The following is a 121,896-nucleotide window of genomic DNA, read 5'->3' on the forward strand; positions in this document are numbered from 1 at the left end:
CAGAAAAACAAAAAAAAACTCCAGATGACCGGAGAAAAAATAAAATCTGCAGGGATTCCAGGCCATGAGACCGCCCAGTCCCCTCTGTATATCGGGCCATCCCATTCCACACTTTCTTGACTTCAAATGATTCAAATGTAGCTGCTAGACTTTTAACTGTAACAGAGAAAAGACAGCATAGCAGTCCCGTTCTAGCTCATTTGCATTGGTTACCTATGATAAACAGAGATGATTTTGAAATTTTGCTATTTGTTTTTAAAGCACTTGATGGATTAGGGCCTCGATACATTTTAGACTAGCTATTTCCATAATGAGCCTCCTGGTCACTGAGGTCATCCTCCCACCAGCTCTTCTCAGTTCCACATTCACATCTCAAAATCAAAGGCGGCTGGGCTTTCTCTAGAGCTGCCCTGAGACTTTGGAATAGTCTCCCTTCCAACATTAAGTCTTGATGAGTATAAATCTAAAATGAAGTCCCACCTTTTTTTCTCTGCTTTCATTTCACTTTTTGGTTCTTCTAGGGTTTTTGTCAAGTCCACAAATATGTTACTTTAAATCTCATTTTAATAACTCTTACTCTCTCCTTCTTAATCTGGTGTTTATTGTATTACATTTACTTTAATTTTAATTTAATTTATATTTTTTTCTTACTTCTTGTATGCACGTTTCAGGTTATTTTATTGAAATATTTTATATTCTATTCTGTTATGCTATTTTATTTATGTTTTTTACTATGTATATAGTATTTGTTATTCAATTCATTTTAACTGGAAAGCACTTTGGGTCAACTCCTGTTGGTTTTAAATGTGCTGTATAAATAAATGACTTGGACTTGAAAGTGCCTGGCAAAATTATTCAAGAACAAAAGAAAAGTTTGTTGATCATGAATCTTTTCTTTGTGCAAAATAAGACAATCCAATGGGTTATAAGCAGATGTCATTTAAAAATAAAGTCAGAGTGTAAACCAGATGTTCACAATTAAAAAGGAGTAAAACCATAATCTGGGCGCAGTGATAAGCCAAGTCCACAGCCTTGCATTCTAGGAAGCTATATTAAGGCTTCCTAAACGGGGCTTCTGGCTATACCAAGAAACAGCTGCCAACTGTGAATGTCTGCTGGATAGCAGGAAACAAAAACAGTGCCTTAATGCAGGGGTTCCCAAACTTTTCAGCTCACGACCCCCAAAATAACCGTGCCAGTGACTCGTGACCCCCACTATCCTCGGAAGTGATTAAAATATACAAATATTGCGCGCAACGGTGCACATGCGCCAATAGGCCTATCCAAACATGAGCAGGACAACACGAAAGAACACAATGGTCTAACAACCATATCATTTTTTTTAATAGTAATTTACTCATTTGTTTAATTTCAACAAAATATCCTATCTTGTCCTATCGGTGTCTTTCCGTACCTGAGGACGATGGGCTTTCTGACGGTGGTGCTTCTCCGCTTTCCTCCACTAGCCTATCTGCGTTGTCATTGGTTGATATTAACCAACGTTTCATTTCAACAAAAATAATATCCTAAGCATAAAGCAATGAAAATTACCTACACGTTACGTGCACATGTCGGAATATTTAACATGGTGCTGTAAATTGATCTGCTGCATCTGACGCCATTGATGTGTCGTTAAACTGTCGTAATCACCTCAGGGGTCGCGATCGAACGGAAAGAAATTTTAAAAGGCTGATGGCCTTTTTAAATGTAACTATTAACTACTAGTTTTTATCTTTTGTTAGTTATGGATAAAATGTTATTTCTAAAAAATTAAATTAATTAATTTCTAAAATGTTTAAAAAAAGTTTTTGATTTCTTGGAAATCATCTCGCGACCCCTACTTTGGGAACCACTGCCTTAATGGATTGATGAGCAGCAAAATGACCTTAGTCTAAGTGTTTGTTTAAACAGACAAGAGATAGCTATAGCCTTTTTTTGAAAGGCACTTAGGAGAGAATCAAGACAGCAATCTTCCATTTTTTCTTGTATTTAGCACCCTTTACCTCTGTTGCTCAAAAATAAACTTAGCAATCTTATAGGCATTCTATATATAAATACTTTAATAAAAGGATGTGTCTGTCTATGTGTCCATCCAGTTGCTATGTCTCCAAAAGATGGTGCATCATAAACATTTTTAGTAATAAAATGTGTTGCATTTGTCATTCCAATAAATGACGCATCACAAGCATTAAAATAGCTTTTACGAATCCTATGCCCAATCACTAACTGGTTTACTAAGTGTTTAATCTCTTTATACGTGTTCTATTCCAATATGTTATAACTCCTTTCACTTAAAAAGCACCTAATATAAGTTATCTTTCTTTTCATTGGGTGAAAAAAGTTAGAGATGATTCAACATCTTCTTTGCTGCTGTCATCATAAACCAGACAAGCTTTAGAAGCAATAATTTAGTGCTTGGCAGTATTCACTTGTTGGCAGCTGGTGTTTATTCAATCTTTATATTTTAAAAATTAGCAAAAGCAAATAAATTAAGACTTAGGGTCTCACATTATAAAATCCATTCAGTAGCAATATTGTTAGGGGTTTTAGCACAACTCCCCCACACCTCTCAGGAAACTCTTCAGGGGAAGTGTGCATTGGGTTGTCAGACTACACCATGGACATCTGAAGCTGTTTTACAGTCTGGCCAGGTCATGGGTCAGCTACTTTTTATGTGTAAAAAGGATTTTTATGGATACTCCAAACCATTGCTCTCACTAGGGATGTCAAAGAACCGATACTTAGGTACCCAGTTGATACTCAAGTTCTGAAAACATACTGCACTCATGTGTGGCTGCAAGTAGACAAATTACTCCATGGGGCACAATAATACATGATACAAATAATAAATAAGAAAATAACTCACAGAGGTGATGATACCACACTGCATTAAAAAAAGTCAAAAAGAAGAAAATGGCAGAGGCCATGTCTGGAAATGCTTTGTTTTTGAGGCAGAAGAATTTCAGCATGTGACTGTACTTGCCCTTAAAAAACAGAAAAGAAAAAACAAAGCAAAAACACATGTGGGGCGGCACGGTGGCGCAGTGGTACCGCTGCTGCCTCGCAGTTAGGTGACCCGGGTTCGCTTCCCGGGTCCTCCCTGCGTGGAGTTTGCATGTTCTCCCCGTGTCTGCGTGGGTTTCCTCCGGGGACTCCGGTTTCCTTCCGCAGTCCAAAGACATGCAGGTTAGGTGGATTGGCGATTCTAAATTGGCCCTAATGTGTGCTTGGTGTGTGGGTGTGTTTGTGTGTGTCCTGCGGTGGGTTGGCACCCTGTCCGAGATTGGTTCATGCCTTGTGCCCTGTGTTGGCTGGGATTGGCTCCAGCAGACCCCTGTGTTCGGATTCAGCAGGTTGGAAAATGGATGGATGAAAAACACATGCACGTATGCTCTGATTATTGCCACTTTTATCCCATTATTATTATTAGAATTAGATCAGAAATAGATTTATGCAAGCTTTGGTAAATAAAGTTACTGATCAGATGAGGTCTAATCACCTTGTACTGCCACACATTTTTAAGAGGAGATGAAAAGATAACGAGATTAATCGCTTTTTTAAAAGTTGTGCTACACAGTCGCAATAAAGCAATGGTGGCTTTGCATTTATTTTCTGATTATAATGACTTCTTCTGAAGATGTCCTCAGTTCAAATATTTGTCCATTCTTTATCCGGCATAAAAAGTTATGGCCATGGTTTTTAAGTTAAGGTGGGCATCACATGCACCCACAATAATGCATATAGGAGTGTGGGATGTGGGAGTACTGGTTGTGCTAACAACAGCTGTAGCAATAATAATGATAATAATAATAATAATACATTTTATTTATATAGTGCCTTTCCCATGCTCAAGGCGCAAGAAAACATTAAGGCAAGATTCAGTTAGCAAACTTTATTGCTAAATATGAATCTACAAGCACTGAATTTGTATAATTTGTTTGTTATTTGAAACCAAACTACCATTCATTAGTATAAGCCATAAGTAAAAGCACAAGTTATATATTTGATTGGTGCATTGAAGAATGTAATCCTTACTTACAGCTATAAACTTATTGAGTACAGGTATCGACAGCCCATGTAATTTTCTCATTCTGGACGCGTGCATAGCCATAAATAATAACAAAATCTGATCACTCATGTAAGAAACTTTGAAAACAGCAAAGCAAAGCCTGTTTTACAGGTGTCCTAAAATAAATGATTAAACTAGTCTTGCGGGGCCAGATGTGATTTTCAAATGAGAATACACATCTGGGGACAACCTGTTAAAAAATGAGTAGTGTACAGCGACAAAAAAACCCTATCCTGAAAAGGCTCCATCCACAGGACTTCTTTCTAAAACACCCAACTCCAATTTCTCCAGTCCATGTGTTTTAAACTGTTGTTGTGGTTTCAAAAAGAGAGCAAAAGATACTGAACAAAAGAACTGACGCTGAGAGAAAATAAAAATCTAAATTTTGCTGTTATCCATTCAAGAGCTCAGTAGTACAAGGTAACCAAAGGTTAATGATTAATTTGCAAGTTGTAATAAGTGCTATGACAGTGGAGACAGACATAGACACGCACACTTAGACCACCACAGTTACTGGGCTCCACAAGTTTGAGAAATGCCTCTGTCTGCTATGATATCTTTCTGTTATTTTGATTATTCCATCACTAAATGACATAACAACAGCAAATAGAGCTTAGATTAGCATTGTGGTCTTTGGATATACATGTCAAAGTGCTGCGTCTATTTTGTAATGGCATGTTTGCATTTTCAATTAGATAGTAATGTTAAATTTCTTTAGTTTAGTCATGCAGTCAGAAGGTGTATATTGTGCAGCCTCATCTGTGCATCTACTGGTGATGTTAGGCATATTTGTTGATACAGGAGTTTTGAATGCTGAGATCCTCATCTCCTGTGGCTCGTCATTATCAACTCTCTTAATGGTAGCCCCTTTTCACAGAGTGTGACACACCTTTTACTTCAAAATCATATTTTACAGTTTACATTTTCATGAATATAGCTGCCAATTCTTTCAAGCTTATCGTAATACTGAACAACAGAGAGCACAGACAGCACCCACAAGAACATATCGTTCACATTTACCATTCATCCAATAATGCTGTCAAATGTCAATATATAATCTGATGCTACACAAATGTTTTTTCAATTGCATCAGGATGATTATTTTTAAAACATGCAATGTACTCTCTGCACATGCAACACACAACAACAACAACATTTATTTATATAGCACATTTTCAAACAAATAATGTAGCTCAAAGTGCTTTACATGATGAAGAAAAGAGAAATAAAAGACAAAGTAAGACAACACTGATTAACATAGAATAAGAGTAAGGTCTGATGGCCAGGGAGGACAGAAAAAACAAAAAAAAAACTCCAGAGGGCTGGAGAGAAAAAATAAAATCTGCAGGGGTTCCAGGCCACAAGACCGCCCAGTCTCCTCTGGGCATTCTACCTAACATAAATGAAACAGTCCTCTTAGTATTTAGGGTTCTCTTGGAAGGACTTGATGACGGTGGTCATGTAGACTTCTGGCTTTTATTCCATCAATGTAGGACATCACGGTGCTTTGATTAGGTGGTGATGGTGCAGGTCGCCACCACAGAAAACCGAGAAAGAAACAGAAGAGAGAGTAGGGGTCAGTATGGATTTTAAAGCCACCATGAATAGTTATTATAATGAATTGAACATACAGAGTATCATGATTAATGAAGGTGAAGTTATCAGAAAGCCATGTTAAAGTAATGTGTTTTCAGCAGTATTTTAAAGTGCTCCCCTGTGTTAGCCTGGCGAATTCCTATTGGCAGGCTATTACAGATTTTAGGTGCATTGCAGCAGAAGGCCGCCTCACCACTTCTTTTAAGTTTTGCTCTTGGAATTCTAAGCAGACACTCATTTGAGGATCTAAGGTTACGATTTGGTATATGAGTGCCACCTTCATAAGGCGTTGAATTGGTTTAGAAATGTGTCACTCAGCGAAAAATTCACTCATGGTTGTCTCGAGGCATGTATTAATGTGAAACTGGCTAGTTTGGTTTCACACAAGAAGCTTTAAACTTGGTACAAAATGTAAAAAAGGGACACATCTGGAAGATTAAACAACTAGGAGTTTGTGACGTTTGACATTAGAGTTAAATGAAGCCCATCTGTTAAATATTACTCTTTAGTCATATGTATAAACAAGCTAATTGTGTAAATTTAAATCTTAGGATAACAAATTTTACAAACCTAACAGAATGACTCTCTGCCCAACCAGAATAAAAACGGCTTTATTAGTTTGTTTAAAATGAAATATCATGAATTAACTTGGAATTCATTAATTCATCAGTACAGATTTAATGTTTGATTTTTTTAGCATGGGTTTTAAGCAGTATTTTTCAGTGATAGGAGATAAAAATGTCAGAGAATAAATGGAAAATGTGCACATGCTATGATAAATCAGGTAGATCATAAATAAATCATTCTTTGTAAACCGTATGCTGAAATTCCACCAAGATTCTAACCCCCCATCCCCAATTTGTTGTTATATTGTGAGGGTCTCCATCTCTGCCACGCATTAAAATTCAAGTCTTGCCTTGTATTTTGATATTTATGAATGCCAATACTAGTCTTCTTACGTGATAGTAATTATACCACTATTTTATAGATGTTGTTACTGTCACTATGTATATCTATATATATAATTCACTAAGGCAAGACGACCATGGAAAGCACGCCGGAAGGAGCCACGCCGGAGGCGAATCGCCATATGCAGCGTGTAAAACGGTTTGCGAGGGGTATCCCATGGGATCCTTAAAACAATCCTTTACAACGGAGGTTAAAACACAATGAAGTAAGCAGTATTTAAAAACCGAGTTTTCGGTTACGACCCACGACCGCATGCACCATGACAAACTGTTTTACACGCTACATACAGCAATTCGCATCCGCGACAAACATGCGTCTTCTTAGATACGGAAAGTCTACGTGAGTCACAGGTGCATCTGGACTGTGTAAAGATGACAATGACTCAAGTGACGAGTTGGAGGTAGGTACATGAGCGATGGCGGTCCGCCAGTTTTCAGTCATGGACGATTGTGTGTTGGTTCGTTCCGTGCATTGTTACAACGTTGCTTTTCTTGCTGATTTATTACATTACCGATTTTTCAAATGTTAAGTTTCTCCCTGTGCTTAAAAATCATTAAAAAACCGGCCTGATTATGCGGCATATGGTACACCGCGGGTTGGATAGTATTTTATATTCTGTTACACACAAAGATACAATATTGTTCACTTAAATAATGAAGGTTTAATAAAAAGCCATTGAATGGGGGTTCTGTTTTTGCCATGATATTGAAAGGTATCAAGTACTGTAAAGTTTCATGGAATTGGTATCGAATACAAAAATTCTGCCATTGCGACATCCCTAGTGCTCATAATGGACCTGCGCTGGTATCTGGAAGGTTGCTGGTTCAAATCCTGTTGCTGCCAGGCCCTTAACCTGAAAATAGTTCTAAGGGCACTATACAATGGCTGACCCTGCACTCTGATCCTCAAAGGTCATGCGAAAAGACAATGATAGAGCACCCAGTTCGTTCCCCATGTACAGTTTAAATGACTTTTATTTTCTTAAAATCATGTTTTAGTATGGGGCGGCACGGTGGCGCAGTGGTAGCGCTGCTGCCTCGCAGTTAGGTGACCCGGGTTCGCTTCTCGGGTCCTCCCTGCGTGGAGTTTGCATGTTCTCCCCGTGTCTGCGTGGGTTTCCTATGGGTGCTCCGGTTTCCTCCCACAGCCCAAGGACATTCAGGTTAGGCTGGCAATTGGCGATCCTCAATTGTCCTTGGTGTGTGTGCTGGCGCCCTGCCCGGGGTTTGTTCCTGCCTTTCACCCTGTGTTGGCTGTGATAGGCTCCAGCAGACCCCCATGACCCTGTAGTTAGGATACAGCGGGTTGGACAATGACTGACTGACTGACTGATAGAGAAATCTTAGGCAAGCAATTGGCTTAGTTCAGGTGATTTAAGTTATTCCAAGGGATTGTGGGCACCTGGGACTTTATGTCCAATTTGAATGTGCCCAATGGAGGTTTTGTTTCCTTTGGTCATAACTTATGTTATCTTAGTTTATATATCTCAGCATTCCGCAGAAACATTAAAGTGGCATGATGGTACAATTGACTTTTTGATGCTAATTTGTACAGATTTGTTGATACTATATTTTTTGCACGACATTGCATTATTCTTTCACTGTTTTGTATCTGTTTAAACCTGTGAAAGTATTCTGCAACTTTCGTTTGGGAAGAGCACTAAACAAGTGCATCAGAAAACTACTTCAGAGTGGTAATTTATTTTCCTCTTTGCAAATGTACATGCACCTACAATAGACATAGGCCACAAAAAACACATCCAGTTGAAAAATGTGTTACTTTGTTAGTACAGTTCTTACAATAAACTTTTTAATGAGTACTTTAAAACTCTAGTGTGTCTGGTAGTAGTTAAAAGTTAACAGGTGAAGGCATGCTTAGTGTTGTGTGTGTGTTTTTTTTAAATGTTTGCATTTTTCTGAAGTTGTTCTTGCAGACCATAAGATCCATGCCTTAAGCAATTTTGAAAGCGTTAATGAAAACATCACTCAATTTGTCCACAGCTTGTTGGCATGTACATTTAACCTCAGAGACTCCAAAAGGCAATAAGCCAATGCTTACCTACGCAAATACATGAAAAATACCTCAATAACTGACATTTGGAGGTGTGAATTTCAACAGATGCTAATGTCAGTTTTCATCTAGAATCAAATAAAGTTATAACAGAAAGATGGTTCATGTTCACAGTTGAGTCGGTCCTTAAGGATCTGTTAAGGATCACCTCCGGTTATTGGTGATAGATATTTTGTATTTTCACTAGTTCCTACTATTCTCGTCAGTTTAGTCCCTGAATGATTCAGTGACAAACTAAACAGATATATAATTTAAAAAGATAACTGACCCACTCACTTATACATGCTAAATAATGGCTTCCAGGATCCTGGGCAATGCATGAAAGGTCTGGGAGTTGTGCTCTAAGTGCTCCCTTAGGGGATCCTGCACCTTTGTACCATAGACAGGGCCGGGACAGGCATAAAAGATAAGAAATTATGGACTTGCCACTCTAAGATAAAAAATGTAATTTGCCTGGAATCCAGAATAATTAGTTCAACAAACTAGGTTGTCAGGGGCGGATCTGTGCCTGCTAGCAGTTGATTCCTTATTTTTCTTTGGCATTTAGTTGATGTGTGGGGAAAAATTCAAATTATCTTAGTTATCGACTGACTGACCATCTGCTATCAAAAGATTTTCTATTCTTTATAACATTTAATGACATAAAAAAAGTAAACAACAATGTTAATAAATACAAACAGAAAAAACTTTTTATTAACTAGAAGACAGGATATGAATAGGAAGTCTGAGTTACAACTGAAGTGAGTGCAAGACTCGGTTTAATAAAATACTGTTTGCTAAAATTTAATGCAGCACAGATGTTTAGGAGAAGGCCAATTTATGTACCGTCAGATGTAGATTTAAAGCCAGGAACCATATCCAGTTTGAGCTGAAGTTTGGAACATTATGTTATCTATGGTTTGAATTTTCCATTTCTATCATGCAATAAAAAATAATTAAAAAATAAAAGTTTAGCCTATGTAGTTTTTGATTCTGGGTTTGTGTCACACTCTCAGGTATTTAAAATGTTATTTTTGAATTGTAAGAAAAGTAATGATGGCTATAGCATTAACATGTGGAAATGTTTCTTTCTTTTGCTTTTATTATATACAACTTGCAGTGTGAAACATCCAGACACAACATGGTAAAAAAATTTAGATATAATATTCAGAAAATCATCCAAAATAATGAATACTTTTACATGTTAATAAACTTTTAAAAATGCAGATTACAAGCATTCTGAAACTGAGGGAGGTAGGCCAGTCTAGTAAGAGAAAACACTGTAGTTATTTTTAAATTATATTTAATTTATAGAACATTGCTTTGCCTCCAAGAAATGGATATGTACTACAGTAATATAAATCAGCAGGACATTTTTGCACACTTTACAGCATGAAAGGATAAAATACATTTCCAATATAGCTTTTAAAGTTATGATTGTGACCTCAGTCTGTGACTTGGCTCAATTCTTAAAAATATGACTGGAGAATGAACATTTCCCCATTTTATTTTACTTTTCTTGATGTATTGGAACACCTTGATCATGATTCTGAAAAAAAAAATCATGTCTGTCTCTCTTTTTGGATGCCTTTATCTATAATAACTCTTGCAAAGGAAATCTGCTGTGGTCGGGCTGATTCTTACACTTTTGCATAGATCCAAATAGAATTTGAACAGTTCTGTTTACTTTTGTTTAGCAAGTGCTGCTGTGGAGATGTTGGAAAATTGATTCCAAACTTGTGATCTAACTGAAGCCTTAGTTGCAGCTCTTTAATGAATCTACAATCGCCACAGGTCATCCAGATAGAACAATCGTGGAAGCAAAGGTGTCTATTCTAAATTTGTTGAAAGTACAATTTCAAGCTACTCATAGATCCAGAAATTCGACTGTATTCAAGATGTTGGGGACATAGACATGCAGGATTGTAATTTTAATTTATAATAATAATGAAAATAATAATAATAACAGTGCACTAACATATGACAATAACATAGAGAGCAACCTGCAATGAACATTAATATAACTGATTATAGTGAATCAAATACTACTTAATATTTAAATATAACAGTCTGGACTTGACTCATCACTAAACAGGCGTGAAAGTATTAGCATAAGTACTACAATCACTTGTTTCAAAAAGTAATAACACTCAAATACAACAACTAATGAAATTGTGAAGAACTGCTTAACAATTAACATATATATTGTTACAATAAGACACAGGAAACATCAAAGGTTTGGGGCAGCCACCCATATAATGTCCCTGGTTGCATAATGGGTATTTTTTCCAAGAGTTGTGCATGGTACAATGTCCAAAACAGAACTGATTTGACTTTGGTGAAATGGCAGCTTGTAAAGGCTGTGACTGGAAGTAACATCATCTGGACCGGAACCGGAATTGATGTTGTCGAGACCGGAAGTGACGACAGCCGGAGCACCCATATCGGAAGTGACATCGTCCAGGGCACCAGTACCGGAAGTGGCATCATCAATGGTGCCAGCACTTAGTGGGATTTCCCAAAGGATAGTTTGCAGAGGACGGAGAGAGAGAGAGTCAATGCAGCTTGCCACTCCCTGGTCTGGCATGGTACTACTGTTATTTAAGCCCTCTAGCTGCCTCCCATGCACATGTGTGTGACAATACATATATATATATACTCAGAAAAAAAAGAAACGTCCTCTGACTTTCAACTGTTTTTACTTTCAGTAAACTTGATGTGTAAATATTTGTATGAACACTAAAAGAGTCAACACCATAAGACATAAACTAAAAATGTTTCACAATGTGTCCCTGAATGAAGGGAGGCTCAAAATCAAAAGTACCAGTCAGTATCTGGTGTGGCCACCAGCTGCTTGAAGTACTGCAGTGCATCTCCTCCTCATGGACTGGACCAGATTTGTCAGTGCTTGCTGTGAGATGTTACCCCACTCTTCCACCAAGGCACCTGCAAGTTTCTGGACATTTCTGGGGGGAATGGCCCTAGCCCTCACCCTGTGATCCAACAGGTCCCAGACGTGCTCAATTTCTTCGACGATAAACACGAATCCGTCCATCACCCCTGGTGAGACAAAACCGTGACTCATCAGTGAAGAGCACTTTTTGCCACTCCTGTCTGGTCCAGCGAAGGTGGGTTTGTGCCCATAGGTGGCGTTGTTGCTGGTGATGTCTGGTAAGGACCTGCCTTACTACAGGCCTACAAGCCCTCAGTCCAGCTTCTCTCAGCCTATTGCGGACAGTCTGAGCACTGATGGAGGGATTGTGTGTTCCTGGTGTGACTCGGGCAGTTGTTGTGGCCATCCTGTACCTGTCACGCAGGTGTGATATTCGGATGTACCGATCCTGTGCAGGTGTTGTTACACGTGGTCTTCCACTGCGAGGATGATCAGCTGTCCTTCCTGTCTCCCTGTAGTGCTGTCTTAGGCGTCTCACAGTGCGGACATGGCAATTTATTGCCCTACCAACATCAGCAGTTCTCATGCCTCCCTGCCTAATGCACGTTCACGCAGATGAGCAGGGACCCTGGGCATCTTTCTTTGGGTGTTTTCACAGTCGGTAGACAAGTCTCTTTAGTGCCCTGCGTTTTTAGAACTGTGACCTTAAATGCCTACTTTCTGTAAGCTGTTAAGGTCTTAACGACCATTCCACAGGTGCATGTTAATTAATTGATTATGGTTAATTGAACATGCATGGAAAACATTGTTTAAACCCTTTACAATGAAGAGCTGTAAAGTTATTTGGATTTTTAAAACATTATTGTTGAAACACACAGTCCTGAAAAAGGGACGTTTCTTTTTTTGCTGAGTATATATGCAGTATATGCAGAAATTACATTTAAGGACAACAAAATTGTATTATATGAATGTAATACCCTCTTCTTATGGACACACAATGACTGAGTTTCAGAAATGTTCTTGTACAGTATATGTAGAAACCAACAAGAAGCATATTTGAGAAGAAAAATTATTCCTCAGAAACATTTAATGATATATAATGGAATTATTTTTTCCTGAGAGTCACAGGGATGAGTCCACTGCTTTTTTCGGAGTTGGCTGTTGCAAAGTTCTGGGGCAAATCTCAGCTCCCGAGGTGGGGAAAAGCTGCTTGGCCTAATCTCTTCAGGATTATGTAAAACTGACTGTTTATACTAATGAATGATTGGGTGCTCAGTGAATAGCAACCTGAAAGGGACAATGAGAGTTAAAAACAGGAAATGGCTGAGAATCGCAGATCTTTTGTACAAGTGCCACATAAAATTACCTGAGACTAGAAACAATTTTTTTTGTTTTTAATTTGTTAAGTGAAACACCTAAAACAGAAACATAATTACTACACATATCAGCCTGTTGTATAAGAAATGGATAAGGCATCATCAGCATGCTAAAAATATTGTAGCATCCCAGCCAGGGAAGCCTGGGGGCAGAGGGGCTGCTGAGTCTAGTGGAGAGGGCAGAGTGCAGGGTGGAAATAATTGATGCTAGAAGGAAGAAAAGAGGTGGAACTGTGAACGAAGGAGTGGAAATGAAGGTAGGAGTTTCTGGATGGTTTTGGGGATGATGGGAAGGTGTGGTATATAAGGGTGAGGTACGAACATGTGGTTAGGTAGGATTCTGTGTAAGGAACTGAAGTTTCTTTTAGGGCATCTCTCAGGGCCACAACAATGAGAGATTTATAGGTAATTGTAAATAGTTCCAACACTGTTACAAGTAACTGTTACTGTTCTACAATCACTTCGTTGTCCTGCTGTATCTTCCTTTCGAACCTGTTATGGGGAGGTCTCTACAATATAATTAATCAATTTACTTTTGTCCACCATTGAAAAAATGGCCAATGGTATTTAAAAGGAGCTAAAGTTGTGGTTAAAATACTACATGGATCTTATATGCAATGCTAGATAGTGTTATAAACTGTGTTCTTAGATTTTCAAGTAAGGAAGACAGAAGCTTCAGTGTAGGGTTGTTCTACTCACTTATTGCAGTTCCTCAAAGTGCAAATACGGTAGATTAGCCCATGTAATTTCACTGTCCTCTGTACATATGACAATAATAAGCCTCTAATCCCTTAGTGGGAAATGTCATCGACAGTCTGTTGTTCATTTTACAGCAATATAATCTGTTTCCCTAAGTATCCAAATAATCACATCAAACTTAAAAATGTTTTACCACATGCAGTATTCATTTTCTCACCCTTTTCCCCTACATTAATCCTGAAAGAACATATTGTTCACAAAAAACTTTGTTTTTCCTCATTTTCAGTTAGCATGATATATGAAGTAAATATTGTTCTTACTTGGCTATTCATACAATTTCTTTCTGACAAAGTACTTGCTCAGAATTTTTTGATGTTGTTATAGTCAATTCTCAACTTACTACAGGTTTTTAAAATATTTTCCAAGGATTTTTGTGTCACTATTATGAATACATTCACTGGTAAAAACACATTTTAAGAATCCCCTGCATCACTCTTTGAGTACAATTGCTTCTCATTAATGGTATGGTTGCAAGTTCCTCTAATCTTTTCATAGTTTATGGTTTATAGTCTATAGTTTATAGAACGTTTCAGTTAAGAAACCTTGCAGGCCAGTCAAAAGGCACCTCTGACATTATCCACTTAAATAAAAGGATAAGTGTCTGTGCATCTGTGTGCCTATCCGGTGCTATGTCTTTGTCATTCCAACAGATGGTGTACCACAAACATTTGAAGAACTACAAACATTAATACTTCTTTTCCGAATCTCATACCAAATGGCATATACATAAACATTACATTTGTCTTTGTAACAGAAGGCACATCACAAATAATGTAGTAATGTATTTTATTAGTACAAATGTTTGTGATGTGCCATCTTGACAAATGCAATACATTTTATTACTACAGGCATTATATAATACATTCCAATAGATGGTGCACTGCAAATGTTTATGCTAAGGTCCATGTTGATTGCTTAGATTTCAAATCCGTCTTAGAAAGACAGAACAGCTAGTATTCACATAATCAGTTATAGATGGAACAAAGTTGCTTTAGAAATTAGAATGAAAAGGGTAACTATAAAAGTATTAAAAATTCTTCTGTTTCAATTAAAGAGATGGATGCTGGCTCAGTGCATAGTTGGGGGCACAAAAGGGAACGTAGCATCCACAGCTATACTTGGCCGCACCCACACTTTTGGATAAAAGGATGTCTGAGCGCTTTTACTTACTTTACTTGCACCCTAAAAAATAGTTATACTTCCTTAGTTTTAAGGTAACCACTCAGTGGTTGAACTTCTAACCACTTCTCAATGTTCAGGCATCAGTAATGAATTCATTTTTCATGTCATTATGTTGCATTTTAAATCTGTTTTATATCTTTAATGAGTCACTTGAAGGTGAAGGTTCCATGTATAGCCAGCATATAATTGTTCTTATAAATATGTCTATTAAGGAAGGTGATTATTGGAGAACACTGAAGATTTTTTACTAATCCTCATCTATTCTTCTTCTCTTCTCGGGTACTCAAATGTGGCACTTGGTGCCACTGCCCACCTGCCAAGATGTTTTGACTGCCTAAGATAAAGTCATCTCTCCGATGGAGGATTGCAGGAATCATCAGGAAGAGGGGTCCTTTCATCAGATTGGCTGGCCAAGCACCGTCTCAGCTGTGGAATGGCCAATTGGGTGAGGTAGCTTGATGGATGAGATCTCCAGGACTCTAAACAAATCCAAACCATATTATGTGATATCATCTACTGTTAAATTCTGCTCTGTACTTGTAATATTTTTATTTTTATACTGTATTGAGGATTACTTCTGTTCTGTTCTGTTTATTATATTGTATTTACCCCCTTTTTTGACACCCACTGCACACCCAGCCTACCTCTCTTTTTGAACTGCCTTTCCAAGGGTTTCTTCCATTTTTTTCCCCTACACGGGGTTTTTTTTTTTTTGGGAGTTTTTCCTTGACTTCTAAGAGAGTCAAGGCTGGGGGGCTGTCAAAAGGCAGGGCCTGTTAAAGGCCATTGTGGCACTTCTTGTATGATTTTAGGCTATACAAAAATAAATTGCATTGTATTGTATAAGATACAACGTATTGCGCCTGGGCTCTATTGAGGTATGTGATAACCCACCGGGGTGAGTGGGGGGACTATCACTATCATTCTTTTCTCATTCTCTACCTGCAGCACTGAGAAACCACCCTGTGAGAGCACTCGCCCGTCCACTTTGTATGTTATAAGCAGCCCAGCTGCCTTATAGGAGGCGTCATTTGCACCAGTGAAAAACTCTTATTCAATGGTGAAGAGCCAGAATATTTGTTGTGCCTGAGAGGCTATTTATTTTGTCTCCAAAGAGATGTGATTTTTGTTTGGACCTCAGTTATTAAATGGGTTGACCTGGACAGTGTCCCAGCTTTTCACCCGGGTGTGCAAACCATATTAAGTTTTGATTGAGAAGAGGTTATTAATAGGATTGCGAGATATCAATTAATTAAAAAATATGACTGATTCTATAGCACCAAATTTCAAGAGTGCGTATTTATTGTTTTAAAATTGTTGGATTAAAATTGAAAGTAAAGTTTCATTGTAGCACTGGCTTTGTTCAACCAAAATATCACCACCTATTAGAATTTCAGACACTTACCAATTTTCTCCTTTCATTGCCTCTGGATGGTCCATGCAGTGGTGCAGTGCTTACCACACAGTTGCAGAGATCTGGATGTGACTTTCAGCTCACTAAGTGTGAGGAGTGTACACGATTCATATGTAATCATAATGTCTTACAGCATCTCAAACCTGCATACTGCACATTAGGTATATTGATAAGTGTAAACTGAGTGAGTGAGAGAAGGTGTGGGAGTAAACATAATCTGTGATTTACTAGCAGGCATCTTACTGTTGCTTCCTGTCAAGATGCTTTTTTTGTGTGTTATATCAGTTATTTTCATTCATTTTATTTTGTACTACTTTTTGGAACATTATAACAATCTAGACGAGAACAGGCCATTCAGCCCAACAAAGCACGCCAGTTCTTTCCATTTAATTCTTTCTCTGAAAAACATCAAGTCTACTTTCAAAAGTCCCTAAAGTCCTATTGTCTACCACACTACTTGGTAGCTTATTCCAAGTGTCTAAGGTTCTCTGTGTAAATGTTTGTGCAAAATTTACCCTTAACAGGTTTCCAGCTGCATTCCTGTGTTCTTGATGAACTCATGTTAAAATAACAGTCTCGATCCACTGGACTAATTTCCTTCATAATTTTAAACACTTCAATCATGTCTCATCTTAATCTTCTTTTGCTTAAACTGTAAAGGCTCAGCTCTTTTAATCTTTCTTCATAATTCAACCCCTGTGGCCCTGGAATCAGCCTAGCCACTCTTCTCTGGACATTTTCCAGCACTGTTATATCCTTTTTTGTAGCCTGAAGACTAAACAGTACTCCAAATGAGGCTTCACCAGTGCTTTATAATCTATCTATCTATCTATCTATCTATCTATCTATCTATCTATCTATCTATCTATCTATCTATCTATCTATCTATCTATCTATCTATCTATCTATCTATCTATCTATCTATCTGTACTTTAATTTTATTTAATAAAGTAATGTGAATCTACACTTAATTTGACTGCATTCACAACTTGTGCCTATTATTTACTTAAAAAGAAATTAGTGTCGTGTTTTGGGTAATAATTCAGTAAAACTTTATTAAACAACATTGTTTAATGGGTTTGTTTTAAAATCTTGTATTATAGTGATCGATGCCCAATACTTATGGCTCCCCAACTTTTCAGTATAGCATTTAATGTTCTTGTTACACAAATTTGTCAATTTGTTCTAATATAAAATAAGCAACTCTCACATTTTGGAAGTGAAAATTATTTATTCCTGTGGATTATCCTTGAAGTGCTAAATATTTGTTAAGTGTTGCTCTATATTAATAAAACCATTTACTTTTTAGCATTTTCTCTAGTATGAAATAAGCTCACATGTGTGTAAACTAAGACAATGGTGTACCCCGCATTGCATAAACAGGCCTTATCTAGTTAATTAAATGTTACCCCAAATTAAAATTTAAATTAGTTTTTACTTTATTCCCTTTTTAACAAACATAAACTTGCAGCATCCTCAAGAGTCTTGCAAGTGAGTTACAAGCAGTTCCCTTTGTACTTGCTTTGCTGCTGCCTTTGGCAGGGAGTGAGTCAGCAAGCACGTGTTTTTAGAGAATGGAAAAATTGGAAGACATTGTAACGGATTGCAGGCAGTGCAACATGGCTGGGACGCTCAGAGAATGAAAGGATGAGGAAAGGCACCTACTTCTGGACACTGTCTCCCCCAAGAAGCTAGATGGCAGCCTCCATACAATATAGCTGTGCCCCAGATTCCTGCAGGGCACCGTGGGATTTGGCGTTCAGCATCACAACCCTGCTATTGTGTGCACTGCCAGGGGATGCTGCGAGAGTACCTTGGGACTCATACTTTTTACATGGCCTGGAAGTACTATTGAGTCACAGGAACGGAAGCCCAGAAGTACTTCCAGGCTAACGGAAAACTTCTGTATATGACCCGGACGTACTGGCTAGTCACATGGATGGAATAACAGAAGCACTTCCAGGTCAGACAATATATAAAAGACTGTGGAACACCCAGCAGGTGAGTTGGACTTGGGAGCAAGTAGACAATGCTTGCTGGGAGGTGTGGAGGAGAAGAGAAAGAGAGAATTGTAATTATTATTGGGCTTATTGTAATACTTGCTTGTGTTATTGTAGCTGTGGTGCTTGGAGGGCACTGTTATAAGAAGAAAAGTATTAAAGAATACTTTTTAGTGCTTCTACCTGATGTTGTGCATGTCAGTCTGTTGGGTTTAAGAGGCATCAGTGACCCCTACCATCCACAACATCCTAATAGTAAAGAAGAATGCATGCTGCACATTTGAAACACCACCTCTTGACATTTAGCCATCAAACCAGCTTCATAAGAAAAATGCAAGAAATAACTAGCAGAGCCTTCCTATAGTCAATTGTAACACACATAAATATGCAGAAATGTAAACATGCAAATTCTTAGCTGCTGTAATTTGACCTTTAGGTCAGAACTATGTGTAAAGGTTTAGACAATTCCTATTTCTTATGTTAAATATTTACCAAATTTCTTGGGGTTTTACATTCCTAAGTCCCAAACACCATTATCTCACGACAAGACAGATTCTGGCTCATTTAGGTGACCGTGTATTAGAAGAAGCAGGTTTGAAACTTGCTGTTGTTGTTATGCTTTGTCAAGTTTTCTTGGTGTGCGTAGATATGTAAGTTTTCAACTATTGCACATACAGAAGAGTGGGATGATATTTAATATGCATGCAAGCTTCTTTGTTCATCAATGGATTCTATTTTAAAATGTTAATATATGATAAACAATTAAGTTCTTAATACATTTTCTCTTGGCAGAAAATCAGTCTATCTGTGTTTTCTTAATGTCTGCCCCAATACTTTAATGATTTTGAGTCATTAAAGTAAAGATTGTTTGCAGTGCCTCTTCAGAAAGGCCATACACAGCAAAACTGTAACAAAAGTGTAATACTTAGCCTTCAATTTAGGATGAAAGATTTGTAATTACAGTAGTGCTACCAACTGAATGAAATCCAAGGTACATATGACAAAAGTGAGGTTCCTCTGCAGAATAAAACTGTTCAAATCTGAGATTATATAACTCCTTGTGTGACAAGGTTCCATAGCCTTTCATATTTAAAAAAATAATCATATGTCACAGAGCGTGCAGGATCCAGGCAGGTGCAGGTGCATGTCAGAAGGTGCATGTGGGCTCCGAGGCTGACAGAAGTGCTTGGCTGATTGTGAATCCATATGCAAATGTGGGTGAATTGGTCAAGTGCTTTATTCACACTTTGGAGAAGGTGGACAACTGCACCAGCAGTGAAACTGGGAGGGGATAATTGGATGAGAAGAAAAAAAGACAGTCCGGAGGATAGCTGGAGAGGTGAATGATTGGGATTAAACCAGACAGCAGCTAGAACAACAGCAACAGCAGCAGCAACACATGAGAGAGGAGACATAGTGACCGGCACTACATGGGGAGTCCCTGTTGAATAGTGTAGGAGTGAGGACATCCAGGGAGTACCACACTGGCGTATGGGATGATGAAGGTCTGGTTGTGCTCATCCAGAAGGATGCCAGTTGAGGGAGGTGGGACAGGAGTCAGGAGAGGTGATCGTAACTATTGGCAACTCTGCCAATTAGAAATCCTACTGGAGTGAGCTGGGTGATGTACACTGGGCTGGAGGAACTTACTACTGGTATAGTTTTACCTGGAATTGAGTGACTGTTTTATCTGGATTTTAGAATTGTTGTTTTGATCCATTAATTATACTGGACTTTTATGTATTACTGTATTTTATTTATTTATTGATGCAAAGCACTATTTGGACACTGTTTTTTGTGAATAAAAGCACCAAAGCACTCCTATCTATCTCTTGCTGACTATGTGTGTTGTCATTTGCCTGGCCCATCCTTGTTTACAACTGTTAACAGTTCCTGTTCAAATTACCTAGAACCTACTAGGACTGTCACACCTAGTAACTCCCCAATGAACAGTTAAAGACTATTTCTGGAGTAAGGGATATCCAATCTGTACTGTTCAGTTTTTTCTTTGTTTGTTTTGCAATTATCACAAAGAAAATTGATTACGAAAAGTAAATTAAACAATAGCAAAATTATTCTATGGCTGCGGAACAGTAAGCAGAGTAAGCTACACAAAGGCACATTTTTATGAGGCTTCATGTAGCCTATGCAGAATCTGCAAGTTTCTTCCCACACTACCAATAACATGTATTTTAGTTAAGCTGATTGATGACTCTAAATTGTACACTGTGATGTTCCATTCAGGACCGTTTCCTTCCCTTCTCCTGCACTGCCGAGATAGCCTTCGGCTCACCACAAACCAGTAATGGAATAAATGAGTTCAGCAGACAGATGGATTAATGCAATCTGGTGAAATTTGCCATTTGTTGTTTTTCATTTGCAATCTGGTGTACATATTTTTAGATATTTATTTATATTTTTTAATCAAGTAAAATAGTGCTTAATACACCATTTTAATTCCAAAGCAGAGTCAGATCATCAGAATGGAGCACCTGGCTTTAATTTCTTTGGCTGTCTGGAGTTTGCATGTTCCTTACACGTGTGCATCAGTTTACTCCTGTTACCTCACTTCCATATCCTAAAGATAACTGATAAATCTAAACTTGTGTAACTCATATTATATTTTTTATTTTAATTATTTTATTTGGGAATTAATACTACATCCACTTGTAATTGATCTTTACTAATACTTTTAATGCCACAGAAAATTTTAAAAAGTATCACTTTTGTCACACTCATTTCCTATGAACCGAGGTATGGCTTTTGATTCCAAGATCAGGATATGTCTCTTTAATTTGATTACAGGAATATTCTTATTATTTTATATATGGCAAACACCTTTCATGAAACTGCAAGTGCTTACATTACAAATGTAACAAGATAACTTACTTTTTCACAGTGTGTCACAAGTGAGTCAGCAGTCTTGTACATTAAAATCCAATTCTCCTCCCTTTATATCAGACATTCTAAAAATATATTCAATTTATGTGATAGTACTTTGGGTAACTCGGCGTATTAACATCTATGGAGAATTGAAGAACTCCATTGAAGAATTCAAACCTCCAGCCAGTTAGAGTCTCCATACAGTTAGATTATAAATTGCTCAACTGAAACTGCTCTGGTGTGAAAGGTCTGGGTGTTTAAATTAGTGTGCCCTGTCTGAAGTGCAGTCCTTTGTGCCTAATTGTACTATGTTTGGATCAAGCTTCCATTATCTTGTAAACGAATAAGCAGGCTTGATAAATTATTGGATATATAATTTATTTTTGGCATATTATTTACAGTAGGCTCTGTATGGTTTCTTCACATATATTTGAAAATGTGGGATATTTATGGTCACAGAGGTAAAGTTTCAAGCTAGATCAATCAGTTTTTGTTCTTGTTTTCTAGTATTAAACATGAGAACTCCACTTTCTGTTTGAACCAAAGCAAGCAGTAATACACGTTTAATGGAGTAAAGGTGTATCAGTCTGAAATCCTTGTTTGTTCATCAGAATCACAGTACAAACTTGCTCAGTGTTATAATCAGTAGTGTTTATGGACAGGCTTCCCAATCCTTCTTCATGCTTAACATTAATTTGACCATTTATGAACTTTGCAATCCATTTGTGAACATTCTGCTGTGTCAAAACACTATCTCCATACTGTACAAAATGCCTGCTATAGATCTCTGCCTCAGGTAAACTTATAGCTTCTAAAAAGCGAATCACTGCTCACTGCTCTTCTTTGGTGCAAATGGTGAGTGGAACAGCCATGTTTACTCCTGGAAAACAACGAGAAAGGACTGATTGATCAGAGTTACAAGGTGACCATTGTGGTGACAGATATGCCGTGTTTCCACATGTGCACAGAGAAAGCAGTACAACCAACCCAATTGCAATTATCGCAGGAATGCAGATAATTATTGACTTATTCTAGTAACTGATGTGTATAATTAAAATGCTGTCCAATTAATTGCTTTTTTTGGGCAGTGAACCTTTTCTTAATCCCAAGAAAGAATGTTCAATCATTGACACACCTAAGCCTTGGTAAATCTTGAGTCTTTGTCATTGAAGTGTCATCACTTGGTGCCATTGATGATACATACACTGTACATCACTTCTGTCATTGCAATTGCTCTTAATTTTAAATAGTGAATAATATAGATAGATAGATAGATAGATAGATAGATAGATAGATAGATAGATAGATAGATAGATAGATAGATAGATAGATAGATAGATAGATAGATAGATAGATAGATAGATAGATAGATTCATTTGCTGAAAGTCCTAGTTAGTGTTTCAGACAGAGGGTATCTAGCATTGTTCATAATGGTACTCAGTTTTGTTTTAATCCCCTCCTTTGGTATGACCTTTGGGGGTTCCAGAGTAGGTACCATAGCTGAGCTTGCCATTTTCATTAGCAAGTGGGCCTCTCTTGAAGTCATGTTACCAGCCCAGCACAACACAGCAAAGAAAATTGCACTGGCTATCACAGAGCAATAGAAGATGTAAAGGATCTCACTTTCACATTAAAGGAATGCAGTATTCTAATTTGCCATTTGTTATATAGTTTCTCTGTGTTCCAAAACCAGTCCAATCTGTCATTAATGCGGACCTCCAAGTACTTGTAGAAGTGGACCTCCTCTAGAGCCACGTAATTTGACAAACATACTTCATTGGTTCTTATATCTAAACCACACCTGTGATTAAAAGAAAGATTCAGTTTTAATGTACAATATATCAGCCCTGCTCAGGTCCTCCATCTCCACACATTACATATTATTTGCAGTTTCACTGGCCTATAATTATCCATATCTGTTTTTCTATCTACATAATGTTTCCCTTTTTCCAATAACTTGTTATCTCATCTGTTTTCATTCACCTCCATGACAGTGGAGCAAAAATACACTTCTGTTTCCTTCTAGACTTAAATAAGCAAATCAATTTCCTGCCAATGTATGCCTTTTTACTAACACTAGCTTTTCTTTCCCGAAGTTAACATGTGACAGATAGTGCTCTTCCTTTGAAGGTAATGGAAAATTTGTCATATGGCAGTGCCTCATTAGGGCTTAAAAAATACAGGCCTGTTCAAATCATGTCTAATTAATTATTTCATATTTTCACAATACCTAAAACTATTAATCAGAATCATAAAAAAACTTCTCTGTTGTCATTTAGTCATTTAGTAAGACACCTTCTGAAGCATTAAAATCATAACATAATTTGTTCTTCTTTCTTTTTTGATATTAAGGATAACACATTAATGCAGGTTTACTTTTATTCCATAAATCTGAGTAAAACAAGATCCTTATACAAACTTCATTTTCAATTACTTGTTTAAGTTACAATATACATGATTTTTTTTAACATCTTGGTTGTAGAATAGCATTTATATAATAGAAAAGTGTGCTGCCAAAATGAAGAACTGAAAAACGTATTGCATGTTGAACCACTTCATCTACTGATAAATATTAAAAGTGTGGCTATTTTATTGTATTTAAAATCCTTTTGTGTCCTGTTTTGTCTTTTTGCTCATACATATGAAGAGGTCGGACCACTATATTTTTTGCTTCCCCTTTATTGCAGCATTCCTTATTTGGTTTGATTTCTACATCTTAGTTATGGTTGTCTGTCACATACAATTGTTTTACTAGTGTCGTTCATGCAGATTTTGAAGGACAACGGAAACGCCTGCTACATTTGATAAGTACAACTATTCAATGTTTTTAATACATGCCTTTTGATTTGTATTAAGTAAACAAAAATGTACCATAGCTGTTCATAATTATGAGAACAGGATTTTGCTGAGAACTATAAGCAAAGCAACATGTTATTAGCGTTCTGCTCTCATTTAAGGATTAAATATTTATGTAGACACCTTGTCAACTAGAAATAAACAGGCTTGCTCTTGCTGCATTTGCTGAGCATTTCAAACAGGAAACCTTATATTCGGCATATTGCCAATGATCCTGAGGGGACATTGAGCTTTCAGAATGCAATGACTGACATACAACACAATCCCAAATTTATAGCTTATTCTGGGGTTTTTCAAAATGGGTTTCTGCCAATGCTTGCAGAAAGCAAGGTCCATCAGAAGGTAAATAAGAGTTTGATTTCTGTCAATGCTAGGTTTCATAAGTTCCCTTTATTATTAGTGAATGTTTGGGAGACACCTTTTCCCAAGGCATCTTAGAAGTTACCTATAAATTAGTTTTATTTGGCATATTTTGTATAGAAAATGGAATTCCTATTCGTGCTTGTGCTTAATAAAAGTGCACGGCTTTAAATATAACATTATTAGTTTAGATAAACTTGATTAGTCCCATGGTGAAATTCATACAGCAGCAGAAACATAAAAAAACAAGGATACAGACTCACAGGACTGATAATACATCCTAACACTCAATCGATAAATAAATAAAAATATCCTTAACGAGTACAGCAGGTGGAACCATTGAATGGCCTGATAGCAGTGGGCAAAAAAGAGGTGCTGCTTAGCACACTGTGGTGGAATGAGCCTGTGGCTAAAAGTACTCCAAGAAAGCACCTCCTGGAGGGAATAGGAGGGATTTCATACGATGGCATCCAATTTTGCAATCATCCTCTTTTCCCAAAAAGCTTCCAGTGTGTCCAGGGTTCACCCTATGATGGAGCGGGCTTTCCTGAAAATTTTTTCCAGGCATTGTGCTTCTTTTGTACTCAAGTTGCTTCCCCAGATTACTGCAGTGTAGAGCACCACACTGGCAATTATGGACTAGGAGAACATTTCCAGCAGCTTGCTGAACACATCAAAAGACCTCAGTCTCCTTAGCAAGTCCAGTCTACTCTAGGCTTTCTTGTACAGCACCACTGTGTTGTCAGACCAGTCCATTTTATTGTTCATGTGAACCCCCCAGGTACTTGTAGCTCAGCACCACTTCCATGTCCTCCTCCTGAATGGTGACTGGTCTCAGGGGCTCCTTGGCACACCAGGCCTCCACCGCCAGCTCATTTTTTTTGCTGATGTTGACTTGCAGGTTGTTGTCCCTTCACCACAAGACAAAGTCCTCTACAACCACCCTGTACTCTGACTCGTTTCCATTATTATTGGCACGTATGATGGACGAGTCTTATGAATATTTCTGTAGATAGTAAGCTGGTATTGTGCTGGAAGTCAGTGTGTACCAAAATTACATGTAATTCCTTATGCACCATATATAAGAGAACAAAGACAGAATAGAAACAATGGTATATGTACAATAATGGTCAAAATCTAGGTTTTTCTGCAGACCATTACTATTAACAAGGATGTTTTCTGATGGAGTCCAGGAGCGTTGTTCTGTCTCACATGTGACATTTGCAGATGCAGGTTATCAAAGATCACATACCCATGAAGTTCAAGCAGGTTGTCTTTGCCTTTGCAGATCATCATATGAGTCACCAGAATCCAAGAGAAATGATGCACCAGTCCTTAAACCACAAGCTATAGCTATGATGAACAATACTACGTGTCCACATTTGCTGAGGTATAACTAATGTACTCTCTTCTCCAGGATGGGAAGCAGTAGAAGCTTCTAAGCAGACAGGTGTTTAAACTGATGTTGTGGCACAAACATCAGAAATCCCCCAAAAAGAAAAAGATACACCCCTCTCTCTCTCTCTCCCCCAACCACACACAACATTTGCGATTAACGTCCTGCTTATGTTAAGGGACAGCAGAGTGAAGAAGTGTGAAATGTAAACAGTGTCACTGTGAGACTTAATCACCTGGAAGCTAGTTTTCCAAAACCATATCCAAGACAAGGTGTTCATTGTCAGTATACCAGGGAAGGGTGACTAATGCATATATGTAATTAGCACTTACATAAAAACAGGTACTCTGGGTTGTAATAAAGTCTGGAAAAGCCAGGCAGTGGTAAAACGTTTTTAGAGCAAACAAAATACAGTATAACCAGGAGACAAACAAACTCAGTATTATTAAAACAAACTGTTCAAATCATATCCCAAAACACGTCCAGGAAATCATTGTTAAAATATGTATAAAGGTAGCAGCACTAGATCGATTTCTTTGGTCTTTATCTCATAATAAGCTTATTTGTAAGTCTTCAGTCGAATACTGTGTTGCTGATCGCTGCCACCTTACACAAGCACCGCTTGATGACACAGACCCTCATGTGACCTCTAAGTCAGGTGTCTGGTATAGTAGCTATAAACATATGCAATGATAGACACAAATTGGAGTTGAGCATACAGAAAAGCAAGACACAAAATGACATTGCCAGGATAACACTATAATATATAAATACGCAAAAATATAAAAAAAATAAAATAAATGGAAAAAATGGTGCAAATAGGTTTAGTAATGCTCAACACATGTATTGCCCTCTTCTTAAAGCATGGGCTCTGAGCATGCCCATCAGGCTTAAACTGAGTGCAAATGATGAACCTGGTGCAGTAGTGCGGGTGCATAGATGTCCAGAGTAGAGACCCCAGAGTGGTCATCTGGTCTATGACCCTTCTAGTGCACCAAACGCTAACATTTCAAGTCCAAAATTCTTTACATTCCATACTCCTGATCCCAATCTACCTGTATGGAAGGCAAAGGTGAAACAACCTAAAACAAAGAACTGGACTATATTCTTTATAAAGGTAACACATGAAATATGGGGCAAATCATAAAATAACCTTAAAAGGCTAAACTATATAATACACAATCAACATACTTTATAATTGTATGTGGGCCATTGTATTGTTAGACTATTTAGATGAACAGCATTCTCAGTCAGTTCTGTGATTCAACAATCCAAAGCCATTTTTGTTTTTGATTGGGAAATTTAAGCACCCCCTTAAACTCGGTATACTGAAAGACCCCAAATTAATTTGAGGTTGATAGGTGCTTCCATTAAAAAGGGCAACAAGTCTATAGCAGATGTTCACAAAATATTTCTTGAAAACTCTGCCAAAGGCAAAATTTCTTTTCAGTCATTTAGAAAGGAAGTTCCCACTCTTCATAAATATTGTTCCACATTTCAATTAACCGCTTAGTTTGAATATTAGCTTCTGGCTGACAACTGAATATAAGATTAACTTTAGTGTAATCCTTTGCACAAATGTATCACGAGAACTTAGCAACAAAAATGGAGCCTTTGATTAGAAATCACAGCCTTTCGAAAACTATACAATAGAAGTAACCCCTGAAAAAATCTGAAGTAAAAATTATCTGAAGTAAGCCACTTAAAAAGAACAAAATGAGTTCCCCTAAGAAAAATGACCTAAAATTAAACAAACTACTCTACAATCATTGGAGAGAAGTACGTTAGTAATAAAATTCAAAGAAATCAGCTTCTTTTGTCTTTTGGGGGGGTGGAATGTGTTGGTACAATATGGTTGAATTTCCAGAACTATTCTTTTTCTATAACCTGATTCGTATTTAGTTACCAATACCATCTTCCCATTAACCTAATAGTTTAATTGATTACCAGATGATCTGCAATGACTGCATTGTGACCCCATAACAGTACCTTTTCTCTGGCACTTTCAATGACAAACTCAGAATTATTTGAAGCATTATTTGGACAGACTTGCACCTTACAAATCTGTCAAACAAAGTCTAAATTGCCAACATGTCAACCCTCCTACACAGATATCTCAAATGGTAGTCTAGTCTGTCAAAACCCATTCGCCTGACATTTGAAAAATATCAAACAGTTGCAGCTATGAAGGTGTAAATAGACTTTATTAGCATCTAGTAAGTAGCAGGACCAATTTTAGGCTTCAGAATTGTCCTAATTTTTCAAGGCATGGATTCATTATGTCACCAGAGATTGGCAATATGCTGCATATTGATAAGCAGGTTCTCTGTACTCTGTACTTGTGATGATAATGACAGATTAAACTAGATACCAGAATTTTGGAATATGTCTCAATAGCAGTCAAATTCCAACTATTGGTTAGCCACAAACTATGCTACGAACCTCCCATTTTCCCTCATACCAAAGATGCCCAGTTAGATTGAGATATCATTTGCAGGTTTGTGGAATCAGTTTAAAATCACATGTCTAATCTAATCTAATCTAATCTAATCTAATCTAATCTAATCTAATCCAATCCAGTGTAAACTTTGGCCATAAAGGTATGTACATGGATACAAACAATACATGGTAATGCAGTGACATTCAATGAAGCTCAAATGATATTACAATGATAATGTGTAGCAAGAATATAGTTCCACACAATTACACTGCTACCAACAGCCTTTACCTTTGTCGTAATTCTGGATGATCTGTAGATTCATGCTGTCTATGTCAAAATTTGACCACAATGTCTGTTTGTCACAGAATCAAATTTAGGTCAGATTTTCCAGTCTTCAGTTGTCTGGTTTTGGAGATCACATGTCCAACATAGCATCATCTATCTGTTCTTAGCTGTGGAACTTAGTGCAGCTCATCTTTGGCACATTCAAAGATGATGTTTTGCACATGATTATTGTAAAGAGATGTTGTGTCCCCGGGAACAAATAAAGTTCTATCTATCTATCTATCTATCTATCTATCTATCTATCTATCTATCTATCTATCTATCTATCTATCTATCTATCTATCTATCTACAACAACATTTATTTATATAGCACATTTCATACAAATAATGTAGCTCAAAGTGCTTTACTTGATGAAGAAAGAGAAAGGAGAACAAAAAAGAATTAAAATAAGGGAACACAAATTAACATAGAATAAAAATAAGGTCCAATGGCTGGGGAGGTCAGAAAAAAAAAAAACAAAACCTCAAGACGGCTGGAGAAAAAAAATAAAATCTGACCACCCAGCCCCCTCTAGGCATTCCATCTAACATAAATGACCTCAATCAGTCCTGATTGTATTCAGGGTTCTCATGGAAGAATTTCACGATGATGGTCATGTGGACTTCTGGCCTTTAATTCATCAATGCAGGGACATCACCGTGCTTTGATCAGGTGGTGGTGGCGCAGATGGCCACCAGAGAAAACCAAAAAAAGAACAGAAGACAAAGTAGGTGTTAGTATGGATTTTGGAGCCACCATGAATAAAAATGATATTTAATTGAATATACAGAGCATCAGGATTAAACTAAGATGAAGCTATGAGAAAGTCATGCTAAAGTAATGAGTTTTTAGCAGTTTTTTTTTAATTGTTCCACTGTATTAGCCTGGCAAATTCCTATTGGCAGGCTATTCCAGATTTTAGGTGCATAGCAATAGAAATCCGCTTCATCACTTCTTTTAAGTTTAGCTCTTGGAATTCTAAGCAGACACTCATTTGAAGATCTAAGGGTAAGATTTGGAGTGTAAGGTGTAAGATATTCTGAAATATAAGATGGGGCGAGTTTATTTAAGGCTTTGTAAACCATAAGCAGTATTTTAAAGTCAATTCTGAATGACACAAGTAACCAATGTGGTGACATCAAAACTGGAGAAATGTGCTTGGGTTTTCTGTTCCTAGTTAAGATTCTAGCAGCTGCATTCTGCACTCGTTGCAATCGGTTGATGTCTTTTTTGGGTAGTCCTGAGAGGAGAGTGTGTTACAGTAATCTAGTCGACTGAAAACAAAAACATGAACTAATTTCTCAGCATCTTGCAATGTTATAAGAGGTCTAACTTTTGCTATGTTTCTTAAGTGAAAAAATGCTGTCCTAGTGATCTGATTAATATGTGATTTAAAATTCAGGTCAGAGTCAATAGTCACCCTTAAATTCTTTACCTCCGTCTTGACTTTTAATCCTAATGCAGCAAGTTTATTTCTAATAACCTCATTATATCCATTATTGCCAATCACTAAAATTTCTGTTTTCTCTTTATTTAGTTTGAGAAAGTATATCTATCTATCTATGTGAGTATCTGTGACTCTTCTTTTAGCTTGTGAAGTCTCTCACCTCTCTGACTTTTAATTTTTACTTACAGAACTGACACTCATTTTTTTACATCACTTCTTTATACACTCTATGTGTGACATACTGTACTTGCAAACCAGTGTCTCGCTCCCATTGGCCAATGGCTTACCTCGCACTATAGCTACTTCTATGCCTTCACACACTTCATAGAATACCAAGCTAAGGAGCAGTGTGGACCCCCTAATAGCATAGGTTGCTTATTAAATTCAGAGCAAGGAGTGCACTGTTCTGTTACATTTTCATGGGCCAGTGCCATTCACGTGTAGGACATAGGACACGCATAGGACCAGTGTCTCACTGACACAATGCTGCCTCAATGCCTTCACACATTTCACGGGACACAAAGCTAAGGCACAGTATGGGTCCCCTAATGCAACAGTATAACTGCCAGGGGCTGTTAATATACAAGTTCAGTTAATGTATAACTTTTTTGATCCTCAAATAGCATCACACCACAATATATAATGTTTGCAATTAATCTGGTGTCACACACTTAGGAGGCAGTCAACAAGCCTAAGTGAGCGAAACATCACGAGACAAAGGGTTGATGCGCAGTACTAACATCTCTCTCTCTGTTTCTTTTCATCAGACAAAGAGAAGAAAAAATAATTACTTACTTTGGGGTTCCAAGATGGCGTTACTTCTGGCCCTTCCAAATGACACTACTACCGATTCGCTCTGATGATACCACTTCCGGTCCACCTTTGATGACATCGTATCCATCCCAATGTTTCAACTTCACCTCCTGCCAACTCACTTCCTGTCTCCATTATGTCCTCTGTATGTAAACGCACCTTTTCTCATGTATCTGTATCAAATACCATACATGTTTTTTGATCCCTGTAAAAGTCTTTTTTTCTTGTCCAACGGACATTATACGGGGTCGGTCCCCAAACCTTTTTCCTTGTGGCAATCCATTTATTTCAAGGAGAGAACTTATTACACCAGATAATCATAGAAAATCAAGAGTGTTACAACAGCCTACTGTACTGTTTTGTTTCCAGACCAATGTTCCCTTGATTTTTTTTTTTACTTGTACCCATAAACAGGAATTGGGTTCAACTTTTGCAGAGTATTGTGGGTGCGGAACAGAACAAGCGGTGGTAAGAAACTTCAGGACAGCTGTCTTACCTAAGAGTATTGAGCAAACCCTGCTGACAGCCTTAAAGCAGAATGAAGTAGAAAACATGTTTCCCTGTTTGAGTGAACTCCACAAGATGTATGCCACATTACCAGTCACAACAGCCTCAGATGAGCGCTCATTGTCAAAGCTGAAACTGGTGAAATCAAAATTGTGCAATAGCTGTGGTGAGCAGTGGCTTTATGACCTCCTCCTCCAAAAAGATATTGACATAAACCGATCTAAAGTTCTAGGCATTTTCAAAGAGATGTCTACAAGGAAAATGTTACATGGTATAAATCCAGAAACAGCTTTAAAAATGAACAGAAAAGTAAAAGAAACATTATTTCCTTTACATACTTTTGCATTGGGTACATAACAATTTGCTTAACATTTTTTTAACAGTTTATGTGTTTTTTTCAGTTAGATGCAAGCTTTTAGGTTTACAAAATAGCTACCTTCTTATGCCTTGAATAGTAAGAAAAAATGCTCATTCATTTTTATTCCAAAGACTGGCTACTACAATGACCAGAATGACCAGAAATAAGTATAATTACATTATGGTCCAAGAAATTGTTTTAATGATTTCTGGAATATGCCCAAGAGTTGTGCCCCTGTCCATCTATAAGGGTGTACGCACACTGGGCACGTTTGTTCCATGCTGTGCACAAGTGCGATTGATCCCCCCGTACTCCCCCGCTGGCTTGCACTCACACTGTGCTTAACATTCTGGGCCATGACACTTTCGTCATGACCATGTGACTTCGTGTAAAGCCAAAGCGAGATCCAAACACGGAGTGACAGCATGCTTGTCAAAATGATTTTACTTATTTTGTGGTTGTTTTGGAGCTGTGTAGAGCAGAATAACGCTTTCCCCTCTTATGGATCTATTGAGATGTGCAGTGCTGCGTTTAATCATGCTGCACATACGAGAAGATTTTTACAGTGACAAATGATGTTAAGGGAGGAATTTGCAGCTTTTCATGTCTGCTTTTAACTCAAAAGATTTTGAATGAAATAAAAATTGAACTATTTGACTTGTTGCATCATTGGCATCATGTCTGTTTTCTGTGCTCGGGCATGTTTAGCAATCACATGGTTTCCGAATGCTTTTCCAAATGGGCCAGGGCACGGTATGGTTGGCCCAGCACGGAGCAATCACACTAGTCAAATGAATAGGACTTCACAGAGTTACTTGTGGACAAACGTGCTAGGGCAAGGAACAAATTGCCAGTGTAAATACACTCTAAGTCTCTACATGCCACTGCACTACAGGATCCTGTTTCACGATCAAGAAGGATACAGCGATCAACAGGAAAATGAGGAAAGAGACAAAGAGGAGCTTAAGATCAGTCAATCACAAAGAATGATCTAGTTATGAAAATACAGCAAATATGCACAGCCTCGACATATAAGCAGCTTTAACAATAATACCATTTTAATATAATAAGTCATCGATCCTGAGGAACTATTGATATGAGACAAGTGATAAAATTTTAAGTTAGACCCACTGGCCTGATTCCAGAACATTTTCAGTTTTGTAAATGACTATAAAAGAATGGCATCTTTTAGCATTATACAGTATGTTACTAGTATCACTATTTTACCAGCTTTCGTGCAAATACATTTTTCATCATGGAAGACACTGACCCATAAATATTTGTGTATACACCAAACTTTAGACATTTTTGTATTTCCTACAATGTTAGAAATTATTGGTAGTCATTAAAATCACTTATTACCCAAGCTATAAATATACAGGTCAGGCTACTCCTTTAGCAAACATAATATTGCGCATTACCAGGAAACATGTAAAATCAAGGCAGCTGATGTATTGTTCCTAATTCTCACCTTAATTATAATCTCAAGGGAATCTACATATTTCTACCAGGTGTCTCTAGAGGTAAGAAAGAGTAGATTGTAAACTTTGTAATATTAGCAGCCAGTGCTAATGCAACCCTAAATTAGATTTACAAGATAATCTAATCTAATTGTGAACTTGGCCCGGGCACAGACAGACGGACATCTTGTTTAAAACCACCACACGTTTATTAAACACAATATTTACAAGTATTGGTCACTCAGACCCAGTCCAATGGTCACACAGACCTTAGTCACGTGCACAAAACAAACCCCAAACAGTCACAATCCTGGCCACAATGCCTTGTCTTCGGGCCGCCTCCACGCTCCTCTTGCCTCGTCCTCCTTCCACCCGACTCTAGCCTCGAATGAATGGAGACGGCCCCTTTTATTCAGTACCCGGATGAGCACCAGGTGTTCCCGGCATTCCTCCTCTGGCCACGCCCCAGCGTGGCGGAAGTGCCAGCTGTCCTCCCGGCTGCTCTCCGGGCGCCGTCATAAATCTTCCCCCCAGCATTTTGGAAGTGCTGGGGTAACAGGTCCCCAAGGCATTGGGGCGCCTTCTGGCGGTGACCACCGGCCCCTACAGGGTAGGGCTTCCATGCCCTGTACCTGTGGCCCCCAAAGCAACCCGGAAGGCAACCCCCACGTGATCCAGGATGGGTGCAGACCCACATCCGGTCCTTCCCGTCGTCCCGGCCGGGTCATGGCCCCTGGCATCCCTGACATAATCTAATGTGTTTGTGACATTGCACACTGTCCTGCAAGAAATATCCATTTGGAAAAGTGTAAACTGTGGTAACAAAGGTGTGTACATAGACAAGAACAATGCTTAGGTATCTAGTGACATTCAAATGAACCTCAATTGAGCTCAGTTTGGAGAGATATTATGTTTTATTATGTTGTTATGTTATGTTATTGCATGCAATTGTGACCAGGTGGCATGGCTGCGAGTCCTGTATTTCACTGCCTTTGTAAGAGAACAGGGCACTGTTGCTAACATTCTCTTCTCCTTTCTCTCCTAGCAACATTGAGAAACTGCTGAGTGAGGACACTTAGCCATACCCCTTCTGGTTTGTACAATGCAATAATCCCGGCCACTCGGAAGGAGGCATCTCTTGCAATGGGAGCGACTCGCCAGATGGAGCTCCAGAAATCGACCCCTAATTTTGTGTCAAAGAGCCAAATACTTTTTTTGGTTTTACAGAGACACTAAGTGATGTTATTTTTGTTTGGACTGTTTTCATTAAATTGGACGACCCATTTAGTGTCCCAACTTTTCATTTGTTTGGCGACCTGTCATTCCTTCACACAATGCCAATCAAAGGTTACAGTATGTTTTTCCTTGTTATGTGTAATTAAGCAAGGATGGCTGACTATTTAAATGCACATTAAGCATGCAAGGATGTTTAATAGTATTACAACTAGATGGACAGTCAAAGACAAATGTAAATAAAAATCACATCTGACACAAAAGAAAGCTCAGCCTGCTATTTTGACACACTCCATGATCACTTGGCGACATGGCTCTTTTTAGCTTGTATTTATCATTGGTGTTTGTCACTGTCACTAAAGAATACTCTTTCTCTTCCAGAAGATAGCCATCTGGACAACTTATCACTGGACACATGCATGCACAGTCACTGTCTGCCTTTCCCTCCTTCTTTTGTTTTTCTGTTGACTTTTGAGATAAGCTATTTGATTTCAAAGCAACACTTTAATGCATGAAGGAAGGTGCCTATGCCCACACCAAACCAAAATGTTAAAAACAAATGGCAAACAAATGTTAAACCAAAGTGGTAAAACAAATGTTCAACAAAAACAAATCATCACACTTAAATTTGGAAGGGCTGCCTCATTGGCAAACAACAGAGTTAAGTTTTAAACTAAGCTTCCTGAATGAAACTGAGTGTAATGACTTAGAGGTTCTTTTAACATTTTTGTACCTTACAGAATTGATTTTCAGGATGTTATTATCTATTATCTTTATTGTTTTTTACTGTTTCGCAACCATTTTGTTGTCTTTTCAGGTCAGGTGGCTTTGTTTTTGTTAGTGGCATGTTCCCATTGCCACTATGTGATGCCCAGAAGTGCCATGGGATGGCATGTCATGATCAAACTGGAAAATATTTAAGATTATGGCACACTTTTCCTGGTGTCGAAGAGTTTGGATTATACCCAAAAAACATTCTTGTGGTGTTAGTATTAAAAGAACTAGAGGGAACCAAATTTGGTGTTTATTCTTCAACTTTGATTTTTTTGGGCTTTGGTTTTCTGATTTTTGACCATTGCCCATTTGAAACTTTAATTTTGATCACTTTCAATCAATCTGCCAGGTTAACATGGCAATAGCAAGAGAGGGAAAGAGAGAGACAGACAGACATTGGCAGAAGAAGGACAGAACATTGTCAAACTTGAAGTTCAGGGTGTGGATCTAGGTCTAGAAAAACGAAAGCCCTGCACGTGTGCTGTGTTTCTCAGAATGACATTGGACAAAAGAAGCAGAATGGGTAGAAAATAAAGGAAGGATGCAGTGCTCTTCCAGAGTGCTAGGAGGCAGGCAACCCAAGAGGTGCTAGGCATGACTGATCCACTTTAAAAAGACACAGTAAAGCTAGAGGTGGCAGCATATCCTGCCTACTAGAGAGCCTGCAGTACCAGAAAGAAAAACTTGGGGCACTAACACCTTCCTAGTAAGAATCAGGTCTTTTAAGAGCAACTAAAGTGTCATCGGTACTGTAACACCAGAAGCAACTAAAATGAGCTTTAGCCAGGTGTCCTTTTAGCAAAAGTGTTTCCAGGCTTTTGCCAGAGGAGACCCAGAGATTGGATTTGAAGTCTGATTCTGGTGACTTTGTAACAAAACCGCAACTTACAGTATGAAGAGACTGGAGGTGAGAAGGGTTAGCTTTTGTGTGGTCCTCTGATGTGCAGGTGGACGAGCCTCACCATAGTACATACAGGAAATTAGGACTTTATACAGTAGTTAACTCCAAGAGGGGGCAGGTTTGTCATTTGCTTGTTTAGTTGTGCTATGTTTGCTTCTTGAGTTAATAATAATAATAATTCTTTATACATTGGTGCCTCGTACTTCAAACGGTTCTAACTTTGAACGTTCCAGAGTTTGAACACTAAATTCAAAACAAACATGATCTGAGTTCAAACCATGCTTCAACGTTCAAACTCTGTGTGCAATGAAAAAATGCAGCAACAGAAAACATCATCAGCGTCATCAGTTGTGTACAGTTTTAGCGTAAGTACACCAGCTGTTGTAGACATACAGGCCTAACCCCCCTCCATCCCCCAACCCCCAACCCCCCTGGCCTTCTCTTACCAGAGTCCTATCCTGCCAATGTACTGTGCGGCCTGCTAACTTGATAGTTGTATCTGAAATAAGTAAATGAAGCCAGATCTCAGTAATTAGCAGAATGCAACTGTCCTTAACGATCTTATTCGCTGCAACCTGTAACTTTAATTTGTCCATCTTATTTTTAAGGGATCTTACTAGGAAGAGGAAGCTAGTGGGGTCACCTCCATAGCCACGCCAGCTTTACAGTCCCGCTTCTGCTTGGCTATGTCTGCCCGGATGACATGGAAGCAGAGGAACTCACTGTAACTGTCCACTCTCTGCATAGTCCTATTTTTTGGAGATCATACTAGCAGTAGACGTTATTCGCCCAGCAGAATGTCATTATGACAAAGAGCAATACATATGCATACCGCCATACATTTCATTTTTTTATACAGAATTCACATATTTTATTTATTGTTGTCATGTTTCAATTTATTATTTAGGGTATTTAATTGTGTTATTTTTACCTTAAAATATGTGTATTTGCTGTTTACATTTATTAAAATAGGTTTTGTTTAGGGTGTGGAAATAGATTAATTCACTTTCCATTTTTGGAAAAACTGATTTGGACTTTGAACAGTTCAAAATTCAAACGGCCTCCTGAAACGAAGTACAAGGCACCACTGTATTTATATAGTCATTTTCTCAGTACTCAAAGCACTTCAGTCATCATCATATCTTATCACGCCACTGCCGTATCTAGGTAAGAGCAGTGTCATGAGCATCCTTAAGATCCTAACCAGCACATGCAGGGCCTCGAAACATTCATGGAGAATGTGGTCCGTTGTTTGGGTGGGCTCACCACAGGGACATTCAGCGCTTGTTGTGAGGCCCCATCTAAATACTGTAGGTTGTCCCTTGTTTTGCCCACCTTTGACCTAGCTCGGTTAAGTGCGACCCAGTCTTTCCTAGAGAGGGATGTTCCATTGGGTAGATGCTCTTGAGGTGTAGGAAGAGCTTCTTTGGGATGGCTACAGTCAGTCTCTCACCACCTCTCGAGCCTATGTTTTGTGGACTGCTTTTGATTTAGGGGTTCCACTGGGGTGAATCTCTGACAAGAATGTAGTCGGCGATTTACCTCCTGGTGATGGTGAAGTGGGTGTCTGGAGTCCATCAGTTACTTGAACATTTCTACTCTTTAATTACTTTCTCGTCGTATATGGGGAGGTGCGATCCCGGCCAGCCTGTATAAAATAGGAAGGCACAGTTGAGAGACACTTCAGCCACCACAATTATGTAGCATCCACCTGGATGATGAGACGGCAGCCATTTTTGCACCAGTACGCTCGCCACACACTAGCTGTCAGGTGGTGAAGTGGTGAGACAGATAGCCAAATAGAGAAAGAGAATGATTAGGGGCCAGAATGACTAGGCCGCAGTGTGCAATATATTCTGAACATGGGGATACACCCTACTCTTTACAAAGGCTGCCCAGGGATCTTTTATGATCACAGACAGTCAGGACCTTGGTTTTATGCTTTGTCTGAAGAATGCGCCATTTTTACAGCACAATGTCCTCATCACTGCAGTGCGACATTAGGATCCACATTCAGACCACAGGGTAAGAATGGCCTTGCCAACACCTCTTCCACCAACCCAGGCTTTTCCTAGCTGGTCTCCCATCCAAGTGTTTTGTGGACCTGAACACACTTAGCTTCAAGTGGATGATCTGCTTGCCTTCCAAAGTGTTATTACTGTTTATTTTTTTCTTGTTAGTGTTTTTTTTTTTAATGCAGGGGTCTACCATGATGTTCTCTCATATCACAATATAAATAAAAAAAAAAAAAAATAGAAAGATGACATAAAAAAAAAAGTCATTGACTTGTCACTCTGCAAAAAATTATTCTCCGAACCTGGACCTGGAGTTTAAATATGTACCAGAAGACTCCATTCACATTGTCATTCATGAGCATCAGAGCATCACCCTCCAGGCTCATCTGAGGTACATAATATCACTCCAGTGTGAGAGTTGGCCTTGCTGCCAATCATGTCCTTTTCCATTTCTTCCACAGTGCCAAGAAGATGCCCCTCTGCCTGTATGCCCCAAGGCTGCCGGTAGGAGGTATCAGTCTGTGATCAGAGCACCTCACAGGACAAGGCCCGATCTGCTTGACCTTTGCACAAGTATCAAACCTTTTGAGCCCTAACAGGCTACCTGTTTCTGCTTGTTTTTATTTACTTTTGCACTTTAGAGCTCCTGTTTAGCTTTCATTTATCCAAGCCAAAGAATTAAACAGGGATGGCTAGATTGGCGCCCCAACATTTATTTTTTCCACCCTGTTGTTCCTCACTAGACCATAACATCAACTTCTCTATATTCTACAGCAAAAAAAAAGAAAAACATTGGAACCATATTAAACCAAAATGTTTAATATATAGCACATGGAACATGTTTCAAACACAACAAATAAAAGAATCCCACTCTGTGTAATCAAGCATCCATCTTGTCAGCATTGACAAATTTACTGGAGCAACACAATGCTAACAAATATGAGCACATTATATGCATGGATTAAATTTGTTGGAAAGAAAAGCCAAAGAAGAAAGAAAATGGAGAAATATATAGTTTTGTATATATGATATGCTGACATATTGCCTTAAATGACAAAGAAGGAAAAGGCAAGCTTAAAACTGAATCATGATGGGAATTAAGAAAACAAACTCTCAAGCCTCAGGCCATATCAATTGTATCTTTTGTGTAAATCTCAACAGGCTTTTTTTAATGTCTTTGGTTATGTATGAACATTTGCTCAGAGCTCATTCGAGTCGTGATTATTGGACAGATCCATGTCTCTGGTCCCACCTCGTTTTTGTCTGAGACAACTGGCATCATCTATGGCTCATCCTCCATATAATGTGTTAGCTAACGTATTACTCAGCAGGATAATACTAAATTAACCAGCATTATTGTAAAAAAATCTAATTACTAATAATTACTTCTAATTACTTGATATGACAAAGTCATACTAGACTGCAAATAATAATATTAATGCAATTGCATACAAGGATTAGTATTTAAAATTATTTTTGTCATCAACATTATTTTCACATTTGTGTTCAAAATGGCATCTTAAGGAAAATGTGTTTATTTTTTTACTGATGAACTATTCGATTAGTTCCATGACATAGTGCATGCATCTTTTTTTTAACACAAGCATTCAGAAAGACACACAATAATCCGGTTGTTTGCTACAGATGCCATATAATTACCAGCTAATGTGATAATTAAATGTGCACCTGTGCAGACCGTAAAGTAATTGCTGAACACAGGAAGTGTCCACACACATTGAGTAAAACCACTGAAATGCAATGTGACTTACCATGGGAACCTACAGCCAAGAACAATTCTGTGCACCCATGATCACCTGTGTGTCGATACTGTTGTATTGCTTTTAGTTCACATATGTGTGCTCAGTCACATTTGCGACAATCTAACAAGTGTGCCGATTTGCATAAATGCAGTTTGCTTTGACACTACCTCTCGTACAGTGCTGAATAAAGATATAAATCTGCATTATTAGCACACACATTGTATAGGTGTTTAAAGTTTGGTGCAAAACTTTGAGAAATGTTTGGTTGTGATATACACAATCACTATTGCAAAGCTGCATTTTATACATACACTTTCATTTTATCTGACAGTGCTTCACTTTTCCATGTAGATGGAACGATCACATAATGTATAAGATTTGTTATGAATATTATTACTCCTCTGTCACATTGATATATATTTTTACATGTTCGTTGTTGTCCAATGTTTCCAACACATTCATTCTTACCCAAGACGTGTATGCCGATCTCTGCCTGAATGTCATCTTCTCACTACGAGAAATGAAATCATGAAATTAAATATAGTTTTCCTTAATGTACAAATTATTGACTAATCCAAAAATTTGTATTTGTGATTATTTAGCTTACTTTAAGAAATCTTGTCGAGTACATTTTGCTTACCCCTTTGGCAATTTCTATTTTTCTAAATACAAGCAAAACGAATCCCATTTAAAGTATTTTTGTCTAGTTTTTTCATATGCATTTTTTGCAGTGCTGGCAGATCCTAGCCTGTTAGGACATCTCACGAGCTCTCATAATCCTGGTGACGTTAGGCATAGTTTCTTACTAACTTATGAAAATTAAAAATGCTTTAACTCCAACTTCTAAAAGTAGGACCAAAATAGCGTAACTCTAAGAATTTTGAGCCGAAGGACCATTTTCCTACTCTGAGATCCTTGATAAATACGGGCCCTGGCCTGCTTTTTGTGTTAAGAGGCCTTTTTTTTGAAACAGAGGCCTTTTTGAGTTTTGTGTGTCTTTATGAAAACAGAATCTCAGTCTTACAAAAATAAACATCACAATATTAAGAGTTTCAACTGAAATACAGTATATGTTTCAGAAAAGTGTTTCTTGGAAGAAATGAAGAAAATACCTATTCTTAAGGAAAATACAAATGTGAAATACCATTTCAAGAAATAGAATTACATTACCATTAATTGAAGGGCATTGGAAGTAAACTTCTGGTTGCATCATCTTTTATTGGCAAAATAAGACAATTATAAATTTTATGAAATCATCCACTCACTCCAGAAATCTTCTTTCTCATCCATCGCACAACCAGCTTGTGGGGCATATGCACTAACAACATTCATTATTATACCTCCATTACTCTGTCTGACACTGTTTTCACGTCCAAAACACTCTTGACATACTGGTCCTTCAAAATAACCCCTACCCCATTTCCCCTCCCATCTACACCATGATATAAACAATTTGAATACCCCCTTTGATCCACCTGGTCTTACTCCCCTTCCATTTAGTTTCTTGCACATACAATATATCAACCTTCCTTCTCTCCATCATATCGGCTAACAGTATCCCAATTTCTGCCAGCATCCTGTTGGCTCACAGTACTGGTGGCGGTCATTGTTAACCTGGGCCTTGAACAATCTGGTATGGAAGTTTGTATTGTTGTCCGCATACTGATCTGGCAAAATTTTACTCCAAATGCCATTCCTGACATAACCCTCCCTGTCTATCCAGACTTGGGACCGGCACAAAGAAACAGTGGCTTGTGCATCCCCTGTGGCTGGATTAACCACAAACTCGTATGTGTACTATCCATTTCCACTAACCCATCAACTACACTGTTTGTTGCTGCTTCAATTGCGCAACTACCTCTAATTTTTCTTACCACTTGCCTGTTCTGGTGTTATTTGGTATCTCCACTTTTGAGCCACTATTGTCTATTTTCACCACTTGGCCTGAGTCTAATGACTTCACTGATCAGCCATCCAGCTTTGCCGTCACTAACCACATGACTGGGGCATTCCAGAGTCTGTTCCTGAGTCCACACCACTTGATGTGCTTTTATGAATGGAAATAATTTAAATTTTTTCTTCTTTTTAATTCATCATGTTTTCTTGTTTTCTCTTTCCTTATGGAGATTTTGGAATACGTGGAGTTCACATTATTTAGTTTATTCATATGAGGCCTTTTCAAGTACCTTTTAACTTTCTTAAAAATATAAAAGGCAATTAATTGGTCAGATAGCAGAATGGATTTCAGGCCAGCAATCACAATTTTAGACTATTCAGGACCTACAGTATATACAGTACATAAATTGGGCTTCCATCATCAAGAATTTAGTGTTTGACATACAGCGTAAATACTTCTCAGGTTTTACAGCAAAGTGGTAAAGCATTTGACCTAAATAGCTGCAAAGTTTTTCAGAGAAATTATCCACATCAAGTAAAATCAGGTAGACAGTACAGTGCATGGCATGCAAAACACCAACCACTCATCATGTCAATAGTTTTTTCCTACAGCAATCACTCTTGTCAGTTGTAAATTTTATTCAAATATGTCTCCTTAGATCTCAAACCCTGCCCACATTCTACCAAAGTAAATTATTATATAAAGATGGACACAATATGGGGAATATGGGAAATTATATAATTTACACTATTGATTTATGTGTTATCAAATCTAATATGTAACGTGTGTTATATAGGCTTTTCCATCAACTGCTGCATATGTTTTGTGATGTGAGGTACACTTCAGTGATATCTGATAACAAGATAAATTCCAAGCAACTATTTTGTGTGACATAAATTTTCATTCATTCATTCAAATGATGCTCTGTGCCTGCAGCCCATGGGCACCATTAGTTTAGCAGAGAATCAGTAGTTTGTGACTGAGGATGAACGAGGACAAATGAGAACACATCAAGTGCAAAACTGCATGCTTTTTTAACAACAAAAGTGTCATGGTGCACTTCAAATAAAATGCCATCAACCAATATTCATCCATAAAACAACTCAAAACACATATAAAATTCGGCAATAAAAACAAATCATTCCTCCTTCATTAAAGATCCTTTCGAGTGAACCTCCTTGTCTCCTCTGCTCCCGCAATGCACAGCAGAGTTGACGCCACTGCCAGTGGTCTCCCTAATTTCCTCTCGGCTACCTCTGTGGGTCATCCAACAAGAGTCTCCAGAGTCCCTTATACTGCCACTGTCAGTACCTGCAGAGTTAACCTGAGCCATCGATCTCCCCTTTCCAATGTTCATCAGGGTCGATCCTGTCTCTGGAATGATGCTCCTTGATCCTCTGAGACACACTTGGGACTGTTACAGCCATCCAATCACCCATTTGGCTTCTCTGATCTTTCCTTCTCTTCACATTTTCAGAATCAATTCCTTCATAGCTAATTTTCTCTCCCTTCTCTTGTGTCTTTCAGTGTAGGTGCTGTGCTCACTGGCACACAGAACAGCTAATGACGGATCACTGAGCTGCATGTGCATAATTAATTAATCCATTCCCCCATTAGCACTCAATAGCCATTCATCTTTCCTCCACTTTTTCTTAAAAAAAATCTGTCACCTACCTGATCTCTCATTGATGCCTGGAACAGTGTGTCACACCTTTTATTTTTTTTTTACAGAATCATTGATTGTAATTCTTTGAGAAATTGATGAATCTGGCCAATCACAGAAACAAAAGGACTGAGTGACTGAGATTTTTTAAATCTCTGATTTATTGTAACACAACATGCACACACTCTCAGACCTACTGAAGCCAATCAGGGATGAAGTTATTTGGAGCCTATCATGTCAGTAGTAGACTTAAGACAGGAAATGTCTTGGTGCAGAGCATCACTTTATGAGGGTCCTCTCATGCATCATTCTATTTGAAGTGGGAGGTCAGAATTTGCAACTGGAATGTCCCCTTAAGTCAGAATTCCAACTTGGAAACTCGCAACTACTCTGTGAAATCCAAGCTTGTACAACTTCAGATCATCACATCAATCCAAAATGGTGAATGCACTGCAAACTTTAGTGAGAGCTGTAGTTTTATACCGTTAACACTTCTGTCAATTTGTATCTCAGTAAATCAGTTGTACACACAGTTCTGTCCAAATTATATTCATGGACAGGTTGCTACAATGTTTGGATACACAAAATGCATACTACTTATTCCGATGGAGGCAAGCACAAGTTTTCCTGGATGTGCCCATATTGGTTTTCCCAAAGTTTTACTGGAATACAATCAAATCAGATGTGATGTCATTCCCAGGTTTGACATCGAACTTCTGTGGTAAATGAACTTATGCTGTGCCAATTACCCTAATATGTATGTCCTCGGGATGTGGGAGGAAAACTAGCATTGACAGAAGGAAAATGTGAGTGAGTAATTCAAAATGTGGGATACTGAGCCCCTAAGGCAGCAGCACTAACCACTGGGCCACTGTGCAAATTGATTATACATAACTATGTGTAAAATAATATATAAATCTTTTATACCGTTCTCTTTGCTATATTTCTACTGAATCAACATCTTTGCATTAATGTATATTATAAACATTCATTTTAGTTCATTTGCTGTTCAGGGATAGATTTTTTTGCAAAAAAAAAGCTACAACAAGATGTATGTGTCTGTGTGATTGTGATTTACAGATCTGTATTTTGGAGATTAATAAAAAAAAAAGGTCTGCAGCGCACAAACCTCAAAATAATAAAATAATCCCAACATTCATTTTGTTCTTTTTTATTCTTTATGAATAAGTCTAAAGCCAGAACACTAAGAAAAAGTCATTCACTCATCTGTTCATTTTTCTTTTAAATTGTCGAGTTTTTTTTTCTGAATGTTTTTCTTGAGACTTCACTCTGCTTCTAGTCAGCTCTAGCCTTGAAGCCCCCTTAATGCTTACCATGAAGGCTACATTCCCTCCCAGAGGGGACGTCTGCAAGAATTACTACCAGCTGTTGGTTTCCAACTGGTAGTAGTTCCAAAAAGTTCAATTCCTGTTGCCACATCTAATTTTGTTTAATTTAGCATCGTGAAATTCAAAGTAAAGACAAAAAGACCCTGCAACTCAATAAAATCCTTTATTGAACATTCATTTCCACAAACATGGAAAAAGGCACCAAAAGCTTTTCAAACATTGTTTAAAAATGTACAATCAATATAAAAGATGTTTTGTAGGTACAAAAAGAATTATAAATCTTTAATTTTGCTTCCAAAAACAGGCTAAAACAAATTATAAGAAGCTGGAAATGGCAAATTGAGGAATACAAAAGTAGAGTTATATCAGAAATCTGGCCCATTGTCATTTTATGTGATTTACAGACATTCTTCAGTTAGTACCTGAAACCTGCCAAGCATTACTGATTTCTATAACAAAATGCAGACCCCACAGACTATATTTTGCAATGGTTTACCACGGTGAAGAAACAATTTTAATACACCAGCAATAATATTTTCAAATTTAATTCCCAATTATTGCCAGCATTGTTTTTTTCATTTAAAACTATGGGATATACATTAGTTTTGTTTCCCATTTCTGTGACTCCCACACCGAGCTCCTAAATATTTTCATTAGGTTGTAAAGCTTGTAGTTAGACAGGTCTTTTTAAATGCACTAATAAAAAAGAATTATTTAGGCTTGGAATTTGAAAACCCATTTCTTTCTATTAGCTGAGGTTTCATTTAGGTTTCCAGAACCAAAATTTAACCCTAATGAATAACTAGGTCTTGTAGCACCTTGTTCTGGTTTGGTCAATTCATATTTCTAGATTGTTCGTCATAATCTTTTATTCTCTTAAGTTTTGTGCTAAGCAGCATTTGTCCCATCATTCAGTTTTTCTCTTGACGGACTTTTCTTGTTCGTCTCTTAGGTACTGAAAAGAAAAAAAAATGATATATATCAGATTATATACTGGAGGTATGTAAAATAGAATTAAACCTAAAAAATCCATGTTGAGGTCTACATGTAACTCACACCAGGTTTTAAATCATTTGTTGAATATCTTAAACGTTTCGATCAAGAAATATTGTGTTGCAGTGCATGCTCTATGTATTAAAATTAGTGGAACAACCTCACTGAATATGCAATTAACAGATCACCATTGGCTACAACTATTTATTATTTTAGTGGCAAATAGAGGAAATGATGGGCAGATTTGAGATTATTAAAAGGGGAGAAATCATAACCATCTAGAAAACAAAAAAAATAAAACATGGATGAATATAAATTCATGTAAAGGTTATTTTGATCGATAACATCACCTCTCATAAATGTACATAGCTTTTCCCTTTAAATTTAAGTTTAAACAACAAGTGTACAGAGATTGTGCCGGTTTACAGATGACATATACACATGCCTAGTAAGGCTCACTAGCACACAACAAAATGAATACAAAATATACAAATAAAATATGCAAAAAAAATGGCAAAAAAATAACATCCTAAAAGAAGCTGATATCTAAAGCCAAACAATACACTTCTTTTGCTTTTTTTGCTTTTTTTACTTAAACTGAGTTTCTGATTTCATTGTTTTTGTTTTATTTATGTAATGAACATTGTACATTTCTTTATCTGTTTTACACATTTGCCTTTGTATGTAGTAAGGACGAAGTACACGGAGTGAATTTATTTTACCCAAAAAACATAATCTTGTTAGAGTGGGATTACTTCTAAATGCTGCTTGAAGTGGCTCAGTGGCTCTTAAACATTACATGAATTTATCAGGGCGTTTATAACTCCTTTGGGGTTCTTGATGTGATATTTGTATATCAATGTGTTCCGACCTCAGTTAGAAAAATGGTGTACAATTTACTTTGTGTTCTGAAGAGGACCTAGGCGCTGAAAATAATTATTTGTTTCCACTTCAGGCAAGGCTTCTAAGAGAAATAATTTGACACACCAATACTGAAGAACAAGTGTAATAAATTCTTCTTCTTCTTCTTCTTCTTTCGGCTGCTCCCATTAGGGTTGCCACAGCTGATCATCTTCTTCCATATCTTTCTGACCTCTGCATCTTGCTCTGTTACACCCACCACCTGCATGTCCTCTCACACCACATCCATAAACCTTTACTTAGGCCTTCCTCTTTTTCTCTTGTCTGGCAGTTCTATCCTTAGCATCCTTCTCCCAATATACCCAGCATCTCTCCTCTGCACATGTCCAAACCAATGCAATCTCGCCTCTCTGACTTTGTCTCCCAACCCTCCAACTTGAGCTGACCCTCTAATGTTCTCATTTCTAATTCCTATCCATTCTCATCACACCCAATGCATATCTTAACATCTTTAACTCTGCCACCTCCAGCTCTGTCTCCTGCTTTCTGGTCAGTGCCACCGTCTCCAGCCCATATAACATAGCTGGTCTCACTACCGTCCTGTAGACCTTCCCTTTCACTCTTGCTGATGTCCGTCTGTCCCAAATCACTCCTGACACTCTTCTCCATCCATTCCACCCTACCTGCACTCTCTTTTTTTCTCTAATGAATCTTAATTCAACCTGATTTGGTGAAATACCCTTTAACTCTTTGAATTTGACCCACACTTATCATTACATCACTTGATGTGAAAATTGCTCCGGGGTGTTGTACAATGGTTCGCCCTGTGCACTGACCCCTGAAGGTCATGCAAAAATACAATTTCCCCTCAGGAATTAATGAAGCATATCAAATCAAAATAAAAAAATCTTGTGTAGCCTTAAAACATAACTGTGGTCTATTTATCATCATTTGTTCTTTTTAGCAGGTTTCTCATATGGGAAACTAAAGGAGATAGGATAAATAGGTGTCCTCATGCTGTCTCTGGGGTCCTAATTTCAGGGTGTTACGGAGTTTCTGTGTTGTCATCCATTTTGAAAAGAGGTTGCTGGATGGAGAGGTTTGGTTCTAAAACTTGTTTATTTTTTTAAATACCTTAGGGTTTACTTCATATGCATGTGGTTAATACTGAGGTCAAGGAGGTCAGTTCACGGAGTGAATTTATTTTACCTAAAAAACATAATCTTGTTAGAGTGGGGTTACTTCTAAATGCTGCTTGAAGTGGCTCATTGGCTCTTAACCTTTATATAAATTTATAATACCAAGGCGGGACCCCTTTGGGGTTCTTGATGTGATATATGTATATCCATGTGTTCAGACCTCAGTTAGAAAAATGGCGTACAATTTACTTTGTGTTCTGAAGAGGACCTAGACGCTGAAAATAATTATTTGTTTCCATTTCAGGCAAGGCTTCTAAGAGAAATAATGAGGCCAGGCCAACTGGTACTGGACAAAGGGACATCATTTTGGGTAACTTCCAACACTCAGATGACAAGACATTTTGCTATCAATACAGTGTACCAAGTATTTAGATTAGCCTTCACTCAACCAGGTAATAGAACAGTCAAAAAGAAATAAAAATTCCTAATTGATCAGACTGTTACTATTATCTTGTTTTGCAGGCACGCACTTGTTTTAAACAAATACTCCACTACTCTGTTCATTAGCTAGGACTGACAGTTGATTTCAGTTCATTTTAAATTTCACGTGTTGAAAATATTTGTAGGCTATACATTTGCTGTGATGTGGTGGGGATAGATTACCGCTAGTTACATATATTTGCTATTTAGCTCTTATTTTTTATATAAAATATATACAACTTAGAGGCACCTCTAGATTTTATAGTCTTTGACCCTCATTTCAACTCAGAGTGGTCCTTGATTATTATTGCCCTGCTTAGTCTTCTATTTAATACATCTGTTTCTTTTTATATGCTACATTTCCACGTTTGTTTATTCACTTTTTTCTACCTGATTGGTGTTAAGGAAGTGAGATCAATTTGGGACAAGGGTCAGATATCTCTTTTTTTAAAAGAATTCATTAATCTTTTCCAAATCCTCCTAATGTTTTCCCAACTCATTAATCTTTTCCCAATCCCTCTAAGTGCTCAGGAGGTTTGTTTGTTTTTTCATTTTGTGACCCACCTTGAAGTGTGTCCATTGCGGTTACAAATAGTCTAGAGAAAAGTTGAGCTGAGAGTTAGGGAAAGAGTACAGGAAATCTTAATAGAAAAAGTTACGGTTTGGCTGCGATTATCACATTGTGTGCAATGTGTCATTTATATTGATTTTCATGACTGATGACGTTTACTTAAATTCAATAAAAATTTGATCACAAAAAAAATGGCATGATATGTTTTTATTTTTAAAGCTACGTTGATTGAAATGTATGAGGTTAGAGAGTCAGCTCATCTATTCAGTTCATGAACCTATTTATGTTTTTTTTAGCAAAAAGATTCTCTACATGTAGTTGCCGTCATAAGGCAGGAGGTAACCCTCGATAGCTCACCAGTCCATTGCAGGATATGCTTAGACGTACTTCAACACTCACCCTGGGACAAGTGTGAGTAGTAAGAATACCGAGCAGTTGGATAAAGCCAACTTGGACACAGGAAAAATTTACAAACTTAATATGGATCACACGATAAAATAAAGTCTGGTCCCTAAGGCTTTAAAGAAGCAGCTTAATGCACCCCATCCCTTATGTTCCTACCTATGAATGCATTCTTATAAAATATTGAATTAAACATTACAGCAGGAGCAACTGGGGGATTTTTTTACTGTTATTAAAGCATCCAGTCTAGAATTATTATTATTTCTTAGTGCTACTTTAAGAGTGCTTCAATCATGTAAAATATCGTCTAATCCCTGTGGAAAATGTTTACCTTTTCTTTAGATCACGGGTGTCGAACTCCAGGCCTAGAGGGCCGCAGTGGCTGCAGGTTTTCATTCTAACAATTGATCAGTTTTCACTGCTAATTAACTTAATTTCACTTCATTTTAAATGGATTCAGTCCTCTCAATTGATTCTTTTCTTCATTAAATGGCAGCCAAATAAAAATGACATGTGAAACGAGCCAACAGATGACCAGCTAAACTGGGGCGTCAAACTCCAACCAGTTCCTTAATGAAAAGCCAGTTCTTGCTGTTAATTAAACTTGTTATTTAATTCTGCAGCTTGTTGCTGCTTTCATTCTGCAACAGCAGACATTTCCAAAACTGTTGATTTTCTGTTTTTTCTAAGAATTACGTCAAAATGTTTTGGTGAACTGGGAGATCAACCTTACTGAGATCTTCACCTTTCTTTATGTTTAGATATTGTGGTTAGCTGGTCACATGGCAGCTCATTTTGTGTCTCATTATTGATTGGCTACTAATTGAAGAAAAAGAAACAACTAAGAGGTCTGAGTCGAGTTAATTAAAATAAAGGCAAAAGAAGTTAATTGACAGCAAATAGGGTCACTAATTAAGAAGGTGGTTAGAATGAAAACCTGCAGCCATTGCGGCCCTGCAGGACCGGAATTCGAAACCACTGCTTTAGATGTTGGTATGAATCGAAAACATGACTAAGAAGATAATTTTGTCAATGAAATGTCTCTGAATATTTTAAAGATGCACTCATCACCTCTTTAGGCAGCATAATTGCTCTATGTCTAACATAGTTGTTTAATTCTATAGAAATTAAGGAAAATAAACAAGAAGATGTACCTGGAGGTCTTCTAGGTGGAGGTCTTTTAATGTTATCTGCAGAAGAAAATTGGGAATTTAATCAAAAGTCTTAATTGTAGACCTAAAAATTGCAATTATTTCCCAAAATCTTAAATCATTTTTGTAAAGAATATCAAAGAAATGGATTTACATAGAAAAAAAATCACCTAATACAAAGGCACAGCAAACATTAAATGTCATTATATACATTCTTCCATTAACAATACAAATCGAATTACGATTTTTTCCCCATCTGAGTACAACATTGGTTTTATTTTATATCGTCACATATACTGTACATTAGCACATGGAAATCCATTTACTCTTTATTTCCCTTATCTGTACTGCACTGAAATTGTTTTCCACCATAAAGGGGACTAAGTGGCTACAGTGAGGATTATGGGACTGACATAGCTGGGCTATAATGTTATCTTCATGGATCAATTTGTTATGTGTAGATGCATATTAAATAGACAACTGTGAAAATGTTTTTAAATAGGCTTAAAGTGATTTCTGTCACCATTTGCAAAACTGTTAGCTTGTGTCTGATGAAATATACAATAACCAATCCATTTTCACACATGGACTTTGACTTCAATATTTATGCAGATTTTGAAATAAACAGGCCATCGAACTACATTCAGCTATTTTCTATTTAAATATCATTTGCATTTGTTTCCTTCTATATTAAAGCAAAAATACATAATAAAGATATGCTAATTTGTTGTCATTCCATAATGTATGGACACTCCATGCCACTAAACATTTCATACACACTGATGTAATACATTCATTATGTTTACCGATTAAACTAAAAGAGATTTTAAATGACTTAGGTATCCTTGGTGTACCTTACCCTACCTAAAATTGTCATTTCTTGTAGTGATGAATAAAATAAATTTTAATAATAATATGTTGAATTGCTGTCTGATTTCTGAAAACAAAATTAACAGAAGGTCAACAAATATATAAAATAAAATTCACTTATAATCACACTATTTAATTAAAATAGGGAGATAAGCAATAGTCCATCTGTCTAAACAAGGGTTTAGGCTGTAGATGCACCACACATTCAAAAAGACTGGCAATGGTCTGATTAATTCTGACTTTGCCAAGAGAAATATTTACAGCTGTGTAAAAAAAATACCACCACGAAGATAAAAATCAGTCTGCATCATTTGATGTTTGTGCTGATAACTGCGTGTTTGGTATACAGTGATCCCTCACTATATCGACTTTCACGGCTTCACTCCATCGCAGATTTTAAATGTAAGCATATCTAAATTTATATCACAGATTTTTCACTGGTTCATGGATTTCTGCGGACAATGGATCTTTTAATTTATGGTACATGCTTCCTCAGTTTGTTTGCCCAGTTGATTTCAGTTGATTTGGTGGATGGCTTAAAAGCTACCCAATCAGAGCATGTATTACGTATTAAATAAAACTCCTCAATGATATACAATATGTTTCCCGCGCGGTGCTTGATTGTTTGCTTTTCTCTGTCTCTCTCACTCTCTCTGCCTGACAGAGGGGTGTGAGCAGAGGGGCTGTTTGCACAGAGGCTGTTTGCCTAGAGGATACGGACGCTCCTCTAAAAAATGCCGCTTTATCGTGCTGCTTTGGCATACTTAAAAGCCCAAAAGCATGTATTTATTTTTTGATTGTTTGCTTTTCTCTCTCTCTCTCTGTCTGACATTCTCTGCTCCTGACATGCATTCTTTGAAGAGGAAGATATGTTTGCATTTTTTTAATTGTAAGAAAGAACTGTCACCTCTGTCTTGTCATGGAGCACAGTTTAAACTTTTGACTAAAGGGTGTTATGTCATGTCTAGAGGGCTCTAATAATGTTAACAGTGTGGGAGAGTTTATAAGGGCTTAAAATATATAAAAATAACCATACAAACATATGGTTTCTACTTCGCGGATTTTCGTCTATCGCGGGGGGTTCTGGAATGCAACCCCCGCGATCGAGGAGGGATTACTGTATTGCATATTTTATTTTATAGGTGACTGTTTTTGCTATCATTTAAATAATAACAGCTTGCATTTTTCAGACTAACATTGAATTATTCTAGTCAGTCATTTTCTAACCTGCTTAGTCCTGAACAAGGTCACAGGGGGAACTGGAGCCTATCTCAGCTAGCATAGGGCGCAAAGCAGGAACAAGCAGCCCATCACATGCCAAACACATCCTAGTCACACATTAGGTTCAACTTAGTATCACCAATCCACCTAACCTGCATAGTTTTTGGACCGTGGTAGGAAGGCAGAGCACCTGGAGGAAACCCAAAATTAGCGGAAATCTAATTCTAATTTGACAAGAGCCTGGGAAGCGACCCTTGGGCTCCTTACTGCAAGGCAGCAGTGTTATCACTGTGCCACTGTGCTGCCTTACATTGATTTATGTATCAGTGAAATGTAGGCAAACCTGTTTAAACCCTGGGTGTTACACGGTTACTCTAATGTACAAGCATTACATACGCCAACTGTTAACTACACATTACAGTCTAAATACCATTTTATATGTGATGACTGAGATACACTCTTCACAACCAGGCTGCTGTATATATAAAACAATTAAATTATAAGGCCACTATTTATGCATACTTCTCTGCACATATTGTATTGTGTTCTTTTTTTCATATTTATCACGTTTGTTATATAAGGATATAAAAGTCTCTAAATAGGACAGAGTCTAACTCAGCGTTTCAGTCAGGCAATGTACATTAACATTGGTGTGGTACGACAGGCTAATCATGGGAATCTGGATGGTGTTTCATTGTAAAAAGGCGCACTTGTGGTTTGGCATTTCTTGCTGCTGCTTTTGGCTTTGACGACTGAAGCAAATTGAAACAGAAAGACTGCTGAGCAAATCTTAAAAAAGTTTCTTAGTTGAATCCTTCCCTTAACCTCAGCTGCAGTTTATCACTTACTTGCAAACTGAAAGAAATGCTTTAGTATAGTGAAAATCATTGTTACAGTTCTAAACTGTCTTCACTGCAGGGCCAAAGGTTGGTGTGCTTGTCATCTCATCTTTAGACTATGGGGAAAAAAATATGACAAGCAGCACATTTGGTAAAAGTGAGCACCAGGAGGGATTTAAATTTGAATCCAAACACTGCAATGCTTCCAAGCTTGCTAATATGCTGCCTGTTTAATCCTTATTTCCATTTTATTTTTAACTGCTGTGTTAAACACTGTTGTTTTAGGCTTTTGATTCTACTGGACAATAACAAACTAAAAATATGTATTATCTTTGTTAAGGTATACATTTTAAATGTAAAAAATGAGTTATTTGCAATTAAATTTGGGTTAATGATTATGGCAGGAAATTCCACACCCAATGAAAATCAATAGCATGTTAGAATATGAAACACTCAGCCAAGGTATACAATAAATATCATTTTTTAATTTAAATAAATAGGATCATTATGACATAATATAACTTTGTCAAATCAGGTTAATACAAGTTATGGTTGTGGGGGCAGAGATGTATCCCAGGTGCTCTAAGCACAAGGTAGAACATGAACTTGGACTCAGTGATTAGTCCACTGCAGGCTCCCCCCGACAAATGTTAATTTGGAATTGACATTTAATACTTGGGAATATGGAAGGAAATCCAGAGAATATGGAGAAAACCTCCCACAGATATGGGGAAAATGATACGATAATCATAAATGAATACCACAGACTGTTATCATATTTGGCATTTTGTCTTAGTGGTCAATAGTAAAAAATGATATTTATAGTATACTGGCTTTAAGTAAGTAATATCTTGAAGGTCATAATTATTTATTTATCTAGAATTTAGTTTCCAAACAGTTTGTTTGATTAAAATTCATATTTAAATACCAGACAGCAAACAAAGGCAAGACCTTCAAAATATTACATAAAACAGGATGTTTTTATGATGTTAAAAATGTATCCAGTTTTTCCCTCGTATTGACTGATGCTTCCGTTTTCCAGGTCCAAGGAGATTAGTCATCACACACTAACCTCCCTGAAGTAGCCTTTTGATCTCTTCATCTTCCAGTAAGTGACCATCACTTTCAAGAAGCTTCTTTACCTTGGTAACCTCTAATAGGATACATGTTAAAAACACCTTGTTCACAAATCCAAAAGTTTACCAGCAATTCTTATTTCAATCCATTGAGGCAGGAACTAAAATTGAAAGGGTCTTCTTAGTTACTTACCTTGTTCAAGCAATCTCTTAATATCTTCTTCATTTTCAATTTCACCTGCTAGTAGTTATAAAAGTATGCAAAATTAATTAAAAAAATAACTGTGCATTAATATAGAAGTTTGTGTTCTCTTTGTAAACCATAAGTCCAGTAAGTCTGCTCTACTCTTAAAATTGTCTTATGGTATTAAGAGAGCTTATTTTATTACAATTGTCTTATTCATATTAAGAGAACATATTTTTAAGAAAGAAAATATTAATGACCTGTTCCTAACTTGTAACCTTTGATCGGAAAATAAGGAAAATGAAGACAAAAACTGTTATTTCTGAATTATTAAACTAATGGCTCCAATACAAATGTGAATCAAGTAAAAAAAAAAGTGAACACATTGTGTGTTCTTATTTAATTTATATGTATATATCATATTATGACAAAGCTGTTGTTTCTTACCATGAATAACTTTGGTTATTGTCTCTCCTTGTCCAAAGTTGATATCAGATTCTCCTTGAATGACTCTTGTGACCTTTGTGATGGCCGGCTCACCTTCAATGACTCTTGTGAGTTTCGTGAATGAGGGTTCACCCTCAATGACTCTTGTGATCTTAGTGAGAGAGGGTTCGCCTTCAATGACTCTTGTGATCTTAGTGAGAGAGGGCTCGCCTTCAATTACTCTTGTGAGTTTGGTCATTGAGGGTTCTTCGATAACTCTCCTGATGGTGGTTGTCACAGAAGGATCTGGGAAGAAAAATCATCAAATTAAAAGACCACTTCCGGCAATGTTGAGAAAGAGATCGCTCCATCAGTGTTTCAGACAAGGAATGGATAATGATAATTCACAATGTTCACTCTTCAATTTGTTCAAAACATGCTGTTGTTTAGCTGAGTGTTGTACATGGGACTCAACTCTCCGAATGTAAAATATAGCAGGGATTAGACCCTAGTTGTGAATTATGCCAGGTAGCTTTGGCCTCAGTTGGGCATATTTTTTGGGACTGTCCAAAAGCAAAACTATTTTGGGAAAAAATGTTTTATCATCTATCAGAAAGTATAAAATGCATGATCATTGCATATTCTCTTACAGAGTCTTTTGAGTGAGCATAGACTATCTGGTAATGAACTGACCTCCACTTCTTTCACTACATTGTTAGCATGTTGACTAATTCTGTTCAATTGGAAGAATCTGAAAGCTGCCTCTATATTTTACTTTATCTGAAACTAGAAAAAATCTAATTTTCCTTGTGTGGAACTATACTGAGCTTCTTGGGCAACATTTCATTAATGTTATTCTAAAATATGTTTGCCAAGTTCCTATCTGTATGTGTGCTGTCTTGTATGATTTTAATTAACAAGAGTATATATAACACAGTGGGCATCTTTTTTAGTAATAATTAGCTCTCTGTTGTGGAAGAAGGTGGGGTTGGGTGTTTTAGTGTGGTTTCTGTGATTTAGGGGATCAACTGTATGACTACTTTAAATCGTGTAGTGTTGTATTGTTGAAATTTATGTTTGACTGCTACATTATATAACTTCTGAATCGATTTGGAACAACTCTAATACATCCATCCATTTTTCTAAACTTCTTGTCCGGGACAGAGTCATGGGTCAGCTGAAGTGCAAGGGTGCCAGGTAGGAGCAACACCTGGACATAGTGCCAACTCCATTGCCAGACTAATGCACACCTTGATATACACATGCTAGAGCCAATTTAGCATTACCAACTCACTCCCGTTGGGGACAAATAAGTACTGTCTATCAATCTTGCATATCTTTGGACTGTGGGACGAAACCAGAGTGCCAGGAGGAAACTGACAGAGACATGGAGAGATTTTGCAAACTCAACGCCGAGAATACCCAAAAGGAAACTACAGTCTCCTTACTGTGAGGCAGCAGTGCTAATACTGTCCCACCATGCTACCACAAATAAAATGTAAAATTAAAAAAAGTAAGATTTATGAAGTGAACAATCTCCCTGAAAATACAATGATGACTGCCAGAAAGACATTGCAAGTGATGTAATTATATAGCAGGTAAGTGAAAATAAATGCATTTTCTTTCTCAAAGCAAAAATGCAAACTTTTTACAGCAAACAGGTATTAGTACATTGACTAATGGGTTTTTGTATAATAAAATGCTCCATTCATCTGCCAATTTTAAACCAGTTCTTGCCTTACATTGGCTGAGCCTAAATGTTAAAAAACAAGCTAAAATGTGTATTTCTGGGATGGAGGGAAACTACACTATTTGGAGATAACACACATGGACATAAGGAGTCTGTGAAAAAGTCACACAGACTGTGAATTGAACTCAGTTTGCCATAACTCTGGGATTGTAGCACAAACCACTGCTGTATGATGCTGTCATAGTAAAATCAGGTATTAAAATATTTTTAAGATTAATTGAATGACAGTGTTTTGAAACCTTGTTTGCACAAGCTGAAGTTCCTACTTTTTTCTTGCAGCTGAGTCTATAATCACTGAATAAATAAATCAATTTAAATAAAGGTTACTTCACATATGAAACAAGAAGCAATATTAATTTCTGTGGAAAAATATTGTGATATTTGTGTACAAAGTGACATAATAGCAGTAACAGGTTGCTTGATGCTTCTGTGTAATGAAAGCTTTCCTAACTCTGCATCATAACCGTATAGGTAAGTCTTACAACACCACCCAATCAACAAGCAGAAATCTAAAGTAAACATTACATAATTAGAGTTTTGACCAGGTCAGTCTATTCAAGTCTGTATTCCTATTTATCAAATAGTTTAATCTAATCAAAAAATCTAATTCAAATTTGAGGAACTCCAAGGCACCTCTTTCAACCAACTTCTTAGTATCTTGTTCCAAAGAATTATTTTTTTACTTTCTCCAATACATAGTATAGAGAAAGTATAGGAATTGTGAAAAAAATTGGACCTTGAGATTTTGATGAATCTTGACATTTTAGACCTTCCTGAGTCAGAAAATACCATTTTAGAAATGATGTCTGTCTGTGTGTAAACACAATAACTCGAAAACACTTTGACCTAGATCAATGAGATTTTATACACGTTTTATATCAAAGACAAGGATTTCACTCTGGCGACAGGAAGTGGTACTTTACCTGAGCACATTTCAAATTTTTTAAACTATGGCTATAAATGTGTGGATATTAGAAATGACAAAAAATAAGTAGATATAAAATTTGAGAAAAATCGTGCAACTGGAAGTGAAAGTTAAACTGAATACTTTTGCAATTTTTCAAGTAAATTATGGTTATAATTACAGATAGATGATTCAAATTTTGTATACATATTTATAATGATAAATAGCAAACAGATATGAAATTTGAGAAAAATTATTCAACCGAAAGTAGTATTTTACTTAAACAACCATTCAATTTTTTTGTATTATGGAAATATAAATGTGTACATGATATTAAAAACTGTATTCAATAGAATGTGTATTCTTTCAATAACTATTATACATTTTATTTTAATTTGTAAATCATCGGTTTAAGAATGACATGTAAACATTGAACATGCCATGTAAATTTAAAGATGTAATGGGAACAATAAGCTGCTATGTCCCCGTTGTATTCCTGGTAATACATTTAATTTTATGATTTTTGTTTTTTATTTTCACCATCATCATCACCATAATTAAATGTAACTAAACACAGTTTTACCTAGAGCTTGCAACAAATATTATATAATACTAACACTTTTTCTATGTTTTTAGGTGACTATAACCGTTTTTACTTTGCATGTAATCTAGGTAATACAAATGTAATCGTGAAAAAACTCCTCCACCGTTTTCGACCTTCCTAAGTGCTAAAATATCACATTAATATAAAGTTTGATTATAAATAGAAATAAATGATTATGTATCAATATTATCAGTTATTATGAGAAACCGAAAGATATGATATGTGAGAAATATTGCTCCATTTGAAGTACTTCTGGTGACCTTTCCTTCTATCTAAGTATACGAGAAAGTCGAGGGAAGCACACTCACAATTTTTTTTCATATTGTAAGACCCCCAGCACTGAAATGTGGATGACTATATCGATAAAATCGTTATTGGTTAAAGGCCTTGATTCGGTGGGATGGGGAGTTACTATAACAAGAGACTACTGTAGCCATCTTTTGCCCTAACAGTTAGTGAGAAAAAGCATGCCTCAATATGCCTGACCTGGTATTAAGGATTTAGGTAGGGCTGTCAATCATTATTTGGGATAATCCAGACCAATACAATGATGTCTCTGAGTTTCCAGAAATTATCATAGAGTTGTTGACCACTTTTTATAACTCTACGATACCAAAAATTAATTGGATCAAATGTACAGTATCAGCACCACCTTTGGGAAACTGCACCATAAACCAAGACCCAAGGAACTGCAAGTAAGAATCATGACCTCAAGAAGGAATCCACATTAACAGTATATAAGGACTAATATTGTATATGGTAGAAAGCTTTGACATACCCATCACAGTCACCTGAAAACTCACCAGAAATCCCTATTAGCAATCACTCCAGAACATTGTCCAATTTACCATAGGTAGGTTTTTTGCACCACTTTCAGTATCCTTACCAAGGTAAAGATGACCAGTACTGAAGTCAAAATTCTGCTGAACCAATTGCTTTTGTCTCCCCATGTAATTCCTTGACTTTGACACCATGTCCACACGGGCGTTCAAGTATTGGTTATTTGAAAGTTCTCTGAGCGACTTAGGCGTTTAAGTTGCATTTTGTAGTGGTGCTTAACTGGCTTCAATATGATGTTACATTTGCATTTGTTTGCCTCTGTTAAATGCCATCCTGCAGCCCAGATTGCAGTTTGGTGTGCTTACTGGGAGGCCAGTTATCAGGCAGTCCAGAGCGTCTTTAACCTGTGGGATGTGAGGTTCATCCTTCATTGGATTAATGAAATATGGATCTTTTGGTTTAATTAGACCTGGATCTTCACCTGTGTTAAAAATTCTCCTGATATGGGAAAGTAGGCAGAGAAAACATCACTGCAGCTACCAGGTTCACCCGCTGACTGCACAGCATATAAAGAAAGAAAGTTTTTGTGTAATCTATGAAAAAATGTGACAATTTCTGCGTAAATTCTTCAAATACTGCTGGATGTCAGTTTCAAGTTTTGATTGCCTGCTGCAGCTAGTATAACACCATATTACACACTGGTCAACCAATATGCAAGTCAGAGGCTACTTGTCACCTTGAGGTAAGCAATTTAGATAGATAGATAGATAGATAGATAGATAGATAGATAGATAGATAGATAGATAGATAGATAGATAGATAGATAGATAGATAGATAGATAGATAGATAGATAGATACTTTATTAATCCCAAGGGGAAATTCACATAATCCAGCAGCAGTATACTGATACAAAGAAACAATATTAAATTAAATAGTAATAAAAATGAAAAGAATTAAAATAAAATTAATGTTTGCATTTACTCCCCCGGGTGGAATTGAAGAGTCGCATAGTGTGGGGGAGGAACGATCTCCTCAGTCTGTCAGTGGAGCAGGACAGTGACAGCAGTCTGTCGCTGAAGCTACTCCTCTGTCTGGAGATGACACTGTTCAGTGGATGCAGTGGACTCTTCATGATTGACAGGAGTTTGCTTTGTACTAGCATTTGCACTCACTCACCGGCATTAATAATCCATAGTAGCTAAAGTTACGTCATTAGCACAAACCTACAAACTGCTTTGAATTCTCCATTACTACCATTATTATTTTGTTGATAATGTATGTAAATAAGTGTGTGTGTGGATGCATATATATATATTTTACTGATGATAAAAATGGAAAATTACATAAGTAATTTATTGCATGTCATTTTATAGTCTTTAGGTATACACAAATGTACCTGTAAATTGTTTTACATACATTTCCAAAAGTCATGCTCATGCATTGTTTAATTATAATACTATAAGCATGCAATAAGCAGTGTGTCCATATTTTTAAAAGTGTGTTCATTTTTCATAGCACTCTTATTTTAGTTATCCAAACCAGTATATGGCTTTCAGCATTTCACTCACCAACTGATAGTAGTGGGAGTTGCAGAACTTGCTTTTTAAAGGTATCTTTTGATTAAATGTTTTGTGCAGCATAGGCAACAATCTTCAATGAGAGAGCATTGAAGAGTCCTTTCATGGATACAAAAGGAGAGGCACCATGAAGGCTTTTCTTGACTATCCCACAACTGCAAAGTCAGGAGACTCTCATTCTTGAATTCTGTGAGATCTGATGGCGTGCAGTTTACAACATTAATACATTTTTTTATTTCTCACTACCTTCAAAGACATGGTAACTTTTTTTCCCAGTTGCTGCACGGTACCTGTATTCTTGATCTCTGACCAGGTGATCTGAATATAAAAAGTGAATTTACAGTGCAATAACATCATTAAAATTGCTATAATAAGTACACAGACTTAAATAACTGGGAAGAAGCTGTCACCAATTTATTACCTGTACATCTGAAATAAAGAGCACTCTAGACCAGTGTTTCCCATCCTTTTTCCTACGTTGGCACACTTTTTGTAACCAAAAACATCTCAAGGCACACCACTTTTTTACTAACCTCAGATACATTACATCTCAAACACTTGCTCAACTGTCTGAAGGGTCAGATCTACCAGAGAAAAAAAAGGAAGCTCCGAGATCAGTTTGCAGACGTTGCACTTAGTGAGCACTTTGTTGGCATCTCACAGCTGCTTTGTCCCTTTGCCTCTCTGCCAACTCATATGCCCACTGTCTACTGGCCCTGTGAGATTCGCAGGCAACCACACACACAGGCAGATGGTCTCTAGCAGCCAGGAGACTAGTCCAAAGTGCTCTAAGTGCTGTGTCTGAAACATAGCAGTCACAGAGCTGCTTTTATGCCAGCTTCTCCAGGTAATTCTGACCTCCTCAGACAGGTCTCAACCACTTGTGAAGCTTGTCTCTCTTAGGTTCAGGCCCAGGTGTGCTACACTATTATTCCCACTGCACACCTGGGTAGCACTCATGGCACACCACTCTGCCATGACACACTGGTTGAAAATCACTGCTCTAGACAATCTGGAAGTAGTTACCAGTATACAGTAATTACCTGCTATTTACATGAAACAGACCAAACTGTGATTCTCATATTAGACAACTTATTTAAAGTAGTCATAAAAGTGTTATTTGCAGTGTTAAAATAAAATAAACCCATCAATAATATAATATTTAAAATACAAAACTGCTTTATGTTTTATACTAACAAATTGATGCTGAAAACTTTGAACAGACGGTAATGATATGAATGAATGTATGGTGAGCTAAGTTATCATTTGGAGACATGAGTAACCTAAAACATGAAAGTCACACTGAAAGAATAATATTCCTCTTGTACATTGAAAAAAGAATCAACAAAGTTACATTCTAGAATATATAGCCTTACATATATATGAGGGACGTTCAAAAAGTTTCTGCACTTTTATATCTCCGTTGGAAACAGTGAGGGTGGGAGGGGTAGTAATTGGGCATTTAAAAGTTGGTACAAAGATGGAAAAAGGTGACTATGTAGAAAGTGATGCAATTTGTTTTTGAAACTCTTAAAAATGCAGTTTAAAAAAGGGCGGAAACTTTTTGAACATCTCTTGTAGATGAATTAAGTCACTTTAAGATCTAGGGTTAGTTTTTAAACCTGTAATAAATCTATCTATTGACATGAAGTAAAATATGTTACATTTTATTACATTTTGAAAAAACTATTAAAACGATCATGTAAATATTGCTAAAACAATAGCATAATCGAATCACTGTTTAAGACATATCTGTTTTATCATTTAAAGTAAGTAAAACAATAATAAGGCGGCTATATAATGTTTCATCCATATGTAATCAAAACGTCATCCTTAACTTAGTGTTCTTAAACCAGTTCAGGGTCAAGGAGGCCGAAGCCTATGCTGGATACACAAGGTGCAAAGAAGGAATTATACTAGGAAGAGACACCAGTCCATCACACAGCCACACAACAGACAAAATGGAATTGGAATTGGAACCTAGGACACTAGGTTGTATGCACTAAATTTACTTTAGCCATTTTGGGTTCAGCCTTGACATTGAGTAATACAGAGTAATGGGGATTGTGGAAGAGAGATGAAAAAGAGAGAGCAGGCAGGGTGGAATGGGTGGAGAAGAGTGTCAGGAGTGATTTGGGACAGACGGATATCAGCAAGAGTGAAAGGGAAGGTCTACAGGACGGTAGTGAGACCAGCTATGTTATATGGACTGGAGACAGTGGCACTGACGAGAAAGCAGGAGACAGAGCTGGAGGTGGCAGACTTAAAGATACTAAGATTTGCATTGGGTGTGACGAGGATAGACAGATTAGAAATGAGTACATTAGAGGGTCAGCTCAAGTTGGATGGTTGGGAGACAAAGTCAGAGAGAGATTACGTTGGTTTGGACATGTGTAGAGAAGAGATGCTGAGTATATTGGGAGAAATATGTTAAAGATAGATCTGCCAGGTAAGAGGAGAAGAAGAAGGCTTAAGAGAAGGTTTATGGATGTGGTGAGAGAGGACATGCAGGTGATGGGGGTAACAGAACAAGATGCAGAGGACAGAAAAATATGGAAGAAGATGATCAGCTGTGGCAAACCCTAATGGGAGCAGCCGAAAGAAGAAGAAGATTGACATTGATTCCTTTCGTTTTTCAACATTTGAATGGTGCATATAATAGAATAAATAACCAAGGAACAAAAACAAATAAGAAAAATAAATAAATAACTATTTTGTACTGATATTCAAGTATACTGATATCATTATTCATTCATTTCAGTCATATTTCACTACAGGGTGATGGAGATTTGAAATCTGCCCTGGTATCATTAAATAAAAGGCAGGAACCAACGCTGTATTGGATGCTGGCTCTTCGCTGAGCTCACTAATGCACAGATCCGCAAAGACAATCCCACTGGGCAGCTTCAGAGACTCATGTCAACTTCACTGATGAGTAATAGGACAGAGGAGTATTCAAGGGCAAAACATGTGCGGACACAAAAAAATGTATAAATGAAAAGAACATGCAAACTTTATACCATACCTAAAGTGGCAGCTTCAACCCAGAATTCCAGATGGGCGAAGCCATGGCGCTATACACTATAGCACCATGACAGCTTTACTCAATTAGTAACATTGAATATTGATTAGCTTACTTTCTAGTTAAAATAACTAGAATTAACTATATATAAAAGCCGAGGTTGTATGCACCTTTGCACTCATTGTGCTTGTACAAAGAAATATTTTTTATTTTAATTTATATCCTGTGGAAATTTATTGAACCAAGAAGGTTCAAATTTTAACTACACTGCGCCATCAAGTAGTTAAATTAAATCTCCATTCAGGTATAAATATGTAAAACCGTATTTTCCTAAAGAATGCATTAAGCCACTGACTTAAACTTCAATGTATTGTGAGCTTAGAATGCAAACTCCAAGAAAAGAGGTTTTCACTTTCATGCATACCTTGGACAACTTTCTTAACTTTCTCTCCACCAACTACTTTAACTTTCGGCTTTCGAGCCTTCGGTTTCTGTGGTTCTGAAATATCAAAATGTTATGAATGTTTAGTTTCGCTGTCTATTGAACTAAACAATCATTTACATTGACTAGATTTAAGGCCATTTAATAAAAAGGTAAGTTCATAGTTTTGACATTCTTAAACAGAAAAAAGAAAAATACTTTTTAATTGTATACTTTGATTAGTTACCAAAAAAAAAACTACCATTTTATTAAGTTTTCATTGCATTTTCTAGCCAGATCTAAAAAACTGACATAATACAATGAAACTTTCAAAATGATTAACTATACACATGCACCTTAGTAATCACATTTGGATCTGGCAAATGACAATTATGTTGTTAAGCTATATCTATTATTTCTTTCTTTTGTGTTGTCTTTGAGTATTTTTCATCCACAATTGACTAAATAAAATGATGTTTTTGTTTCTCTAAATGTAGCTGCATTAAACCAACCATTGAATTACATAGGACTGCTACAAAAATGACTTGAGCAGGATTTCTTTCTTATGTTATGTTTTTATCAATTGTTGCTTAGTAATTGTTACCAATTCTCAGCAATTTGCAATTTAATTTAAAGGAACACTTTCAGCACACAGGTCCGACAAACCTTTTTGTTACTGAATAAAGTTTTAGGAGAGTTTCCGTAATAATTCTAATACTATGTGTGAACTGAAAACACTGGTCTGGAAAACAGTTCCAAAATTAAATTAAGAAACAGAAGGCTTGTTGTTACATTTAGATTAGAGCAATTCTATGACATATCCCAATGGCTAATTTCCCCTTAGATTTAAAAAAAAACATTATGTTGCTTAAGGTAACATATGCTATAATATATACATAATCATTAGCTTGGACACAAACAAAAAATATTTTAATAAAAACCTTTGAACCTATAAACCTTTGATTATATATACAATATTATATTATACTGTAACTATACATATCAAATAGAATTTATTTAGTCTTAAAATCTATCTATCTATCTATCTACTCAATATAACAGTTCCCAAAAAATCTTTATTAAAGTCTAAAGTTTAAATTGATTTTATGTAGAGCTCATCTCTGACAACGGCCTTAAAGAGCATAAATATATATATATATATATATATATATATATATATATATATATATATATATATATATATATATATATAAAACCTAACAAAATATTAGATTATACATTTTTCACCTTCGTATATGCATTTAAATATACAGTATTACACTAAAACATACAAAGAAGTTTATGCTTTCTAATGGAGGGAATTAGGAAACAAAGAAACATCTTTGGAACATATGTACAGTAAAATTGGAATATTTCAAGACGCACATAATTATTTTAAGACCAAATTATGCATAAAAGAATTACCTCCAGAAATGACTTTAGTAATGGTATGACCTCCAGTGACTTGAACGCGTTCTACAAAATAAAAGGTGCATTACAATTAGGTAGATAATTTTTGTTGACGAGATACTTATATATAATTAGAACTGAGGGGTAATGAAAATGAATTATTATCGTAGATTACAAAAATACAGGTATTCATTGATCGCATATAATTCTTATTTTTTATGTACTCCTTTCATGGTATAATATACAGGTCTCACAATAAAGGTCAAGGTCATTATGCCAGTTTTCAAAATTTCAAAGCCTTCCTTTATTATGATATTTTAATTATATTTAAAAGCTTTTGAAACCCAAAGAAGGGTTCTCTATCATAAAAACCTTGTAGGATGATATTCATTGTTTTATGTTATAAAATCCATCCTATTCTCGGGGTTTGCTCTTTATGATATGACCAAAACTAATTTTGAATTTACAGAAGAAATCCAGAAGGTCATTGTAGTGGCTTCATTTCCCTTTCAAACATCACATTCTAAGCATGCACTTAAGACAAAGGGGCTTCCAGTTCTTACAACCTGTTAATTATTCAAATGATAAAATTAAATTAATTATTATCTGCTACAGCTGAATAAAAAATATACTTACTAATGAAGGTTAATGGGATTTCCTTGTATTTGTATCCCTGTATAAACTGAAAGACACAGAAGAATGGGAAGATTAACATTAAGAAATCTAAAAATGTTACACTTTTTAAAGATATTGCCTCACTCTGTGTAAGTTAGTATCAAACAAACTAAACAACCAAAGGTTGTTACACCAGAAGAGACAATGTATGCAGCCATTCTTTATCTTTATTTGTGTTTAACTTAATCTGAGTTGCAGGTAACACCATAAGGCCCACAGCTAAACAGAATAAAAATCTATCACAAGACACACTAATGTTCAAAGAGGGCCAATTTAGGGCCACCAATTACATTTACCATTTCTGCATATACGTACTCCTTAGAGTCAATGTACAATCTGATATTCACACGCAGCCTCCTGTACCACTCTTTATATTTAATTATAATTGTTATACTAGCCATAGTACCTGTCAAAAACAAATAACAGATAGATAGATAGATAGATAGATAGATAGATAGATAGATAGATAGATAGATAGATAGATAGATAGATAGATAGATAGATAGATAGATAGATAGATAGATAGATACTTTATTAATCCCCAAGGGGAAATTCACAAATAAGAGTCCAGGAAACGAGTCCACATAAAAGAAAGTGGTAGGAATGATCAGTGAGATTGAGAAAAAGATAGAAATACAAAGTCGTACATGGAGCTGCTGGAATGGCTGCCACTAAACTGTAGAAAGAATACAGAATAATTCTAAAATATTTGTTATCTTTTACCCTATGTGTACCTTCAGCACCTTTCCTCTGTATATGTGTTTGTGAATGTCTCTTGCCTGGGCTCTCCCTGTCTTTAGCACATTCCCATAAAATCTGCTTCTCAGACTCGGTCATTCATTTTGAGGTGCCTTTCTCGCCTCCTGTGATACTCTCAGTATGCCTCATACACCTTTACTCCTGCTTGTGCATCTCACACTTGTACTTCCTTCTTGTTGCATCAGCAAAGCCAAACTGACCAATCACACCAAAGCCAAACTGACCAATCAGATTGCTCAGAGGAACAGGACACACAGACCTTAGTGCTTTACTATATTTCAGATTATAAGTTACATCCAACAATTCCTTAAACAGTTAATTTTCTCACATACCCCACCTGCCCTTGGCACAAGGCAAACATCAAGTTTGGACAGGGTGCCAGTCATAAAGCACACTTTACAGTACAGTATGTCTACAAAGAATTTTGAATTTGGAGATGTTCCAGGCAATTCTAATTATAGATGCTGTGTAATGCTTTATGATTTTGATTTTAACTGTAGTTCTTTTTTTTCTAATGGCTCAGGCATAAAAGATGAACCAGTGTGGTATCAACGCCATCTTCTATGACAGCTCAGTTCAGTAAAACTTTTTTAATGTGCCCATAATTGTAAGCTTTTATTTGGCATTTCTTATTTCCTTCACATTAAGTTATTTTTAGTTCTCTGTTGGAGAATCAGTGACAGAAGTATCTGATCATTTTTTAAGTAATAAAACATATAAATTCATAGATATCCTGTAGAAGATCAAATCAAATACATTGTTATCCAATCCTAAAAATTGTTTGAACTTTAAAAGGCTTTCTACAAAATGAGGTAATCACTTCAACAAAATGCATGAAAGCACTTCTGGACTTAAGGGAGAATTTAAAATCAGATGGCTAGAAGTAGTACGTCTCAAGGGGTGGACTGAACACAACCATGTTGTCTTAACCTCACAGTTATTCTTCTTCTTCTTTCAGCTGCTCCCGTTAGGGTTGCCACAGCAGATCATCTTCTTCCATATCTTTCTGTCCTTGTCATCTTGTTCTGTTACACCCACCGCCTGCATGTCCTCTCACACCACATCCAAAAACCTCCTCTTAGGCCTTCCTCTTTTCCTCTGACCTGGCAGTTGCATCCTTAAAATCCTTCTCCCAATATACCCAGCATCTCTTCTCTGCACGTGTCCAAACCAACTCAATCTCGCCTCTCTGACTTTGTCTCCCAACCATCCAACTTGAGCTGACCCTCTAATGTCCTCATTTCTAATTCTGTCCATCCCCGTCACGCCCAATGCAAATCTTAACATCTTTAACTCTGCCCCCTCCAGCTCTGCCTCCTGTTTTTTGGTCAGTGCCACCATCTCCAAACCAAATAACACAGCTGGTCTCACTACCGTCTTGTAGATCTTTCCTTTCATTCTTACGGATAACCGTCTGTCACTAATCACTCCTGATACTCTTCTCAACCCATTCCACCCTGCCCGCCCTCTTTTTTTCACCTCTCTTTCACAATCCCCATTACTCTGTACTGTTGATCCCAAGTATTTAAACTCATCCACCTTCACCAACTCTACTCCCTACATCCTCACCATTCCACTGACCTCCCTCTCATTTGCACACATGTATTCTGTCTTGTTCCTACTGACCTTCATTCCTCTCCTCTCTAGAGCATATCTCCACCTATCTGGGGTCTCCTCAACCTGCTCCCTAACTATCACCACAGATCACAATGTCATCAGCAAACATCATAGTCCACAGGGACTCCTGTCTAATCTCATCTGTCAACCTGTCCAATAAGTATTGTAAATACTTCTAAGAAAGGCAAAAAACAATCACTTCATTATTTTTTTTACCTTCAACTGAATATTTTTAATTAGCTTCTTCAGGATGGTGAGCAGTTGATTATTTCCCACGGGCATTTCTAAAATTAGATAGAAGAGATATGAATACTTACATTAAGTTTTCAAATTCATTCATAAGATTGTTTAAAGGCAAAAAAAAAAAGTTGACACACATGCATGTTGATACTCTTGCATAATGAATCATATTCCCTACTTGTGTTTCCTATCCAGGTGTCATAGGATTTACTATTTAGACTGCCACTTTCAGCATCTGAACATATTTAAAGTTCAAAAAAGAGTTTAGTTCAGAACTACAGCTGGAAAGGTGTTCAAGAACTAGTTTTATAGCTATATAAAAAAGTTTTTTTCCTAAATGAATACTTATACATCTTTTGCCTTTACATACAGCTGGCAGAATCAATTTGGAACCTAATCAGTTAGTAAAAGCAATGACGCACATAGAGCTAGCTGTTGGAAAATGATGCAGACTACACAAGATGGCACCAATAAACTTCTGCTGTATGCATATTGCTTTAAAATCAGTGAAACCCAGTCAAAAATCTGAAAGCCAAAAATGACACCATAACAGAAGTCAGTATACAACTACTGATAATTTCCTTGAACAACTAAGCTGAGTGACACATATAATCACATTTAGCAATATGAGACATTTTTACATAGCAAGATTCTGTTCAGAACATTAGGGATACTGTGATGAGAACAGGCCACTCAGACCAATTAGCTCGTCCATCAGACCAACAAGCTCCTTCATTTAAAATCTGAATTTCTTAGTTTGCTTTTCTCTTCTTTCATTCTTGAATCTTTAAACTATTTAATCTACTTTATATTCTTATTAAAGTTTATTTGACAGAGCACTCATGATCAACCTCATCATGACCAGTACAACATTTTGGTCATGGCAAACAGGCATTAGATACTCAAACTGGCTCTACCACACACACAATAAAGCAAAAATGACTAATGAACCTGTTCTGTGCTACGATGAAAATATTTGAAGAAGGTAAGCATAAACCTGCTGCTTTACATTGCTGTACAGCAGAACCACTTTCAAAATTTGGAACACAGAGACAACATGCAACGCCCACACAGGTAGGATGCGGAGCTCTCAGCCAATGCCACTAACTGCTCTGCCACTCTGCAGGCCAGTAACAAACTAACAGATTAAAATAGCTTACATCTCAAACCATGGTCTATACTTTAATATCACAAAGCATAAACCCGTCTGATGATACACTGATGTATGTGCAAATGCATGTAAGCATTCTGTCAGTGTTTTCTAAGCAGATTCTCCAGTGTCAAAAAAAGTCACAATCAGGAAAACAAATGAAAGAGCGCACAGTTTGGTCTTCGAAATTTCCACTGTTCATAATATCCATTATCCAACACACTATATCCTAACTAAAGGGTCACGGGGGTCTGCTGGAGCCACTCCATGCCAACACAGGGTGCAAGACAGGAAAAAAACCCCGGGCAGGGTGCCAGCCCACCGCAGGGCACACACACAACAATTTTTAGAATTGCCAATGCACCTAACCTGCATCTCTTTGGACCCACTGCGCCACTGTGCCACCCATATATATAATATATATATATATATACGGTATATAATATATATATAAGTAATGAAATGAAGTAAAAGGAAATTAAAGAATGAGAAAACAGATCATGTTCTTATAAATAATATCACCTCATGGACAAATTGTTGGACAATTGCAACATTGTTTTGATGCAATTGCTTTTTTCTGTTTTAATAGCTTCCAGAATATACATACAAACAACCTGTGAATGCTTGGTAGAAAGCTTTATTGAGTTGAAAATATGTCTTGTTTTTAATCAGTTATCATTATAAGTATATTATGAAATTTTGCTTCATCTGAAATATCTTAATTTTTTTACTTTCCAAAAGGTGATAAACCTATTTCTGTTTGATTATCTATGGCAGGCCGTTCAAGTTTGGTCCTGGAGTGACACTGCAAGATTTTTATTCCTGCGTAATTTCTTAATTAGAAACTAATTACTGCTACTGTAACAATTATTGCTCAAGCAACATTTTGTTCTTAATTTAAAGCCATGTCACATTCCGTGAGTTTTCCAGTGTTTTTCAGTTATAGCCTGTTATTCAGTTAAGTCTGAGGAGTCTGTGGTGGCACGCTGCTGTGAAATGAGTGGTATAATGTGACATGGCTAGTGACTCAATCCAACTACTCCATGACTTTGTACAGCATCGGCTCTGCCAGGCAGGGCGCTATTGGGTATCACAAAAAGGGGCAAACACACAACTGTGCTGGAAGGTTACCATGCAGTCGGAAAATTAGACAGCGATTTTCAATCTTTTAAAATTACATGGTCCAGCAAGTCTGGCATGCCTCACAGCAAAAATTCATATGATGTGACACCAGCTTTAGTTTGCTCATTTGTTAATATTACCAACCATTAATTGCTTCTTTTAGTTTTAAAAAGTTGCATTCACTGTTTTAATGGCTTTTTGTTTTCTTATTCATCTGCCAATTAGGAATGAAATGCCAATGGCATAGCGACCTGTATGAATTTATCATTATTTATCTGCTTAATAAAATATTTAGAAAGAAACAAAAAAAAAAAACATGAACAGTTGATAATTGCAAATGTTCTCCTGGCCACAATCATTTGGATGGTAATCTATGCAAAGAAAAATCTATAACATATAAAGTGACCTGATGTGATAGAATGTAAGCATTCACTGTACAAGCCATAGAAATAAAAAAAAAAGAAAAACAAGTTCTGTTATCTGTCAGGATTGACTTCTAATTAAGGCTGGACCAAAAACCTACAGCAACTGTGCAAATTTAGGACCAAACTAGAATCTTTAAACCATGGCATTATTTTTACTGAGATAAAATACAGGATTTATCATTAACTATTCAAATATAAAAGAATAATTACCAGCGGGGTATAGCAGGGATTTCACAACATGAATGACACCGTTATTTGCCATGACATCACTCTCTTCAGCCTTTATCTCATTTGCCATAATAGTGTTATTTATCTGAGAAGAAAAAAAAATGGTTGTTAAGATCACCAGATTAACTGTCTTCTATAAAACGCAATATATTATTTCCCATGCTCCCTTGATATATAAATAAAATGTATTATTATTATCATTACTATTATTAGAATTTTGAACAAGGTTTAATAATCTTGATAGATCTTGATTTTAAACTTGATATTGTACGTATCAATTAAAAGTAAAAATGTAATTACATAGTCACATACTGATTACGTAAACAATATGCAGTAAGAAAAGGTAAACATGGAAATACTTTAGTACTGAAAAAATGCATCTATTACTCATTTACTCTTATGTAATAAGACCTTACCAAAGGCTTCTTTAGGTCTTCATAACACCTATAAAAACTTCAGTAGATCGTTTATTCATCTCTGTACTCTGTGGCATATTGACATGATGGTAAAATGTGTGTCTCAGTTAAAAACACCTCAGGAATACTCCAAAGTGAAGGTTTGTTAGTGGGCCACAATGCAGAGATCAATAAACACTTTACTGATTCTTTGTAGGTGTTATGAAGACCCGAAAAGTGTCTATTAAGGTCTTCTTACATAAGAATAAATGAGTAATAGATGCATTTTTGCAGACCTAAATTAAAGTGTTACTGTTACATTTGAAAATGTTTTTATTTGTGTTACCTTTTCTTTAAAGATGAATTAAGTTACAAGTCAGGGTGACTTTTATCATTCTAGGCAACTACTTTGCATATACATATTACTTTTTGGGCTGCTCTGCTCAGTTAATTCTGCTTGTAATACTTTTCACAAAGAGAAACTAACTGGAGGCATTTCCCATTAAAAGTGACAGACTGACAAGAAGATGACTAAATATATATTTTACAAGTAATTATATGGTTAACAGCTCCGAATGTGGTATCATTTTGACAGGACATATTTTGGAGTGGCATGTAATTGCATGTTGTAAAGCGGTAGTCAATTAATTTCACATTTGAAGATGAAGGTTGATTAATGGACTCACCTTACACATACAAAAATCTCCCTTATATATTCTAAGTCTTAGTAATGTCAAACATTTAGAATACAACAAACATTTCCTATAGTTACTACTGGTAACTGAATTATTTATTATGTGAGCTTCAAAAGAACTCATGAAATGTTACTCCTTTGCATTGAGTCTCAGATGCTGACAACTACTCCTGCTCCAGTCAAAGATAAACAATGAAGTTTTACTTGACAGAGCCACCAGAATTTACCCATGCTCCTTAGCAACCTCCATTGTCTCCTCTTTGACCAGAGTAAATTAACACATTTAGGGGTTGTGTTAAAAAATGTAAACATAGAAATTTTGAATGTGTTAATCACACATGTTAACAGCAATTAATTAGCAGCTTTAATTATTATCATTTTTTGTGCACAGAATGGATAGTAACATTCAGACACTCAAACAGTGCATAGCAAAAACACATGTTTTATATAGCACATTGACCCTGTAGAAAATTGGTAACAATGTGAGTTTTAAAAGGCTACAGAATAATTAATATTAATATTTATTTTCTTACATTATTCTTCACCTCATACGCAGTTGTTGGGAAGCAAAGGTTTATAGTAGAAACAATGGATAGAAGAAAAGATTTCATTCTATATGGAAGAGTTGAGTTCATCTAATGTTTGCAGACATTATGTGCGGGCAATGAAGTGCTGCTGGACCAGGGACTTGCAGTTAGGGGAGGCAAGTGAGGCAGTGCCTCACCTGTCATCATGAAAATTAAAAAACTAACAATGATAGCATAAAATAAATGTGTCCACTGGTCTGTGCTATAAATTTGTTTTCTGTATGATTCCAATGATATTGATCATTTTTATAGTCAGAATCGCTGAATTTGCTCATTTCCTATTCAAATAGAGGGGAGAAACCCGAGGTACGGCAGAGACAAGCAGAGCCTCACCTTGGACTGCACTCTCCCTCACAAACTGGGTTGATGTGCAATTGGCACGTGCCTGTTGCTGTCTCTCTGTATGTCGCCAATATAATGTTTGCAGACATGTTTATTATACACCCTGATTTTCAGTTTTATAAAGAATGGGATTAGACTAAGAAAAAAAAAACAATATTTAAAAACTAAATTTTGACCTTAAATAAAATATTCTTTTGTTTTCTTGTTATCCTTTTGTTGAACAGTCTGTATTAAAATTGATTAAAGCATCCGAATTAAAAGCTTTTAAAAACAACTAAATATTTCAATAAAGATCAAAATTGAAATAATTTTTTTTGTACACCACTCTATACGTTCATTTGTATTGAATCAGTATGAATTGTGGAATTGCAACGGCAAATTTTAAACGCATGGAGGGTGCTCTCTCTACTGTCTCTCACCGCTATAAATGTAACATTCTTTCTTAGCCATATATGAGCCTTACTGATGTGTGTGTAAAGAATGCTGATGAGATATGAAACATAACCAGTAGTCAATGTGCATACTGGCTGCCAACTGAATAGTCAATAAGCTGCTATTTTGGGTTCATATATTTGTAAATCTGACACTGAAGGAGTCTGTGCTTCACCAGCCATGAACCTCACCACATGTCATTATTCTGGACATATTTATGGAAGCATACTATAAGTTTTGCTGTTATTATTCATCCATTTTTGTACATGCTGTTTGTTGTTCCTTGTTATTAGGTACTGGATCCTATAATCATCTAGTTGTTAGATACTGCATCTTATAAACAACTGCGCTTTGAACAGCACACTTACAGAGTATAAAATGACTAAGCTAACATCATGTAGTAGATCAGGTTATGTGAGTAAACTGGAGTCACCAGAGGATGTCCACATAAATGATTACGGACATGCATCAGAATTGATCCATGCACCTTAGCAACCTCCATTGTCTCCTCTTTGCCTAACATCTGATTTAGTCATTAGACTTTCACTAAAAACATTCTGTATTAAAATCTACATCCGGTACAAAATCCTCAAGCTAGAACTATGAATCTTCATAACCCCTTACTGTAGATGTCAAACGACATTAATTTCTAATCCCAGTTCATTGTTCATGTATAAAGATATGAAATGAAACCACAATTTTGGACCCACAACATACCACTGTTAGTGAATGCAGTTTCCCATTCATTGCTGGAAACTCTTTCTCTGTCTCTGTGTCAGAGAGAACCTCAGTTTCTGAATTTAAACATACATTTTAGCTCTTCTCTTTCACATTGGTTTAGTTAATATGCCCCATTATTAAGATATTCTCTGTTAAAATCTCATAAATAATTTTGACTTAGTAAAGAATCAACATTGGATAGTAATGTGTCTTAATCAAAAAGTAATAATTAAAGATCACCTTACACAACATATAAGAAATGGTCAGGGTTTATTAGTATAGTTTTTAACTGTTTTTGTCATAATCTTCCCAAAGTGCAACTTAATTTTATCAGCTTTTTTGCTAATTTCTCAATGGAAATTCTGTCAGATATTATTCACTACACCAAGAACACACAAAAATTGTAACAAACTAAATGGAAATTACCTTTGAGAAAATTCATATCTATATCAAAATTATAAATTGTATTTTCTGTCTATGGAACAAGGCATTGTGTGCAGATTATCTCCTTCTGAAAGTGCAAACTCTAGTCAACTGTTTCTTTTTTACACGCCTGTGTTAATGTCACCTGTGAAACATACAGCAATGATGCGTAGCCAATGCATGTAAAATCTTGTTTGATGTACTTACTGCTTTAACCATGAGATTGTTTCCTTGGATTGACTTCAGGAGGTTAGTGACACCAAGCTCCATTCCCCCACCAATGTAAATTCCATTAGAAAAGTGATACAGAAGAATTGCCCTCAATGTATTTATATCACCTGAACAAAATCAAAATAAAATAACTGAAAATAGTATAAACTAAAACAGTTTACAGAAAAGTAATTAAATTAGTTAATTTTTTTTCTCATTGGAAGGCCCAAAGCCTGTCTTAGTCACATCAGGTACATGGCAGGGTGAACACTTAACACTTTTGCTCCCATAATTACATAATGATTGAAAGTCACAAATTAACATAATGTACTGAATACCTGTAATATGTGGGAAGAAACCAAAATATCTAAAAAAAACAAGGTGGATACAGGGAGAATGTGCAAATTCCATGTAGAAGAAGAAGTAGACATTGCATTTATATAGGACTTTTCAAGACACTAAAAACAATTTACATAAAAAGTGGGGAGCAACTTCAACCATCACCAACGTGTAGCATCTACCAGAACGATACAGTGGCAGCCATTTTGCGACAGTATGATCACCACACATTAGCTAGTAAATGGTGAAGGGGTGAGAGAGATAACCAGTTAGAGACAGGATTACTAGGGTGCCGAATAGCCAAGCCATGATGAGCAATTTAGCCATGACATCGGGATACATGCTTCTTTTTTTGAAAGATGACCACAGAGGGTTTTTACATTTAACCTGGAGGATAACAATGTTTTTGTATCGCAGTGTCACTGCCACTGTATAGGGCATTGGGATCCACACAAGATCACAGGGTAAGCACCCCATCAACACTTCCAGCTGCAATTCAAGCTTTATCTAGATGGTCTCCCATCCAAGTACTGACCAGGCAAAAACATGCTTAGCTTCAGGCGGATGACCTACAGTATTCTGAAGTGCATGTGGTATGGCTTCTGGCCATGAAGCCAGTGACTAGGCCAGAAATTGAACCCTGGTCTCCAGAGCTGGGAGGCAGCAACACTAACTACTGCCGCTCATGGATTTTATTCAGTCTGAATGAATTTAATGCCTATACATCCACTCTGATTTACTGTTTGACAATATACATAGCAACAATGCATGTGTCTGTCACATTGGAGTCTCTGCTCCATTGTCATTATGTTTCATGAATGGATGTTACTCTTAATAACTGTGAAAAGTCTCCTTACTTGTGAGAAGTTCCATTTCCTCTTCACTTAAGTTTTCAAAAGCATCATTTGTGGGTGCAAATAGAGTCCAATCTCCCTCTTGTTTGAGCATCTCAGTCAAGCCTGCCGCTTCCACAAGGCTTAGAAATATGCTACAAAAAGCAAATTAACAAAATATAAAGTTTCATGGAAGACAGAGCCTTTGTGTGATGACAGAAGTGGAACTTCGACGATTGGATGCCATACCATATTTGTGTCAAGTTACGATGAGCTTTGTGTTTTTTGGCAAGTAGGGGTACTGTTTCTGGTAAGCACATGCTGGCATATATGCAAATAACTACCATGCTGCTAAAGGCCACTTAGATCTTTAGTCAGTTCTTCCTTTGAGCTGCATACACTCAAACACACACACATACACTCATGATCCCTTGGTTATTCCATACTAGCCATCCATCCATTTTCCAACCCGCTATATCCTAACTACAGGGTCACGGGGATCTGCTGGAGCCAATCCCAGACAACACAGGGCACAAGGCAGGAAACAAACCCCGGGCAGAACACCAGCCCACCACAGGGCGCGCACACACACACACACACTAGGGCCAATTTAAAATTGCCAATGCACCTAACCTGCATGTCTTTGGACTGTGGGAGGAAACCGGAGTACCAGGAGGAAACCCACCCACAGGGAGAACATGCAAACTCCACACAGGGAGGACCCAGGAATCGAACCCAGGTCTCCTAACTGCGAGACAGCAGCGCTACCCACTGTGCCATAATTGTCACCACATGATAAAGATTGGTTCCCATTCAATGTGTAAATTCTACACCTCTAATCATTTTTCAGATTTAGCAGCAGTCTTTTAATTTGTTTTCTATGTCTTACAATTGAAAATTTAGTTACATTTGTAAGGTGCCAAAGGCCTAACATCTCTAGAATTTCTTTAATAAACAACCTCACAGTCATATTAGATTTATTTTCAGTGTGATGCTATAACCAACATGTAAGCCTATATGTGACAACTTTAATACCTATTTGTATGGCCACAGTTTGAATAAAAATGTAATTGCAATTAATCAAAAGGTTAATTAAAGGTAATTTATCATGCTTCCTTCAAGCATTTTGAAATTTTGCGATAAAGCAGAAATAACTCATAAAAGTCATTAATTTCTAATAATAAACAATAATAATAAATATGGCTATGCATATTAAATTATTCCAGTTATTTTATTGAACAGTTACTGTATGTGTAACAGAAGCCCACACCATAGCAAATGCACTAACAATTACACAAATTAAAAAACAGAAACATAAAATCATGGTACAGCTTTTGTGCACTGTTACAGCTCAGGTTGGTCTTAACTGTGTGATACACATGAGTCAACTTCACAGCTGTTACTGGAGAGGAGAAGTCATTAAATAGATTGAAGCTATGTATATATTGGGCTTTTAAATCGCAAAGATAGACTGAAAAAACTTCTATATATGTGTTTTATAATTATTTTGATGTTTTAAATTGCTCATTGTCATAAAATGTATTATTTGTGAATTGCAAAATAAGTGTAACTATTGTAATCTTCAGCCCAAATGGATGTAAATATTAGCATGACTGATTTGCACTGATTGTTGCCTAATTTTATTGGATACAGAATAATATAGGCTAATGCAGGTTATAATGTTGGCTGCAGTAGGTAACATGCAATTAATTAAACAACAACTAGATACCATGTTTGATTTGGGGGATGTGTGAGTAAGGTATAAGGAATCAAGTGATTCCACTCTGTATCATCTACTCTTTAGCTGCTCAGACAAGCGTAGCACCTGAACTGTGCTCTTCAAGTGAGATATGACTTCATGGGCGACTGGAAAAGCTTGACGACAAACGTGTTTGTCACAAGGGACAAGGCTGACCTACTGACATTCTATCTTGCACTAAGACCTGTACCTCAATAGACTCTTGCATTTCAAGGGTGAACTTGCATTAGCTGACATTACTGTGTACACCATCTTTTTCTGGATGTTCTGCTATATGATATACTGTGCAATGTGACATTTTTTTTTAATTGTAAATATGTGAGCACAGCATAATGGCAAGCATGACGTTGATCTTGGCAAACTCAGAAGGTGCACAGGGCTTGTTCATCTGCACCATTAGAGGGAAAAGAAAATGAAACTCATTCACTTCACTTGTATAGGTGCTTTGATTTGAATTGTTTTGATGTTATTCTGTGTTCTTTGAAGGGTTAGTGCATATGTAAAACAATGTGTACGAAAATACAGGTCAAATCACGTCCCTTGCTGATTCAATACAGTATGCTGTATTTTATGTTTCAATAAGGAATAATCGTGCATTGCAAGAGACGATTGATGACAACTCTGTTGGTGTGTATGGATGACGATTATTATCAAGAAGAAACATTGGAAATGATTGAGGGCTGTTAATATACTTGGATTCACTCTGCACTGTTTTATTAAGTGTGAAGAGTGGTCAAATTGACCAGAGTAAATTAATGCATTTAGGGGTTGTGCTAAAAATGTAAACATAGAAATTTTGAATGTGTTAATCACACATGTTAACAGCAATTAATTAGCAGTATTATTTATTTACTAGCATACGGTGGTGTCAGAAAAGGAACGGAAAACGGTGAGAAAGGAATTCAGAAATCAAGAAGAAATAAATACTTCTTGAAAGACGCAGTTGTGAATAGGTGTTTTGGTGGTGACGACAGATAATGAGTCGAAAGATCTAACCCTAGAGAAAGCCACGTACAACTGACCGTGGCTGAAGACTGGTTGTTAGAATTATTGTGAAGAGTAAACAGCATGTGGGTATGGGGAAGGCCACGCTTCTGAAATTCGATTATGTAAATATAATCAATAACAACCTCAAAAAGATGTTACTGTAGAATGTCTCTAAGTAATTCCTGCAGCTTAATCCAAAAGACTCGTAGTACAATATCAGGTCTGTGCTCCGGTCTTTGGGTATCCGACAGTGCATGTAGAATTTCCGGCCAAGCAGGATTACATGTGAAAGTGATAAATAATTGAGGCTGTCCGAATTTATGTAATATGGCCATGGCATCCTGCTAGTTTTGTTGTCTGTACCTTGGACTTCCTGGAAATGTGGACGGTAATATGATCATTTTGCCTACACGTACTGTACATTGTTATTTTCAGCTGCTTGCAGTGCATCTGATAGTCCTTTGTATTGTTCCACGCGCAAATCTTGTTGATCTAATCTGAGATAGTTGAGACGCGCACCCTCTGTTTTAACATACGAATCTACGACGCACTGTTGGAATAGTTTGCCGCTGGAGTGCAAATACTAAATGTATTCCTCATTGCTAATCTGTACGCATAAAATTGGCACTGAGTAAGCCTTATTCGCTTGTCGGTTCTTTTATCGGGAACATGTTAAATCTTTGTGCCAGCCAATGTCTCCGTAAGGGAATAAAAGTGGGTAAACCATAGGATCGCAATTCATATTGAGCGTGGAAATCTGTTTACAGGAGTTGCCTACAGGTTCATGATACCAAGTTATTATTATTACAAAACGGGCTTGTCTACTCAGCCATCTTTACTTTTTATGAATTAATACAAATGTACCTGAATCTATCATCTCCTCTCAGAATGTCAATCATTGGTTTCTCTGCTGGTTTAATAATGTTTCTAAGGAGATGTAGGGCACCATTTCTTCCTTCTTTACTGCCTCTGACCATGCAAGAATTTTCAATGCATACACTCTGTTAAAAAAAAAACAATTAATGATATCATACAAGCAATTCAAAGTTATTTCAGGGCATATTTCAGGAAAATTAATGCTATGCAATGTTTTTATATTTTTTACATTATGAACAGTTAATGATATAGTAAAGCATTTCTTGTGTTATTACTTAACATAAAAGTACAGATAAGAGGAGAATGTTTCACATGGAGCAAGGTTATGAGTGGAGCTCCTCAGGGGTCTAACCTTTGACCATTACTCTTTCTGATTTATATTAATGACATTGACTCTGGAGTAGTTAGTAAACTTGTCAAAGTCACACATTACACTAAAAGTGGATTGATGGCAAACACTAAGGAGGCAAGAAAAAGAATTCAAAAAGTCGTGAACCTTCAGAAACTGGGCAAACACATGGAGCATGAAATTTCATGTAGAAAAGTGCAAAGTGCTGCACATGGAAAAAAGGAAAATAAGTCAAGATGGGAGACACTATCGTACAGGAAGGAAGCTCTGAAAAGGATTTAGGGGTTTATGTTGATGCAACACCTTCATTAATAAAGTAATGCACAGAAGCATTTAAAAACCAGATAAAATGTTAGGCTATATTATGAAGACTGTTGAATTTAAGTCAACTATATAGTGCACTGGTAGGACCACATCTGTAGTGCAGTGTGCAGTTCTGTTCACCATGCTACAAGAAAGACATAGCAACACTTGAAGCTGTGCAGAGGAGAGAAACCAAGTGCATCTCAGAACATGTCCTGCTCTGACAGACTTAGAGAATTAAACTTGTTCAGTCTCGAGCAAAGGACAGTATGTGGGGACCTCTTTCAGGTATTTGAAATCCTCAAAGGCATTAATAGAGTAGATGTAGCAACATTCTTTCGGCTTAAGGGTGAATTCCATACTCATGGACATCAGTGGAAATGATGTCTGTGATGTACCATCTGTTGAAATGACAAATGCAATACATTTTATTACTAAAATGTTTGTGATGCTTCATCTTCTGGAATGGCAGGGACATAGCAATGAAATGGACACACAGACAGACACCCAGACAAGTATCCTGTTATTAAGGTGGATAATACAGTGATACATTCCCTGGTATAGTACTCAGGACTCATTGTATTTTTTTCTTTCTTCTATCCCACTTTCATCTGAGGAGTGTAGAATAGCTGGCATGGATGTATTATATTTCCATAACAGTCTTGAAACCTGCTTAATCCAATACAGGTTCATAGGGGTCCAGAATTCACCCTGGCAAAACTTGGTGCAAAGTAGGAAACAACCTGGAAGTGAGCATCCTTACATTTCAAGACCCACTCATGACCACACCAATGGTCATGCAGGGACAAGTTCGAGCTATCAATTAATCTACGGCCAGCATCACACTATAGAACTGGACATAATTTCTTGTCAAATCACATGTCAGATTTTATGACTGCACTTGATGAATTTCACGGCTTCTAAGGGTGTTAGATTATATGACTAGGAATTGTAGGGGACGAGAGATCACACAAGTTCCCTATGACTTTTTATCACACTTTCAGATCTTGGATTGTGCCTCAAAAGTACCACAAGGTTGACTCATTTTAATAGCCAATCAATGTGCAACACAATGAAATAAGAAGTAGAGTACTTCAAGGGTTCAACTGCAATCTTTCATCATCTTTTTATATTTTTTCACTGTGTTGGTCACATGACAAATATGAAAGGCACACAGGCATCTGTGCTGACTCCAAAGTTCAACAAGCAACTACTCTGCTTCAATAATCCAAAGCACTTGCTCTCCTTGTTTCTTTATAAACACCATTGCTCTTGACTCTAGGTTTGGTATAAAATGAACTTCTGGTTGAGCGGCTATTGGCTGTTAACTCTCACAGATACAAGACCTATCATTACGACTTGCAGCACGCTTAAGACCTTCAAACCGGTCAAACACTGATTTGTAAATAGTTGTAGGGCCTATTTAAAGAGCTATGACTGAGTTGCTGGAGGTATAACACTACACCCCTGATGGTTGCACGGTGAATGTCTACAACTTACAGTGATGTTGTACTTTTGTTTTGCAAATGAAAATTCTAGGAAAAGTCTTCTAATTGAACCCACTTAATCTGCAGATCTTTATGAAATGTTGGGAAATGCTGGGAAAACTTGAATGCCTGGTGAAAAAGTGTGCAAAGTCACGCTGTCAGAACCCAAGTGGCAATACGAATCAGTCAACACAGTGCTGCCAATTTTTTTTTATAATATTTGACATTTTTGATTATATTTAACAATTTGATTTTATTGGTATGGACAACACTTTAAACGCTTAGAATTGTTTTAAATGACTTGTGTATGATTATAATACATCTAGCATTGTGATTAATGCCAAAGCAGTAGTTCCACCATATACCCAACCTGATAATGGACAGTTATGATTAAGCCAAAGTTTCATTTTTCCTTAAAACTGGAAATTAAATATTTTAAATTGAAAGCAGTATTATTTATTGTGACAGTTGTGTTACAGTTAATATGTGACTACAAATAAAAAACAATTTCATGTCACTTGCAGAAATTCTCAGATGATTCTGCACTTAGGGGAAGAGACCGAGAACAGGAGTCAGGTGGAGAAGTTTGTTTCTTGGTGCAAACAAAAGAATTATGTCCATATTAACATCAGCAAAACCAAGGTACTGCTTATTGACTTTCGCCGTACCAAAGAGCGTCTGTGTCTTGTTACCTACAAGTACTTGGGGGTTCACATTAATGATAGGTAAGACTGGTATAGGAACACATAGTAACTATATAGGAAAGAGCAGAGCAGGCTTTTTATCTTTAGGAGACTGCTTTGCTTCAATATAGAAACTGACAACCTTCACATCTTCTATAACTCTGATGCACAGTATGATTTTTTTATGCTCTGGTGTTTTGAACTGGTAACAGTCCCTTAAGCATGGCCCACCAAATCAGCAAGCTAATTAAAAGGGCAGGCTCAGTTATAGGACACACTCTGGTCCCCCGGAGGTCGTAGAGAAGGAGAGAATTAAAACAAAACTGAGTGTCATTATGAACAATGCTGCACATCCTCACTGACTCACTAACACTGAGAACTTTCAGCCAGCAAATCATTAAGCAGAAGTGTGTCAAGAAATGCTATGGGGGCTCCTTTATACCAACAGCAATATATTTTCATAATGCCTCACTGTGACTGTGACACCCAACTATTTTTTTTTTAATTTTTGCTTTATAGTCATTCTGGTGTGTTTTCAAATCAAAGTATGTATATTTATTTATTTAGTTAGTTAGTTATCTACATATTTATGCATTGAAAGAACTTCTGTAAAAAGCCAAATATCTCCCTGGGGACAAATTAACGTCTATCTACACTGCTATTGCAAACTTGAATCTGTCCCTCAATCTGGTAAGTGTGGCACTGTCATGGTGTCTCCATGAAGGTCGGTCTGATTGAGCTAAGGTGGATTATGAGACAGTACAACAGCGAAAATTATGCTTTTGCATAGGTTTATTTGAATCACTATCCACAACAGCTTAATGACCTTAACAATATAGGAGAACTTTTTCGTAGATTGACTATTTTTCTTGATTTAAAAAGAAGGATTGCATTTTTCAGCACATTTGTCTTCCATCATTTTCCACTGGCAGGAGGCCCCCAAGGCAGACTCAACCATTCATAGTGAATGATATCTTTAAATGGGCCCGGAAATGGCTGCAAAATTGCCCAGGAGGACTTTAAAACTGTTAGTTAATGAAAAGGTGGTCTGAACTAAGAAGCTCAGCTCGTTGGCACCCACCCTACCCAAAGATAGTGACTTAGTAATTGAAATATACAAATTACAGAAATATTTATTTTTCATTGAGTCTGCTTCTTGCTGAAATTTGTCATTTAGCAAAATCTCAAGGCCTTTAAACAAAAGATAATAACATTCCAGAAACACTTTAAATATTATTTATTAAATAAAGCTATTAGGTTCATAAAGTCTACTCACAGTGCGATAAATGAAGACTCTAAGAGTCTTTCCTCCAAGTGTTTCCAAAAGCTGCCCATTGTAGAGTCCACTCAGAACGATTTTGTTTTTCAAAATATGGTTTTGCAGAATCAGTTTAAGAACTCGTTGGTCCATACCCATTACATCATCTGCCAAAATAGAAAAATCACTAATCACAAAAATATTTTCACTCCTAGGTTGCAGAATAGTAATGACTTGACACGTAACAATGCCAAATGATTTCAGTTTATAACATATTTATTGGATTTGCAATCATGTATCAAGTACAGAATTACAGAACAATTGTTTCCATATTTCCAAGCTGGAGCACAAGCTGTTTATGTGACACAGTGAGGGTCAAATTGGGAGTCCAATATTTAAGCCAAAAGACTACACTGGATGATGGGGCTGTTTAATGAACTTCTGAAAATTGCACAAGTTTGGAATTTACTGTGCAAGCTGCATTTTTGATTGCAGAAACAATTCAACTTCTGTGCATTATATTTATTTCATTAGTTGCACTGCCAAAAACTGGAGACCACATGTCAAGCATGTTTTATTTATTCATCTGTTTGTCATTGACAAACAAGTTAGTTTTATTACTTAATGAAGCACCAACTGGGAAAATTAACTTTTCCTTTGAAATTCAACTAATGAGCTTGTGTTTTTTTTTTTATTTAGTTTTTGGAAATGCATCAGAGTTTATGAGGTATAAGATGTGATGAAAGTGAATTCATAACATACCAGAGAAAGCAGCATTTAAAGGCGCAAGGAGGGTATATTCTCCCTGTGGTCTCATAGATCCAGACAACCCCAGTTGAGCAACCAGGTCAGTAAAGGTGGTCTGCGACGAACCAGTAAGCTCCAGAACCTGTTTAGCTTAAAAATCAAAAATACAATTGCAAAGGTTTAGCTGTCAGTTTATGATAAATCTTAACATGCTCTTCAGGACATTAGCCTAGTGGATTAAAAAATGAAGAGGAAAGTACCATGTTTTCATTTTAAATATTTCACCGACACATACTGTATGCTATACTACTTGAAGTATTGAAGAAACATTGACATAGAGGTTTATTAACTCACTTAAACACGGCTATTCAATCATGAGCAATTTTTAAAAAATGTGAGAAAATGACAAAATCAGCAGATTTGGGAACTCCACCCATCCACTAAACCTATTTATCCCAGTAGAGAGTCACATTAAGCCAGGGCCCAGCCCAGCAGCATCCGACAGAAGGCTGGAATCACCTTGTTATCAGTCCATTGCAGTACATATCTCTTCATATGCCTGCATTTGTCAGCACTAGCCCAACTTTGAATCACCAAGCTATGTAACATTCATGTCTTTAGGATGCAGGAGAAAACTGAATACCGAGAGGAAGTCCACATGAACATGAAGAGAATGTCCAACTACACGCTGGCAGTGACCAGCATTTGATATCAGAATAATGAACCAGTGAAGGAGAAGCACAGCTCATTGTTAGACCATGTCTTTAGAAAATTCGAATTTAGAAAGTTAGGCTATGACGTTCATTTATAATTAATATAACCTCACCTGAATCTGGGATTAGCACTTCATCAATGAGATGAATGACTCCATTAGTGGTGACAATGTCTTTGCGTTTCACCATCTTTACTCCATTTACGGTCAGACTTTCTCCATCACATCCAATCTCAATGTTGTTGCCCTCCAGAGTCTCATAAGAAGAACCACCCATTATAGCTTCTGAGCACTGGACAGAGTTCAAAGTGTGGAAGTTCAAGACAGCTAAGAGAAAATAGTGGACATAATTAGTAATCAGGTACTTTACAAAATAGTTCTGTGCTATTTCTTCAAATAGAAATACAATTTAGCGATTTAATATAAGGATAATTATTGTTAATATGTGAAAATTAACTACCACTTGCAAAATGAAAGGAATGTTAGAAATGCAATCTTTGGTTGTTGGGCCTTCATTAGGGATGAAATTGACTGGAGATAGAGAGAGGTTAGGAGCATGCGCTGATATAGTGCATTGCTGCACCCACCACACGACAAACCAACTCAGGATCTAGATTAGGACCAAAGTGCAGCCATGCAATGGATGACACCTCAGCACCACACTAGTTCAGATGGAGTGGAACAGTGTGAGGTTTTTTATGGTGGCTGGAGTGCCTATTCTGCCACCAACCTCCAAGTTTTTCCCTGCAGGTTGGAGGGCCTACATGCAGGGATGGATGCAGATTAATTGGAAAATGAAAGAAAAACATGGGCACAAGGTGGTGAGATTAATTCTTTCTAACAGTAAGTTTTTCCTCATACAATATCCACTTAATAAACAATAAAGGGAACAAATAAATAATAAAGGGACCATCTAACACTCTAAATGTTGTTTATGATACAACATTTATAAACCGTTACAAACCCTCCACTATTCTGTTTCTTTTCTCTATATTTTGATGTGGCACTTTATGCCACTGTTCTAATGCCAAGCTGTTCTCTTGTGAATGGAAAAGTCATATTAGATAAAGAAGCATTGGAATCATGAGATAGAAAGATTCTGTAATCAGAGTGGATGGCCCAGCGCAGACTCCAGTATAGAAAACCCAGGAAGGGGCAGGCAGCCAGTTGGTTCAGGCCTACCAGACTGTGACTTTGTCTTTGACTTTCTCTTTTACATTTTTCATTTCCCCAATTGTCAACTGCCGATAGTTCATTACTTAATTAATAAACAGATATTGTTGGTTTCCATCTATTTTACATTATGTTATGTTATGTTATGTTATGTAAGGGGTCTCCAACTCTAGTCCTGGAGAGCTACTGTGGCTGCAAGTTTTCATTCTAACTCTTTTCTGAATTAGTGGCCAGTTTTTGCTGCTAATTAACTATTTCCCTTTATTTTAATTGACTTTTCTTAAGACTCTGACCACTGAATTGATTCTTTTTTCTTTAAAGGGCACCTAAATATAAATGTGATGTGAAGTGAGCCAACAGTTGACCAACTAAGTTGGGACCTCAAACTCCAGCCTTCATTCAGTTTCTTATCTTGAAGCCAATTCTCACTGCTAATTAAACCCGTTATTTAAATCCATGGCGTTCATTCTGGCATTGCAAACATTTCTAAAATTGTTGATTTTCTTTTTTAAGAGCGCGGTCAAAATGTTTTGTGGACCTGAGCAGATCAAAATTACTGCGGCCTTCACCTTTCTTGATTTTCAGTTATTGTGTGATGGACGCAGGTTGCTGTTTATGTGCTGGTTCATTTTGTGTCTTAATATTGTTTGGTTGCTAATTAAGGAAAAAAGAAACAATTAAGGGGCCTGAGTCTTAAATTCTGCATCAATTAAAATTAAGGCAAAGAATTAATGTTCATCAAAATCTGGTCACTAACTAAGAAAAGAATTAGACTGAACACCTGCAGCCATAGTAGCTCCCCAGGGCTGGAGTTGGAGACCCCTGTGTTATGTAATGTATGGGGTTTAACAAATATGTATCTTTATAAATACTAATTCTGGATTTAGTAATTGATATAATCTTTACTTGTAATTTAGGCGAGAATTTGTTCATAACACCCTGTGCCTGCGCTGAGTGAAGAGCACTCACTATACAAAAATAAGTTGTAAGTTATCACTTAAGTCATTCTTGTAATTTGCAGGACAAAACTGCAAACAGCATTTTAGGATGTAACCTCACAGGGTTATTTTAAAATGTAATTTTAATCATAGCCTTTATAAATGTTATATTACATAAAATTTTATAAAGTGTGTTGAATAACCAGCATTTTGTTTTTTAAATCATTTTTATACTTTCTCAACTTCTATTAAGGCTGTAATGTATTTCTTAAAGTATATACCACAAACCATTACACTGCTTTCTTGTCTCCACTAACATTAGCAGACGTCCTCATGTTCTTTTCTTTAAATATGCTGTCCATTATTATATTACACCCTGCTGCATACACTGCTATCTGAAGGACTGTGACGTCAGATTCAACTTGGGCCACAAGGTTCTGGGAACTTTCCTAAGTGATCCTCATGTTACTTATTTGTAAGTAATAATTTATTAGGGTTTTTTTTTCTAAATTTCCACAGAATGATGGGTAGAATATTTTCTTACTTCCAGCAAATTTTATTTTGGTAATAAACAAAGACTGAATTGTTCATAAATCCCTAATACCTTGCAGTTTCAGTAAAGAAATAATGTCTGCCAGCTGTTTAAATTCTGCTGCAGATACCAAGCTTTTTTGCAAATAATGCAAACAAGACAAGATGTTTTACATTTTATAACATTCAGGTCATACTTTCTAATAATTTGTGTGTGAAGTAAACTTATTCACGAATATAACTGTCTAATGTGCCACCCATTTAATTTTCATTTTTTTCAAGATTTGTGGTACAAAGTTAAAATTGTTTTAACACTGCTGTGTAAATAGAATTTAGATTTATTACCATGACATGCAGCAAATTTAACTTTGCTTTGTTTGGCACAATTAACTATGAGTCAAACAGCTGGCATGAGATGCAAGAAAAAGTGAGGATGTTGGCTGTTTCGTGTTTTTGGAAGTATGAACAAGACCAAAAAATAGCACTGATCACGTCTTCTTTAAAGAAGTTTGGAAAGTAGTTGAATACATTTACATCCAAAAATACATTTACATTGCAGGTAGGAAAATAACACAATAAAACAAAATATAATAAAGCAAGTGTTAAAGTTAAAGCTTTTTTTCTATAGGGCACTCAAACTCTGGAAAAAAATCAAAGTACAATGTTAGAGAAGCTCCATCAGTCTCAGCATAATATTCACATATGCTTGACAGAGCTGCTGCTTAAGTTCACATTACTCTCTTCTTTTGTTAAACCATTAATAACTTTCAATTTTCTTTATCTCTCTATAGTGTCTGTGGTGAGAATCAGTCTGCTCTCCAAAAATGAGAAAACTAAATGAGAACAAGCCATTTAGCCCAGCAAAGCTTGACAGCCCTATCTACTTAATTTGCCAATCCTATCCACCTAAATTACCTGAATAAAGTTGTAGTAAGTTACATATACAGTAGAATATGTACATTTTCGAATGCAACTGACCTGGGACTGTTAGAATTTGTACTTAATCCACTAAGTGTAAATATATTTGGTTTGAAATCCCTTTGCCTACCATCTGCCTACCATTTATAACCCAAGTGTGGCAGCCCTGTGATGAAATTCCCGTTTGGACAAGTATGCATACATGTTGTAGTTCTAAGGGGGATCCAACCTGGAGACTTTGTGTTCTGCTGGAGGTAGCTGTTAGAAAGTGTCTCCTGTTGTGTGGCTGTTCCACCTGACCCAGATGTACTTCCTGAATACAATACTGACATACCAGAAATAAGCCCAGGTCTTGTCTGGAGAGAAGAAGGAGGACAAGGAGCAGTAAAGAATGTTTGAGTTACCACTGTTTTTGTGTTCTTTTTGAATTTACAATTTGTTGGTATACTTTTGATCGCCATAACATTGTACTTTTTCGGATTAGAATTGATGTCTTGGTCATTTATGTGTGGTGACTGCTTAACAGATGTGTTTGTGAATGTTTCAGTATGTCCAAGTGATTACTTCATATTAAACTCTCAAGATGTGCTTAGATGAGGGGTATCTGATGTGAATTAAATTATGAGCTATGTCCCTTTGAGTCGATACAATAATTTCAATAAAGATCTTCTGTGGTCTCTACACTTTAAATGTTCTGAGTGTCAAATGTTCAGTTTTGCAGTTTTAGAATGATATTGCCTACAAGAATCAAAGCATCATCAGATTTGTGAATACCAAATAGTAGAAAATGCTAGCATTGGAAGTTCTTATACAATGTTGGGAATTTTCCAAGAGTAAAATAAAAATAAGAAACTACAAAAATAATAAGAAACCATACCTTTTTTGTTTGACTAATATTTAATCTAACCATTTTGTAAAAGCCACTGCTCAGTAGGTTGGTTGAGAGTCCTACAACCCTTTTGTAAAGATGTGTTTCCCAGATATTGACTTGAAATAAAATGGTGTGTGTGTGAGCATCAATGACAAAGAAAGATAAATAAAAAGAAGTGCATGCAACTTACATCAGTACTGCATCTAAATTAAACAGTAGAACCAACCACCCATCCATCCATCCATCCATCCATCCATCCGTCTTCCTAACCAACTTATTCAGAACAGAGCTATGGGATTGCTGAAGCCTATCTCAGCAATCTTTAGGTGCAAGGCAGAAACAATATCCATACAGAATGCCAGTCCATCATAGGTTGAACACCCACCTACACACACACACATGCACGCACACAGACATACATACCCACACATACACACACTAGGGCCAATTTAGTAATGCCAGTTCAAAAAACCTGCATGTCTTTGGACTGTGGGAGGAAACCAGAGCAGACTGTGGAAGCCACAAATTTTAATTTTAAGAAAACTGCAGTGGCTGGGTTCATAAGTGTAACTGTGCTTAAGAAGAAAAAAGGGATCTGAATTGAACAGAAATATTGAAAACCTGAGTGAGGGAGCAAACTCCAAGAACTATTCCAAATGTCATACAATTAAGGTAATTGAGGCATAAGATGGATGCTAATAAAGCCAAGTAGAAAAACAACATACATTGGAACAGAGCAAAATAAAGTGAAGATGTGCAGAACACCAATGTGACCAAAACTGACAGGATAATGACAAGGGCCAAAGACATATAATAACACAGATATCACATACAAGGCCTTAACACAACTAACCTGGAAAGAATGGTGAAAAATTCAATAGAAAGGAGGTAGAAGAACATAAAAGATTTTTACAACCAAAAATCTATATATATAATTCACTAAGGGCACGCAAGACAGTGAGCGCAAGCAAGACAGAGAGCCACGCCCGCCAACTCTAAGACAATGGGATATGCACGACAGAGCCCCGCCCGCCGTTTGTAACCCTCCTCCTGCATCCACCGTTGCTGTCGATGCATGTACACTGCCTGCTCATGTGCCCGCATGCAACAACTCACCAAACACAGCCTCAGTCGCTTTCATCTGTGCTACAGTCCACATGAGAAAGACACACACACAGGCGTGAGAAAGACACACACACAGGCGCACGAGAGAGACACACACACACACACAGGTGTGCGAAAGAGACACAGGCACGCACGTGCATTGTTGCAATGTTACTTTTCTTGGTTGTTTATTAAATTATGGATTTTTCAAATGTTAATTTTTTTCCCTGTGCTTAAAACTCATTAAAAAAAGTGTTTTTAGCAAGTGGTTTGTAGCACTATAGCGCAAACTCTTGCAATGTTAGTTTTCTCTGTTGTTCAAGGTTTTCTCAGTGTCATTCAATGTTGTTACATTTAGTTTACTATTACGCTGTGCATTCTATGGTATAATTAACCATATTTGTATTTAAAAACTTAAAAAAATATATATTTACATACAGTTCGTACAGTCTGGAACGGATTCATTGTATTTACATGCAGTCCTATGGGGGAAATTACTTCGGTTCACGACCAAATTGGTTTATGACCAGAGTTTTGAAATGAATTATGGTCGTGAACCGAAGTTCCACTGTATATATAATCGACCAAGTCACCCGACCATGGGGTACGCATGACAGAGCCCCGACCGCCCACTCTAACCCTCCTCCCGCGTCATGGGGAACGCACGACAGAGCCCCGTTCGCCAACTCTCACCCTCCTCCTCGCTCTCGAGGCATGCGCACTTTTTGCTCTTGTGCCCGCCCCCAACACGTCACCAAACACATCCTCACTCACTTTGGTCTGTGATACAGTCCACATGCAGCTGTAAGCCATGTTGACTGTTCACGTTGATAATTATGCGGCTTATGCTACGCCGCGGGTTGGCTAGATCATTATATTATAGTGCCTTTCTGTCACAAAGAACATCTCAAGGCACTTATGTAGAAAAACTTGCATCTGTAGCACAAACAGTTTAAGTGGGTCAAAGGTGGAAGCTAAACCAACTTAGAGTCCATTTCATTAGGAAATATAACTTAAATTACAATCATAACATGATGACAGGAAGAGCTTTGAGGAAAAAAAGAAAGGAAACCAGATGCAACAAAATGTATTGTGTATTGTGAAGGAAGAGAAATGAAGGATAACAGAAAGCAGACGTGCAGGGTAGCTAAGAAATAAACAATACACTGAGACACACCAATTTGCGGAGCCCTTCAATATTTGAACATGCTTAATACCAGAAACGGTAGATTGAAAACTTGATAAACATTCATTGGTAAGACAGAGCACAGGACAAAAAGCAAAATTGGTGTTAAGCAAACAAAGGTGTTAAGAATCTAAGTTACACCTCAATGAATGTGTGACCAGCATACAGAAGATCATGAAGGGATAATGACAAATAGAGAAAGACCAATGAAAATCAGCTCCACCAGGAAAATTGTCAGGAAAATAATTTAATGCCAAACTCTGATTACCAAGTTGAAATTTTAATTAGCAATAAGCAAGAAATGTCCTGTAAAAATACTCATATATCATAATATATAATAAAACGGTGCGTCCTTCATGGACAGGCATTAAAGACAGTGTTAAGTTTTTGAAGTGCAATTTTCACCTGGAAACTAGATCAACAGAAGGTTATTAATGTCTTTCCTTTCAGTGAATATCAGCTTTGTGGATTCACTGGGGAAAAATACATTCACTTTATTCAAACTGTGGTCAGTTTTGTTACTTAAATCAGAATAAATAGGCTGTGTTACCTTGAAGAGCCACTTTATCACTCATGATCCTTTCTAGTACAGCACGAGGAAGTTTTGCAAAAGCTTCATTAGTAGGAAGGAAAAGTGTGTAGTGACCAGGTTCCCCAAATTTGTCAATCATGTCTGAAGCAATAGCAGCAGCCTTTAAAAGGAAAAAAAAAAAATAGAAATAACACTTATTCATCAGTTCTTATTATTCAGACATGTACACCACTTATTTCTATGTTTACAGACTAACTTCCTATGTATATATTATCCTTGCAAATACATTTGTATTATATAACTTATGAGACATGCAATGTTGGGAAGCATTTTACAGGATTTGGAAAAGGGGGAAATATATGGAAGCTCTGGAAGACTTCTGACGATATTTCCTACATGCCGTTTGAAGCCCCACCCCTTGCAGCCGTCCCAGTATTTGATTTTTTGTCAACTCAAAAGTCTGAATTTGTTTTTTGTTGTTTCTTTCCAGTCTAAGCCTTTTTCACATTGATAATTGTAAATCTTTATTTTGTGTGGGTTACGTGCCCTTTATTTTGTCCAACAGATAATTGTATTAAATGGGGATTCCAACTCCATTCTGACTTGACTCCTTATCTCTTCACAATATACATAATGCATGCTATGTATACATTGTATCAATTTATTTAATTTTATCTATTTTATCAACTTTCACCAGCTGTTTTGAGGAGACATCTCATTGTACTATACCATGGTATTAAGTAATCCATTACATTATTTAAAGTACATATGACAATAAATTTGGCAGCATGTTTTGGTACTGTGTATAACTTTATGAATTCTGTGATGGGGGCACCTCCTATGCACAGCTTGCATTTTCTTTTTATATTGATGTGCTCTTGTTATTATTATTATTATTATTATTTTTTTCTCCAGCCTTTGGAGTTTTTTTTTTGTTTTTTCTGTCCACCCTGGCCATCGGACCTTACTCTAATTCTATGTTAATTAATGTTGACTTATGTTTATTTTTTATTGTATCTTCTATTTTTCTATTCATTTTGTAAAGCACTTTGAGCTACATTTTTTTGTATGAATATGTGCTATATAAATAAATGTTGATTGATTGATTGATTGATTGATTGTTTTCCTCATAGACCAAACACATTTTGTTAGATTGATTGACAGCTATATACTGTGTGTGTTGAGGGTGTAAATACGTGAGTGTGCCCCATGCTGCACAGGCATGCCAAGCATGTTTAGTTCCTATCTTTTGCCTGTTAATGCCATCTTAGACTTCAATTCAACCTAAAGTGAGTATGATTACACAAACAAGTCAGTTGTTTTCTCTTTATTATTTTTAATAGGTAATAACGAGCTAATTCAACATCTTGGCCTTTATTCAAAATAGTTAATTTTCTGATATATACTTATTCAAAATAATAATGTGATATAGGGGATTTCATAGTGACTAATGTTTAATCTGTAACATAAAACACAAATGTTCGTATTTTCTGTTTCACACAAGATATTTTCATTCATCTGCAAATCCACCCATCCATTGCAGAACCACAGGTAACACTGGACGCAATTAATTTAGCAAATTAAAGGATGTCAGGCCATTGCAGGGCATACTCAAGAAAACATACTCCGTCCTCAGAGTGCACCCATTATGAACAAAAGGAGTATATACAACCTCCACACAATTCTTAACTGGGCTGGCATTCCTTTTCTGGAGCTGCAAGGCAGCAATGCTAATCATAGTGCCACTATACTGTGCCATCTTTATGGAAACTCATACAAATGCCATGTAATTTATGCCACTTGCGTCTTTCCAATAGATGTTCTCTTCAAGTGTATGTAGTATGAATAATGCTGCACATCCTGTCTCTGACACACTAACACTGGGGACTTTCAGCCAACAAATTATTCAGCAGAAGTGTGTCAAGAAATGCTACTGGGGGTCCATTATACCAACAGCAATATGCCTGCATAATGCCTCAATGTGATTGTGACTGCCCAGTCAAAATGTTTCTTTCTTTTGTAAAATTTCTTTCTTTTTAGCAATTCTGGCATTTGTTCAGGCCATAGTGTGAGATTATATATCTCCCTATTATAAAAAAAATCTTGGCAGGGAGACCAGGGAGACAAGGCGTGATCTTTTCGGAAGACAATTTGATGTCCCGCGAGAGACACTTTAACGTCACGTGAGACAAGGCAGTGAGACAGAAGGACATCTGCTGTAGAGGCTTTTAAATGATCGACGCGCAGAACACGCACCTCGGCAGCAGGAGAACAAAGCCAGCAACCAACCCCTTTTAAGGAATAGTTTAAGTATGCAAAGAAGCACATCAAGTACATTAATTTTGTGTGTATGATAGTTCATTTAATTGAAAGGCAAAGTCTTTTTAAGCTGCAAACATTATTCTGGTCGATATTTAATATTTTTTTTTGCACAAATTCTTAAAGGGTCTATCATCTATTGTGAATTCATCTTGCCTGAAGAAGGGGCCTGAGTTGCCTCGAAATCTTGCATATTGTAATCATTTTAGTTAGCCAATAAAATGTGTCATTTTGCTTGGCTTTTCTCTACATTAAGCAGTTATGAAAATTATATGTTATATGAAATCCATTATATGATTGCCAAAGCAATCTTAGTAGATGATAATTCCATCCAAACATATTCTATATAGTGGCTATAGTTAGAGCGTGTGCCGTTAACACAGTGTATAAGAGAGTGAAATGCAGGAACACTCACACACACACACACACATCCACTGTCACACATATGGAGCCAATTGACAGTGAATTCAGCTGTCAGGAGTGCTGTTTGCCTTTGGACTTGGAACTAATCAACTGGAATTAATGAGCTAAGTCCCTGTACGAAAGCCACATGTACATGAAGAGAATATAATAATTCTTCTCAGACTGCACCCCAACCAGGAATCACCATGGTTTCTATGAGTCAACAATGATACCCCACATGTCTGGAAGCAATTTGCAAAAGTGGTCTGAACAATATTTATTATTCTATTCTTTGTATATCCAAAAGCAGTACTGTGATGATTGTCTTGCATGTTTGATAACAATAAGTGCTGGGTAAATGTGCATTTTGTATCCTGTTTAAAATTTAGAGTACATTAATGCTTGTAGGTAAAATAGAACAGTGTAGTTCAAATGGATTTTCCTACTACAGTATATTTTTGTTCATTTTAACATTAAATTTCCATAGTAATTGTTTTGATTTTGTTATTGTAGGACACTTACAAATAAAAAAATGTAAAAGACAGTCTTTTGAGATGCATTTTTAATAACTTCTGAAAAATTAATTGAATTTATTAGTTTACTATTATAAACAGTAATAAATTATACTAGCCAACCCGCGGCGTACCATACGCCACATAATCAGGCCGGTTTTTTAATGATTTTTAAGCACAGGGAGAAAATTAACATTTGAAAAATCGGTAATGTAATAGATCAGCAAGAAAAGCAACATTATAACAATGCACAGAACGAACCAACACAGTAACACAGTTTGCTATGGTGCACGCGGTCGTGCGTCGTAACCGAAAACTCGGTTTTTAAAGACTGCTTACTTCATTGTGTTTTAAACTCAGTTTTAAAGGATTGTTTTGAGGATCCCATGGAATACCCCTCGCAAACTATTTAACACGCTGCATATGGCGATTCACCTCTGTGAGAAACATGCCTCTATGAACAGTCAACGTGGCTCGGAGGTGCCAGGAGTTGGTGGGCGTGGCTCCTTCTGCGTGCGCCATAGGTGTCTTACTTGTCGGCGGCTCAGTGAGTCCACACCCTTCCGGCGTGCTTTCCATGGTTGTCTTGCCTTAGTGAATTATATATATAGAATTTACTCATAGAGAAGTCTGATCAGATGTGTCATACATTTATTGAATGTTCCACGGTGTATCAGTGCATGCTCTAAACCAACCAACCAAGCCCATCTTTATATTCCTTACCTTAAAGGATGAAACATCATCTTCAATTTCAATGTAGTCTTGAATTGTGTTACTAACAGCTGTAACCACACGATCAATCTTATGTACAACTCCATTGGTAGCAATCTGGTTGCCATGAATGATCCTGGCACAGTTGACCGTGACAATCTGGAAAGTTTAAATAAAAAATTTTAGTGCCGGTAAATTTAACATATTGCAATGCTTCCTACATGCATGGATTCTTTTTATTGCAATTTATAATTTACAGTGTCCAAAGCAGAGAATAATTGCATCCATTTTCATGCATTTCTCTATCATTTAAGCACGTGAAAGTTAATATTTAATCTATGTTTTAGTAATGCAGGGTGGTAGAAGTCAATTCATAATTTGTTTATATTATACTATAACAACATCTATTTACATTCTGTTATAGAATTATAGAAATTCAACAAGTAAAAGCAAAAATATACTAATTTCAAATACACTCTTAAAAATAGTGGTACTCTGATGGCACTATATGGTCCTTTACTGGGTGGTGAGGTTCTTTATAGAGGCATTGCTTGACAAAGTACCATTTCATACTAGGTGGGGTTCTTTGCATATGAAGTTGGTTCTTTGTGCTCTGAAAAACTCCCGAATATATAGAAACAACTGAAATCTTTAATGTATGGTAGATCACACAGCAGGACACTAACAGATGAAGAAAACCTGGACTTAGCCTGCGTTACTGTATGTATGCAGCAAGTCCTTTTGAAATCAGAACCCATTGGTATTTCGCAAATCTGTTACCATCTGTTCATGATTATTTACTGTAAGGAGATTGTTATAGATCTAAATAAATGTTCTTTCTGGAGCCTTCATGTCGATGGGTTTAATGTGAATGAAAAATGGATCCCCTATGGCATCTCTCTGAACAACCACTCTGGGACTTTGTATATGAGACAAAATAAAGTAAAATGCTAGTACCTAGTAAAAAAATGTCCATTTTTTAACAAAAAATATCACTGTACAGCTACCTGAAAGAACTTAAATTTAAATTTGAAAACCAAAATTATGCTCTTAATTAAAACAAAAAAAAAATTTCATCCTTAGTGGAAAATTTTATAACCTACCCCATTAGAATAATGATTAATCAGAAGGCCCAGCTTGTTGTACATTGACTCCAAAGTCATTCCATTCTTCAGATCTTTGGTCAGTAATCTCTTGTTCACCATGTGGTAGTGCAGAGCATTATATAATTCAATGTTGACATTGCTGACCAAGGCACTCCTAACCTCCTGGAAAAGAAATGTGTAGGAAATAGAAAACATTAAAAACACAATTCCTCTTCTGTCTTTTCCAAAAGATGTAAACTGCTTTTGATCAATATCATATTAAGTTCTTTATTTATGAATGTGTGTTTCAACTTTTTTTTGGTGTTACAAATTCAGATTCATCCCACTACTCATTTTGTCCTTTCCTATTCAGTAGTTATGCCCATTTGGAAAGTGTATTGAAGAAGGAAATAATAATAAATAGGAATAGGAAAAAGCAATAATATACCGTGTAAGAAACATATTAATACTTTGTTCACAAAACTATTGGTATATAACAAATAATAAACAATAATATTAATTAACACCTACACCTTTAGCTTTTGTTGGTATCTGTCACCTCTATCTGCCTCTAATCTTTTTCCAGTGTAAATGTTACCTTAATACAATAAGAACATAATGTATATATTAGTTTTTATTTCATTGTAATGTTGTCGCATCTTCAAGAGCTTGGAACAGATCCAAACCCCACAGTCCCCTATCTATGCAGTTTTGTTGAAATGCTTTATTATATTCTGTCAGAATTTAATTTCTTGCAATTTACCAGCACACTTTCTGATTTAGATCATTCATTTTTCAGTTTCAAAAAATATTTTAAAAAGTAAATGACTTAAGCAGCATACTCACTGGATCCAAGAGACTCCAAGCCTCATCACTTGGTGCAAAGAAAGTGAAAGATCCTCGACCTTCAATTTCCTCCCTCAGTTTTGATTGATCAGTGTAATCTTGGGTCAATAATGCGTTCACAATTCCCAGTGTTCCATAAACATTGTCAATTGGAGCCACTATAAAGTAAAAAGAAAATGCGTGCTTTAGATCTGTTTTTTGAAGCTGTGATCATTTAGCATGTCTTTATTTTTGGCCAATATTGCACATCTTCACTCTATGACACACTACCATTAAGTACTTTTAGCCAACAAATTCTTCAACAGAAGTTTGGCAGTAAACACAATTGGAGATCCTTTATGCATAAGGCAATACGCCTTTACAATGCCTCACTCATATTATTAGCTAGGTCAGAATTAGTTTTCTTCTTTTTTCTAATTCTTGTGTGTGTTCGATGGGGCTGTTGTTCTTTCTTACAATATTTCTTCAGCTTCTATAAAAAGCTAAATTTCCCCTTGGGGCAAATAACGTACTACCTATTTATCCCCCCCTTTTATTCCATCCATGCATTTTCTAATCCTATTCCGATTGTGTGCCATTCCATTTGAGAGAATGCCATCTCACACTGAGGCTATTCAGGTTCAGTAAATAACCTAAATTTCACATCTATGGCATTTGGGAGAAGGCATAATGCTCCTAGAGAAAAGCCTCTGCAGATGTAGGGTATCTAAATATGGATTTTGAAGTTAAATAGTTTAACTTGACAGCAGACAGATCTCAAGAAAAAGGTGTCATTTCACTGTATCTGTTGAAATATAAATTGCAAAAAAAACTCTTGCAAGATACAATGTATTACAATTTTCATTCAAAAAGGTAAACTTAATTTTAGATAGCACATTTCTATCTATCTATCTATCTATCTATCTATCTATCTATCTATCTATCTATCTATCTATCTATCTATCTATCTATCTATCTATCTATCTAATGGAATAAATAGGTTTAGAAATTCGGCGGGGTACAAAATAATTAATATATTAATAAACCCTAAATACTGTGGGTTATTAATGGAATGTGTTAGTTGGATTCTTCAATGTTATATTCCTAGGGTTAGGGAAGTGTTTTCTTTGGTAGCTTTGTTTCTTCAAATAGTTATTCTGTTAAAATAATATATTTTAGTCCATAGTGAACCAAGATTCATTGCTGAATGCCCCATTATGGGCTGGAGGCCATAACATAGATTTGAACTTCTCTTTTTCTAACAACTGTTAGCCCCAGAGGATTATTCTCCTTAACATCTGATTTGAATGACATTTTGTCTTCTCTGTTACCACCAGGACTTAGCTTAATATTATGCAATTCCCTTTATTTATATTGCTAATATTTGGAGCTTTAAACCCTTATTTAAAATGTATGTATAATGACTATTTTAGATTTGCAAAGAAGAAATTTACCATTTAATTACATTTAAAGTTTTTACTCAATGAATTTCTTCTTCACCATATTAATGACGACATTTATTTATATAGCATATTTTCATACAGTATAGACAATGCAGCTCAAAGTGCTTTACAAGTCAATGAATAATATAATATATAATATAATATATATATATATATAAATCAATATGTGATGGTTAAATAATATATATTTTATTATTCTGTATATATTATTTGTAACTAAACATTTACTAATTATAGCTTTTGATGGTGTTGTAGCAATCTGCGCATCTTTTCTTATGCAGGAATATACACTTAGGGCCAGCTGGATAGCTCTGTATAAATATCAGAAGTGTACACAAATTGCAGGGTAATGAAGACATCTGATGAGGCACCGTGGAATGGACAAAACATGAAGGGTGCGTGTAGAGCGGATATTCTCTGCAACAGGTCATTTAATAGAAAACCAGACACATACTTGGATAAAAATATCTGTGGATTGTTTATGGTGTCAACATAAAGATTAAATCTGTACTTACTGGTTTCCTGTAGCATTTGTCAAGGAAACTCTTTAATTTGCCTGCACATGCCTTTGTAATGTATATGACTATATAATTGTTTCTCTAAACAAAGCAGATAATCTTGTTAGCTAAGAGCATTTATCTTTTAGTAACCTTATACATACATTTACATTTATTTATATTTGACAGAAGTACAATTCTTGGGATTCCAAACTGAAGAAGTGATTTTGTGACCCTATGTATGGTTAGTTCAGGGAAGAAACATGCAAGGCAGGAATCCCAAACTCTACTCAGTGGAGTGCAAATGTACCAAATCTGTACGCTGTGACTGACCAAATGTACTCTGCTGACAACCAGGATTTCATTAGCAGTATCTTTTAAAACTAAACTCAATAACACAAAACAGAAAGCAAAATCAGCTTTTCCAAATTGATAAACAGCTCACAAAAGAGAAATGAAAATAATAATCAAAGGAAATAAATATGAAGTGCACTCTGTACAGTATTTATCCTTCCATTATCCAACACGCTATATCCTAACTACAAGGTCACAGGGTCTGCTGGAGCCAATCCCAGCCAACACAGGGTACAAGGCAGGGAACAAACCATGGGCAGGACGCCAGCCCACCGCAGGGCACACACACACACCAAGCAGACACTAGGGGCAATTTAGAATCACCAATGCACCTAACCTGCATGTCTTTGGACTGTGGGAGGAAACCCACGCAGACACGGGGAGAACATGCAAACTCCACACAGGGAGGACCCGGGAAGTGAACCCAGGTCTCCTAACTGCGAGGCAGCAGCACTACTACTGCACCACCATGCCGTCCATACAGTATTTATGATACAGAAAATTTTAATACAGATGTAATCTACAAATTGTTTTATTCGATATTTTATTCATTTTCTTTTACAACTCCTTTGCCTCCTTAGGCATAAACATAATCATTCATTGCAGGTTAATTGCAGATATGTACTGTAGAACATAAGAGTGACTCATTTGCAGTACTGGTGCTGTTGGTTTAGATATTTTTTTAATCGGACAGACAGCATTTTGTTTGTACTGAGACCTCATAAATTCCTCATCATTAACGGAACTCCAGTGGAAAGTATCCTGACACAGAACATTACATCCTGGTTTGGAAACTGCTGTGTTCAGGACTGTAGCCTAGGCTGGTGCAGGTCAGCTCTACCCTCTCTGCAGGACATTTACACCAGAAGATGCAGGACCAGAGCTCGCAGGATTATCAAAGACTCATCTCATCCCAGCAATAGCCTGTTTAATTTGTTTGTATGTAGCATCCTGGCCATGACAGAGAAACTCAGAAGGAGTTTCTATCTTCAAGCCATAAGACTGTTAAATCAGAACATGTCATCTCATCCATGACCCTCCACATACTTAGACTGGACTATAATTGTACCATGCTGTCTACCCTTACTTTGTTACCCTTACTATGCACCTGCCTAACATTGGTTTTTCACAATGATCACTGCACTATTGCAAGTTAACACTTAATTCTACATTATTTCACTTAATTTTACTTTATTTATCGATGTCCTATTATATTGTTATCTTTCAATCTAGGACTTTTCCTTAATCTAACTGATATTCTTCTAACTTTGCACAGTTTTGATGAGTGGATCCTATCTAACTATGCATGTGACAAACAAAGAAACCTGAAATCTTGAAATCATGGCACCTGTTACTCAAGGTGTGCCACAAGGGTCACTTATAGGGCCTTCACTGTTTAATTTTTTTATTTGCTTCCTTCATGTTATATTATTTTTTCACATGGCCTGGACTATCACTGTTATGCTGATGTTATCCAGATATAAGTAAAAACATCCACATTTCTTCTACCTCCTGCTCTTTTTTCCTGCTTGCATGAGGTCAGGTTATGGCTGACATCTATTTTTTTTTTTAATTAAACAGAAGAAAAAACTTTTTATTGCAAATAAGTCTCAGTTGGCTATGATGGATCATTTAACATTAATAGTTGATGGCATCTCTCTCTAGGCTTGAGCTATAGTTGGATGTTTGGTGTTACATTTGACTCTCTTTTGTCGTTTGATCCCGATTTTAGGAACTTAGTGAAAATTTAATTTTATCATCTAAGAAATTTAGCCCGACATTGACCACTTTTGACTTTGATGTGCTGTATGCTGAATGTTAAGCTCATGATTCTATTACATCTATCCTTGGAGTACTATAATGCCTTATTGCATGGTCCTCTGAAGTCTGTTTTAAACAAAGTGCAGTATGTTCAGAACTCCACTGCTAGGGTCCTAACTTACACCAAGCCCTGGGAACATATTACATCATCTTTGATTGAACTACATATCCTCCCAATTGAATCTTGCATCTCTTATAAAATATTTCTAACTTACAAGACCTTATATGAACATGCTCCATCTTATGTCTCTAATCTTCTACACCTGCCCACCAACTCTGATCCTCCAAAGTTGGTCTTCTACTTACCATTCCTAGGACTAAGAAGAGCACTATGGATGATAGAGCCTTCTGTGTCTCAGTCCAACCTTATGGAATGCTCTTTCTTGGAAGCTTTGAGAAGTCAAGGTTTTAAAAATAGACTTAAAACATATCAGTTAAATCTTTTGTTTAATTGGTTTTGTTATCCTTCTCTGCTATTCCTTTATACATTTTAAGCTATTTTTGTTATGCTTTGTACTTAGGAGTCCTTAGGCTGTGAAAGGGGTATTTTAAATAAAATGCATTATTGGTATTAGCCAAACATCCTTGCAAATGTGAAGAAACTAGGGCAAATGTTATCACGTAACCCCAGACTTAGCAGGTGAACGATGACAGCAATAACCAGCATTTACCTTGTACCAAAATTCAGGTTTAATTTGCTTTGCTATAGCTTAACTTGTGCCCTCCAGGAGTTTTACTTTCATTAGGAATGCTGTCAACTGGAGCTTTTGTTTTTTCTCACCTTCTTTATCAACTGATCATTTCACAATTATGTTAGCTGTCTTATACTGTCATGATTTTTATGTTATCCAAATTAAATTTGCTCCATTTTACAGCCGTGTTTAAAGTAATTTGTATTGTTATATATACTGTATATATGATGTTGTTTGCACTGTTGTTGTAAACTTCTTGCAGCACCCTCATACGGTACTCAATAACAGGAACACAAAAATAATTTGAATTGAACTAAACTGAATTCATTACACTCAGCAACCTCATTCAATTTAATATTTATGAAACATTGTTCACAGATTCATCTTTACCAAAGTTCTTTTCCACCAATAGACTGTAATAATAAATACCTGCAGGACATCCAGGCATCCCATCAAGTTTCATGTAGCCAGGGCAGCATTCATACAGGACTGTTCTGTGCAAAAAATATCATTGAAAAGGAAGATTAGAGACTTTTTTTTTTTCAAAAGAACAAGTCAGCATTATAAAGGATTTTTTTGGAGAAACATTAATATTTATTAACATTTGTACTTCATACATCGCTAATCAGTTTATTAAATCTGAAAGAACTGACACAGTAACTTTGACAAACAAAGTTTACAGACGATTTTCATGTCAAGGTTAAGCAAATCCTATGTTGGTGGTATTTTCACCTTGATACTGCTACATTAGCCCTTCACATGTCAAGGTAGCTTTTCCGTTTTTATTCCACATTCTGCCCCATGGCTGAATTTCATTTAACCATATACCATTACTTTTCTGAATCCATTTATTCCTGTTCAGCCTAATACAGAGTTGGAAGCTATTGGGAACGGCACCAGTCCACTGCAGAGTGATGGTACGGACTTTTGCATTAGCTGGGGATGACGTCATCACTGAATGAGCGGCAGTATGAAATGGCATTTTATTATCGTGGCCAAGGTAGGCAAAGTAGGATACTGAGATACCCTAGAGACCAATGAAATTAGCAAAAATCTTTTGGGTCAGCACTGGCAAGCACCATGTAGCACTACAGTATTTTAAGTGCAAATTATAGCATACCTATTGATTCTATTCAAGGGTTTTAATTACAGAAATATTTTTTTAAAATACTTATCAGTATGTTATTTTAGTATTATTCAGTGGGCGACACAGTCACACAGTGGTTAGTGAAGTTTCTTGACTTTAGATCCCTGGATTTAAATCCCAACCAAATCATTATCTGTGTGATGTTCTGCTTATGTCTGCATGAATCTCCAATTGCTTAATACATCTGAAAGACATGCAGGTTAGGTTGACTTGTAACCCTAAATGAGGCTGATACTTGGTGAGAGTGGATATGTGTAAATGTGTGTTCCAAAATGGACTTTCAGTCCTTCCATTGCACTTAGTACTTCCAGGAAAAACACTGGCTCCCCACAGCCCAGGACTGACCTAAGGTTGTCAGAAAATTTAATTTTATGTAGCGTTGAAGCATATGATTTTACTTTGACTTTAAAGGAAAACGTGAGTAGACATATTTTTCAATATTTGCGTACAATTCATACAGCAAAAATACTACAATAAACAAATCAAATGACAACAGAATTTCTACTTTTTTGTATTGATTTTATTATAATCATTCCATACAGATATATCAATTTTTACAAAAAGTAGGATTGAAAACAAAACAAAACCCAACCCCCACCACTGAGAGAGAGAGCATGGCCATCGGAGTAAAACTTAAAGCTGGTCAAAAAAACATAAACTGACGAGTTTAATAGGCAGATAAAAAAAAGGAAGAAAAAAAAAAGAAATGCAAAGAGAATTATTTCCTCAGTGTTTTAATAGCTTATTCTAAAATATTATTGATTAGATCCTGCCAGGTTTTGAAAAAGTTCTGCACAGATCCTCTAATTGAGAATTAATTTTTTTTCCAATTTCAAATGGTATAAAACATCAGTTACCCACTGACTTAAAAGAGGAGAGTTAGGATTCTTCCAGTTTAGCAAAATAAGTCTGTGTGCCAATAGTGTAGTGAAGGCACTCACAGTTTGTTTGTCCTTCTCCGCTTTAAGCCCACCTGGAAGAACCCCAAACACAGCTGTTAATGGCTTGGGAGGGATGGTGACACTTCTATTCTTCAGTTGCTAAATGCCTCCTTTTCAAGGTGTAACTTGTTTCAGATTTTTTTAAATTCAAGATATCCAAACATCTTATACTGTTCCAGTTTGGACAATATTTACATAGGTCTTTTAATATACACTCTGTAAATAGTATGGTATTACTGAATCAATATACATTTTCCTTCAGCATCCAAAACCTCTTCACCAATGTTGCTCTAAATTTTACCTTTTAGTGCTGAGGTATTCTCATTGTATCTTTAAGAATAATTCTGCTGGTCTTTTACAGCACCAGTTTGTGCTTGGTGTGTGAGTGTGGGTGTGTGTGTCCTGCGGTGGGTTGGCGCCCTGCCCGGGATTGGTTCCTGCCTTGCATCCTGTGTTGGCTCCAGCAGACCCCCGTGACCCTGTGTTTGGATTCAATGGGTTGGAAAATGGATGGATGGATGAATAGAGGACAATTAACCATACTGGACCTACACAATATACTCACGTATAAGTCAGGTCTTGAAATCCGAAAAATCGATCATTAAATCAGACCTGACATACTCCCGTTCAAAAATATGAAGCTTATTTTTTTATCTTCTTGCTTTCTTCAATCTCGCACCAGTTTCCCAGACACATTGAATTTCTTTTGCCACTTCAATGATTCTTGGAATGTGTTTCTGTCTTAAACAGTTTGTTTGAAATACATTTTTGAAATCTGCTCTTTCATTTTGAATAGCCCTGTATATTTCTGCAGCACTGTATATCTCTGAAATGAATGCATGTTACCTAACATATGTAATAGCACTAAAGACCTAGATAAGCAACAATGCACTTATTTTACATGTGTCCCTTCTTATACATGGTTCAACCGGTATCTTCCAAAGACATATTTTGGGAGTGATTGTTCCATGCTGGATGTGTGTCCATGAAAGCATCAGGTAGTGCAAGGAGTCTAAGTTCTTACTTTACTTCTAACTTTAAGTCTCTACCCAAAACTCTTCTTTAAGTGCTTCAATATCAAAATATCAGCTTCAAAATGAAAGTTGGACAATAGATAATTCACAAAATAAACAAGCACTAAGACACATATCTCTAGAAATGCACACAAGAAAGAAAATAACAAAGGGAAAAAAAGAAAACAACGAATTTCTACAGCTCCTCTGGGTGTTCCTATGCAAATTATTCTCTAGCTATCTGATGGGATGGCTTACATTTTCTCCTGCATCACCATCCATCTTTTTCTCTGTCAACCTTGGTGTTTCTTTCTTTAATCAATAAGCCATCTCCTCAGTTCTCACCCTGACTTCAGATTCAACCCTTAAGTCCATTGTCATTTCTTGTACCTGGGACAGAAATTTTTTCCATGTTCAAGATAAGGCCCTCTGTAGCTCCAAGTCCACCATAATAGTAGCACGTTTTGTACCTGCACTACTAAATAAACTTGTAAAGCTTCAGACCTTTAGATAGTTTCAGAGTTGCCTATTATCTTGAAAGATCACCATGATTCCAGCACCTAGTCTTGGGGCATTCTAACAACATCACAGGATAGTACCAGGCACTTGTTAGTTTTCCAATGCCTCAATTATAGAGAGACAGTGTGCTCAACCAGGGGGTCTTGTAACCTCCAGGCCAGGCTTCCATCACCTGCTGGCAAAACATATTCCATCATGACAGGGTAGCTGAAATTTTAGCATCATGTTTTGTAGTAGAATGCAGAAATGGTTTCTGAAGCTCTTTCTTATGGAGTTCGACTCTTAGCTTTTGCCATTTCCTTGTCATCTGGGAATCTCCTTTTCAAAATATATGCACATAAGCACTTGAATATAAAAGCTATGACTAAAGATACAATATCAAATTTTATATAAAACTATTGTATTTTCTGAAATGAGAATAGAGAGATCTTGAATATTGTAATTAAATTACAAGCTTCCTACCGAATCTATCAAATATTATCTTATTCATTCTCACACTCATTTTTCAGACTTTCTTATACCAGTACAGGGTTATAAGTCAAATACTAACTACCATTTCCCTAATTTATTATTTTTATTATGAAATAACTGTAGGTTTAATGTACCTTCAAATTACCAATGCATATGGCTAAGCTGTCAAATGACACAATTTGCAGATTCCCTCAGGATAAAAATGTCTACCTACTCACCCACCTACCTACGAGTACAGCATTGTTCCACTTCCTTAAAAATGGAGTAATATCTATGATGAATGTTTATGAATTGTTTTTCATTAATAGGTTCTCTTCGCATAAATACCAACCTTTAATATTTGTCTTCTAAAAAAACATTTTGTTTCATTTACTTAAGCAGTAAATATATAAAGTGGTAGAGAATTTCAAAAATTACATGATTATTTCCATTTTTTCTCAACCTTCTTAGAGTCACAAGAGCTAGAGCATATCTTCGAAATATTGGGTGTGAGGCTGAAACCTACCCTGGGCAGGATACCACTCCATCACAGGATGAGCTGGCAAACACACCCATTCATACTGGGAATATGTGATGTTACTGAATCAGCCAGACAGAAAAGTGTTTAGAAAATAGAAGGCACCGCTCAAAATCAAATATATTATAAAGTGCAATTATTGCAGGATACTTTTAAAGCTAACACCATGTATATATCAAAAGTTGGAAAAAAGAGAACTTAAACAGACAAGCATTTTGAGGAGACACTGCTTTTTGCAAATTAAGAAAAAATATATCAGCTATCAATGCAAATCAGAAATGTGATGTTTTAAACACTGAGGTAATTATTTTCCAAGCAAACATGCAAAACTTTCCACTTTCTTCATGCTATGTGTTAAATCATCTGTACTTATAAGGCAAATGAATAGGTTGTGTGTGCACAAGACTTCAGCAGCTGCCAGCACATGGGATGGATGTAAGTCTTAAACTCATGTAAAGCCAATTATCCCAACTGGCAGGAAACCAACAAACATAAGTCAGTGTTTCCTTCGCCAAGAGAATGACAGCCTGAAGACCCCAGGGTTATCATATTTAGTTCAGTATGGCGAATGTTTCCTCTTAGGGGCCTCCTGGGACACAAGCCCAGCCAAGCTTCCATGTGAGCAACCAATTCCATATGCTGCTTTTGTGTAAATTGCAACTGGAGTGGCATTATGCCAAAAGCTGAGACTCAGTGGGGGACTTAAAAGAAACTGAAAAAAAATCAGTCTTGTTCTAAAATCTCACATGGAAGAAAATATAATATAAATGTTTTAAATAAACATTAATTAAGAGGATAGTTCAATAGCTCACATCTAATAAAAGAATTAAGTAAATAATTAAATTGGTAATGTCCCTTTTTCTGAGTATGTATTGTTAAGTGAAAGTGAACTCCATATGTATTCATAAAAGATATGATGACATAACTTAAAACTTAAAAATTTCTTTATACCAAATGCTTCTTACAGTATATGTATAGTTGACACTAAATTGCATTTACTCTATTGCAAAACAGTGTAACAATGCTGTCAAATTCATTGACATATTTATAACTAGAAGCTCCAGATATTCCTTTGTAATAAAAGACAATTGTTTGTCACTGCACTTCTTTTACCACTAAAAAAACTTTAAGCAATCTTTAAATTGTAAAAACTCTTCAAAAATCAATTACAAAGCACAGATTTCTGTAATCGTGTTAACAACATGTTAAATGTTAGACAGTTATCTGTATTGCAGAAAATCGATTCATATTTTTCATGATTTGCTTATTGTATATTTACCTTACTACTCACTGTTAGTCTTCTATAAAATCTGCACTAAAATATAATCTATATAACTACCTTCCAGTAAAAACCAAATAATAAGTCAGCATAATTTCTTAAAACATAAAAAATAATAAGAAATGTTAATGTTTTGTGGACACAGTATAATGATAGTTATGCGACTGAAAAGGTGCCCTAACCCAGCAGCCACACCACATGCACTTCAGAAGAGGTCATCCGCCTGAAGCTAAGCATGTTCAGGCCCAGCCAGTACTTGAATGGGAGACCATCTAGAAAAAGCTTGGGTTGTTGCTGGAAGAGGTGTTGGTGAGGCCAGCAGGGGGCGCTTAACCTGTGGTCTGAATGTGGATCCCAATGCCCCAGTGCAGTGATAGGAACACTGTGTTGAAAAAATGGCACCATCCTTCAGATGAGAAGTAACATCAAGGTCCCGACTCTCTATGGTCATAAAAGATCCTAGGGCATCCTTCATAAAGAATAGGGTGGCTAAGCTACCCACCACGGCTAGTCATTCTGGCCCTCTAAATCATTCCCTGTCTCTAACTGGCACCACCTAACAGCTAATGTGTGGTGAGTATAATGATGCAAAATGGCTGCCATCGCATTTTCCAGGTGGATGCTGTACGTTAGTGGTGCTTGAAGTGGCTCCTCCCTCATTATGCAAAGTGCTTTAAATAGAAAGAAAAGTGCTATGTAAATGTAAAGAATTGTTATTATTATTATTATTATTATTAATTTTTGGGGTAGTTGGTCAGTTTACTTCAAGAGCCTAATGTTGTTGCATTTATCAAAAGAACATTCCAGATGTAAACTGTTAATGTAACACATTATATTTGTGCTTTAAAATAAACAGAATTTCCACTTTGCCCCATAAAGCAGGTTAATAGCCTGTAATCCAATCACAAAGTTTTGCTAGACCACCACTGAATAAGGCATTACAACCTTGTATAAAGTCATTATTGCTGGTATCCTTCACCATGACCGACTATTCCTTTAAGTGAAATCTTTGTTGTGACTGAAGTGATAACATTCAACGTTTAGGAGAGGGAAGAAGTCAAAAGGTCAAGTAAATATTTTTCCAGGGTCACATCAAAACTCATGTAAAGAACTCCTTTAAATGGACGGCTTGACTATAATCAGAATATTCTGAAGCGTGAATACATTCTAAACACGGTATAAAGATAGAAACTTAATAGCTTTAGAGTGAAATTCCTAATGATGCCATAATGAAATATGTTTACCTCAAGGGGTGTTGGGAAGTTTACTCCCTTACACCATTTTTATCTCCAGCCTGTTTATACTGCTGTCCCACTGATAATGGCTTTTTGTGAAAAGTTTAGAAAGGTCATCTAAAGTAGTACAAAATAAAATAACAAATGAAAATGACCCACATGAATGCTGCATCATTGACTTTGAACATTAATCCTTTATATACAAGTTTTGTTTAACAGTTGCCCTCCAACTCCACCATAAGTAACCAGGAAAACAGAATGGGTAAATAGCAAAGCTAGCACCACAGTGTAAAAGCTAAAAATGATAAATCCCTAATTTAAATGTAGTAGTTTTGTATAAAAGACCTGATTTAAATGTAGCATTTCTTGTATAAAGGTAAACCTCTACAATGATTACTGCCTACCAAATCAAAAATTATATTTAGAATTTTTGGTAGGATCTAAAGAATTGGAAAAAGTATTTTTGTAAACATCTTAAACTAAATGCTCAGTCAGTCAGTCATTTTCCAACCCGCTATAACCTAACACAGGGTCTGCTGGATCCAATAGGCAGGAACAACTCCCAGGCAGGGCGCCAGCCCACCGCAGGCACACACACACACACATCAAGCACACACTAGGGACAATTTAGGATCGCCAATGCACCTAATCTGCATGTCTTTGGACTGTGGGAGGAAACCCACGCTGACATGGGGAGAACATGCAAACTCCACACAGGGTAGACCCAGAAAGCAAACCCAGGTCTCCTAACCGTGAGGCAGCAGCGCTACCAGTGTGCCACCGTGCTGCCCTAAACTAAATGCTTTAAATGTAAAATTTCAAAACTATTGTGTTAATTGTTATTTCAAAAATAACTATCATTACATCCACATCTTTAGAAAAACATCAACATCTTAAAACATATCAACTTGAGCTTAGCTTGTATTATAATAGACTACTCATGCTGTCCATGGTTAATTTCTGCCTTGTGCTTGATGCGACTGGCACCTACATTGGATTAGGTAAGCCTGAATACTGATAGCTGAAACTTTGTTCACAAAAATTATATACTTTAAATTTGTATGTAAAACAAAATACTATATAATATCTTCTCAGATTCATCCATCTCATTATATTTTTAACGTAACATCTGTAAGTAATAAACCATTCATGGCTGGAGTGCTGCAAGAACTGAACCTAAATTGGATGTTAGTTCCCTTTACACAGAATCGCACATTTTCAGATTGATCCAATTTACAGCAGACCGTAAATGTTACAGCTTGATTATAATCAGTATGCTTGTGTTGCAGTAGTTTGTAACACTGCTGTAAGTTTTGGAAGGAAAACACTTCCTTAAAATGTGGCATGTATCCTCCATGGTTTAGAAAAGGGGCGGCGAAGTGGTAGCGCTGCTGCCTCGCAGTTACGAGACCTGAGTTCGCTTCCTGTGTGGAGTTTGCATGTTCTCCCCGTGTTTCCGCTCCGGTTTCCTCCCACGGTCCAAAAACATGGTGGATTGGTGATCCTAAATTGTCCCTAGCATGTGCTTGGTGTATGGGTGTGTATGCCCTGTGGTGGGATGGCACCCTGCTCAGAGTTTGTTTCCTGCCTTGCACCCTGTGTTGGCTGGGATTGGCTCCAGCAGACCCCCTTGACCCTGTAGTTAGGATATAGCGGGTTGGATAATGGATGGATGGTTTAGAAAAGAAATTATACCAATAATAACAATTTTAGGAGGCATGGTAACACAATGGATTCTGCATTAGGGGTTTAAATCCCCCATAACATTGTCGTCTGTGTAGAATTTGCATGTTCTCTCCATGACTCTGTGGGTCAGGTCAAGGTGGCTGTCTATTCCAGACTGGCTCCTGTACAAGAGTGGGACCTGTGATAGATCGATACCTTGCCCAAGGCAGTTTCCTGTTTTGCACAACTCTGAATTTAGCGCGACATAGAACATTATGTTATTTTTACCAAACATTTCGACACATTTTGATGAGAATACAATTCCTTCCCAGACATAACATGTGCAGAAGCATTGCTCTTAAGGGAAATGAAGATGCAGATGTCAAAATCCCTTTGTCCGATTTTTTTCTCCAAAAAGGCTGAAGGTGGATTAAAGAATGCAACCGTAATTGTGTGGTTTTACATAAAATTGCTTCTCAAAAATCCAGGCACACCTATACTGTACTTCCCCAGGCAGTAACATTCAAGAAATATCCACCACATCCCAGAAACTTTAAATACGCCAATGAGTTGTACTGCTTCCTTAGCTTATCATGAAATTCTGTATAAAATGGCATTCATTGCAGATTGTAAAACTGTAGAGTGATTGTGCAAATATTTCACTTTTTATAATTAGATAGATAGATAGATAGATAGATAGATAGATAGATAGATAGATAGATAGATAGATAGATAGATACTTTATTAATCCCAAGGGGAAATTCACATAATCCAGCAGCAGTATACTGATACAAAGAAACAATATTAAATTAAATAGTAATAAAAATGAAAACATGAAAAAATATATATATATATTTAATATCTTCTTGATAGTTTTGATCACTTTATTTAATTTTGCATTGTATGTACTCATTATGACACAAATACAGTTTAAAAGAAAGTAAATACTAAGGGTATTGAATATTATGAAATTGTGTTTTTTTCTGTAACAAACATTTAGCTGCAACAAAAAAGTGTTAGTAGCCTGCATCGATTTACTTTATACACCCACTTTTTTCAATATAAGGCAGCAGAGAAAAAGTAAAGGATGCAAAATAGGAGCCAGTCTGGGTGTGACACTTTACATGGGGGTCCTCAATCACAGTCCTGGAGGGCCGCAGTGGCTGCAGGTTTTTGTTCTAACCCAGTTGCTTAATTAGCAAGCAATTCTTGTCAATAATTTAATTATATGGCTTGTTGGTGCTTTAACGCTGCTATGTCAGGTATTTCTCATATCCTAGATTTTCTTCCCCTTTCTAAGGATATCATCCAAATGATTTGAAGGCTAAAATGGACGCGTAATTCTCATCCATCCATCCATCCCATCCATTATCCAACCCGCTATATGCTAACTACAGGGTCACGGGGGTCTGCTGGAGAGTAAATCTCAGTCCTTCCAAGTTTTTAATTAAACCCAATAGTGCATGATAAATACACACGGGTGTAAATGGTGACAAGCTAAATGGAGGAATGCTGGTTTCTTTTGCCATTTGTATGTTATTGCTAATTAGGAGCCATTAAAAACCAAGAACACAGCTGTTTAAGACTAAAATAAGCAATAAGGGTTCAAAATCTTAACAAGCGAGACAACTAAAGTGAAGCATTAGTGTTACTTGGGCAATAAGGGTTTCTTTTTAAGCAGCTGGGTTGGAGCAAAAACCTGCAGGACCGTGATTGAGGACCTCTGCTTTACATGAAGGAGTGTTTAAGCTTTTAGTCTTGATTTAAGTTCTTGGAGATTAGAATTGACTGTGGATTTTTAATTAGGATTTAACTTAATTAGAAGCCATTATCTTTTATTAATGTAACATGTTGTTCCTGCTCATATTCTGCGGCAAAACACATTCTACCTGTGTATGATTTACTTTAGTTAGAAAATAAACCAAATCCTTTTTTAACTAGAATGGATTACTACCTATCCCTCTTTTAAATAATGTTACACTAATTGCTTATTATAAAATGAAAAGTGGCAATTACAGCTTTAAAGTACAAGTGCAGGATAAAAAATGAACACCTACTGCTTCTTTCAGCCTTGTCTTATTGGCTTATTCACAAGCCCACTTTCCAAATACCACGGCACATGGGTTGATGGGTGAAAATATAAAGACACGGAGTATTTATTTATTTGGGTCTTTATTTGCTGTTGTATTTATTTATAGCAAATGTTTTTCTGTAAAGTAATACCTGACTTAACAAGGTAGATGCATTCCAGAACTTTAATTTAATTGCAAATAACTTTGTATTATCAGAGGTAAATTTACCAGAGAAGCAATATGGAAAGGTATTGTAATAACCCCAACTAGGTATAATATTATTTTGTGTTATGCTCATGTTTTTGTGCATTAAACTTGGTACACCCATCCGATCTCACCTATACAAGCCATTTTGGAATCACAAACTAACCAAGCATGCATGTATTTGAGACACAAGTGGAAGATTCGCAGAGTATGCAAAACTTTCCCACTGAATAACCTCTTCTTTTTCCATGTACTGGCTTAAGCTATCTGTAAACCAGGGATGAGTGATTGTGGATGTGTACGTGAGTGTGCTCTGTCAAGAACCAGTCTAGTTTTGTGTTTTTTTGCCTTGCACACAATGCAGCAATGATGCTCTCTGGTTCTGCACAACTTTGTACCAAAAATGATCACTTTTACATAAGTGCAGTGGCATCCACCCTTAATGTTCGAGAGCCACAGTGGCTGCTGGTTTTCCTTACTTCCACTTTCTTAATCAGTGACGAATTTCTGGTGCTGATATCACTGCATTTTAATTGCTTTTTATTTTATTTTATATGACTCCGTCTTCTGTGGTGGGCTGGCGCCCTGCCCGGGGTTTGTTTCCTGCCTTGTGCACTGTGTTGGCTGGGATTGGCTCCAGCAGACCCCCGTCACCCTGTAGTTAGGATATAGCGGGTTGGATAATGGATGGATGGATGAATGACTCAGTTTTCTGAATTGCTTTTTTCTATAACGGCAGCCAAGCAAAAATGACACACAAAGTGACCCAACAGAAGAGCGGATAGTTTTAGCCAAGCAAACTCCAACCATTTCCACTCCAAACAGTTTTGTAATTAACAGTCGATTACACCTGTTATTTAATTCCATGATCTTTTGTTGCTTTAATTCTGCGATGCCAGACATTTCCAAAATTGGTGATTTTCTTTGATCTAAGAGCACCATCATAATGTTCTGGTGACCTAAGCAGATCAATATTACTGAAACTTTCACCTGTCTTTATGTTCAAAAATTGCAAGATGGACATAAGTTAGCTGTTTGTGTGTTGCCTCACTTTTGTGTCTCCTTTTTGTTAGACTGCTAATTAGTATAAGGGGAACAACAAAATGTTCAGAGTATTAAAAAGCAAGTCAGTTAAAGTGGAGGCAAAAGAGTAGAAGAGAAAACTGATCACTAATTAAATAAATGGTTAGAATGAAAGCCTGCAGCCACGGTGACCCTCTAGTATTAGAACTGGACACCCTCTGACATTGTCGATGGAAACTGGGAATTAAGATCGCAGCTGGTTGTGCTATTTAAAATGAAAAGGAGGCAATTTAAATATAAGCATTCATTTAATTTCCAAAGTCCAGAATTTCTGACATATTAACAATAGTGTATGGAATATCATGTTTCATGCTATTTGCAAAGTAAGTGCATGGAGACAAATTTATTAACAGTCTCAATAGTTCTTTAATAATTATTATGACACCTTCTGGACAGTGGTATCCTGCAGGTCAAGGACATGAAACTCAATAGCACCCCCTAGTGAGCGTATTATATTGGATATTTTGATTACCCATGATTCCATTTTTATTTAATGTTTGTTTGTTTGAGATCCCCTTTTTTAAACAGTATATTGTTTTGACGTTTGATTAAGAGGAAATTGTAACAAAAGTAAAATATTTGCACATAGGCTATCATACATATTCTTAACTGCATGTCTTAAATACTGTGCAAATAAATATAAATGTATATTTGTGGAACAGATAAAGCAACAAGAAGCCAAAAATTTCTGGATGTAGGTGATTACACTGTTTTTTTTTATTAGCCGCTTTACATACATAGCTACATAGCAGCAATACAAGCCAACACAATGGTTTTCTATCATTATTATGGAAAAACAAATCCTTTTGTAATTGTTAACGGGTTTTTACAAAGGAATTATTTATTTTAAATAAAGCAATTATTAAACACATTAAAGAAAATCTAAGTCTGGATGATTAATAGCTCAAACATGTCTGAACAAGAGTTCATAAATACTCCTTTGCTTTAAGCACCATAAATGACATTCTCAAAGGGAACACTTCATGGTTTTTAAATCACAACCTCGGGGTTAATTTAGATAGTAGCCTTTGTTAGATACTAAGATATTGTTTCTTTTATGACTGAGGTGCACATTATTTTTAAACATCAAAATAAGCATTTAATTTTCATAGAATTTTCTTTAACCTTATTTTACTTTTGTTACTCTGTCTGAGAATGTGCAATTAAAGTATAACCGTCTAAGATGAATCTCTCTTTATAAATGTGCTAATGCTATTAAAATGTAAAACTGTAAAAGTGATTCTACTAGTACTGTTATTAATAATAACAAAAATATTAATAAACTTACGCCTTCTTTCCACATATTGATCCCTGATACCAGTTTCTGCAGGTGCTGAAATATTTTTTGTTGGTGCCCATAACTTGCTGAAGTGCACAGACATTAGGGCTGGAGGGCAAAAGTTACATTTGTTTTAGCCACAAAAAATAAGACTTTTACATAATTGAAATAAAACATATATTTATCTACAAATAAAAAATAGTTGAAAGATCAACTTTTTTATTGTCAATTACCACAAAAGCAATAATGCAATTACTTCAGGTAGTAAATATTGCTATAGATATTGTGTTTCATTGAGTCAGATTTTAGGATGAACATTTTAATTTTTTTTAATAATTTAGAAGTCAAACTAGCTTTACTAAACATACTACAAAACCATTTGCTGAACAAAAAAAAAACATTTAAATCAGTGCAAAAAAGTAAATAATTAAATAAACACAGATTTTTAATTTTGATCATGTATTCAGAAACATTACCCCAAAGGTTTGTTCGTTCTTACCCCTCTTTTTTTGCCCTAATTCGGCTGTGTGTCACAATCTTGTCATAGGCTGAAGAGTCTGCTTGTTTAATTGCAGACAGAAAAAAAATAGGAAATACAGCTGCAAAGAGGAGCTTCATCCTTATTCTCCTTGCTGTTCCCAATTGGGCATAAAAAGGAGAAATGGCATTGGGTCTTTAATTTTGAGTTTATATACCAGCACTTTATTGTGTGAGGGGAGGGCTGGCTCTCAACCTGACACCACCCCCTAAGACGAGAAAAAAAAAACAAAAAAAAAAAACACACACATTGGATTTCACCTCTTTGTTAACCCTTTCAAGTAGCTTTGTTATAATTTCCAAAATAATAAAAGCATTTTTAACTGCTGAGGAAATAAAAAATCTTCTTAGCCTTCTTTACAAAGGTATATACTTGGTGTATATTTCAGTTTGACTGTAGATTACATGGTGCACAAATGATATCAATATTTTTTCTTTCATAAGACTACTACTTTTTTATGAGTCTTCTTATATTTGTACATACATGTTTTAAGTATATATTCAATTACAACTGTATTGAGCTAAAAAATAGTTTTTACAAATATTCATGTATGTGATATATATTTGTGTTAAATGCATTTTAATTGCATAATCTGTTTTTTTAAAACTGCTACAAATATTTGCTTTCAAAAAGGTTTATAGTTTTTGCAAATAGTTCTTTTCTTTAAATAAACAAAATGTTCAAATAAAAAGGCCATAATTATTTATTCAGTTTTACTTGCTTGCACCTTAGACCTATAGCAAAATGTTTAATAATTTTTCAACGTAGTATTCTTTAAATACAAAAGATTAATAACTATATATCCAAATTTTTAATAAGCTAAAGTTAAATGTTCTTACTGCAAACAAAGGAAATGAACTCCTCCCTTTCAGCTTACTTACCTTGAGTGCTTCATAAAATATTTTTTTTTCACCATTTAAAGCATGTACTTGTCTCCCTCTGGTGGTGTAAATCAATACCTACAAACAAAACAAATGTATTTCAAAAAGCCCTGACTGAATCACATTTCAGTTTGAGATTAGGATGTTCGAGTCTTGACAGAAATCCGAACAAAACACTATTTGAGATTTTCCATCTTTGAATTAATCGGCATTTAAGAATTTAATTCAAATGAAATTTACTGGTGTATGGGTATCTATGGATAAGGGTAGAATGGAATGCCAGGCACATGCAGACATGCATATGTATTTTATATATATAACGTATCTTGCATCCATCCATTCATTCATAAAAACCAGCCTAAACCAGTCTTAGGAGGACTGAGTCAAGTCAGGAAACCAGGTCATACTACCACAGACAGCCATGGTAATACATGCCAAAATACAAGATTGATCGTTTGAAACTTTAGAAGAAGGACAATAAGCTTGAATAAAATTCACACAGATTACAATGTGGTTGGTTGAGGCAGCAGCCTTAACTACTGTGTCTTGTCATTGGCATACCTGAATAAGGGATCGATTGAATTCAGAGATTCTCCTTTCAAAGAAAATATACACATAACTACGATGTAGAGTATATACATAAGAATAGAATACTTAAGAAATGAGTTAGTGCTGTTTAGTCTGTAAACATAATGAAAAATATTAAAAAGCTTAGGTGTTGTCAATGTCAAATTCAGGAGCTAGTTCAAGATAGGAAAAATACCTTTCTTGATGTGCATGTGGAGTCACTTAGTACATGGAAAGAGATGACTGAATTACAGATGCAGGTTACACTTCTTAAATATACTTATCAATTACAGAAGCACGTGATAAGTTTTATTCTCATGTCCTTGTTAATTATTGATGAAAATGACCCTTCAATTCAGGATTCTGCTACTTTAAATTATACAGGTTCACTTATCAATACTTGTTCTTGTGGTATAGTAGCAGTGGGAATGGGATACAGATTTAAAGGCTTTAAATAAAATGCTTCCTAAGAAACAACATTTAACAAGGACAGAAGTTATTCAGTATAATCAATATATGATCAAATAATGAAAATCATATTTATCAGTAAAAATCATCTCCCACTGTGTGCAGATCAACCAACGTGGAAGAAGCACAGCGATATTAATACTTTATTCCAAAAATGATAAAGACGTAACTAATTTCAGCACAAGTGAAATACACAAAACAGTATTAATTTGTACAATACTTACATTTGTATTTTTTAACAGAGTGATTTCAGTGCTCGTGGAGATGACAGAAGGCACAAGTCAAGCTGCTCCTCTTGACTTTAAATCATTGCTATACCTAAAATGAGTGTGCTCAAAAACTGCCTTCTTGCCAAGCCCATTATTGGTTGACACCTTTATCCAAAGTGTCTTATACAATTTAAGGTGCAATTGGATACAGTTCTTTGGTTTTTCCAGTTGGAGCACAGGCAGGTGACATGACTTGCTTATGGTGACACAGTGTCAGTAGCAGGATTTCAAACCATAGCTTTAGGGTCTGAAGTCCAAAGTCTTAACCACTATGCGACATTGACTGTCCAAAAGCTACTCAAGTCAGTTTAATTTAACATTACAAATATTTACTTATTGTGGTGATATGATACCTTTACCCAAGGAAATTTACAGCATTTGGGATAAAACAACAACAACATTTATTTATAAAGCACATTTTCATACAAACAGTAGCTCAAAGTGCTTTACATAATAAAGAATAGAAAAATAAAAGACACAATCTATATAATAAAAGCCCAGCGCAGTGTCCGTGTCCGGGTCCGCGTTCCTTTTGGCAGAAGAGCCGCGGCCCGTAGAAAAGCCCCAGAATTCCTGCTTACCCCCCTCCGTTCTTTCCCCTTTGCTTTTATTTTTCCTGTTCCCGAAAATATTTTCATAACAAAAGTAAAGAAATAGACAGAGTGTCACATTAACGTCTTCTCCCCTCTGCCTATTAAATAATCAATAAAATGAAATAAAAAAATCACGAAAGAAACAGAAACCACAACCTACCCTTACAGCGTCCACCGCGCTTCTGGCGTTACAGCGAAACACGTGATGTATGCAGGTTATGAGGTGTGACGCTAATTAACGCCCGTACTACAACAGATTATATTGTTCATAGACTATTAACTATTTACAGGGATCAACTCTTTTGGGGAAGTTCATAACAAAAAAAATTAAATTATAAATAATGCACTTGAGTATTTCGAGCCCTGTGTCGGATGGTTCCCCTGGTCACCAATTTGTGTGTTTCACTATGCCCACTATGCCTTTCCATCTTCAGCTACCCATGTGCACTTGTACGGAGGAGACCTTACGGAACAATGCCGAAACGTAACGCAACTAAACTTGCTGCTGCGAGAGAGGACACATTACAGCGTGATCACGAAGCAAAGAGACAAAGGTGTGACAGTTGCTCGCAAGAAACGGACACTCAGCATTCACACAATTTAGCTCAACGACGCGTCTCTGCCGCACAACGAAAGCCAACTGAAACCCCTACAGAGAGAGAAGACAGATTACGGCGTGATCGCGAAAGAAAGAGGCAAAAGCGTGCCAATGAGACACCCGACGAGAGGTCCTTACGATTGAGTCTGTGGTCATCCAACGCGTAGCGCGCGCCAAGTTGCTAGTAAAAAAATAAAATAAGTCAACATTAATTAACATAGAATAAGAGTAAGGTCCAATGGCCAAGGTGGACAGAAAAAACAAAAAAAAACTCCAGACGGCTGGAGAAAAAAATAAAATCTGTAGGGATTCCAGACCATGAGACTGCCCAGTCCCCAGTAAAAAGTGTTTACAATTCAAAACAAATCCCATATCTTCTTATCCTCTCAATATCATAACCACCGTCTCCAAAAAATGTACAACTGTGTGAAAAATCTGGGTACATAGGCAGTAGTCCACAGAGAGTGAGGGTTAATAACAGTGAGATGTTGCCTAAAACCACCCAGATGAATGCAACTCTGAAGCTTTAGAGGGAAAGGGACAGTGGCGTAGTCAGCTTGCTGAAGGGCCCCTCCTGTCTAGCATAACTCTTAGTAATTTATTTGCAACCAGATCTTAGGGGCTGGCTGGGCAGTGGCATCAGCGACTGTGTCACTATCACACACTGGTGACAAGCAAACCAGCTCTCTAAATGAAATTTGTAATAACTTTTTAAATCATTTTATTACAGCCGCTGTAAGTTAGCAAAATTATAATAAATTGTGGGAATGGAAAGTGGGAGGTGTGGGTAGTAGTACTAGTACAAACATCTATACAAAATGTGGACCCTCTTACTTTTCCAAGA

General features: G+C 36.6%; 1 protein-coding gene across 3 annotated transcripts; it reads right to left on the reverse strand.

Moving 5' to 3' along the window:
- Positions 1–44,891: 44,891 nt before the first annotated feature.
- On the reverse strand, positions 44,892–117,799 carry LOC120524016 (periostin-like). 3 transcript variants are annotated; one of them, XM_039745815.1, is made up of 23 exons: positions 117,638–117,799; positions 117,148–117,246; positions 104,143–104,207; positions 98,908–99,065; positions 98,080–98,244; positions 96,989–97,135; positions 93,051–93,192; positions 85,894–86,106; positions 85,083–85,217; positions 84,339–84,487; positions 80,229–80,365; positions 76,643–76,773; positions 75,444–75,574; positions 71,626–71,728; positions 68,695–68,762; positions 66,064–66,109; positions 65,443–65,493; positions 64,021–64,095; positions 54,980–55,264; positions 54,542–54,589; positions 54,345–54,425; positions 50,346–50,381; positions 44,892–45,700 (listed from the first exon to the last, which is right to left on the reverse strand). In XM_039745815.1, exons 1-23 carry the CDS (start codon positions 117,754–117,756, stop codon positions 45,657–45,659), a joined length of 2,628 nt encoding a protein of 875 aa, XP_039601749.1. In that variant the 5' UTR covers positions 117,757–117,799; the 3' UTR covers positions 44,892–45,656. The 3 variants fall into 3 exon arrangements, with proteins under 3 accessions (XP_039601749.1, XP_039601750.1, XP_039601751.1); XM_039745816.1 differs by lacking the exon at positions 64,021–64,095; XM_039745817.1 differs by lacking the exon at positions 54,345–54,425.
- Positions 117,800–121,896: the final 4,097 nt, after the last annotated feature.

Source organism: Polypterus senegalus, chromosome 2, assembly GCF_016835505.1.
Source record: "Polypterus senegalus isolate Bchr_013 chromosome 2, ASM1683550v1, whole genome shotgun sequence".
NCBI classification, from domain to species: domain Eukaryota; kingdom Metazoa; phylum Chordata; class Cladistia; order Polypteriformes; family Polypteridae; genus Polypterus; species Polypterus senegalus.

Bases quoted from the DNA above. Each gene is read 5' to 3' on its own strand.
- LOC120524016 (XM_039745815.1), bottom strand. From the start codon at position 117,756: ATGAAGCTCCTCTTTGCAGCTGTATTTCCTATTTTTTTTCTGTCTGCA. The intron at 93,193-96,988 runs GTAAGGAATATA...TTCCTTTTAAAG, and splicing joins ATGATGTTTCATCCTTTAAG to GCTGCTGCTATTGCTTCAGA. The intron at 80,366-84,338 runs GTGAGTAGACTT...TTTTTTTAACAG, and splicing joins GAGTCTTCATTTATCGCACT to AGTGTATGCATTGAAAATTC.